The sequence below is a fragment of the Podarcis vaucheri genome (genome assembly GCF_965113315.1).
Source record: "Podarcis vaucheri genome assembly, chromosome: 11".
Classification (NCBI taxonomy): Eukaryota; Metazoa; Chordata; class Lepidosauria; order Squamata; family Lacertidae; genus Podarcis; species Podarcis vaucheri.
This window is the reverse complement of record NC_138749.1, coordinates 38,372,813-38,498,462: the sequence shown is the minus strand read 5'-3', so window position 1 is coordinate 38,498,462 and position 125,650 is coordinate 38,372,813. Positions and strand designations below refer to the sequence as shown.

General features: G+C 42.6%; 2 protein-coding genes and 2 long non-coding RNA genes across 13 annotated transcripts in view; 3 read left to right on the top strand and 1 right to left on the bottom strand.

Annotated features, from left to right (window-relative positions):
• Positions 1 to 1,420, top strand: part of LOC309514405 — an 8,799-nt gene extending 7,379 nt beyond the window's left edge. The window contains exon 2 of the long non-coding RNA XR_014211969.1: positions 1 to 1,420. This exon is cut by the window's left edge and continues 4,456 nt beyond it. This is a non-coding gene — a long non-coding RNA (uncharacterized lncRNA).
• A 6,459-nt stretch (positions 1,421 to 7,879) lies between these two features.
• On the top strand, positions 7,880 to 33,271 carry ERAP1 (endoplasmic reticulum aminopeptidase 1). 4 transcript variants are annotated; one of them, XM_082191425.1, is made up of 20 exons: positions 7,880 to 7,900; positions 9,608 to 10,171; positions 10,578 to 10,716; positions 11,152 to 11,286; positions 12,689 to 12,809; positions 12,970 to 13,124; positions 13,257 to 13,370; positions 18,654 to 18,785; positions 19,186 to 19,317; positions 19,466 to 19,543; positions 20,906 to 21,063; positions 21,699 to 21,778; positions 22,086 to 22,269; positions 24,215 to 24,371; positions 25,072 to 25,256; positions 26,418 to 26,579; positions 27,927 to 28,067; positions 28,160 to 28,241; positions 29,054 to 29,239; positions 33,133 to 33,271. In XM_082191425.1, the coding sequence occupies exons 2-19, from the start codon at positions 9,687 to 9,689 to the stop codon at positions 29,207 to 29,209; spliced, it is 2,796 nt and encodes a 931-aa protein (XP_082047551.1). In that variant the 5' UTR covers positions 7,880 to 7,900; positions 9,608 to 9,686; the 3' UTR covers positions 29,210 to 29,239; positions 33,133 to 33,271. The 4 variants fall into 4 exon arrangements, with proteins under 4 accessions (XP_082047551.1, XP_082047550.1, XP_082047552.1 ...); XM_082191424.1 differs by lacking the exon at positions 7,880 to 7,900 and adding an exon at positions 7,935 to 8,175; XM_082191426.1 differs by lacking the exon at positions 7,880 to 7,900 and adding an exon at positions 7,989 to 8,217.
• Positions 30,368 to 89,794, bottom strand: CAST (calpastatin). Of its 7 annotated transcripts, none has more exons than XM_082191429.1 (33): positions 89,573 to 89,794; positions 77,674 to 77,733; positions 73,098 to 73,169; positions 63,738 to 63,797; positions 59,401 to 59,466; positions 58,253 to 58,303; positions 57,043 to 57,099; positions 56,840 to 56,953; positions 56,193 to 56,294; positions 56,052 to 56,114; positions 55,628 to 55,726; positions 54,212 to 54,292; positions 54,071 to 54,124; positions 52,624 to 52,722; positions 52,427 to 52,522; positions 51,069 to 51,170; positions 49,861 to 49,944; positions 48,348 to 48,395; positions 47,022 to 47,126; positions 46,483 to 46,581; positions 45,136 to 45,237; positions 41,609 to 41,710; positions 41,113 to 41,196; positions 40,384 to 40,431; positions 40,056 to 40,151; positions 39,463 to 39,573; positions 38,580 to 38,681; positions 37,615 to 37,707; positions 36,806 to 36,850; positions 36,123 to 36,212; positions 34,422 to 34,493; positions 33,100 to 33,160; positions 30,368 to 31,668 (listed from the first exon to the last, which is right to left on the bottom strand). In XM_082191429.1, exons 1-32 carry the CDS (start codon positions 89,621 to 89,623, stop codon positions 33,110 to 33,112), a joined length of 2,559 nt encoding a protein of 852 aa, XP_082047555.1. In that variant the 5' UTR covers positions 89,624 to 89,794; the 3' UTR covers positions 30,368 to 31,668; positions 33,100 to 33,109. The 7 variants fall into 7 exon arrangements, with proteins under 7 accessions (XP_082047555.1, XP_082047554.1, XP_082047560.1 ...); XM_082191428.1 differs by having other exon boundaries at positions 46,483 to 46,584; positions 52,427 to 52,519; positions 89,573 to 89,791; XM_082191434.1 differs by having other exon boundaries at positions 46,483 to 46,584; positions 89,573 to 89,779.
• A 16,939-nt stretch (positions 89,795 to 106,733) lies between these two features.
• Positions 106,734 to 109,981, top strand: LOC309514408. The gene is made up of 3 exons (XR_014211972.1): positions 106,734 to 106,801; positions 108,446 to 108,514; positions 109,946 to 109,981. It is a non-coding gene; the product is annotated as an uncharacterized lncRNA (long non-coding RNA).
• The last annotated feature ends 15,669 nt before the right edge of the window (positions 109,982 to 125,650 follow it).

The window sequence follows — 125,650 nt, the reverse complement described above, 5'->3', positions numbered from 1 at the left end:
ATAGGTACTGCTCCGGCAGGAAGGTAAACAACATTTCCGTGCGCTGCTCTGTTTCGCCAGAAGCGGCTTAGTCATGCTGGCCACATGACCCAGAAGCTGTACGCCAGCTCCCTTGGCCAAGAAAGCGAGATGAGCGCCGCAACCCCAGAGTCGGTCACGACTGGACCTAATGGTCATGGGTCCCTTTCCTTTAGCTTTAAGCTTCTTTGATCATCCCATTGATAACAACAGGTCAAAGTGTTCCCTACAGCAGCAGCTGGACTTCTTAGGTATGATGCTTTGGGATAAACTGTAGACTACAGTCACTTCCTTATTATGGACAAAGTGACTATAAGCACAGGAACTTAAATGTTCTTAGAAAATCAGAAACCCACATACCCCACTCCCAAGTATTCACATGATCCTTGATAACTTATTGTGCCTTGCTGGTCTTAACATTTTGCTGTTGTTTGTCTTCATTTACAATGTTTTGAAATTCTGTTTTCTAAAGGTTTTTCTTTTTCAAATTTGGTTTGTACTTTTAAAGTTGCCTTTGCTATGCAAAGCTGACTAATAAATGTTCAATCAATAAAGAAATAGCTGCTGGATAGGGATTGCACTTGCAGTACTTAAAAGGCTGTCAATTCTGTCAGCTTTGACAGCGCCGACCATCTGTTTGGAAGTGCGATGGGGATTAAATGCAGGTCCCAGTACTTTGCTCCACTTTCTGACAAGTAAGTGGCATTGTCAGAGCTGGCCATGCCGGCCATCTGTTGGGCAGCTGCACGTGTCTGCAAAACCCAGCATGCTGCTACACACGTCTTTGGATCAGAACCATACCATTTCCAGATTCAAAGCATCCTTTCGGTGGCTTACACAATTTTATTATTAATTGCTTAAACCAAGCTATTTCCAGGTTCAAAATGTAGTCTTTACATTGCTTAATTATTTCAATTAGATGTTTCCCTTAACCCAACACAACAAGCCATTTCCCCAAAGCCATAGTACGGGGAAATATTTCCCCCAAAATCACCCTAGCAAAGTGTATGGAAGAAGAAAAAAATGCACACCACTCCATTTCCCCCAGTCACACCACACATTTAACTAGTTCAACATTTCTTATCCTTTGACTCCAGATAATACATGGACCCATCCTCAAACTTACTCTCCTGCACTACCAAGTTTAAAATCAGTCTGTTTAACCCATTTTCTGACTGTAAGCCGTTGAACCTACTGCCCCCACCAATTTCTCATTCTCATGGTGAATTCAGTCAACCTTCCTTGGAGGTTTATAAGCAGAGTTTGGATGGCCATCTGCCATGGATGCTTCAGATTCCTGCAGGGGGTTGGAATAGATGACCCTTGGGGTCCCTTCCAACTCTACAATTCTATGATCCTTAATGACTGTTGCCCTATAATATTCTGAAACAGTTCCCACCCACCCCAAAAAAAGCTTCGCATGAATTCACAGTACCTAAGTTCTGAAAAATAAATCACACCCAATCCATTTAGAATGTTTTCTAAAAACCATTTTGACAAACTGTTTTCTGAAGCTACTGTCACCAAACTTAAAAGGGGCATTTCCCCCCCCCCCAAGCAGCACTTCTACCAATATAAGTAGTACAATTTTGTTTTGTCTTCTTTTCCCAAGACAACAGGCCTTCGGGGACATGCTCTGACTTGCTGTATTTTAGTAAAGCATTTGAGTGCTACTGTTCTCGAAGCTACTAACATGAGTTTGACCAAACTGCGGGAGGCAGTGGAAGACAGGAGTGCCTGGCGTGCTCTGGTCCATGGGGTCACAAAGAGTCAGACACGCCTCAATGACAACAACATACAAGTAAGTGGGTATGAAAATGAATAAACTTCACTTCAGCCGTGAAATTTATTGCATCTTTATTGTAAACACCCTGGCACAGGAAAGATGTGCAAGGAAATGGTATATAAAAATTAACCTTGCACGGAAATATTATGATGTATCTGCTTATTTTACACTTGCTTCAAATTTTATTAAGAATGCAAATTGAGGATTTAAACACATGATATGTTTCAGATATGTCGCAGAGCAGTTCCTATTTGAGGTGTCCAAAGTATACATTTTATACTAACCAAAGTTTCCAGATTGTCTGCAGAGCTGCCCTTGAAGACAATTCAGTTGGACATATTTCAGAATATAAATAAGCTGTGGCTAGGACAAAACTGTCCACAACTACCACTAACACAATGATCTTAACAGGTGAGAAGTACTTCAACAATGCAAGATCTAATTTCAAGATGGTTAAGATTTTGTTACTTTAGTTTATTGTGCTTCAGAAGAATACAGAATGACTTTCTGTGAATAAGCCGGCAGTTATCTCAATTACACTGATAGGGAATGAAGGATGAGAGACAACAAGTCATTCAAGGTTATCAGGCAAGCTTGTGGATGAGGAGGCATTTATAGCATTCTCTCCTAGAACTTGTCTGAGCTGCCACCATTGGCCATTCAGTTAGAAAGGGTTTATTTATTAAATTTATATCCTGCACTTCCTCCCAAAGGGTGGCAAACAACAAGAGTTAAAGCAACAGAAACATCTTAAAAACAATTCCAATACAGATGCAGACTGTATTGGGGAAGATCTCAACTTAAACTGTTTGTTGAAAGATGGAGGTATTCAGCAGGAACTGAAAAGAAAAGCAAGATAATGTCTATCTCTCATATTCAAATGAAGGGAATTCCTCAGGGCAGATTCCATAATATTAAAGCCCCCACCTCCAAAAGAGGTCCAGAGGGTGCTAACACAAGAACGGGCCTTTTCTGTGGTCGTTCCCCATTTGTGGAATGTTCTCCTCAGGGAGGTTTGCCTGGCGCCTTCGTTATATCTTTAGGTGCCATGTTAAAATATCCCTCTTTCAACCAGGCCTTCAGCTATTAATCTATTGGGGGGGTTATTGTAGTCCCCCTCCCTTTTACTATTATGCATTTTGTGTTTTATGTTGCCACCTGCCTTGTGGTCTCTTGAGGAAGGGAGGTATATAAATTTAATAAATAATAAAGGCCCAAATCATAGAATCAGAGTTGGAAGGGACCTCAAGTACAGTGGTGCCCCGCAAGACGAAATTAATTCGTTCCGCAATTTTTGTCGTCTAGCGAATTTTTCGTCTTGCGAAGCACGAAATCCCATAGGAATGCATTGAAAATCAATTAATGCGTTCCTATGGTCAAAAAAAGTCCAAACAAAGCCAAATTTGGTACAACAACAGTTTATTAACTGCTCTTTAAAGTCACACATACTGTAAAGAGCAGTTCAAAAATTTAAGGGAAAATAAATTAACTTTATAAACAAAACATGTCTTTGTTTTTAGTCAAAGAAAAAAAGTCGCGAGACGTTTTCGTCTTGCGAAGCAAGCCCATAGGGGAAATTCGTCTTGCGAGGCAAATCGCGAACGGAAAAAACTTTCGTCTAGCGAGTTTTTTGTATTGCGAGGCATTTGTCTTGCGGGGCACCTTGATCATCTTGGGTGCCGTAAGTTACAAAAGTTCCAGCTTATCAATACAGTGGTACCTCGGGTTAAGAACTTAATTTGTTCTGGAGATCTGCTCTTAACCGGAAACTGTTCTTAACCTGAGGTACCACTTTAGCTAATGGGGCCTCCTGCTACCACCGTGTCGCCGCCACGCAATTTCTGTTCTCATCCTGAAGCAAAGTTCTTAACCTGAGGTACTATTTCTGGGTTAGTGGAGTCTGTCAGTTGAAGCATCTGTAACCTGAAGCATCTGCAACCCGAGGTACCACTGTATCCTTAAACTGTGGCACCCAGAACTGGATACAGCCTTACATTTGTTCCCATTGAAATTTGTTTCTACACTGTGCAGAAAGGATATCCTGACCATGCAGAGCACAGTGATCGAGTGAATCTCAAGGTGAATCTCAAGATGTGAGATTATCTTTCAGGTACGACCACTTATTTAGGTTCCGAGATAGCATCTGACTTAAAAGCAATTGCAGCAATTCTTCTAGAGTATTTTTTTTAAGTGCTTCCATATAAAGGTTTTATCTGAAGATCCCAGAAACGACAACAGGACCATGGGCACGGGGCAGTATGCAGTATGCTTACTATCACACTGATGCTATAAAGTTAAAACATTTTAACTAGATTTACAATTTAATAATGCCTTACTGCCACAGAAGCCTTTTTTGATCCTTCCAAATAACCTGTAAGCAGACAGCCAGAGGTGAAAGTATTTAAATCAGTAATCAAGTCCAAATGGCTGCAAGGTTTAACCAAAGGGTACTCTGATTCTACTCATTCCTTTGGAACAATCATAATTGCTTTCAAGTGGTGACAGACAGACAGACAGCTCCCAGATGGAAGGCTCTTGAGAGCTCTGAACATATTTTGCCTTCTTCCCTGGAAAAGATTAATGCCAGGTAATTGACAGGCCCACACTATAAAGCTATTTCAGAATAATAATGTTTAATGAAGCCTTGGTGCATGAGTGATCCCCTTTGAAATTCATGAACGTTCTGACCTTCTCACTTCAGGAAATAGTTCCCTGGAAAAGGTACTTTAATCTCTGTACTTCATTGCACACATTTTAAATGAAAAACACCCGTACAGAAGACAATATTCCTTGACTTTATAAGAATCTCTGATCTTGGCCTCCCAGAGATGCATACACATTGTACAAATGGATGGAGAATGACGTCTCTTGAAAACAACGAAAACACCAAATGACATATCTTGCCTTGATCTAGAGACCCTTGTGGAAACAGCAGGCTGTGTGACTACTGCTACACGCCAATATATCCCCTGCCACTATCAGCAAAAGCACCAATCATTTGCTTGGCAGGGTGTAGTAGCACTAGAACAATAGAATAGTAAAGTTGGAAGGGACTCCAAGGGTCTTCTTGTCCAACACTCTGCAATACAGGAATCTCAACTACACCATCCATTCTATACAGGGTAGCATGCATTTTTGTAGCATAATCTATCCATCCATCCATCCATCTGGTATCAGCCTACTTCAGATGCATCTGCTAGTGTCAGGCATAGGCAAACTTGGCCCTCCAGATGTTTTGAGACTACAATTCCCACCATCCCTGACCACTGGTTCTGTTAGCTAGGGATAGGAGCTGCAGTCCCAAAACAACTGGGCGAGTTTGCCTATGCCTGGTCTAAGTCACAGTCCTGACCACCACCACCCCCGAGCGCATTCATTATAAGACTGGATCTTAAGATTAAAACTGTAAAATTTAAAATATTTGAACTCTTCCATCCCCCTTTTCTGGTTTCTGATTTAGCACTACGCAGATACTGTATTCCAGCTCAGTTAAAACCAGTTTTAAATTATTCATGTACCTACTTCATCACCATCACTGCTATCAAACATTTATTTGGTGCCAATATTATACAGTGGTACCTTGGTTCCAGAAGTGAGCGTTTCGGTTCTCGAATTTTTTTGAAAGTCGAAAAATGAGCTTCCATTTTTAGTGTTGCGCCAGCTGAGCCGCTTTGATGAGAGATCGAGAGAGATTGAAAGATTGCACTGATTGGAGTGGTGGGGGAAGCGCTTTAGGGGTGGTTTTTCAACAGCCTGGAATGGATTAATCCGTTTTGCATTACTTTCTATGGGAAAGCATGCGTTGGTTTTGGAATGTTTTGGTTTTGGAACGGACTTCCGGAACGGATTAAGTTCAAGAACCAAGGTAACACTGTACTGTCCTTGCCTGGAAGCCTTATGATGTGTTAGTATTATAGGATAAGAACAGATACTTGGGACGAGGGAAACAACTGTGAACGTAAGAGCCTGCTGTTTCCATTTAATAATTAACTTACTGATACTGCAGCATCTTTAATTTTTGAAATCATGCATTTATTTCCTTAACTTGTAATATATGACTGCCTATTTCAGTTACAATAGCAGGAAGTGAAATAGCTGGCTGTTTTTTTTCTTTCACGCTACTGTACATTTTCTTCCTAATTCATTAAGTTCATGGCTCCATCGTAGGAATAGGAAAAGAGCTACCTCTGGTGGCAACGAGCTGAAATGTCCTATGTGAATATCCTACAATACAGAAACTAATCTGTATGGCTATTCAAATGTACCCCTCATTACTATCTCAGAAAGGAATTACAGTACATTACAAAAACATTCCTTTTCCTCCTGGCCGTTGTCTAATTAAACAATCTGGGACCTTTTAAACTGTGGAGGCGAGGGCGGGAAAGCTGTATTTGTTTGTTACCATGTTATGTATTTTTGTGTTTTTTATGTTGTAAAGCGCCCTGTGATTCTTGGATGAAGGGTGATATAGAAATTTAATAAATAAATAAATTTCTTGTTTGGGTATCTTGTGGAATCCTGACAGATATTTCAACACACGAGAGGAAGTGGTAGGGCTGTGATTGCTTCCAAATGTCCTATTCATTGAGCATTCATCCCAATTTGTTTGCTCAAAGTTTGCAGGAGTTTTCTATGTTCACTGCTTTTTGAAGAGTCATTCTTACCAAAAATAAAAAATAAAAATCTGCTTTTGGAGAGAGATGGGGAGCAGATTTGTTGTGCAAGAACGTCAAATTCACTTTAAATACTACCCACAAAATAGTAACAGTCTCAAAGCAGCCTTTGCTGACTTCTCAACTGAAAAGAGTTTGCAGTCATGCAAGAAGCTGGAGCATAGGAGTTTATGGCTCTGTACCGCAGATACACCCCATTTCAGTTCCCAGTGCCAGTGAAAAACACTAGGAGGGACGGAGACGGTTCAAATGCTCTTTGTTTCTCTCTCTGCACCCCCTTCAAATGTTGGAATAATAATAATTATTATTATTATTTCATTATTTATACCCCACCAATCCGGCTGGTTTTCCCCAGCCACTCTGGGCGGCATTAACTTGGTTTGAAGAAGGAAAATAGCAGCCTTTTGCCCATTTGCAGACTCCCTAACATTTTAATTGTGCCAGAGCCAATTTAAAAATAATGGGTGCTAGAGAGCCAGTATGATGTATTAGCTTGTGTCAGAGTAGGACAGGAAAGATCCAGGTTCAAATCCTTACTCATGAAGCTCCAAGCGACCTAGTTCTAGTCGCGCTATTTCTCAGCATCGCCTGTCACAGGATTACTGTCAGGATAAAACAGGAAGGGGGAGAGCCACGTACAGTCTTGAGCGGAAGAAAACAGAAATGTGATCAAGAACTATGAAACAGTGTCACCATATATAGCTATCCCATTCACCGCTGGATATTCAGAATAATATCCAGTGCTTTTTCTTATGGGGGTACTCAAGGGTACGAAGTACCGGCACAGTTTTTTTCCAAATGTTAGAAGTATGGCACTTACTTTTAGAAGACATCTGCAGGCAGCCCTGTTTAGGGAAGTTATTAATGTTTGATGTTTTATTGTGTTTTTAATATTCTGTTGGGAGCAGCCCAGGGTGGCTGGGGAAACCAACCCATTTAGGCAGGGCATAAATAATAAGTTGTAGTAGTAGTTGTTGTTGTTATAAGTTGTTGTTGTTATATTATGTAACAACTTCATGGTAAGTACCAAAACCTTTCCCTTTTTTCCCCTAAAAACACTGCTTATAGCTTACTTTTCTCCCAAATGTATCCAGGGCAAACAGCCTGATCATAAAACCGTGCAATACAATTGAACCATTTCAAACTGCTCAAGGAACTGCTTACTGCTTAAGGAACATACTGTACGTCCAACACTGGACCACGACAAAACTAATCATAGGCTCTCTACAAATAAGGGACTATCTTAAGGCTGCAGCTGTGAACGCCAAAAAAAAAAGGGGGAGAGAGAGAAAGAAGCAGCAACAAGCGCTTTGCTTGGGTACATTTCCCCTTTTTCTTTTTGAAACTCAAAACCTGCTCGAGCAGGAAGCTGATCTTCCGCCAGCAAAGGTTGTAACGTTGGGACGATACGCTTCAGAAGCAGGTGCGGATAAAATAGAATTGCTTCCTCGACGTCGTAGTTAGTAATCTATATAAATTAACGGTATTACAGCGGGGCTTGCAAACGCCGCTTGCTCGCCCTGGTGCAAAGGCTCCTGCCGCCGGGCAAAAGGGCGCAAAAGGCGGAGATCCACAAACACCGAGACGCGGAGCGAGGGGAGAAATTCGCTTTCGCTTTCGCTCCCCCGGCTCTGAGGGAGAAGAAGAGGCAGGGGCTGCGGCGGCGGCGGCCTCCTCACGCTCCCTTCCTCCGAATAGGTACGGGGGGCCGTGCCAGCGCTGCGGGAGCCGGCAGAGCAGGTACCGCTCGCGGGATAAGGGAAGGGGGCGCAGGGGAGGCGGAGGCCTCTCCGCCGAAGGGGCCTAGCTTTGGCGCGCACCTCTCTTCGCAGTAGAAGCAAGAACGCTCCACTGCGCATGCTCACCCTCAGCAGGCCGCCGCCTCGCCCCCTTTTTTTGAGGCGCAGCGCAGGAGGCCCAGGCCGGGTTTGGGGGCAAGGTGTCGGATGGGCCTGGCCGCGTGCGTCGCCCCTAACCCCACCCCTGTACCTTTCGCCGTCATAGTCAGTCCAGGGATTCGCCCGCAGCCCGCCACACATGTTTTCTCCCCCACGGAATCATGGGAATTGTAGTTTACCCCTTCACAGGGAGCTATGTTTTCCCAGCACCTTGAAACTACAGTTCCCAGGAATCTTGAGGGGGTGGTCAGGGGGAAGCTCAGGTGCTTGAGCTGTGGAATAAGCAGGCAGCTGCAACGACAAAAATGGCCGAAAATTAAAACTCTACCTGGAGTTGAGGAAAAGTTGCTTCTCCACCCCACCCCCCATCGTGCTAAAAGCTCGCTTTGGTGGAATTAGTTGGCAGTAAAATGAGGACAGACCAAGAACTACTGGCTTCTAGTCTGCCCCAAGGGGTTTCATGTGTATCCCTGGGACTGAGTGCTTGGCATATGGGGCTGCAGAAACAAGCCTTAGACTTGTGCACATACCTGCTGTGCATATTTTATTTATTTTGAAAGTTTTACAGATTATCACAATGCTCTGTGTGGTCTATGTGAAAATCTGTAAAAACTTTTTTTAACGAACATAAGATGACTTAGACTGTGCACACACCAAACTTTGAAAGCAAATTCATAGCCCATGTCTTCCCCCAAAGAATCTTGGGAATTGTTGTTTACCCCTCAAAGCTGCAATTCCCAGCAGCTTAGCAAACTACAGTTCTTAGAATTTGGGGTGCAGTGGTGCTTTCCATTATTGTTTCTTAAATGTACAGTATGGGGTATACACAGTGCTAGTTGCATATCTGGGTAGGCTTGCTAAAATGAAAAGTTTTCCGTAGACATCTGAAATAATGTAGCAAAGGCACCTGCCTCTACTATCAATAGGCAGGGAGTATCAAAGTATAGGTGCCACCACACTAGAAGTTCAGTTCCTTGCAAATGCAGAACAGACATCATCATGGCATTTGTAGAAGGGCAAGTTATTCAGATCAGAGCAGTTGAATAAGACATGTATGATGCAATGGAAGTGCTTCTTCAGTCTCCAATTTATAAATCCAAAGTGCATGGAATTCTGCACTGTTGATGTTGTTTTTCTGACACAAAAGATTGCATTGATAGGGAAAGCCATAGGTGGTAGTCAAAGAGGTTTTAAAAGGTTTTTCTATTAATTTAATAATGTTTCTTTATTAGATTTGTCACTGGATACAATAACGACCTGGCACTGAGATTGCTGCTTCCAGATTATACAGTTGCCTTGAAGAAGCTGAAAATGTTTCTATTGCTAGTCATTTTAAGTCTTGTTCCATTTTTGAGCTGTAATCTCAATAGCCAAACAACAGATTCATGCACTGGAGGTGGAAGTAATCAATTTCCTTGGAATAAAAGTAGGCTTCCCAAGCATGTCGTCCCAGTTCATTATGATCTTCTTATTCATCCAAATCTCACCACTTTAACTTTTACTGGATTGGCCAAAATAGAGATTATGGTAATTGAACAAACTAGCTCAGTCATCCTGCACAGCAAATATCTCCAGATCACCAAAGCTACCATCCAAGGAGCAACAGGATCCCCTGATGCTGATAAAGAAGTGACTGTTTTAGAATACCCACCATGTGAACAGATTGCACTCGTTGCTACTGAACCACTGCAAATTGAGCACAAGTACATTATAAGCATTGAGTATTCTGCTAATCTCTCAGACAGTTTTCATGGATTCTATAAAAGCTCATATAGAACTCCAGAAGGAGAAGTAAGGTAAGTCTATTTTCATTTAGATTTGTATGTATCTTTTTGACCTTCCTGTTTCCTATGATTCATTGCTTCTATGTTTATAAAGTTCGTGTCATATAGAATTGCAAAACACACGCAAAAAACTTGCATATGTGAGGAGCTCCAATCCCACATTAAATACCTGTCTGGAAGCACCTTTAGGTTGCAGTCATATGCATATTTATATCAAAGTAAATTTCATTAGCATAATGGAATCTGCTTCTTAATACACTGTTAAAAGTTTTTTAAATATCTCTTTCTTCAATGAAGAAATGCAAGCTGATTTCTATTCATTAGGTGAAATGTTCATCTTTGAATATTTTTACTGTACTACTATGTACTGTACTACTAACAAAGCATATATGTCATGTATTCTTTTTCTTAATTCCAGGGTGCTTGCAGCAACACAGTTTGAACCAACAGCTGCACGTATGGCTTTCCCTTGCTTTGATGAGCCTGCATTCAAAGCTAAATTTTCTATTAAGATCATAAGAGAACCGAAACATCTTGCACTATCCAATATGCCCATTGTAGGTGTATACTTTGTATTCTTTGATCTGCCTAGTTGAGCAAGATAAAGCAAAGTAACGTAGAAAGCATTACCGTTGTACACTATAAACCACATCTCATAGGAGTTTATGCTCATGTTGTGTTCACTTTTGGTGCTCACATAAGAAAGCAAAGCAGAATTTAAAAATGAATATATTCATGTGCTGGAAAAGTGTAAATCTGTTGAGTAGGGCTAAAAATAGGGGGCAATTCCCTCCTGCTAGGTTGCCCTTCTTAACTGATCTGTTTCTAGCTTCTTCTTAGATGTAGGTTTGCAACTGTGAAATGGAGATCATAGCATTTAAGCCTTAAAAGAGCTATGAGGGAGATAATATATAGTGTATGTGTGTGCGCGCGCAAGTAATGAATGTACTTCAGAGCTAGAGCTGAAATGTAATAGTTTTTACATTTTTTAGGTGGAATCCGTAAACATTGGAGGGCAGCTCATTGAAGACCGTTTTGATGTCAGTGTAAAGATGAGCACTTACCTAGTGGCCTTCATTGTTTCAGATTTCAAATCCGTTTCCAAGATGACTTCCCGTGGAATTAAGGTAAACTTTTCATATCAACTGAAGTGTTGCATATTGATATTTTAAAATTGTATCAGTTTCAGTTTTTAAAGTAATTATAGCCTAGAAAGGTTTTAAAGAAATTATTATGGGTTAGAGCTAGACTTAGTCATACTTAGAGTAGATCCATTGAAATCAATGGTGCTTATATTGGTTGTGACTAACTCTGGATCCAACCCAATAGAATTTGAAATATTTTTTCAGTAGTTCTCAAAACTTCTATTACAATGCTATAAGAAGCAAAAGTTTAGACTTGCAGTGGTCATGCTCCATTTGTTAAGCATCAGTTATATGGATAGCAGCCATTGCACAGCTGTTTACATTTGTTGGTAGAAATGTGTACCAGTAATGCTTAATTCTCTAAACTGCTGGGATAAAAATTAAAAAGCTTGAGTACATGCAGTTGCAAAAAAGACTGAGCATCTGGATAATGAGATAATGTCCCTTTAAATTAAAAAATAATAATAAAGGCAGCCACAGGGCACTTCATCTTTCCTAGTTAGACGTTCAGTTTATCTGCACTAAAACACCATGAGGTAGCTTAGTATGAGATATATACAGCCACTGCCCCAGGGTAATCCTGTGTACTTCATTTCTAAGCAAACATTTGAACTTGGCCCCTGTCCAAATTCAACTCTCTACCCACCACAGTGGCTCTTCCCTATAGAATCATGGAATTGTTGATTTGGAAAGTGCCCTGAGAGCATGAGCATAGACAAGAATTTTGTTAGGGAGTGGCACGACTTTGTTAGGGGGGCAGGATAGAACCAATATGATTGGTCAGTATTTCTATTGTTTTACTTGATCTAGGGGAGCCAACTGCTCCTCTGCCCCCACTTGGCCACGGCCATACCTGAGGGTCATCTAGCTCAACTTTCTGCAGTTGATAGCCACCCAACCTATGCTTAAAAACCTCTAAGGAAGGAGAGAGCATCACCTCCCGAGGGAGACCATTCCACTGTTGAACAGCTCTTACCGTCAGAAAGTTCTGCCTGATCCTTAGTCAGAATCTCCACAAGCAACCTCCACAAAATAAAATTTTCTTGATTCCAGGGTTTGACAAGGTTAAAATTATATAAATATAAGATATAGATACTGTCACTGCCATTGTTAGTGTATTTTTTGCTAAATTAAGATCCACCTTCGGAGTCCTTTAATTTGAATGGATCAGGACTATGTCTTCCTAAGAAACATATCCTCTGCCATTGGTTTTTACAGGAGTTTACCTATGCACAGAAGGTAGGAAAAGCTAAATCAAATGTTGAATACCTTTCAACTTTACTCTCATTTTAAGGTGTTAACAAATTAATTATCTTTTATATTTTCTTACGTTGGAGTTCAGAATTCATCAATGTTTGTGTTTTGTTGTTGGTGATGATTTTAGGTTTCAGTATATGCTGTACCACATGTGATCAACCAACTGGATTATGCCTTGGATGCAGCAGTAAAACTGTTAGACTTCTATGAGGGATATTTTAGCATTCCATATCCTCTGCCTAAGCAAGGTAAACTCGCTACTTTACTTTTGATAGAAATGTTGGTCTAAGTTACACATACATGCAAACGAAACATACCTATGTATAGGTTTACTTTCAAAGTTGACTTGTGAATTTATAAATGGAGTGAGCAAGTATGAGGGACAACTTTTTCAAAATGTATTTGCAGACCTTGCAGCTATTCCCGATTTTCAGTCTGGTGCAATGGAAAATTGGGGATTGATTACATACAGGGAATCTGCTTTGTTATACGATCCTGAAAAATCCTCAGCGTCAAGTAGACTTGGAATTACCTTGGTTATAGCCCATGAACTTGCTCACCAGGTAAGTTATCACTAATTTTATACATGAACTTGATAGCTGCACTAGTCAGTGGATTCTTCAGTGTAATGAAGGCACCAGAGGATTAATTTAAAACAGTTGAAAATCTCTGCTATCAGATGTTTTCTCTTGCAGTGGTTTGGAAACCTAGTCACCATGGAATGGTGGAATGATCTCTGGCTCAATGAAGGATTTGCAAATTTTATGGAATTTGTGTCTGTAAATGTTACCCACCCAGAACTGAAAGTTGTGAGTATTAACATTCCAGTTTTTATAATACTAAAATGTTTCTTAAAATCAATGTTGATTGCTCGCTGAAGATTATAGAATTATTATTATTATTGGAAATAAGTCAAACCAGCAACAATCACCTGAAAAGATTCTTGTCCATAACTCCAGACACCCTGGACCACAAGTCGTATACTGCTATTCATGTACAGTGGTGCCTCGCAAGACGAAAAGAATCCGTTCTGTGATTCTCTTCGTCTAGCGGTTTTTTCGTCTTGCGAAGCAAGCCCATTGAAGGATTAGCGCTATTAGCGGCTTTTAGCGGCTTATCTGCTGATCGGATCAGCTGATAAGCGGCTTAGCGGCTTAGAAAAGGGGGGGGAACCAGCAGGAACTCGCAAGACATTGTCGTCTTGCGAAGCAAGCCCATAGGAAATTCGTTTTGCGAAAACGTAAAACTCTTTCGTCTAGCAAGTTTTCCGTCTTGCGAGGCATTTGTATATGGGGTGGGGCATGGGGGCAGCATGAGTTTCAGGGCTGGGAGACTGATAAAGGACATGTCCCTCTTGGGCAAATAAGCATCCTAGCATTGGCAAGCTAATTTGAGATAAAAGCTGCTACCTTGTGTCAGGTGACAGGTGAAATAACATTCTTAATAGGGTAGCACTTCAGTCACCAGAATTGAGATAACATGTAATTATCCCACTACAAGTGACAATTAGCTTGCTAATGTCAGGATGTGTGTGCTGTCATCAACGCTGATGTGTGAACAGCCTATAATTGTTTAACAAAAATACATCACTGTAATGGTTTTACATCCACTTTAACATAATTGTCACTGTGAATATTTTTCACATTTCATTTTCCCCTGATTTCACTGCTTACATTTTTCCTCTCTCTATATATATATATATATTACATGTGTATCTGTATATTCCTGCCAATTTAGGATAACACTTCATGCACTTATAAAGCAGGGGTCCTCAAACTATCGTTCGCGGGCCAGATCCTGCTGCCAGGGTCCTGAACCCGGCCCAACCCGACAGTTGCAAAATCCACCGCTGTCTTAACGGGTCTATGGCCTCGGAGGGCGACAGCACCACCACCACCCCTAGCACAGAGGAGGCGGGGGGAAAGGTGTGAGGGTCTCCTCGGCCCTCCTCCCTGTTCAGCGCTCCCTTACTCGCTCTAGGCCAGGAGCTGGCAAGGCTTACCTTGCCTGGGCTGGTTCACTGCCTGGCTCGCCAGATGCAGCTTTGTCACGCTGGCCACGTGACCCGGAAGTGTCTCCGGACAGCGCTGGCCCCCGGCCTATAGATGTGAGATGGGCGCACAAACCCCAGAGTCTGTCAAGACTGGCCCGTTCGGGCAGGGGTACCTTTACCTTTACCTTTATTTATCTACTTGCACTTTGACGTGTTTTCGAACTGCTAGGTGGGCAGGAGCTGGGACTAAACGACGGGAGCTCACCCCGCCGCGGGGATTCAAACCGCCAACCATGCGATCGGCAAGCCCTAGGCGCTGAGGTTTTACCCACAGCGCCACCCGCGTCCCTTCTTGCATGCTTAGGTACATGCTATGTTTCAAAATCAAAAAGCAGTCGCCAAATGATGGAGAGGCAGTATATCAATCTGCTAATTAATTAATAAAGAGTACAAATATTTTGTCATAGAAATTAAGTAAAAACACTGATAGCTTTTCAGCTATACATTTAAATGACACACTAAAACAGCTAACACTCAAGTTAAGACTTGCAAGAACAGTAAAACACAAGGACACTTGCCAGAGAGTGGTGGAACTTAATTGCCTTTACAAATTCACCAGAAAACAGAAGACCAGTTCCTAAGCCTTTCATGATACCCATTCTCCCTCTACCCCAAATTTATACAAATGACTACCATTATAATGTGTGAATTGTTATTATTACAAAGGTGATGGTATCTCCTGAGTTGATAGTTGTAGTTCTTTGGTTTTGTTAACTTTATGTTGTTGTTGTTGTTTAGTCGTTTAGTCGTGTCCGACTCTTCGTGACCCCATGGACCAGAGCACGCCAGGCACTTCTGTCCTCCACTGCCTCCCGCAGTTTGATCAAACTCATGCTAGTGGCTTCAAGAACACCATCCAACCATCTCATTCTCTGTCGTCCCCTTCTCCTTGTGCCCTCCATCTTTCCCAACATCAGGGTCTTTTCCAGGGAGTCCTCTCTTCTCATGAGGTGGCCAAAGTATTGGAGCCTCAGCTTCACGATCTGTCCTTCCAGTGAGCACTCAGGGCTGATTTCCTTCAGAATGGAGAGGTTTGATCTTCTTGCAGTCCATGGGACTCTCAAGAGTCTCCTCCAGCACCATAATTCAAAAGCATCAATTCTTCGGCGATCAGCCTTCTTTATGGTCCAGCTCTCACTTCCATACATCACTACTGGGAAAACCATGGCTTTTACTATACGGACCTTTGTTGGCAAGGTGATGTCTCTGCTTTTTAAGATGTTGTCTAGGCTTGCCATCGCCTTTCTCCCAAGGAGCAGGCGTCTTTTAATTTCGTGACTGCTGTCACCATCTGCACTGATCATGGAGCCCAAGAAAGTAAAATCTCTCACTGCCTCCATTTCTTCCCCATCTATTTGCCAGGAGGTGATGGGCCCAGTGGCCATGATCTTCGTTTTTTTGATGTTGAGCTTCAGACCATATTTTGCGCTCTCCTCTTTCACCCTCATTAAAAGGTTCTTTAATTCCTCTTCACTTTCTGCCATCAAGGTTGTGTCATCTGCATATCTGAGGTTGTTGATATTTCTTCCGGCAATCTTAATTCCGGCTTGGGATTCATCCAGCCCAGCCTTTCGCATGATGAATTCTGCATATAAGTTAAATAAGCAGGGAGACAATATACAGCCTTGCCGTACTCCTTTCCCAATTTGGAACCAATCAGTTGTTCCATATCCAGTTCTAACTGTAGCTTCTTGTCCCACATAGAGATTTCGCAGGAGACAGATGAGGTGATCAGGCACTCCCATTTCTTTAAGAACTTGCCATAGTTTGCTGTGGTCAACACAGTCAAAGGCTTTTGCATAGTCAATGAAGCAGAAGTAGATGTCTTTCTGGAACTCTCTAGCTTTCTCCATTATCCAGCGCATGTTTGCAATTTGGTCTCTGGTTCCTCTGCCTCTTCTAAATCCAGCTTGCACTTCTGGGAGTTCTCGGTCCACATACTGCTTGAGCCTTCCTTGTAGAATTTTAAGCATAACCTTGCTAGCATGTGAAATGAGTGAAATTGTGCGGTAGTTGGAGCATTCTTTGGCACTGCCTTTCTTTGGGATTGGAATGTAGACTGATCTTCTCCAATCCTCTGGCCACTGCTGAGTTTTCCAAACTTGCTGGCATATTGAGTGTAGCACCTTAACAGCATCATCTTTTAAAATTTTAAACAGTTCAGCTGGAATACCATCACTTCCACTGGCCTTGTTATTTGCAGTGCTTTCTAAGGCCCCTTTGACTTCACTCTCCAGGATGTCTGGCTCAAGGTCAGCAACCACACTACCTGGGGTGTACGAGACATCCATATCTTTCTGGTATAATTCCTCTGTGTATTCTTGCCACCTCTTCTTGATGTCTTCTGCTTCAGTTAGATCTTTACCACTTTTGTCCTTTATTATGGTAATCTTTGTACGAAATGTTCCTTTCATATTTCCGATTTTCTTGAACAGATCTCTGGTTCTTCCCATTCTGTTGCTTTCCTCTATTTCTTTGCATTGCTCGTTTAAGAAGGCCTTCTTGTCTCTCCTTGCTGTTCTTTGGAAATCTGCATTCAATTTCCTGTATCTTTCACTATCTCCCTCGCATTTTGCTTGCCTTCTCTCCCCCGCTATTTGTAAGGCCTCGTTGGACAGCCACTTTGCTTTCTTGCATTTCTTTTTCATTGGGGTGGTTTTAGTTGCTGCCTCCTGTATAATGTTGCGAGCCTCCATCCATAGTTCTTCAGGCACTCTGTCCAGCAAATCTAAATCCTTAAACCTGTTCCTCACTTCCACTGTGTATTCATAAGGGATTTGGTTTAGATTGTATCTTACCTGTCCAGTGGTTTTTCCTACTTTCTTCAGTTTAAGCTTGAATTTTGCTATAAGGAGCTGATGATCTGAGCCACAGTCAGCTCCAGGTCTTGTTTTTGCTGACTGTATAGAGCTTCTCCATCTTTGGCTGCAGAGAATATAATCAATCTGATTTCGATGTTGCCCATCTGGGGATGTCCATGTGTAGAGTCGTCTCTTGTGTTGTTGGAAAAGCGTGTTTGTGATGACCAGCTTGTTCTCTTGACAGAACTCTATTAGCCTTTGCCCTGCTTCGTTTTGATCTCCAAGGCCAAACTTGCCAGTTGTTCCTTTTATCTCTTGATTCCCTACTTTAGCATTCCAATCCCCTATAATGAGCAGAACATCCTTCTTTGGTGTCACTTTGATAAGGTTTTGTAAGTCTTCATAGAACTGGTCAATTTCAGTTTCTTCAGCACCAGTAGTTGGTGCATAAACTTGGATTACTGTGATGTTAAAAGGTCTGCCTTGGATTCGTATCGAGATCATTCTATCATTTTTGAGACTGCATCCCAGTACAGCTTTCGCCACTCTTTTGTTGACTATGAGGGCCACTCCATTTCTCTTACGGGTTTCTTGCCCACAGTAGTAGATATGGTAGTCATCCGAACTGAATTCGCCCATTCCCGTCCATTTTAGCTCACTGATGCCCAGGATGTCAATATTTATTCTTGCCATCTCATTTTTGACCACATCCAACTTACCCAGGTTCATGGTTCTTACATTCCAGGTTCCTATGCAATATTTTTCTTTACAGCATTGGACTTTCCTTTCGCTTCCATGCATATCCACAACTGAGCGTCCTTTCGGCTTTGGCCCAGCCGCTTCATCAGCTCTGGATCTACTTGTACTTGTCCTCCGCTCTTCCCCAGTAGCATGTTGGACACCTTCCGACCTGAGGGGCTCATCTTCCAGTGTCATAACTTTTATATGCCTGTTGTCTTTGTCCATGGAGTTTTCTTGGCAGGGATACTGGAGTGGCTTGCCGATTCCTACTCCAGGTGGATCACGTTTGGTCAAAACTCTCCACTATGACCTGTTCATCTTGGGTGCCCTGCTCGGCGTAGTTCATAGCTTCTCTGAGTTCTTCAAGCCCCTTCGCCACGGCAAGGCAGTGATCCATGAAGGGGAAGTAAAACCTCTGAAAAATGACGATAAGTAATTTTTAAAAGTGACCTTCAAACCCTATTAAACAAGTACTTTGTTTGTTTTTCTTTTATTAGGAAGATCATTTTTTAAACAATTATTTCTCTGCTATGGAGGTAGACGCCTTAAATTCTTCACATCCTATATCGACCCCTGTTGAAGATCCATCTCAGATTCTAGAAATGTTTGATAGTGTTTCCTATGAGAAGGTAAAATTTTAATTTTTTTCTTATTTATGTATTCTTTCCTTAGTTCTGATGAGATTCTTATAAGCTCTCAGGGGCTCCATGTGTCCTAATATTTTGAGGATATCGACCCACCTTTTTGCCCTTATGCACAGTTCATTACACTATTTATTTAATTCTGTGTAAATGCACTCCTTCCCTCAACCATCAAACACATAATAAATATGTTCTGTAGCATTTGTTTTAATTTATATGGACAAAAATCTAATGTAAAAGCCAGAACCCAAAGATGAGAACTTTATGAAAGATTAGGGCTTAGGAATGTCCTAATCAGAGCACCTGAACATCTTTTTGCTCTAGATGTAAAGAAGCAGACATTGAAAAAGCAAGTGTAGAATTTATTGTTTCACTCCCCTCTTTTCAGGGTGCTTGTCTTCTAAATATGCTACTGCATTATATCAGCCCAGAAGTGTTTAGAGCTGGAATTATAAAATATCTGTCACAATTCAGCTATCAGAACACAGAAAACAAAGATTTGTGGAACAGCTTGTCAGGTGTAAGTATTTCTTGCACATTTTCTACCAGCATACCTAGTGAGCAATGTCATAATTATCAAAGCATTGCTAGCCAGAATTGCTCTTTGAGCGGTATTGTTGCATGTGTTTTGAAGCCTTAGGTACCTAATTTCTGAGTTTTGTTGCTAGGTTTGCCCTGCAAAAGAAGCAGGTCGAGGACAAAATGATGGGGTCTGTAGCAGAAGCCAGGAGACAGTCTCAACTTCCGTGAGTTTGTGTTTTATTGCGTACTGTATTTCTGTTTAGAAATTTATAAATTTCTTACTAAAGAGGGAGTAGCCACCCTTTCCACAAGTGAGGGTGCATAACACTTAGCTGATATTCAGCGACCAAGGAATCTGTTACTTAGGGGAAAGCATCAGCACCTCATGCTCTACATTAATGGTTTCCTTCTACATGAACAAGTTATGATGAGCCTCTGGCTCCCTTTCATGCCTGTGAGGAAGAGATTGGAATCTCTTTCGGATGATTTTAAGCCATCTGCAATTCTCAGTTAAATCCAGAGACAGTGAGCTGTAGTTTATTTACCGTATTTTTTGTCCCATAGGACGCACCTAGGTTTTTTTTTGGGGGGGGGATAAGGGGAAAAAAATATTTTCCCCCCCAGGGGCTGGGGCGGGGGAAGCCCAAGCTTCCCCAGCCGCCAGAAAAGGCAGCTCTCCGCAAGCGGTGGGAGAGCTGCGCGACTTCGCACAGCTCTCCCATGGCTTGCGGATAGCTTCCTGAAGCCTGGAGAGTGAGAGGGGTCGGTGCGCACTGATCCCTCTCGCTCTCCAGGCTTCAGCGAAAGCCTGCATTCGCCCCATAGGACGCACACACATTTCCCCTTCATTTTTGGAGGGGGGAAATTGCGTCCTATAGGGCGAAAAATACAGTAAACTGTGGTTAGGAAGAAGGCATGATTGAACACTGGTTTGAGATAGGTTGTTCTAAAACCATACTTTAAACCAGTGGTGGCCAAGCTTGGCTCTCCAGCTGTTTTGGGACTACAGTTCCCATCATCCCTGACCACTGTTCCTGTTAGCTAGGGATGATGGGAGTTGTAGTCCAGAAACAGCTGGAGAGCCAAGTTTGGCCACTACTGCTTTAAACAAACCACAGTTCATCAGCTTCAGACGTCATGCAGAACTGCTTAGTTTAAAACCGGAAGTGAGAGTTCTCCATGATCCTGCACATGGGAAAGAGGGGAAAGGATCTCTGCAACTCATAGATGTAGCCAGAAACTATGGTTTCTTATCATAGCTGAACCTTGCAATCTTTCTGAATTGTTAAAAACCTGTACTTCAGTGGAAATCAGATCCCACCTCCAACCAGCTTTATTCTTTGTGTGGTTAGCATTGATGCAAAAATGGAACTGGTTTTTGTCACCATTTTAATGTTACAGGAAACCATATACTTTCATTCTTAAATGTTTCTCTGCCATACGTCAAAAATGTCACCCCACACTATTGTTAACTATGGAAAGTCATACAGATAAGACAGATTTGTAATTTTTATCTCTTTGCTGCTACTGCCCAATGAGCAGCATCTCCTAGCATCTCAGTTCATATTTTTGTCCCTGATTTATAGCACTGGACCCAAAATGGGCTTCATGATGTGAAGACCATGATGGACACTTGGACACTGCAGAAAGGATTCCCAGTGGTAACTGTGACATTAGAAGGGAAGAAAGTCCATGTACACCAAGAGCACTATGTGAAGGCTTCTAGTTCTTCTGCACCAACCGGGTAATGGCAAAGGAGCAAGTGAAGCTCCACCACTGGCTAACATTTAATTATAAAAATAAATAAATAATGCAGATTGCACTGTGATTTCTTAACTAGTTAGTATTTAGGGAAGTTTTTAATGTCTGACATTTTAATGTATTTTTAAATCTTTTGTTGGAAACCGCCCTGAGTGGCTGGGGTAACCCAGCCAGATGGGCAGGGTATAAATTATTATTATTATTATTTGAAAAATCATATTGAATATTCTTTTACATCATACAAATAAATCAGCTGAGGGCATGCTAGACTTTCTAAGTGAGAAAAAGTTACAATCTCTAAACTGGAGACTGGTTGAATTCTGTCCTGTAGGGAATTTCACTTGTTACATTTCTTTGAGAGCACATGTGACTGATGGCAAAGCCTTAAGGAAACAAAAGCATTTTCTTAAAGATAGGTACTCATAGTAGAGAGTTAATATGGCAGGAATCATTAACCATCTCTGGAAATGCAGGTTTGCTTTTAAGTGTGTGAAAACAGACCTTGCAGCCATAGAACTCTCAACAAGAACCCCAGTCATACAGCTCAGTGGTCAGCTTAGATATGTGTTCATACAGGCTGTTGAAACAATCAGCTAATCATCATCGATTTTACTGTAGGAATCTGTGGCATGTTCCATTAACGTATATTACCAGTAAATGTGCTGAAGTTCAGAAGTTTTTGCTGACAGCTAAAACAGGTATGTTTGACTGAATTCAAATGGGTAAGAAGCACAATTATGTTTTCAAGCTTAAATAATTTTATTATGGAAGATTATAAGAATTAAGAAGATACAGATGTTCCAAGCTATCCATTTATTTAGTCCCTGTAAGACACACAGAAGTTTTTATCCACAAAGCAGCTGTGTAGTAGACATTAAGGCTAGGCTTTGAAGCAATTTTAACTATTACTAATCAGTTATTTATCTGTGGCTGATAACTGTAAATGAAATGAGTCAAGTACTGCTGGGCAGGAAAATACAAGGTTGTGATGTATTTTGTCTGTAGATGACATCATTCTCCCAGAAGAAGTGGAGTGGATAAAATTTAATGTTGGAATGAATGGTTATTATATTGTGCACTATGGAGATGACGGATGGGATGCCCTAATTCGTCTTTTGAAAGAAAACCATAAAGCAATTAGCAGCAATGACAGAGCAAGTCTCATCAATAGTGTATTCCAGATGGTGAGGTAAAGTATGATAGTACACACTAAATATCTCTTTGGTAAGCAACGTGCCATTTTTGTTCTATACAACAGATAACACTACTTCATCACATAATAAAATGAGAGAGACACTCCTGTATCATTTGCAAAATTAGAAATCCAGAACTTCCCCAGTAACGTTGCTTAGGCCATTCCTGTGTGAATAATGGGAGAGTTGTGGTAGTACTAAGACAGTGAGAGTAAGAAAAGATAAGAGCTTGAGATCTCCCACCAGATGTCAAAGAGAACAACTACCAGACTTTTAGAAGACATCTGAAGGCAGCCCTGTTTAGGGAAGCTTTTAATGTTTGATGTATTACAGTATTTTAATATTTTTTTGGAAGCTGCCCAGAGTGGCTGGGGAAGCCCAGCCAGATGGGCGGGGTATAAATTATTATTATTATTATTATTATTATTATTATTATTATTATTATTATTATTATTATTTCATCATCATCATCTCAGAATTAAATACTGCTTCCTGTTCCAATAAAATATAATAGCTCTCCTAGTTCTTGCCCATTGACACAATGTCGTCTTGAACCAATCTTTTACAGATGTCACTACACTTTTTGCTAGCATAAGGAATGAGCACATACATGTTTATAGCCTTCTTAGACACAGGCCTTTTCCCTAGAAATTGGCCTCATGATATTTGGCACAGCCATTACAAGAGATTTATAGGATGCTCCCATCCTACTTTATAACGAAAATATTTCTTCCGAGTAGAAACAATACCTGCAACAAAGTATCTGTTGATACCTTCCCTTGATCCACATTGGAGAGGGGGAGTATATTGCAGGAATACAGCAAGCTCACAACATTTGTGGTGGTTACATTCCCAAAGCCAAAATTGTGTGTAGTCAAAATGCATTGGGTTCAATGGCAGGTGGCATTTCCAAAGTCATTTTCCCTGGAGCACCACCCCTCTTCTGCCCCCTTTCTATTTTTTTGCCTTGTGCGTAAAGCTTGAATGCACACAAGTTCAATGTGCACAAGTTGTGGGCTTACTGTATACACCTTGTAATGAATATGTTGTGTCAACTAATGTACGTAGCTGATGTACATCTCTGAGACAGCACATGATAATGAATGGCAACAGGGACAGTGCCTATTTAGCAATGTAATTTGGTCCCTATTCTTGCGGCAGCCCTTGGTTGAGGTCCCAGAGCTGAGGATATCTGATACAGCCAACTTGCTTTGCTAAGCAGGGCTGGGTCTAGTCAGTGTCTGGATGGGAGACTGTCTTGAGAGCCCCATGTATACCAACTTCAGTTCCATGTTGGAAGAATAGTGGGGTATAAATGTACTAAAAAAATACATAGCCAGAGACAGGAACTATTGTTGGTTAAGAAGGGGGCTGGCCTTCATGAGAGAGAGAGAGAGCGCGAGAGAGAGAGAGAGAGAGAGCGTGCATGCATGCAGATCAGTACTATTCTGATGACTTGTGGGCAGGATTGCAAAGCTGGATTAATTCAGGAAGACCACAAAACCTGGTAAAAAGCACGAATAAATCTAGGACGTATAGGATAGAGTAGGAAGTATGCAAGACAGAGAAGCCTGGCAAGACAGATAATAAGCAACGTTGCTGCTGAAGTCTCTTCATGATACACTCAACAGTGGATCAGCTGCTGGCAGTTTTAATGTATTATCATATTGCTACACTTTCCTGAACTCAGTGCATATAACACAACATGCGGACAGCTGCAGAAGTTCAACACTCCAAACCATGTTTTGCTTTTGCACAATTTGCCATTGCGGGGTGCAAAAATTCAGGAAGGTTTCATTCATAACATTAGCTGTTAAAAAGGAAAACACTAAGATTAGTGTTGCTAATATGTATTAAAAATGAAAAACTCTATATACTGAATGGTTCAGCCCCTTTAACAAATATTTTAATGTGTTATTACTGACACTTTGTTTCCCACAGTGCCGAAAAGCTGTCGATTACTAAAGCTCTTGATTTAACAATATACCTACAACGTGAAACTGAAATTACTCCTGTGCTTGAAGGATTGGATGAGCTGATACCTTTGTACAAACTTACGGAGAAGAGGGACATGAAAGACATAGATAATCAATTAAAGGTAAGAAGGGGAAGCCTGAAAAATAGCCGTCAATACTTGCAGGCTGTCAGCAAACATACTGAGGTTATTGGCAATAATTTTATGAATGTATATGTGTTGTACTGTAGAATGAAAGGAAGCTGCTTTATTATTTTGATTCTCACAGGATGCGAGAGTCAGTAGGGGCAGCATCCATCACAATATAGAGTGTACGATCAGCATGTCATTAATGGAAAGAAGCCAAACAATAACTGTTAGTATTTAAAGAAACAGCAAACACTACCTGTTTAAAGCAATTGGAAATTAGACAAGGTTAATATGTTATGATTTTATTTTAATATGATGCATGCTTCTTTTTTAAAGAAAAAGTTCATCATGATGCAAGGGAGCAGGGTTCCCATTTATGTAGGTTGTTGTTTTTCTGGAATATAGATATGAAACTGCCTTGAAACCATTAGCTCCTGTGTGCATGTGTTTTATAATCAGAATTTCAGGTGGTTAATTATGATACCTACTTAAATCATTTATTGTTGCATTGTGTTTCAGTTTGGTTATTAAACAACTGCTTCCTTCAGCCATGGAAGTACATTTTGTGTGTGTGTGTGTGTGTGTGTGTGTAATTGCCTTTCCCATTCTGCTTATATATACACTTTTTAACAGATTTGGTTAAAAAAATGATTTCAAGTGTATGTTTTTTTGTATGTTTGTGAAATCACTCTAGGGATACATAATCAATCTAATGAAAAACATGATTGACAAACAGTCTTGGGACGATGCTGGGACAGTGTCTGAGCGACTACTTCGGAGCAGTCTTCTGGGGTTTGCTTGCGTACGAAAGTACCAACCGTGTGTGGACAAAGCAAAAGAGTTCTATACAAAGTGGAAGGACTCCGATGGAAATTTCCAGTACGTGTTTCTCTTTTGTAAGCAGCATAGCATCTTCAGGCTTCACGGGGCAAAAACATGCATCGTGGCAACTTAAATGCTGTAACGCCACCCCAATTTAGCATACAAAACCAGGGAAATAAAAAAAATCCTTCCAGTAATTTTTTAAATTTTATTTTGACTACGGCAGACCAACACAGCTACCTATCTGTAACTAAAACCAGGGAAGAGAAAGTGTTGCATAGTTTTCTTGCATATTCAGTGGGATACTCATATTCAAGGAAGTCGCTGTGTTGTGGCTGCTCAGTCCAGCTGGGTGGGAGAGCATGAAATCACTGGATAGAGGAAATTTGCTATTACCTGTGAATTTGCCTTTTCAATGATTCTTGAGATGAGGCAGTCTGACTTGAGTAGTAATTTGTAATTGAATCCAGACATGGAATAATAGAATCGCAGAGTTGGAAGGGATTGCAAGGGTCTGTGGCAATCACACAGGGTTCCTGGATGTTTCACCATCTATTGATCCCTGTGCCACCACTTTATTTCTTGCTGCCACCACCCAGGCCCTACCTGGTAAAATACTGAGTCCAGTCAGGGTTATATTGGAACATAAACTTCTGTTTATTTATTGCAGTTTAACAAGCATGTGGTTTCATAAACGATCTCAGTCAATTACAATCATGGGGTGCCTAGCCAGACCTATATCTTCCGCTACTTGCTCTCACTCACTAAACCACCTCTCAGATATTTACTTGTCTTCCCAGGTCCTAACTGTTTCTGACTCAGCTTATTTCTCTACACTAACTCAACCTACCCACAGACTCTATCCCAATTCACTCCCACTCCAACCAACCACCCAACTCCCAACGAACTCCCCCTTTGCCCCTCCCACAGCTGGTTTTATAGTCCCTCTGACTCCACCCCCTGGGTTCTGATTGGTTAACCTGTTTAACTATTTCACCTCCAGCACTCTCATATGTTGACGTCACAGGGGCATCTAGTCCAACCCCCTGCAATGCAGGAATCTCAGCTAAAGCATCCAAAAGAGATGGTCCTCCAAGCTCTGCTTATAAGCCTCCATTGAAGGAGAGTCCACAACCTCCTGAGAGAGTCCATTCCACATAAGAAACCAACACCAAGAGATGCATGTCAGAACTAACCTGAAGCCTCCATTTGTTGCAGTTTGCCCAATGACATCAAGTTTGCGGTATATGCTGTTGGAGCACAGACGGACGAAGGCTGGGACTTCCTTTTCAGCAAACACAAGCTGCCCAAATTTAATACTGAGAAAATGATAATTGAATCTGTTCTCAGCCTAAGCCCAAATAAGGAGAAGCTTGAATGGTGAGTACAGTGGAACCTCGAGTTGCGGACATAATCTGTCCCGGAGGCACATCAAAGTGTTCGCATCCAGAAGTGCCGCGTCTGCGCGCAGCACAATTTAGCGCTTCTGTGCCTGTGCGAGAGGCGAAACCCGGAAGTAACCATTCTGGTACTTCCAGGTTGCTGCGGGATGCAACTTGAAAAGACGTAACCTGATGCGGACGCAACATGAGGTATGACTGTATTCTCTGGAAACATGAACGGCTTTAAATTAAAAGAGAGATGTTGTAAATGCAAGGCCACAGCCACCCGTATTTTCATCATCTCTTAACCATTGCAATGCAACAAAAAACAACAACATTGTAACATTGGATTGGAACGAAGTGTCTCACAGTTAAAAGGTCAGTGCACACACCAATTGCACATTTTGTTCATGTGCACTGGCTTGAAGCATATAAATGCTGTTTCACATTGTGGCTGTTCCTATGGAATTAGAGGCTGGAACGGGGTAAGGCAGGGCAGATCAGATTTTTAGGTGAGGTGCAGGAGACAAAGGTGAACAAGTGGTGTCTGATCTTCACCTGCAGGCCAGCTTTTTCATTCTTTTAGGTCTGGGTGCATTCTGAGCGTTCTGTCTCCCACTGCTCGCCTTCGCCAAAGATTTCAAAGAGAAAGAACCCTTCCCCACAGCACAGAAGAGATTAATCTGAATAGTTAATTTTCCCCTTTGATATAGATTTTCCCCATTTCAGCTTTTCAATCAAACTTCTCTATGGCCCATAGGCTCTTCCACATTTTGTAACTAGGGAAGAAACAGCCTCAGCCCAGTATACCCCCATCTTTCAGCCCAAAATCTAGCTTCGAAGGCCTTCTGGTGGTTCCCTCATTGCGAGAAGTGAGGTTACAGGGAACCAGGCAGAGAGCCTTCTCAGTAGTCGTGCCTGCCTTGTCAGATGTCAAGGAAATAAACATCTGAAGGCAGCCCTGTATCTGGAGGTTTTTTATGTTTGATGTTTTATTGTGGTTTTATAATTTGTTGGAAGCCACCCAGAGTGGCCGAGGCAAACCAGTCAGATGAGCGACATATAGAAATTATTATTATTATTATTATTATTATTATTATTATTATTATTCCTGCGTGTGGCACAGTACCCCCTTTCAGCACCTTTTCTTCTTTCCATGCTGACTATATGAGAGGATGCTTGGGGGAAATGAAGAATAATCTCTCTGCAGCGAAAGCTAAGGGTATGAAATCAAATAGCCATTACACTGTGTACCATTTATTCGTACTCGGGTTTTCCTGTTCCTATTAAGGTAATAATATTATTTCCTTGTTTCCTCACACTGAGGTTTCTTTTCTTTGTTTAGGTTAATGGAGCAAGGTTTACAGGATGACTTAATAAAAATGCAGGATCTTCCGTATATTGTTCTCTCCGTTGGAAGGAACCCTGAGGGTTATCAGTTAGCCTGGAAGTTTCTAAAGCAGAATTGGCAGACATTTGTAAAAAAGTAAGTTTTAAATATTATCGCTCCTTGTACTCCTGTTTATTTTCTTTCTAATATAAAAATATTTACTTCATGCACTTCTTCTGTTTGCATAGGTTTGAACTTGGTTCGAATACCGTTGCACACCTGGTTACTGGATTGACAAATAAATATTCCACAAAGGAACAACTTGAAGAAGTAAGCATATCTCGCAACCTGCATTATATGTCCGTGAGACTCCATGATTTCATTTTTTTTTTATTAATTGCTTTTCATACATGCATCTCAAGGCAAAGTGCAGCAGCAGCAGTTGTTGTTTAAAGCAAAATGGACATCCATGGCAAACTGACAAGTTGTATTATTATAGGTTCTTGGAACCCAACATATAAATGCATGAGACATTTATGATACTTAACTGCTCATATGCTGTTCTGCTTCCATTTATATTACAGTGGTGCCTCGCAAGACGAAATTAATCCGTTCCGCGAGTCTCTTTGTCTTGTGGTTTTTTTGTCTTGCGAAGCACGGCTACTAGCGGCTTAGCGGCTATTAGCGGCTTAGCGGCTATTAACGGCTTAGCGGCTTTAAGAAAAAGGAAAGAAACTCGCAAGAACTCGCAAGACGTTTCGTCTTGCGAAGCAAGCCCATAGGGAAATTCGTCTTGCGGAACGACTCAAAAAACGGAAAACTCTTTCGTCTTGCGCATTTTTCGTCTTGCGAGGCATTCGTTTTGCGAGGTACCACTGTATCTCTTTGTAAATCTGAAGCAAAAGGCCTTTGAAAACACTTGTAATTCATGTACAATTTGAACGACAGGCACGTTTCTTTTCTTTATGCCTCCATGACTGAGACTCTCTTATGACTAAATCCAGGCTGTACAGTTAGTGGCATTGGTACAGGAAGATTAGGATGCAGTCTCCTACAACGTTTTTTCTTTTTTCAAATCCCATTGAAGATAATGGGAATAGTACAAAAATTTATTGTGGTATTTATTTATTTTTACTCAACAGGTAAAAAGTTTCTTCAACTCCCAAGGCAAAAAAGTTTCAGAGCTCCGTGCTGTCTCCCAAGCAATAGAAACCATTGAAGAAAATATTCAGTGGATGGATAAGAACCTTGAAAAAATCAAGGAATGGTTACACACCAATAGCAGAAGAAGCATCTAAGCATGAAGCATGATTTCAGAATGAAGAATGGTAAGTTCTTGAAAAGATATGAAAAATGCTACTTTCGTAAACGTAAGTTTTTATAAAATTCTAAAAACTGGAATGCTGATTAGTACATATATTTGAGCTTATTCTAATGACAGAGGTTGGAAAATATGAAATATACTTCTAAAGTGGAGGAAATAGCATTAAGGCCTTGCATGCATGTCAAGTTATGCATTTACAACAGGAGTGGTGAAAATTGGACCTCTCTTAGACCAGGTCTTTATGCCTCTCTAACTAGAGTCTGGGACTCCTCCTAGGCCATTCCCTTCTCAAATGCTTATGTGTGACTGAAACATGTCCTAGAAATGATTATGCCTCTTGCTTGCGTGGATGGAGGAAGGAGAGATATCTGTGTGTTGGGATGTAGAAAATCTGACTTTTCCATAGCTGGAATGTTGCCAACTATACTGTAGCAAGTAACATCCATTACTTCACCTGCAGAGGATCAGGACCTTTTGATTCCATAGGTCCACTTTTGCATTATTTCTGAACTCAGATAAGGTATGGTTAACTCTTAACTGCAGTTTATGCAGCTGTCCGTTTCAGACCGCAGTCTCAGATAACACTGAACAGTATTTAACTGAAACAAGTACTTCTGATCTGATGACTGCCCCCAGAGGAGACAGTGGGTGGGAGTGGGAGCATGCAAGCCTCAGGCTTGCCCCCTTAATGAGAAGCCATTCTTCCAGACGCAGCCGTAAACTACAAGATCCAGTAAAATAAGTTGGACTATGTTTGAGAGCCCATTCCCAGCTCTGCTGAACATACGTGAAATTTTAAAGCACCCAGTAGTTCAGCGATCGAGAAAAGAGCATAAGGCTCTTAATTCCAGCGTCGTGGGTTTGAGCCCCCGGTTGGGTGAAAGATCCCTGCACTGCAGGAGGTTGAACCAGATGCCCCTTGTAGCCCCTTCCAACTCTACAATTCTGTATCAAGGGTCTGATCCAATAACTGAGTGTGCAGCACTGCTGCATTGGGATAGAGGAGGTATTTCGGTTTGGTCGAAACCTGTAAAAGGTACCTTCTTCTAGACACAGCCAGTGTTCTTGTCTAACAATGGCAATAATAACCATGTATTAAGGACACAGTTCACAAACACAATTTACAAGGTAATACATTCTAAAACTTTATTAGTGTGACAGGCAATCTTAATACAGACTTTCAAAAACAGTCCGGTATTAACATTAGATTGTCAAGGACAGTCTAAATTCTGTTGTCCCCAGAGGAACATCTCCTGCGCTTGCTCCTTTTGAAGTAAGTAAGAGCGATGGCAGAAAGTGGCCACGCTCCTGTGTAACTCCCATGCAGTTCAAAAGGGCTTGCACAGCTGATATTCCTCGCAGGCTGCGGCTTATATATTTGACCATGGTAGTCTAGAGATCTAGCTACCTGGAAGCAGACTTGACCAAACCAGGAGTAGCACCTTACTCCAAAAGTCAATAAAAAATTGCTACTCATAATGCAAAGCATATCAGAACCTGCTGTTGGAGCCATAGCTTTTCTCACTGCAAGGAATACCAAAAAGGGGGGTGGGGAATAAAACATGGAAGTTGAGCAAGCATTGCATCCAAATTAGTTCACAAAGCACCTCTGTATTCAGCTGTGATGTGAATTTATACATCAGAAACAAGCTGTGTAATCTGGATTCTGGGGGTGGGGTGGGGGGAGCTATACCAGTGTAACTTATAGGAACATATTGGAGTCCTATGTGCATCCTTTCTGGAGTACCCCTATGCAATAGCAATTCAGATGCAATATTACGCCCTTTCTGCAAGCCACTGACAGGCGGTCACAATCGGAACTCAAGGTTTCAAATGAAAATACTAGCGGCACTGTTCATATTGAATACTATGTTATTAGAAGCCATGGACTGAGAAACAATCGCTTCTACTCTTCTCCCACGTTTAAATCTTAGCAACTGATTACTCACTTCTCACTAACTATTCTTCAAAAGGAATACCCGCAGGCAGATGATAGCCAAAACGCATTATATTCCAGAATATTTAGAGCATTCATTATACTAAAAAACCAAAAACCAAACCACAGCTTTTCTGAACTCTGCTGAGATTTGCAGGCACTATGTGCAGATTATGTGCAAAATTTGCAGACTTTTTTTTCTTTTTGCATTGCTATTAAATCCGTAGAAATACTTTTCTTACAAATATAAAGCATCCGTTCCCTCTCATAACTGAAGAAAATTACAAAATAAGAGACAGTAAAATAAATGGAAAAAGGTCATCCTTGAAAATAGTAAGATTCATGCCTCCCATGCCATTATATCCAAATACCATTATACAAAAACCACCCGGGAGACTATCTTGCTTCTGCAAAATAGCTTCTTCCTCTTCTTTTTTTTTGTTCAAGTGCAGCTATCCACCAGCAAAACGAAGACTTTTGCATTAGCGCTGAAAAGCCTAGACAGAGAGGAAAAGAGAGCACATTATTTAGCCAGTAAGGGGAGGAAACGTTATCTCATAAAACAGAATTCAGCAGGTTACCAACAAAAAATAAACATGCAAGTTGAAACCACCAGCATGGTCTATCTGTGGGCTCATGCAAACTTCCTTGCAATTTGTTCTGATTCAGTGGTAATCGGCAGATTTTCCTGGGAAAGCAGTAGGACAAAAAAACCGACTCGTGCCTGGAAAGCACATTGCAAAAGGAAGTTTGGATGAGCCCTGTGTGTTGGTGTTTGTGAGGCTGTACAAGTATCAGATCCCCTTGCCTGCCCTATTCAATGTAATTTGCTCACTCTGATGGTGGTTGCTTGCCTCAAGCAGAAAACAGGTGCTGCCAAAGCAAGAAACTTCTCTCTCTCAAAAAAAAGGAGAGGCACTAGAGGCTGCAACTGAAGCATACAGCAGCAATTCTGTATACAAGCATGAAATAGGTGAAGGATCTTCCAAGGACCCATAGGATGTTCTCTGAGAGAGGTCTCAAAGCCCCTCAGAGCTGCCATGAAAGCCTCTGCAGCAGTAAGAGGAAAAGAGAGGGATGTGCAGGATCCAAAGCCAACTTTGATCCAGATTCAACTCTCTTGACATGACCGTGAAATGCAAGAAAACTTACATTTTTAGACCCTTGTTTTTTAGAGCAGGTATTTTAATTTTCAGAGCTCTTGGGTAAATTAATACCAATTGATAGAATTCCTGCTACTTAACAGTATGTGAAATCTCATGCATTTATTTTTCAAAAAGTATTTCAATAATAAATGCTGGTGTCCTTTTTCTGGAGCCATTCCAGCATTTTAAAGGTACTTTACAAAGATGCTTTACCCATATATAATGCATATTTCACATTAAAGATGCATGTTTCTCACGTTTATTTGCTAAATGCAAAAGTAATTTTGAATATACTGTTTGAAGGACAATTTAGCATGCCAGGTGCAGTGTGAAACACAAGCATACTCAGAGCTTTTACTAATCTAAAGTGCAACCAACCAATAGTCAGTCGGTTTCTTGGTTGAACATAGAATATTCTATGTAGAAAACAGCTCTGCACATGCAGTATATAAATACTGTGGGTCAGTCCACACATTAGGAGTTTGGTAGATGTGAAGCCTCACAAACAAGCTATCTTGGCCTATACTGACTTCAGGAATAAGGGATAGGGTACCTTAGAGCTAAACAGGCAACTGTAACCTGAAACAGCTTCTAACCCTCTTACAGGGCAGTGTTGCCAGTGGGTCTGGGGGAGAACTCAAAGGTGGAGGAACCAAAATGCACAAATCTCTGCTGGGTGCACAATGGAAGGGAGTGGAAACACGTATTTTCAGAAAAATCAATTCATTCTTCATGCATAAAGGATGCACACAAATTTGCATGATTAAGTCTAACAGTTCTTACCTGGTAACATTTAACTCTTTTTCTGTTTCTCAGATTTTGCGCTGGAAGACTGCTCCTTTGCCTTAACGGGGAAAAGCAACAACCATGTTATTGGCTGGAATGCTGAGGTCACGTAGCAAACACACCGTGAATAAATATTTGAAATAAAACACAGCCATTTAAGTAAAACAAAGCTTGAAATCAATGTGTTTATCATGAATAAGGAAGTGGAGAGACACACATTTGAGAGGGCTAAAAACTACACAGGAGACACATGAATGGCTTTTCTGAAGTTTTGTTTTTATTTTCATGTATCCCTGGAGAGAGCCAGCATTTGATCATAACAGTGGCACAGGGGAACTGAATGCTCCCTTCCTTCAATTGTTTCAGATTAAAGCACTACCTCTCTGTGAAAGATGCTGTCAGTTTGAGAGAGAGGGGGGAATACAGGTATTAGTTTTCTACACACAAATGCACGCTAACCACCACCAGGAGGCCCACAATCCTAGATTGGGGAAAATGCAGGGAGGGAGAAAGAGTTGAGCATCCCAATCTTCCTCTGTGCCACAAATGCTGGACATCCCATGTAACGCATAGTTTGGCACTTAAAATGAATATTCATGATCACTGTGCAGTGATTATAGTCATAAGATGACTTACATGATCTGTGATTGCTATTTGTGGCATACATCATTCAACGTAGCCTCAAGTACAACTGCATGTGTAACTGGCCTTCAAATTAGGTGTTTATTTTCACCAATCACATTTTTTTTACACTTGAACACAGCTCTGATCATTAATCAGTTAGGATTTAACAATTAAAGGTGAAACAGGGTGCATAATCATGTTGTACATCACTGTACATGCGCCTAACACAGGACAGCAGGCAGTTTACATTTACAGTGAAATAACAGTGGATCTAAGGTCCTGCAAAACAGATGTTTTGTGGCTAAAATGCCACAGATTAGGGGGAAGTCATAGAAATCTTGGCACTCGCACAACATACAGTGAGAGGGTTGGAATATACCATGAGGGTATGTGCACTATACCTCTTAAGACAGAACATGCCTACCCAGAATTCTCCTACCAATGTTCCCACCTCTTTTCATTCCCTCCCCTATTCTCAAATCCTTCCAAGAGTGCACAACAGCAGCTTTGTGAAGGTTTCGATTCCAGCGATGGTGGAAAAGGAGGACAAGCCTCCTGGTCTGCAGTAGTTGCGGAAGACAAGTGTTGAGGAATTGTGCAGTGTGTCTCAGAAATGCCTGAAGTTTATAAAATGGGCCGTGGCTGGTCTAACTACACTCTGCAAAATTTCATCTTTCTAATCAACTATTTCTTACCTTTCTGGATTTGGATTTCTTTTCATCTTTTCTAGCTGGTTTTGATGTGGCAGCATCTTTCGTTTTTTCATCCTATACCAGAGAGAAAAACCTCAGTTCGTGAATATTTGGATTAAAACACACCTGAGTCTGAAAGAGTTTGGTAAAAGATTTTTCGAGGAAAGTGTTACTTCTGCGAGAGCCACACAAAGTGGATCAATTGGGATGACATGAATAATCTGGAAAAGCTGCACACCCAGGCAGTAGTAAGCAAGGTGGGGTAACCACCCTAAAACTAGCCACTGTCTAAGGGCAAAACTATGTGTTCCATAGTTTTGCCCTGGTTCTTTTAAGGAGATGCTATCTTTCTTTTATACAGCTACTGAGGCTGTAATCAGAAGGGGAAAACAGTCTGAGGAGAAAGCAACTTCTCTCCCTCCCCTCTTGTACCCTACATACTGTTTTCCAATTAAAATTGCCCATCACACCAAAGCTGGTTTTATTCCTGCCAAAAACGATAACGAGAATTTCTGCCAGTTCAACATATAGAGTAGGTAGATGATACCATTTCATATATACTGTTCATGGGATAAACGCATCTTACACTCTGGAATAAGCTCCAGTCGCTTCAATGGATGGGCACAGAAAAAGACACCTGGAGGAATTATGCATATTCACCATTGTGTTGGAGACAAACAGGCTGCCTTCTACAAAAAAACAAGAACTGGCCCTTTGAGTTGTAAGAGAGGCAGCTCCATAAATATGCCCATGCTTGAGACAGCTTTATTGTGAGAAAAGGTCTTTAAATGTCACAAGAGTTTACAGTTTTAGCAAGCATAAGATATGTGCCAAAAAGGGTAGAGGGAAATGTGAAATGGAGCCAACCATTATTTTTTGGCGTCCAATGGAGAGATGGAAACTTCAACAGGAGGAGTTCTAGGATTCACATTCAAGTGGTTAATGATTGCCAATAAAACTCAATTATCTGCTTGGATGTAATTAAGGGGTATTTAACACTTTCATTATAATGGCCTTTAAGAAACTCCGGCTAATGTTCCAAGGAGGGTAACCTCCATGAAATGAATAAACTGATTATTTCTGAAATCTTTGGATAAAAGCAGCATAAAGTCTCCCTTTTCTAGAGAAACTCTTTACATTACATTCAAAGCCTTATAAACCAAAGTGGAATCAACCTCAGAACAACCTCATTGTGGCAGTCCTGCTAAGGGCAAGGCTGCCAATAGAAGCAGCAATGCTGAATGAGTCAAAAGAGTTTTTGCCTCCAGACCAGTTTTAAAGTGTAATAAAGTCTTCCTCCCTAAAGGAGGCCAAAGCCCAAACTCCTGAAACAACAAGGCAGTGGGAAAGTAAAATTCTGCAAGACAGAAAAGAAAATGCAAGAGCATCTACAGGTAGATGTCACTCTTGAGCAAAGTCATATGCAGAAAGTGGAAACGAGAAGGGGTGACTATATTTTTTAAAACAATGTATTAACCAGGCTAATCAATACTGTGCATCTTCAGAGCGGCACCAGCACTATTTTGCTCAGAGCAATTGAACTGCAAATAAAAAAAGCAGGAATCTCATTTGTCAGTTGCCTATTTACAACCAGTTGCAGTTTTAGTAGCATACATAAAAACCTGTTGGTTGTTGTTGCAATCTTTGCTTTCACTTATGCTTACTTGGTGATTTAAGGAGCATCTTAAAAATGGGCTTCCTCACCTTTGTTGAAGGCTGAGAAACAGGAGGTTTCCCACAATTATCAAAGTCCCCTGAAAGGGCATCAATAGCTGCCGAGTCATCAGCTGGCTTCTGCAATAAAAAAATAATATTTTTAAAATGTGAGTATTAAGTGATATGGAAAATAAACACCTTACTTAAACATAGCCTCCCATTTCCAATGTTTAAATGGTTGGTTCCACGCCCCAAAAAGAATTTTAAGCTGCTACTATAAGTGCCACCAAATCAGCAGGTGCCATTAAAATAAGGAACCTTTTCAGAATTATTGTACAGGTTTCTTTTTTTTGAGGTCTGTGTTAGTCCCTCATTGGCCACAAGTAGAATGAATTGAGTTAGAACAGCAGTGTGGAGCAGAGGGAGGGCTACTTCATCTGCTTTTCTGAAAAAACATTTCATTTGGTTTTCATTCAAGTTGCCATTATAAGAAATTTGTAACTTTAAAAATTAGTGCTCAAGTTTTCTTTCCTCTCCTCTCCCATTCTTCTTTCCTTTTGTGTTGTGCCTTTTAGTTGGTAATCCTGCTCATGGGGATTATCTTGTTTGATACTCGTTTTATGTAAGCCACTCTGGGAGCTTTTATAGCGGAACAGCCCTCTTCCAAATAGCTACGTAAATGCAACCCACAGGCAAGTAATAGCATTTAGTTAAGAGCAGCGCCTTCTTACCTTTTGTTCTTTGGGTTTCTCGGCATCCTTGCCTGTTGGCTTCCCCTTCAACAACAAAAAGCAGCATTTATTTATTTATTTATTTATTTCAGGATTTGCATCCTACAAAATTTAAAATTACCTATAAAATAAGATAAAAATCTTATGTTAAACCAGTTAGCCTAAACGTTTTCAAAATAAAGCCAGTTTTTAAAATGTGCATTATAAAATGTATCATTGTTTATTTTACTGACTTTATTTTATAAGGTGCATTATAAAATATCGTTTTAAAACAACATGGGGACTTGACTACCTAAGATCCACTGGTTCCTCACTTCTGTTATGGTAAAATGTGGCCCTCAATATATATTTTATATTGTAAACCACCCTGGGTTCTTTGGATGAAGAGCAGTATGGAAATATGATAGGACATGATAAGATATGATATATTATAAACATATATGTGCAAAATCTATCAATATAGATTAGGGGTGGCAAACCGTTGTCTCTCCAGATGTTGCTGGACTCCATCTCCCATCACCCCGAACAAGAATGGCCAATGGCCAGGGCTGGTGGGAGTTAAGGCTCAATACTGTCAGGAGGACCACAGGTTCCCCACCCTGGTATAGATGAATTTGGATTCAGAAAGGATCAGCTTACCTTCTCTCTTTTTTATTTTCTTTTTTAAATAACATTTTATTGATTTTCCACAAATGTCAAAAAAACAACATCAACAACGACAATGCAAAAACAAAACAGATTGACTTCCCTCTGATCCCTTCCTTGGTTCTATTATTTGACAAGAAGCTGCATGTTCATTGTCAGTTTACCTTCTCATCCGAGTCAAGAAGATGCCTATAATCAGGAGGGATTGTTTCATCTTTCTCTCCAAGTTTGTCTCTATGCTCAGATTTAGCCTTTTCCTGTAAAAGCAACAACAGGAGGTCATGTTCTTAATTTTTCTGGAACGCTCAACCCAAAGAACACAGTATCTAAACTTGCCCTCAAATTGTAGAAAATACAAAAAAAAGTTGCCATAAATTTTGAAAAAAACCAACTATGAAACAAAACCCCAAATGAACACAATTATCACACCAAATATTGTAAAAAGTAACATAGTCCATTAGAGCTTCCCTATGACAACTAAACACAAAATAGCAATTTGTGTAGTAACAACTTATTTTTAACATTTTATCATTGCAATGTTTGCTGCCCTGGGTTATCTCAGAAGGAAGGGCTGATATAAATTGAATACATAATAAAGATTCCCCTCGCCTCCCTGCTTATTTGTGAACAGGCTGCACTTTATGAAAAACAATCCAAAGACAGAAAGAATGCTGCAAAAATAGAGGTTTATTATATTTACACACGTCCTTTGGCAATTAAAAAAATACTTGTCACACTAACAGAAAGCAAATTCAGTTCAACTGAAACCACGAAACACTTTCCATGAAAGGGGACCTCCTGAAATGCAAAAAATACCCTGCATAGACCCCTGCTTTCGTAGCTAAATATACCTTGTACAATATGCAGAAATCAGAAGAACATCACTCTGCCCTCAAGTGTTGCAAAAGACAAGGGAGGTAGTATGGTGGGCTAGCAATGGTGAGAGGGTGACCTTGAAAGCCATAGACTGAACCCCTAGCCCCCAAAGCAAACAAACCAAAACCACCACCACCAGCAGCAGCCGGCTCAGTTCTTTCAGATTCCTATGCAGATTTGGGAGATGAATATGGTACCCACAACCATGTCAAGGCAGCTGTGCTGAGGGGGGGGGGACAAACACTTTTCTCACCTTTATTTTATCAACAAGTGGCTTGTTTTCATCCGGGTCAGGTTCTCTTTGCCCCAATGAATCTGCAAGAAGATCTGCAGCGTCATCGAGTTCTTTCCTACCCTAACAGATTTGAGAAGAGCAAAAACAAAATATGCCACATGCAATCTCAGAAATAAAAAACGTCAAAGGTATCAGAGTTGCTTTAGTCAGCATGATAGAAAGTTAACTTCAGAGCACTCAAAAAACTTCGGAAAGTTGCAAAATATGCATAGCCAGGCAAAAAACCCAAACCATTCAACTGCAAGCAAGCAACTTTGGCTTCCAGTGTACCTCAACCCATAACTGTTTTATAACTCTCTGTAAAACAAATTTGATTAGCCTCAAACTATGATTCAACATTACTAAAAGCGGTTAAGAGGCTAGCCACTCTACCTTAAAATTGAAAAATAGCATCCCATATAAAAATGACAATTATTGTTCCAAAGATGGTTATATGCACAGACATTTTGAACTCCAAAATACAATTGAGGGATATGGCTGCATCTTTACATGCACAAGGTCTCAGATTCAATCCTTGACATCTCCAGGTAGGGCTAGGAAAGACTGTCTGTCACTGAAGGCTAGTCTCCATCAGCCTGGTGCTTTCCAGCGATTTTGGACCACAACTCCCATGACTGTAGTCCAAAACATCTTAAAGGCACCAAGTTGGTTAAGGCTGCTGTAGACCACACTGAACTTGCTGGACCAATGGTCTGACTTGGAATAAGGCAGTTCCTATGTTCCTATAATCAACAAGCCTTTAAACGATAAGGAGGTCAAGTGTTTTTAAAGGGAAAATAAACTGTAATCAAAGGCTTTGGTCACAGAAACTAATGCAGGGAGGAAATATTATTCTGCTTACTGGGGTAGCTGCTGGTGGCGGAGGAGCCGATGAATGGACTGCAGAAGCAGAAGCAGAAGAGATCACTTCTTCGGTAGGTGCAACAGCAGGTTTGCCAGCACCTGTAGGTTTCTACAATAAAAACAATGGGTTCATAAACACGTGCCAGAAGACAGTGAAGGATAATCAGGTGGCAGGAGCCAGGTATCTGTTTCACACTGTGTCCACATCAGTTTGGGCTACAGTCAGCTCACTGCCATGTGCCCTGCATCCCATAAAGTTTGTTCAGATCGGTATTAAATAACAGCAAATCAAGAATGTGTGTACATTGTTCACAGAATCAGCAAGAACTTTCTGACAGTAAGATCTGTTTGGAAGGGACTCGGAAGATGGTGGACTCTCCTTCCTTGGAGGTTTTTAAACAGAGGGTGGATGGCCATCTGTCATGGATGCTTTACTTTAGATCCCTGCGTTGCAGGGGGTTGGACTAGATGACCCTTGAGATCCCTTACAACTCTACAGTTCTATGATTCTTTGTATGTAACTGTCTCACACTACACCTAAAATTTAAATAAAGTCTTTTTTACACACACACACACACACACACACCTTACCTGAGGTGCAGCTGTTGGGGCAGCCTTTGATGTTGGTGCTGAAGAACTAGAAAACCCTTCTGACAGAGCATCAATAAGTTCACTTTCACTCAAGGGCTAGAAATAAATATATATATATATATATATTAGAACACAACAAATGTTCCGTCTTATTCTTGAAAACTAATTGGAAACCAAACACTTTATTACTTTTTCTCAGTTTTGTGTTGGAAATGTAGAAGGAATATGCCAACCATTTGTCCAGTCCCTGGTTGTAATAAATTTTGTGCTTCGTAAACGTTATTTAAAAAAATGTAAAACAGCCTGCTAGAAGCGTTTTTTCACCAACCTGAGGTTTTTCTTGAGGTTTTGGTAAAAGTGGCTTCCCATCTTTATCCTGCAGAGAAAATATGACACTGGTTAACTGCTAGAAATGAGCTATGACAGGTGACCGAATTTGCCACAGTATCATTTATGTATAAAATGCAATGCTAACCGATCAGAACAGTAGAAAGCCTGAAACTGTTTTTGGACTCTATGTTTTTTGATAAGCACGTTCCTGCACTTTTAACCAACTGCCTGTCCTAGATAGGACCCACTCATCATGAATAGAGGGGTTCTTGCTACACCGCTCCATGCTTTTGTAACCTCCAAGCAGGACTCATATGGTGTGTGATTTACTCAGTGCTGCCTCTGAAGTTGACGGCGGAGCTTCAGTTACAGTAAAATGCAGCTGTCTGCCTACTTATGAGTATTAGAATGGATCAACTGCACTGCCCCCAATCATGGGTGTGCCCTCCATGGCCTAGAGCTGTATATTTAATTCCTGCTTCATCCAAGCAAGACAATCTCTATTGCTAAGAGAATAGACTAGAGTAGGGCTGGGACTTTGCTGATTATTCTATGAAAAATTTCCTGAAAAACTGAACACCACACTCGCCCCCAACCTCTCTCACTCATTGACACAAAATGTTTTCCATCTTGTACCTAAGGTGTACAATTACATACAATTATTAGAGATGCTACTCATCCAATTAATTTGACTTAAAAGATCATGCAACAAGTGAAAATCAATCACCTTTGCTTCAGTTAATCTATAATCAGGAGGAATGGTTTCTTCATCTTCTCCAAGTTTCTCACGTTCCTCTTGTTTTGCTTTTTCCTGGATGAACAGGGGGAAATGAAAGCTCTCAACATGTATAAAGAGAGACTGTCCCCAGTCATTTGGTTTCATAATAGTACATGTAGCATAGAAGCATATGAAAGTGTATACGCCAATTTATTTATTTATGTATAATTAAAGTTTCAATCAACTAAAACACAGCTTATTGGAACTGCCCACTTACTCTACTTACTGGTATTCAAAAAAAATAGTATTAAGTCCAGTTTGCATTCTGTGGACTTCCTGTTTCCTGCCGTGAGAAATGGCTGCCTCCTATGAGCTCGGACCCCCAGGAGTGCCAGAAATCCATGGTTCTTTAACAATTTGGTACCCTCCCCCAAGAGAGAGTAAGAGAGGACCCAATAGTTACACATAGATAGATGTTTGATACGCCCCCTGGACTTTTGCATACCTTCACTTTATCGACAGCAGGCTTCTTTTCTTCTGGGTGAGGCTCCACTTTTCCTAGACTTCCAGATAAGGCTTCCAGGGCTTCATCAGGTACCTGTGAAGTCTAGAAATAATATTATTTTAAATCAGCTTAGTGCTTTGGAAAACAATGTTTGAAGCAATATTCTTAAGAGTGCAAACGATGGAGCGACTACAGTGGTACCCCGCAAGACGAATGCCTCGCAAGACGGAAAACCCGCAAGACGAAAGGGTTTTCTGTTTTGGAGGCGCTTCGCAAGACGAATTTCCCTATGGGCTTGCATCGCAAGACGAAAGCCCATAGGGAAATGCTGGCGGTCAGGAGCAAAGACTTTCGCCCACAGCCGGCCTTCAGAAGAGGACCTCTTCTGAAGGCCGGCGGGGGGCAAAAGTCTTTGCTCCCCCCCGCCTGCCTCCCCCCCGCCTGCCCCGGGCGATCTTAAAATGCTGGCGGGCGGGAGCGAAGCGTTCGCTGCCAACCCCCAGCATTTTAAAATCTCCCCGTGTCCTGGGAAGATTTTAAAATGCTGGGGGTCGGGAGCGAAGCGCTGCCGACCCCCAGCATTTTAAAATCTCCCCGTGTCCTGGGAAGATTTTAAAATGCTGGGGGTCGGGAGCGAAGCGCTGCAGACCCCCAGCATTTTAAAATCTCCCCGTGTCCTGGGAAGATTTTAAAATGCTGGGGGTCGGCAGCGCTTCGCTCCCCACCCCCAGCATTTTAAAACGCTGTTCCGAAGTGGGGCGGCGGGGGGCGGGAACACCTGGCCCCGCCGCCCCACTTCGGAAAGCTCTTCCGAAGTGGGGAGGGGGGGCGGGGACACCTGGCCCCGCCGCCCCACTTCGGAAAGCTCTTCCGAAGTGGGGAGGGGGGTCGGGAACACCTGGCCCCACCGCCTCACTTCGGAAAGCTCTTCCGAAGTGGGGAGGGGGGTCAGGAACACCTGGCCCCGCCGCCCCACTTCGGAAAGCTGTTCCGAAGTGGGGCGGGGGGGCGGGGACACCTGGCCCCGCCGCCCCACTTCGGAAAGCTCTTCCGAAGTGGGGAGGGGGGTCGGGAACACCTGGCCCCGCCGCCCCACGTCATAAAGCTCTTCCGAAGTGGGGAGGGGGGTCGGGAACACCTGGCCCCGCCGCCCCACTTCGGAAAGCTCTTCCGAAGTGGGGAGGGGGGTCGGGAACACCTGGCCCCGCCGCCCCACTTCGGAAAGCTCTTCCGAAGTGGGGAGGGGGGGCGGGGACACCTGGCCCCGCTGCCCCACTTCGGAAAGCTCTTCCGAAGTGGGGAGGGGGGGCGGGGACACCTGGCCCCGCCGCCCCACTTCGGAAAGCTCTTCCGAAGGGGGGAGGGGGGGCGGGGACACCTGGCCCCGCCGCCCCACTTCGGAAAGCTCTTCCGAAGTGGGGAGGGGGGTCGGGAACACCTGGCCCCACTGCCCCACTTCGGAAAGCTCTTCCGAAGTGGGGAGGGGGGTCGGGAACACCTGGCCCCGCCGCCCCACTTCGGAAAGCTGTTCCGAAGTGGGGCGGGGGGGCGGGGACACCTGGCCCCGCCGCCCCACTTCGGAAAGCTCTTCCGAAGTGGGGAGGGGGGTCGGGAACACCTGGCCCCGCCGCCCCACTTCGGAAAGCTCTTCCGAAGTGGGGAGGGGGGTCGGGAACACCTGGCCCCGCCGCCCCACTTCGGAAAGCTGTTCCGAAGTGGGGCGGGGGGCGGGAACACCTTCTGAAGGCGGGCAGGGGGCGAAAGTCTTTGTCCCCCCCGCCTGCCTTCCCAGGGGCTTTTAAATCGCCCCGGACAGCGGAGAAGTCCTCCGCTGTCTGGAGCGATTTTAAAATGCCGCCCGCCAGCATTTTAAGATAGCCCCGCACAGCGGAGAAGTCCTCCGCTGTCCCAGGGTTTTTTAAAATGCTGGGGGTGGGAAGAAAAGCCCTTGTCCCCCCCCAGCCTTCAGAAGAGGTCCGGGAACAGACTGTCCCCGGACCTGGTCTGAAGGTGGTTTCCCTAGGAACGCATTAATTGGTTTTCAATGCATTCCTATGGGAAACCGTGCATCGCAAGACGAAAAAACCGCAAGACGAAGAGAATTGCGGAACGAATTAATTTCGTCTTGCGAGGCACCACTGTAATTTATTAAAACTTAACTACCCAAGTATTGGGACGCGGGTGGCGCTGTGGGCTAAAGCCTCAGCGCCTAGGGCTTGCCGATCGAAAGGTCGGCGGTTCGAATCCCCGCGGCGGGGTGCGCTCCCGTTGCTCGGTCCCAGCGCCTGCCCACCTAGCAGTTCGAAAGCACCCCCGGGGGCAAGTAGATAAATAGGTACCGCTTACCAGCGGGAAGGTAAACGGCGTTCCGTGTGCGGCTCTGGCTCGCCAGAGCAGCGTTGTCACGCTGGCCACGTGACCCGGAAGTGTCTTCGGACAGCGCTGGCCCCCGGCCAATAGATGTGAGATGGGCGCACAAACCCCAGAGTCTGTCAAGACTGGCCCGTTCGGGCAGGGGTACCTTTACCTTTACCTTTACCCAAGTATTAGTTTTATGGGAGGTGATTCACTTATTTATTTATTTATTTATTTGTATACCATCCTATGCCCATAGATCTCAGGGCAGATCACATCATAAAATTACAATATAAAAACCACAAAGTGCACAATACAAACAAGAACAAACCAATAATTTCCCCCCTTCCACAACACATTTTAAAGTGCATTGGATGTCAATCAGCCAAAGGCCTGGTTAAAGAGGAATGTCTTCACCTGGCACCCAAAGGTGTATAGTGAAGGCACCAGCTGAACTTCCTTGGGGACAGCATTCTACAAAGCAGTATTAATATGATTAACTGACTGCAGGAGTGGCCCATGTGGTTGGGTGGAGCCCCAGAACCCCCTTCTTGATACCAGCTTACATGGACAGGACTGGGTTGGGACTGCACAAGCACACCAGTAGAGCCAGACCAGTTTTCCCTCTGCATTGGACTGACAGATCTCTACCCTTGTCATCATATTCCCCCTGTCCCAGCACCATCCAAGGAAGCTGCAGTCACCCTGATGTCAACAGGGTGGCTTTGCCTGACAGCACGGACTGCTATTGAGCAACTGTCTGCTTAGGATAGCCTAAGTACCTTAGTGCAGAACTTTTTCATAATTATAAATTAGTTTTCTGTTATGTGCACTGGCAAAATCCACATGGAATCTTTGCTAGCTTGGCCCACTTAAAATGAAGATCTACTTTCACACAAGGTTCTCTTAAGTTCAATGGGACTTTAAACGTTCCCATTAGCAGGCTGCACTCATAGTTAAACACATCCAACAGTTAATGAGCAAAGGGAGAGAAAATCTACAATCTAAATATCCCAAAGAAAAGTAAGTAATGGCAAACAATTTTGTACCAACAGTTTGAAGCAATGTGCAGTGCATATGTATTAAGAAACCCCTGCAAAATCAGCCATTCTAATTTTTCTATAAGTGGCACTTGAACCTTTACTTGTTGACCTTCACAACTGGTTACTCACTGGAGAAGTTACTGAGGGAGCTGAAGACGCCACAGAAGGAGCAGCAGCAGCAGACACTACTTCTTCTGTAGAAATCTTTTTGGATTCAGCTGCTGAGGGCTTCTGAAATAAGATAGCAGGAACAAGATGAGTCTAAAAAGCCCAGGACACATATTTGCACAGCCCTCTAGCGGCTATGGTAGCTCATTTACCAGAAGTGATGTATTTAGCGTTAACCGAACTAAGCCTCCTAGAGCAAAATATACACCAGAATCAAGTATACAGTGGTACCTCGGGTTAAGAATTTAATTTGTTCTGCAGGTCCGTTCCCAAACCTGAAACTGTTCTTAACCTGAGGTACCACTTTAGCTAATGGGGCCTCCTGCCGCCGCCACACGATTTATGTTCTCATCCTGAAGCCAAGTTCTTAACCCGAGGTACTATTTTTGGGTTAGTGGAGTCTGTAACCTGAAGTGTCTGTAACCTGAGGTACCACTGTATACTGGTCATATTGGTCAGAATCAAGTATATACTGCCAGAGTTAATGCTAAATACATTACTTCTGGTACATGAGCACCATAGCTGCTAGAGGGCTGCGCAAATTTGATAAACATCCCCTCAGTTCCTTCATCTAAGTTGTTTATAAAGATGTTGAACAACAGGCCCAGGACAGAACCCTGTGCCATCCCACTAGTCACGTTTTTCCAGGATGATGAGGAACCCCATTAATGAGTACTCTATGGGTTCAGTCAGTCAATCAGCTACAAATCCACCTAACAGTTACTTCGTTCAACCCACATTTTACCAGCTTCCTCGCTAAGTATCCCTAGATCAGGGTTTTCCAAAATTGGGTCACTAGCTGGTTTTGGACTACAATTCCCATCATCCCTGACTATTGGGTCCTGCTAGCTAGGGATGACCCAAGTTTGGGAAACCCTGCCCTAGACTATGAACTTCCTCCTTCAAAGGGAGTGTGACTTCAGAACAGGCAAGTGGTCAGTTTCCTGGACCTGAAAGCCACCCATCCACAGGGCATCTGTCTTGGTAGGATTCAGTTGCAGTTTAGTGGCCCCCGGCTAGCCCAAAACTGCATCCAGATGATAGCTCAGGACTTGCACATCCATGCCTGTTACATGGAAATCAAGCCAAGAGTCATCAATATACTGTAGATATCATGCTTCAAATATCCCAACAGGTTCGTTTAGCTGTTAAAAAGCATTGGGGACCAAACAGTGCTCTGTAGCACCTCAAAACATAACTTCCACAAGGCAAACACAGAGTCATTCAGTGCTACAGAGTGACATACACAGGTATGGCTGGTGCCCCCAAAATATGGGCTTGGCTTTGGATCCAGAAGAAGCTACTCACTGTAGAAACTCCTGATGGAGCTGAAGGTTGCACTGAAGGAACTGCAGGGGATGTGGCCACATTTTCTTTGGGAGTTTTGGGGGGCTCAGCAGCTTCCGGCTTCTGAAAGAAAACAGCAACTAATGGATTTTGAAAACTGGTATCTATTATTAGCTTGAGAACAGCAGAAATTGTAGCACCTAAACCTCCATTTCCAATGAGTAGGTGGGCTTCACAGGAGACCACAGCATGGATGGCCCACCCACCTGCCATCTCTGTGCACACCTCCCATGGCCTTATATTAAGCAGCCGATATAACTCTCAACCCTTGTGTGGCTTTGCACACCACCAGCCCTGGCCCCTGGTATGTCCCCAACCCACATTTTCACCTTGCCCTCACACTAAGTACACAAGTGACACACGGGGAGGAATATGAGGGAGGAAAGGAGGAACGGAAATGCTATACCTGAATTAAGCTTATTTCACCTTTAATTCTCTGCATCCAATGCAATGAAAGATTCTGAATTTTAAGGCAGGTTTCCTAAGCAAAGTAAACTCACCTTAGGCACATCAGCAGGTGTAGATGGTTTGGGTATTTCTGCGGGAGGAGTGGGACAGGCAAAATCTTTTGAAAATTCATCAGCTAGGTCAGAATCGCTAAGAGGCTGTAAAAACAAAAACAAAAAATGAGAGGAAGACCGGAACTGTGTTGCTGATAAGATAAAGAACAGACATAAGAAGTGGCATTTATCAATTATCAGAGGGCCTTCTCGGTAGTGGCAGCCACTCTGTGGAATGCCCTCCCATCAGATGTCAAGGAAATAAACAACTATCTGACTTTTAGAAGACATCTGGAGACGGCCCTGTTTAGGGAATTTTTTAATGTTTGATGTTTTATTGTGTTTTTACTATTCTATTGGGAGCCACCCAGAGTGGCTTGGGAAACCCAACCAGATGGACGGGATATAAATAATAAATTTGTTGTTGTTGTTAGAATACAATAGAGGAAACTTGAGATGAAGAAAATGGTGGTTGGGCAGCTGGAACTCAGATTACAGGGCCTCCATGGCATGCTTGCACTTCTTTTACAATGGATTTGAATCTGCATACACAGCAGAAATAGCAGGAGGTCAGTGTGATACTGACCACCTGTAATTGTAGGGAGAAAGAGGGAATCTTGGCTCTCCTCTCTCTGGGGATTCAGGTTAGCTAACACTGCACAAGATGGCAGAAAAGATCACCTGATAAAGTTAGGAGCATAAAGGCTGCTGCAGCATGTGTGGATGTATATAATGTTTGCAGAAAAAGCACCCAACCTTTGAATTGACTCAGCTGTATTAGAACTATTTTATATCTATGAAACACAAAACAGAAGTATGCCTGCATAATTATACCGCAAAACAGGAGTCACCAACATGGAACCCTTCAGATGTTGTTGGGACTCAAATTCCGATCAGCTGCAGCCAACATAGCCAATGGCAAAGGATGATGGGAGTTGTAGTCTAACAACATCTTAAGGACACTGCATTGGATACTCCCGCCATAAAGCAAAGTAAGTGTTTAAACACTGAGACAAAGATAAATGGCTGAATTGTCTTCAGTAACTGAGCAATAGGCATTTGTGCCACAATGCTAAAATAGCAAAAGAGGAATCAATTTAAACCAACACAAAATGTGCCTCTGAATTCAAATATTCATTTTGCACTGATCCCAAATATTAAGTAAACCATCTGTGTTAGAAACTGCCTTTTGAAGTTTACTATGCTTCCTTCTAAAACATCTCAGGCATTACGAAATCACAGAAAAATAATATGTAAAAGTTCAGCTTCATCATTTATTTACAATACAGGTGAAGGAAAGTAAAACTAATAGAAACACTTAAGAACCTTTGGTTTTTCTTCAGGCTTTGGCAACAAGGGCTTCCCATCTTTATCCTAAAAATAAACAGGCAGAATTATGGTTAACTTTGCCATTTACACTGCACCAAATTTAAGATACTCTACATCGTTGTTGTTGTTGTTGTTTTATTTAAATTCTCAATATATAGATTTACTCCAGAGGGATCCAAATAGTCCCCACAATGGGGGGGAAATATCCCCAGTGTTTCTCCACTGAACATATTTCATTTTGGAATTCCACTTCTAAGACTAGCTAAGAATGCTGAGCCAAAATAATAATACAGGCTGAAGGAAGAGAAGAAACTACATACACTAGTGATTATTTCTGGTTTCACATTTCCTTGGCTACCTTTTGAAAATAACTGTAAGGAGTAGCTAAGAAATCATCACTCTTCTGATGTGAAAATGATCAGATGCTTGTATCCTCACACACAATTGCAGGGTCCAGGTAGGTTCAAATGGGGGAAAGCACTCTCTAAGGCAGTGGTTTTCAACCAGTGTGCCATGGCATCCTTGGATGATGGTCATGGAGGCCCACTGGCAACCGTGGCCTCTGTCCTTCTTTCCTTCCCTCCCTCCTCTGATGCCCTCTCGCATCTCTGCCTCCCAAAGGCTCGCACAGCTGTTTGTTGCAGCAGCCGTGGCTACAAGCTACCCAGGCAAAATGGCGCCTCTGGGGCTGGTCAGGGGGTGCTGGTTGCCAGGAGCTGAGGCAACCTCGGAGTAAACAACCAAGTGGGTAAGGAGGCCCTGTCCACCTGTCCACCAGCCCTTGCTGTTGGAAATAGACTGATAAGTCCCAGGCCCTTGTGGGGCAGTGTGAGGAGGCACCTCTCTTTGGGGCAGAGGGGCAGCTCAGAGACCAGGGGTAGCAGCAATGGCTGCCCAGAGGGCTCCCAAGGAGAGGGGAGAGGAGGCGGCGGCTGAGGGAACACTCCACAAGGGAGGGTGTTTGAAAAAGGGTGAGAGGCTGCCAGCTCTGCAGGCAAGGGGTGACGTAACTGGGCTCCTGAGCCCCACAAGGGTGCTGCAGAAAGAATGTAGTTTGTCAAGGGAGCCGTGGACTTAAAAAGGTTGAAAACCTCTGCCCTAAGGTATTTGGGTCCTAAGCTGTAGAAGGCTGTAGAAATCAGCACTGTGAATTGATAGCAGAAACTGATAAGCTGAATTAACTGGGATAGAATCAGTTTTATGCATTCAGACTATCTGGTCCCAGTCAACCATCTGCACATGGGATTCTGCATTAGTTGCAGTTTCTAAACTGCCTTCAAAAGCATTCGCTTGCAATACGCTGATCTGCAGGTGGACAACAGAAGATACATTTAAATAATTGGAGGAGGGGGCTTTCTAGCTCTAGCTTGCTGCTGCTGGATCATAGCCAGCAGGGAGTACAGAGTGCTGAAAGAGCTGTTGTTTTTCGATTTTTCTTAACATGAGCTCAGTATGGTAAAATGTAGGATTTTATAGAACATTCAATGAAAAGTAAAGATGAGAACTTTACCAATTCTGGTTTTAATCTGTACTCAGGAGGGATTGTATCGTCGCGTTCACCAGGTTTCTTCTCCTTCCTTTCTTTGGCCTTTGGCTGAATAGAAAGAATCACAACGTGTCAACACTTGAGTTGCATTGCTGGATATTTTGTAAAGCAAGCTGGAAGTCAGGGCGATTGTGCCATAGAAATGTGTTAAATTTTAAACATATTTCTATACATACACACACACCCCTCATATTTGGCATATTTCTGCTTCCTCCAACCCCCATTTCTCCTGCAGGCAACTCATAATCTTTGAATCTATATTTTTCCTTTTTCCTAAACTAAAAAAAATAGCATGCATACATATTACAGATGCAAAAGAACTGTTATAGGTACTGTATCTGTAACATTTATTCGGGGGCAGAGGTGGAGGACCCTGAAAGTACTAATAAAAAACACATTTTATCTGAAGTGGCCCAATACATTTCTAGCCTTGTCAGTTTTATTTCTCAAGATTAACTAAGAAAGAACTCTTATTTCTTTTATAGGAACTATAAAAGCTTGAAGAAATAACTAGGCAAAACTTAAAATGCATTGGGCATTTTCTGTGAATTAAAGTATTCCTTTATAGCACTTTTTGCATATTTCCTGTTGCTTTTGCTACACACCTGAAGAGAGTAATCCAGCCAAAAGTAAGCATTTTTCAGCTGAATTACTATCACAAGCAACATTTTCATCATGCATTTAACACATTGAAGTCAATGGGGCACAGGATCCTAGAATTGTAGCATTGGGAAGGACCCCAAGGGTCATCCACAATTTATGCATGTCTACATAGTTTCAAGACTTTAAGTGGTATCAATCATGTACTAATTATTTATACAGCAATTGATTCACTTGCAATCCAATCCTATTATATTTACTCAGGTGCAAGTCTTGCCTTGCCCAGCTGGGCTCATTCCCAATTAGATGTGCACAAGATTGCAGCCTTGGGAGTGTTTTATTTTTTTTAAAAGGTCATACAGTACTGCAAAACTGCTTGCTAACAGAAGTCTTCCCAGTCATTCTCACACATTCCCACATTGATGAAGCTACATTGTAGTTCAGAAAAGAAGCAGGCCACTAGCTACTACTACCATAGAATTCAAAGTGCTTTCAAAGGTTTCTGCTAGCAGCAGACAAAGCAGTATTTTTTTCCTGGCATGTTTTGCAAGATTTTGCAGTGTAAATAATACCTCTTCCACTTCCACAATGGAGCTAAGGTCTACTTCCGGTTCCGGTTCTGGCATGCCAAGCGTATCCACAAGAGCATCCAAGGCGCTGTCACTAAGGGCTGCCTGCATCGCAAAGTGATAAAAATGACCATGGGCTATAAAAACAGCATATGTCTCACGATAGAGGCAATATATACTGAGATCATTAGGACACCAGTTACGGCAGTACACTGATGAATCTGGCATCCTTAAACAGCAGGATACTGTAATCTAGACACTCTGTCTAAAACATTGCAGTGTAGGAGGGTAAGCTGTGTATTCTTCAGCTATTGGGCAACATGTCAAGCCACTTCAAGCGCCATATCTGTAGGAATCTAGCTTTTCTGTAGCAGAAGCTAAAATGTAAGTGAACCAGAACGGCTGAGGCTTGTGCATTTTGCCACTACTAAATCCATCTCTGGGTCTTGAAACTTGATCCAAGTATTTTATTTGTGTTCAAAGAGTGGTGAACTAAGAAAAAGAAAATGACACTATATGGAGAAAGTCCACTGATATAAATTCCCATTTAACTAAATCACCTATAGGTTGTTGGACTGCTATCTAACTTCAGGTAAGTAAAATGACTGGGTGTTATTTCCAGCTACTTAATGCTTATTATTCTCCAATATCTGGACGCAGCATGTGAATGTGGCTTTTTTTAATGCATATATGAGAAATAAAATGTACCGTATTTTGTTTGTTTGGCTTCCTCAAACCACCTCATTTGTTTAAAAGGCTACTTATGACCACAATGAGGGCTATATTTCATGTTTGCAGTATATTTTAGTTTGGAACCTTTTTACTACAGATTCAGGCTGCGTACCCAAAGGTTCAAAAGCTTCTAATCTGTACTGTTCCAAATAATTTCACAATAGCAGCCAAACTGAAGTTATTTCAGAATGAGTAATTGATTCGTAAAAAGGTGAAACTTTTAAATCAATAACTGTTTCCAATCCACAAGAATGTGCACACCTGGAATCTTATGCGCAAACGCACCATCATCATCCCCCAGATTTTAAAGGCATCTTGGCCATTGGACAAAGGGGGATGCTGAAGTAAAGAAGGGGGATGCAGGCAGGCAGGTGGTTTCTTAATAGAAATGTACCTTCCTCCAATAGGTTGCAGCCCAGTCTTCAAAAGCTTAAATACCTTTTTACTAAACAACAAGATTTAGCACTGACTCTTATATTACAGTTTGAGCATATATAATTTATGTGGAGCCCAGGGAGTCTTTGCATGCTCACCCTTTCTCTCTCTATAACTTTGTAATTCTATTTTAGGATAGCAGGTTCTGTGTGGTTATTTCAGTGGGGTAGGGGATCAGAGTACTTAATTTATACCTCTTCCACTCTGGCTTTCTTTTCTTTTGGAGGAGCTGAACTGCTGATCGAACTTGCAGACTGCGCTTGTAGGAGTTCACCTTCTTCTGCAGGCTTCTTTTAAAACATGAAACAATTTAAATGTGTTGAGTTTTTCACAGGAGTCAGATTGTATGTCTAATAAAGAGGCCCTTTCAAAAAGACAGCAAAATCGGTACCTCTTTTGGCAAGTCTTTCTTCTCTCCAGCAGATGTTACAGCACTGCAAGTAAAATCAGATGACAGAGCATCTGCAAGGTCATCATCTGTCATTGTTGGCTAAATGAAAACACAAACTGGGTTACACTTTTAACCATTTGCCCAACAGCAGCTTACAGTTTGCGGGCATTTGCACATTTATGGATGCAGAGCTGTGCTGTAGTGTTGTCAAATCCTGAGCTAAATACACCACCTCTTACTTTGGCAACTCTGTGGAAGTTACAGTGGCTTATTTTCCCAGTCCTGAAGTAGCGGCAGAAAGGGAAATGGGGCAGAAGAACAGACACTGGAGTGAGAATCACTCTCCTCACATAAATATATTTATGCCCTGGAGTTTTTAGAAAAACAGGTTGCCATCTCCGGTCAAGAGCTGACAATCTACCTCTTGATGGGGAGCCTGCTATTAGAAACAGGAGGATTTTGCAGATGATTTGTGTCTGCAACCCACAATCTGCTAAGGGAACTGCAGAATTACAAACTATTCTGAATGACTATTCTAAACTGACTCTATCAGTTGTTTGCAATTCTGCCCTGTGGCAGTCTGCATCAGCAATGGACAAATAGCAGATTATGATCTGGATCCAGATATTGATCCCTTGATTCAGGGACCGACGGGGTGAGCTCCCATTGCTTAGTCCCTGCTCCTGCCAACCTAGCAGTTCGAAAGCACGTCAAAGTGCAAGTAGATAAATAGGTACCGCTCTGGAAGGAAGGTAAACGGCATTTCCGTGCGCTGCTCTGGTTCACCAGAAGTGGCTTAGTCATGCTGGCCACATGACCCGGAAGCTGTACGCCGGCTCCCTCGGCCAGTAAAGCGAGATGAGCGCCGCAACCCCAGAGTTGGCCACGACTGGACCTGATGGTCAGGGGTCCCTTTACCTTTATATGTTGTGGTGAATCAACTAGCATAAATATCTATTGCATGCAACATCTATCAATTTCTAGAGTCTAGCTACTGACTTCAGCATAAATCAAATGAAGAGATTTTAGCATTGGCCATACATTAACCACAGCTGTATACTAGAAGCCAATTAAGCCTGCACAGTTGTAGTTAAACCATTTAAACCTTTATATATCAACAATACCAAGACTACTCAAGTGCAACAGCACAGCACACAATGTGTTGGAGGTATCCAGTCTCATTGACACATGTAGGCCATTACTAACTGATTTCAATGGGACTAAAGCATAAGTAATTTAGGGTGATATTCAGCTAGGTTTTTCTCAGAATTGACCCAATGAAATTAATTAACATGGCTAAGTTCAGTCTGTGAACAGGTCTACTCTGAGTAAAACCACCATCCATCCATTGATTACAATGCAAAGTTTATAAAGAATTAGGCATATCTTCAAAAACCAGAAATAAACTTGCCATTTTCACACTTTGTGACAAATAAATAAACCATACCTGAGATTCTCCTACTGCCACTGGCGAGGGAACTGCTTTGCCATCTCCTTTACCCTGAAAAACAAAGTTTTGTGAATGAGTACTGCAACTAATGTGCAGTAGAGAAAGCATCCAAGGCACAGTTTTGGTTTTACTCCTTACCTCTAGGAGTTTTCTGTACTCTGGAGGAATTGTGCTCTCCCGTTTACCCAGCTCTTCTATATATAAGGAAGACATTGGGTCCTGCATCATGTAAAAAATATTGTTGACTCTTTAAATCAATGACTAATGTATAAATATATACAATTGATTTATATAAGATTATGATTTACTACAAAAAACAGAGAGCAGTAACATTCAAATATTTAATATTTGTTAACCACCTAAACTTACTAGTTGTTGCAAAAAACAACAAACATGGTTAAAAATATAAACCATGCAGGTTCACAAGCAGTGAACCATAGTTTAAATCAGCTTTCCCCAAGCTGGTGCCCTCAAGAAGTTTTGGATTACAACTCCCAGTCATGCCTGACCATTGGCCATGCTGGTTGAGGATGATGGGAATTATAATCCAGAACATCTGGGAAGCACAAGGATGGGGATGACTGGTTTGCAGGAGTCTCAAGCTCACACATTCCCTCCTCAGTGGGAATAAAGAGTTACACTTCCCCTCTATACCCAATCTGGAAAATTATCAGGTCCCAAGCCAGCTACTGCTAGTGTATTTTAAAAAACAAAAAACAACAACTGCATGTTAAATCCCAATATGTGTTTTCAAGTTTGGCCCTAACTGGGTTCCCTTGATTCAGGTGCTTTTTAAAAAATTGCTGAAATGACTTCTACAAATCTTGCTGTTTTTGCAAACAGATTATGTATTTTTCTAAATTTAGAAGTTGGAAAATGGAGAGATCCAATGACAATCTAGGCTTCAAGCCCAGTTTATGGTGAGGATGAAGATAACATAATTCTCAACAACAGGAAAAGAAAGGGAGAGGTCCAGTCCAGGCAACCATCCATCCATTCTAAACTGTGTTTTAGATGTTTTCGAATAAGACGGCATGAGCCTCAGGCTTGTATGCGTCTCCTTCACCACTTTTCCATGTGTGTGAGAAGGAGAGGAAGAGAGCTTCTGCTTTCACTTTAGAACAAATTGCAGTTCCCTGCTAAGGTAAGGATAAGCTCACTGTTGTTCATTCTTAGGCATCCTCTGCCTCCCAACAGTGGAGGTTGAATGTAAGACATCATGGCTAGCAGCAGGGCTTTGTTTCCAGCCAGAGCTCACCAGAACTCAGTTCCAGCACCTCTCAGGTGGGTGCCATTACCATTCTAAGAGAACAAGGGAGAAGTTTGTGGTGAGCTCCAGCACTTCTTTTTCTACAAAAATAGCAGCGGCTAATAGCCCCTTGTAGCCTTGTCCTCCATGAATCTGTCTAATCCTATAATGTACTATTCAGATCAAGTTCACTAATGATTTGAAGTACAAATTCATATACAAAAAAGGCTACTGCTACCAAAACAAATAAGCTCACAAACACAGGCCTAATAAATAAGGCTCTTTAAATACAGGAGATCTTATACCGAAACTGTTGGTCCAGTATATTCAGGAGTAGGTGGCTCGTTTTCTTCAGGACCTCCAAGGGTATCAATTAAATCATCTAAGGCAGCATCTATGTCAGACTAGAAAAAAAGATTTTTATGAAGTACATGGCACTTCAGATAACTTATAGATTTCCCTCCCAAATTCAGCAAAAAATATTCCTACATTGCAAGAGGTTGGGTTAGATGACACTCGTGGTCCCTCCCAACTCTATGATTCTGTGAAATGATCTAACTCAGTGATGGCCAAACTTGGCCCTCCAGCTGTTTTGGGACTACAACTCCCATCACCCCTAGCTAACAGGACCAGTGGTCAGGGATGATGGGAATTGTAGTCCCAAAACAGCTGGAGGGCCAAGTTTGGCCATCACTGATCTAATTAGACAGCAAATGAACTGTTGCTTACCTTTTCAGCTGGTTTACTTTCTGCAGCAGCTGGCACTGGGGCTGGCAATTTGCCTTCTTTAGTCTGCAAATAAGAATGCATTTCTGAGAACTAAGCATAGGATTACATTTGCATCCGATTAATGCCAAACACTAAACTTACCTCTGCAGCTGCAACAGTCAAGCCTGCAGCTGCTACTGCTCCAGCTGTGCCAGCAGCTGCAACAGCTGCCTTGGTGGGTAATGACTTGTCATCAGGTTTAGCCTTAAGTGGAGAAAAATTAGAGAGGTCCAGATGAAACTTTGCCATTAATATTTTAAGGCAGCCCAACTACAACCTACACAAAACTAGGTTGCAGCATGGACATAATGTTTTCCCTTCCTGGAGTTTCAATTGCATGACAGCTGGGAAGCTGAACATGGGAAAGCACACATATAGCCAGACATTACGAAGTCAGCCTTGCAAAAAAAAAAAAAAAAAGATCTATAAGAAATCACATTTTATTCAACACTTACAGGGAACTATATTAATGTTCTGTGATTGTTTTACTGCAAAGAAAAACAAAAACATCCAAGTGTATTTATGTATTACAGTATATTAATTTATAACTAGAAAAAAGCAGGAAAAATGCAAATCATTTATTCAACTTATTTATGATGATAAAATGGTATTAAGCCATGCATTGGTCCAGTTAAAGTTGGGTTTTATTCAATTTTTGTCCCATCCTTTGGGGCAAACACTTTAGATACCTAACCTTGGGAGTGCCACTCAAAAGCTTTCTGAAGAAGGGTTTTCTGCTTCTATTTTACCTTTGGTTCTTCTTTGGATGTCAGCTGCGTTGTTGTCTTGTCAATCTGACCAGAGGGTACTTTTCCAGTACTTGGTTGCTTAGGTTCCACTACAGGTTTGCTTTGGCTTTTTGCCTACATGTACACACATAAAAAGATGAATGACCTTACATAAATTTGCATTGTAAAGAATTATCTCTCCTAGTAAGTAAAATAAAAATTACCCCTCCAGGCTCTTTTTGCTTCTCTTCTGATGAACGTTTAGACTGAGAATCATCTGGCTGTGTGAAAAGAGATAGCAATATAATTGATCAAATTTAAATGTAAACAAACAGTTACAGATAAAATGTAAACAAACTAGTCTGCACAATGAAGAAAGTAATAGTCAAAAGTATTTTCGCTATGACGGAATAATACAAGCCTGAACGTTGTCCAAATATCCATAAGTTGTATTTGTATCACATGTCTATGAGCACAACTGCATTAAAATTAGGGGTGCTTGGTGAAGTAAACACCCCCTCTGAATGTCAAAATCTGAATGAATCTGTGATGAGCACAGCCCCTGCAAGCAAGCCTTCAACTGAATCTGCACTGACTTGCAGCCCACTTCTCCTTCATCTGACAAGTCTTCCTGAAGGATCGAAATACACTCACGGGAATCATAGGATGGGCTGCCTCTGCCTCATTATTTCTAGGCAGAAGTGATATGTGCAGGTTTCGTCATGGTTTTAAGTGACCCTGTGCAACTCATTTTGTGCCCAGTAACTATGGGACTTGTATTCTAACTCTTCATTCCCCGAGTGTGGGGAGGGTCTTTGCATCATTTGCTCTCCTGGTGCTGCTGTCTTCCCCCCCCTTACTGACATCCTTGTGGACATGCATTTGCACAGGCAATGTTCCTAAAAACTAACAGCCACTGTGCTAATGCAAGCTCATTTTCTGATACATAGTTTACAAACCATTTTTGTTTATACCAGATTAAGTGCATAATGGAAGCTATTTATTCCTCTTGTTTTATATCCTGCTTTTCCCTAAGAGCTCATTTACTCTTATTAAAATGCATCTAGGAACTAAGTGTAATCTCCACTGATTTCAGCGCAACTTAATTCCAGGCTGCTTTCCTTTGACACTGTGCGGAAATGGGAAATGGGCAGGGATAGTCAACTGGGCAAGCTGCTACTGTCAGGAAGCCACTATTTTCTTTTTCAGAGTTATTGTAAGCTGCAGAATAGGCATTACAACACCCCATTGGAAGCAACCTAAAAGACTCATAACACATTCAGAAGGCCCTGAATTATAGATTATGAAACCCAGAACTTTTGTTTAAAACAAATAATGATTAGTCAAACAAGCGAGCTTCATCACATATGTAAATGCTTATGAGATATTAGTTCAGGGCACAGCAATTCAAAACATAAATGTATGTTACCTTACCTTAGCTAACTGTGCAGCTTTTTCAGCTTCTGCTTTGGCCTTTTGGGCTGCCTACAATATGAACAATGTCAAACGAAAAAGCCAATTATTATATTAAAAATAAATTGATATTCCTTAGAATGCAACAATATTTACAAGCAGAAACAGCATGAACAAAGTTGATGAAATGGACTTTCCTCCTCGGGAACATTCATTGGCTACAGCAGAACAAACCCCTGAGAGCTGTTACTGATAGTGATTGCAATATTTTGAACCAATAGCTAAGGAGTAAAAAAAATAAAACTATGACTCCCATGAGGCTTTTTTGAAAGCCGTATTTTAATTGACCAGTGAATTCTTAACTCTTGTGTGGCACAAGATTGCTTATTAACCGTGAAGCTAGCAGAATGAAATGAAGCAGAGCATAAACACAGGCAGACAGTTAAGGAATTATAAAATCCACGTGTTGAGGAATTATGTGGGAAGAACAATTTAAATGGTGGATTAGAATGGAAAGAGAGGGGAGAGAATTCTCAGTCAGGAGAGAGAATTTATAGCAAGTAAGACCTCGGGAGCAGCTTTACTATCATTAAACCAACAAGCGCTTTTTAAAGCTCTCAAAGAACACAAGCAACACAGCTGTAAATTGCTCACTTCAACTCAAGTGTTACATGTTTTACTCTGGATTAGCCAGTATTCTAAAATTTGACCTGAAGCATTCTCTAGTGCCTATATATATATATACACACACAAGCCACACAGGCACACATTTCAAAAGTACGCAAGAACTCCATTATAAACACAAAGGAAGAGCAGGAAATCCTAGGTTTTCTGTTTGTCTTGTAGCCCAAACAAGTCTGCTATAGCTGTATCCATATAGTTCTCCAATAGTGAAGTTCGACCACTACATGGATATTAGCCACCACGCATCTCTAGCTAGTAGTTTGCGTACTGTCACGCCACAAGAACAAGGACACAAATGAAATTACGTTTGGTGGTTTATTCCCATGGCGGACTGTATGCTTTGGAAAAGATTGCAGCGTGACTATATGCAACTAAAGACATACATAAAATGAAGTTTATTAGTTCAAGACTGATGAATGTGCACATGCTGCTGGTGTAGCTGGTGTTATTTTCAAACACACACACAAAAACCAATCTCTTTTCACCTGCTTCTTGTTTCGTTTTCTTTTGTGAGATTCCACTCCACTGGCCTTTTGCTGGCTTGAAGAAGCCTAATATTGAGAGCACAAACTCAGGGTGCTTACAGAAATTGTGTAAGGCATGCCAAGGAAATGTGTTTCAAAAACAGGGGAGGCCATTTTAGAGCATAAAGCACTGAAAAGAAAATTGCCTTTCCCTTTTTAAAGGCTTTGTGAGGAAGCGTTTTATTTTACGAAAGGTTGAATTTTTAAACACGACATTTTCAGTAAAAAGAGCTTCCATGCCAACATGTGATCCACCCTCGTTTCCAGCACAGGTGCACGTTACAGGAATTAGCAGGTGCATGTCTGAACACCATATGTACCCATGTATTCCTTGTAATGGTGAAAACTTTCTCCTTTGGTGAAAGCCTTATTGGTAGGACACAGCCTTGCCATACAAAAATTCCCAGATTCAGTTACTGGCATCTGCAGAGAGGGTTGGAAGAGACTCCTGCCTAAAATCCTGGAAACCTACTGCCGATCTGTGTTGACAATACTGAGCTAGATGGACTAATTGTCTGAGTCAGCTTCCTACGCAGCTTTAGCCATATTCTTTAAAAGTCACACTGACCTAGAGAGACTTGTCTTGGAAAGGTATGGAAACACGTGGCAGGGCTATGCCTCTGTTCACCTCTCCCCAACTCTCTTTCCCCCCAGAATATACAGGTAACCAGCATCCAAAAAATTAACAACTGCCAACAGTTGTGAAGGTCAAGTAAGTGTTGCGCTTGCGTTAAAAGTAACACTGAATTTAGGTACCAATTAGAACAATGTCTTTTCCAGCTTCCTATTCTGCACAGAAGGTTTACAGCCATAAAACACATCAAAGCAAGAGAAGAAAACAATAGAACTGAATTGAGCATAGCCTTTCCTGCAGAATTTATGCTGCATCACTGGCTTGAGTTATTAGGTTGTAATGCTCTGCACACTTACTAGAAAGAGACTATGTTCCAGGAAACTAAACAGGACTTCTGGGTAAACAGGATAATACTGTTAGAGAACAGTGCATATACTGACTGATTGTTTTATGTAATATTATGCATTGCAAGAGCTGAGCTGTGAAAATATATTCAATAGATGATCCTTCAGCTGCATATGCAGCTTCTTCTTGTTGATTCCCATCCTCATTCTCTTTTCTATTAAGCTGCCTCTTTCTGAACTCAGTTGCATTGATGGCCTTCACTTCTTAGCCAACCAGCACAAATCCCACCTTAAAGCTACAGGAGCAGAGGGGGTGGGGTGGAGTTGGGGTACCCTTTTTTCACCGCCGGAGGCCATGTGGGCATTGCTGCAAAGGGTAGCACCCATTTGAAGAGGATGGGAGAGATCCCCTTGCTTTATCCAAAGTAGCTGTCCTGGAAACCGAGTCTATTATTTTTCCAGCCGTTGTTGTGTTGTGTAAGTAATGCTAAGAGATTGTCAATATAATTGTGGATGGAACTCAAGTTTAAAATTCAGAAAGAATCCAGCTCATGGACAAAAGAAATGGGTTGCATGGGAAAGACAGAAGAAGAATAGGACTGGGAATAGGCCAGTGGTACTTGCAGTCTGAGGACAGAAAGGGTCCCATTTTAACACAAAATCTGCTCACAATTTTATGTGCTTCTGTACCTGAACCATGAGGATAAAAATGGAAAATATACCTGAAAATTATATATATATAGTGGCTTAGATTAAGAGATCTCTTTTAAGTACACCTAAGGGACGCGGGTGGCGCTGTGGGCTAAAGCCTCAACGCCTAGGGCTTGCCGATCGAAAGGTCGGCGGTTCGAATCCCCGCGGCGGGGTGCGCTCCCGCTGCTCGGTCCCAGCGCCTGCCAACCTAGCAGTTCGAAAGCACCCCCGGGGGCAAGTAGATAAATAGGTACCGCTTACCAGCGGGAAGGTAAACGGCGTTCCGTGTGCGGCTCTGGCTCGCCAGATGCAGCTTTGTCACACTGGCCACGTGACCCGGAAGTGTCCCCGGACAGCGCTGGCCCCCGGCCAATAGATGTGAGATGGGCGCACAAACCCCACAGTCTGTCAAGACTGGCCCGTTCGGGCAGGGGTACCTTTACCTTTACCTTTAAGGGGCTAGAAGATTTCCAGTGGGATCAATGACTTTTTTTCCTTTTGAAAAGGAGACCACTATTGCCATATCAATAAGTTTCCCTTCAGTTTTCAAAGTAGTTTTATGGCCTGATCTAAATTGTGATTATGGTCTGATCTAAATTGTGTGCAAAAACAGGCTCTGCATTTCTAGAGCTGGGTTTTTGGCGCCCTCTCTGACAAGGTAAGGAACATGCCAAGTGCTTCTAGTAGTCATTTGAATCTATAAATAGGATGCCCACTTTGCCTATTTATATGAGCACTTGAGTGCCAGTCCCATGAAGGTGAACACCAGAGCGCAAGAACAGATCTCTCAGAGTTTGGCTTACACTGACAAGTTGTGACAAACCTGCCTTAACAGAAACGTGATTTATAACTGCCAAGTAAGCAAGTTAATAGAAGCTAAATACTCTAGACCAGGAGTAGGGGATCTTTTTCAGCTGGAGGGCTGCATCCCCTTGTACAGAAGCTTTTAGGAGCTGCATGCTGGTGGAGGATGCAACCAAAGGCAAAACCAGATAGATCAAGTAATGTGATTCTTACCTTGGTGCAGTAAACTACCGTATTTTGCGCTCCATAAGGCACACTTTTTTCCTCCTAAAAAGTAAGGGGAAGTGTGCGTGCGTCTTATGGAGTGAATGCAGGCTGCGCAGCTATCGCTGAAGCCAGCACAGCATGAGGGAGAGCTGCGCAGCACCTCTTGGTCTGCTGGCTTCTCAGTGAAGCAGGATGAGGGATGAAAGGGGCTCCCTATGGCTCCCTTCCATCCCTCATCCTGCTTCACTGGGAAGGCAGCACAACAAGAGGCGTTGCGCAGGTCTCCCTCTTGCTATGCAGGCTTCAGAGATAGCTGCGCAGCTTGGTCTGGCTTTTCAGGGAGGTGGGAGAAGGGATGGAGGACAGCCAGTCAGTCCCTTCTCCTATCTCCCAGAAAAGCCAGCAAGAGCCGCTCTACCTTTAAAGACTCACGCCGAGCGAGCGTGTCTGTGGCTCATGCTGGCTTTTCTTGTTTTCCTCCTCTAAAAACTAGGTGCTTCTTATAGTCGGGTGTGTCTTATAGAGCGAAAAATATACGGTATATTCCTACCACACACAAGTTTTCTACATACATCTCTCCCATCCAGGCAAGCAAAGGGTGCTATCACAGCTCAGGACATATTCCAGTCAGGCAAAAGCTCCCATGGCAGGTGTAGCCTGGAGAAAGTCTTAAGCTCCAGACAGAGAGAGCTGGAGGCCCTGGGTCTCAGGTTCCCAACCCCAGTCCACACTATGTATCAGTTGATGTCTCTCAGTTATGTGGAGTTCATTACTGTTCTTTAAAAATTGATTGAGGCAATTGGATGTTTTAAAAACCTTTATAAGTTTTTATTTTATTGTGAATTGTTCTGTGTGCTAGTAGAGGCAGTATTTGAGCCTGGCTGAATTCTGCAACAATGGGACTGATTACATAACAGGCAGAATGAGATAGACTTGTTTTTATGTGGTTAGCCTACTGAAGGATTTGATGAAGTCAGAAAATGAGAAATTTAGGAATCAAGGTTATGGGGATGAGGAGGTAAAATAGAACATGCAATTTTACATGGTCAATTACTGACCTACCTGGGAAAGCCCCCCCCCCCCTTAAGCAATGACAATTTCAACTCACTACTATCCTCTCTCGAAAGAAGGAATGTTGTCTAGGGAGTTGCATATATGACTAAACACTATTAGTTGCAAAGGAATAAAGATTGCTTATCAGTTATGCACATATGAGCAAATTGAGACATATAATTTCACCTGACACATAAAACAAAGATTAGCATCACCTATATGCTGTTGTTGTTTTAGAGAAACTGGCTGTGGACATTCCATTCAAATCCAAGCACTGAAACCATATCAGTAGGAATTGGTTGAATAAGTGGTGCAATTTCCATACAGCCAATGATATGTGATCACAACAGAATTGCTCTCCACAACAGTTCTTAAGCACTGTTAACATTTATTACTTGCTCATATAAACCATTTTGATAAGGGTTAACACTGATAGTACACCAGTGTTAAACTCTTGTGTTAAACCCTACTTCTTGGGTCAATCAGCAACTTGCACTCACTTGTGTGCTCAGAGATGGAAAAAGATCACATAGCAATTTCTTATAATAACAGCTGCTGTAAAAGCAGCACAGAATCAGACTGGTATAAATGGACACTTGCTTATCCTTTTTCAGAAGACATACCTTTGTTTCAGAAGGCTTCATAGTGGGTGCCTTTGAGGAAACCGTGGAAGAAGACTGAGCCTACAATGTGCAAAAAAAGGATGTGAATTAATTGCCCACCAATAGGAGTTAACTATTTTTATACATTTTAGAATTCCATCCCAATACAGCAAGTTGCAAATCTATATCCCAAAGCTCTCATTGATCTTGGATGTTCATTGATAGATGTGAACACTGATCCTTTTCCCCACAAATTGCACAGAGCATATAATGAATGGGGAGTTGTGTTTAAATACACAAATAACCAAAATTCCATAGACTTATTACAAGATTAAACAAGATGTAACATACTCATTCATTAGTGGTAGGACTGAGCTAAAGTGCAAAGGTGTTTTTTTTTTGGGGGGGGATGTGCTATAAACAAGTAGAAGCTTGAATAGTCAGAATAACCTGGAGTGCTTATATCAGACACAGATGTTTTTTATTAGCCATGTTTGGTTTCCTTCTGGAATGAAAAGTGGGTTACAGATAACCAATAGAATGAAATGAAATTGATAATACTAAGTGAGTTGTTCAAAGGTGGATTACGTTTTGATAATCTCTTAATAGGGGCAAACCAACATTGCTAGAGTTAAGAAAAATGCAAGGACACAGGAGAAATGAAAGGGCACAGAACAGCAATTATTACAGGCTGCTTACAAAACCAATTAATGTTAAGATATTAACCTTTCCTCCCACCTTTCTTCAATATGAAGCTTAATGATGTACTGAAACCAAAGATGTATTTGTGCTTATAATTATCTCTTTAAGAGTCATTATACTGCCAAAATTATTTATTGAAAACAACCAGGCTAACAATCCCATCTTAATCCAAGCTTTCCAGAGCTGGCCTGAAGAAAACATTAAAACTCAGAATTACAGAACTGTAGAGTTGGAAGGAAGCACGAACATCATCTAGTCCAAACCCCGGCAGTGCCAGAATCTTTTACCTAACATGGGGTTCATGCTCTACCAACTGAGCTATCGTTTGAAATAAGTGGTTGTAGGCTCTGGCAAGTCCAAACTAAGAGTTTTACATTTACATAGGAGACACATGGAACAGGTCCCTTATTTAAATTTTCTGTTTTACCAAATTTGAAAAACCATTTTCTTTTGCACCCTCGTTGCATAAAATGCGGCAAGCAGATATTCTATTGTTAAGTACATGTCTTCAGTGACAGACTCAACTTCAATAGCTTCTGAATGGCATGCCAAAAGGCTTTCACTATGTAATTTGACTATATTATCCACCTATATTTTTCCAGCAAGTAAATGCTAGGCAATGAAGTCATACTTTCATTCTACAGTAAGCCACCTTCACATAATCAAGTCTTCCTCCTCCACGATACAGCACAAGTATCTGTTCCAAGCCTCCCTAAAATGAGTCACATTCATTATTGTCATGGAGTAAACATGCATCTGGAAGAGGCTGCCACCACTCTTGCCTTATAAGCAAGTCCCATACCTACCCTACTCAAACTGCCAGATTTGAGGCAATTGGATTCCAGGACTTGGGGAAGGCAAATTGTCAGTCCCCAAGTGGGTGACAAACAGCCCTGTGGTTCCAGAGCAGCAAATAAACATCAGAGGGACCATAGGCAAGTGTGAAGTAAAAATTTAAAAAGAGCCAGTGAGGAGTTGAGATCAAAGCAGTAATCATGGAAAGAGAACAGCAGCTCATGGCAAACTCTTTAGACTGGAGATGAGATACTCAGGGAGAACAATATATTAAGCCAAGGTTTCTTAAGCATGGAGGAGGACAATTTTAATACCAGTCATGACTGGGGGAGAAAGGATAAACCTTCCCCTCTATGTGTGTGGTGGTCTACATAACAATCTCTCTTACGCTTGCACTCACCTGTAAAGACTCACAGGAGGATGGTTAGATGGGATCAGCAGCTATATTGATTATGTATCAGTTCTTCAACTGGACTATAAACAGAGCAGGTTTGAAACTGAACATGAAACTAGAGGGAGCTTTTTATTTAAACTGAGAATGATCACAATTTAGATTTTCAGCACCACGTGTAATAAAACCCTTAGGAAGAAATGGCAAGAGTGTGGGCCAAGGGAAATTTAATCTGTCACAAAGACTGCAAGGAGACAATAATAACATTCACATTGTGCACATCTAATGGGGCAGTGATGTCTTTCTTCATCGCAACTCTACAGAATGTTATTTGTTTCCTCTGCTATTTTCCTTTCAAATATTTATCAAGCAGCCATTAAAAAATAAAAAGCTTTTTACCACTGAGTTCATAAACAAGCAAAGTTTTGCCACTGATGAACCATGTGAATATATATGTTGGGCTTGGAAACAAATATGAAAAGAGTTGCCTGGTAACCGGTAATAACTGTATGATTCATAGCTAAACAGAACTTGGGAGAGATTGTAGCGTGTTTGACCAGAGGCACACCCAGTTTATAATACAAGATTTGTGAACTGCCTGGTGCACTGAATAAATCTGGCTCTACTGAAAAAAGGGAGAGAGAGAAATTTCAGATTTCAAAAACACAGCAGGAACAAAACCACAGTGTGGATATTTTCATGATAAAATCAGAGCACCACTATAGAATATTAAAATAGCTGTAGTAAAGAATAAAAAATGCTTCACAGCGAATCTTCAAAATATAGGTAGGGCAGGCATAAGTCAGACCTGAATCTAGACCTTGGGGGTTTCTCTCTACCTTAGCTTCCTGGAGACAGTATTATATACTTAGATATATAAGCTAGGCGCCAAATGGTTCCTTACACCAAGGTTGAAGGCGCCAAAATGGAATGTCTAGTTGCATTTTTTGGCAAGATGGCTCTAAAGTCTTATTTTTCAAATGGGGGACTGACCGTGATTGATTCTCAGTTAAACATTGGGTGAGTTCAGATGGCAACCTTGAGCTAGCTTAAGAGCTTTGAGAAGTTAAAGAAGAAAAGTCACTTGATCCAGGGACAGTCCACATATATCATGGCCTATTCTGACCTCTTTTTCTTAATGGTGACTGCTCCTGCTCAGGCTGCACAGAAAAACCATTTTGGTTCCAGAAATCCATTCTAATTGTGCAGATAAAATATAGAATTCTACAGGATGGGGTACTGGTGTGTGAAAACAGTCCAGATCCAATGATCACCAGATGGTGAAGATGTTAGGTGCCACCCTGGCACCCAGGCATCTTCACTTGGTTAGAAGCAGTTGAAAAGAAGGTGCAAAATGTGCCTGGCACCTGGCTAATTTTGAACACTGCCTAGAGATCAGAGTCTTGAGCTGGAAGTAGGAGCCTAAAGAGTAGCAAGCAAAAGGTATTACTGTGTTGATCAAGAGGCAGGAGAAGATCAGGCTCCTACTATTTAAACCAAACCTGACCAATTCAGAGGATTACTGCCTGTCAGTCTTTGGGGCAATGCCCCAGATTAAATATGTCTACTATGTCTGAAGAGGGGCCCAAGAGCGTGGTACACAGACCATGGACTATGGCCCAGCATAAAAGTAATGTGGTTCCCAGTTCAGGCCATCAACTCCCTAACAAATCCTATTTGCTAAACACCCAAAGTGCATAATCAACATGCACTCAAAGATTCAGGCAAATGACAGCTACCATGTGGTGTCAAGGTCATCACCACAAAGATAACTGGACGAAATAGCCAAATTGTCACTGAAGAACTTTGGGTTTGCCCTCTACCCATGCTCTGGAGCTAGTTATCCAAAAAGCACATATCCAAAACCTCCAAGTTTCATGAAGCTATTTGGCTCACAGGAAAATGGGCATTTCCCATAACTTGGTGTAGGAAGATGAGGGGGAAACTAAAACAAGTCATTTTTGAAGGAGGGCAGGGGCGTAACATTTATAAGAGAGATATGATAGCCATATTCAAATATCCAAAGGGCTGTCACATGGAAGATGGAGCAAGCTTGTTTTCTCTTACTCCAGAAGGTAAGACCTGAACCGATGGATTCAAGTTACAAGAAGGGAGATTCTGACTAAACATCAGGAAGTACTTTCTGACGGTGGGAGGTGTTCGACAGTAGAACGGACTCCCTCAGGAGGTTGTGGGCTTTCCTTCATGGGAGGTTTTTAAACAGAAGTTGGGTGGTCATCGGTCATGGATTTAGTTCAGACTCCTGCATCATCATCATCATCAACAACAACAAAGTAATAATGATAATTTATTACTTATACCCACCCATCTGGCTGGGCCTTCCCAACCAATCTGGGCGGCTCCCAACAGAACATTAAAAACACGATATAGCATCAAACATTTACAACTTCCCTAAACAGGGCTGCCTTCAGATGTCTTTTAAAAGTCAGATAGTTGTTTATTTCCTTGGTATCTGATGGGAGGCCACTACCGAGAAGGCCCTCTGCCTGGTTCCTTGTAACCTCACTTCTCGCAGTGAGGAAATCCTCAGAAGCTGGACCTCAGCATCTGGGCTGAACATGGGGGGGGGGGGAGATTCCTTCTGGTATACTGCATTACAGAAGGCCGGGCTAGATGACACTTGGGATCCCTTCCATCTCTACAGTTCTATGATTATAAGAGATGGCAGCAGTGTGTTTTCTTCCCTGCTGCCTTTCCTTAAACAAGAGAGCTTTTCCACTGCTAAAGATGGTGGTGAAACTGTGAAGAGACCACAGAAAATGATGCCATTTCAATGGATGCCTTGCCATCCTTGTTGCCACACACATTGCCAGGTGTGATTTGAGTGAAAGAGCAGTGGTAGTAATGATTAGTAGAGTACATGATAAGCTAGATCCCAGCTTGGACGGGGTTGGTTCATAATACATAAATGGGCATACTCAAGCCTGCCATTACAAGCCTCCCAATTTCGACCTTCAACGTCATGGAAGAAATCACTTCCTGGAGCAGACATCATATAGAAAGTTTCAGCTTCAACATTCTACTGAGTTGAGCGGGACCTATTCCCAGGTAAGAATGCTTAGGACTGAAGTTTAACTTAGCCAATTAACTCCAAACCCCATAACTGAAAATAATTGTTTTCTAAAACATTAAAGGGGGAAAATTGTTTATAATTTTGGGGGTCGGGCGGAAACATATTCCTACTATTGTTAGCTTAGCAACAGCTTTAGTCATTCAGCTTCATTGTTATGGAATAATATACATATAATATTAAGTAAACACCACCTTTGGGTTTGGAAGAGACAATAGTTACCTGGACATGCCTGAACAGAGAGAGAGATATCCTGTACAGATCACCACACCCTGAATTACACAGGTTCCAAATATACACTGAATAGACAGTCAGCAATGACACACCAAATTTGTAAGACACCATTGTGAGCTTATGACAGTCAGTTCAGGTTTTTTTTTTAATAAAAAAGATTAGATCTATAGCCATGAAGATCTTACTCTCGAGATTTTGCTAAGATCTTACAAGTCACTTCTTTCACAACAACCTTTCTGATAAAAACACACCAGATAGTCAGCAGCCCCTAGCAGAAAAGCCTATTCTTCTCAGGGCTAGAAAGCAAGAGTAAGAGCTGTAAAACTCTGCAACTCCAGAAATAAAATGCTCCAGCCCACTTACTAAGCACAACACTAACTAATTCAGCAGTTCATGTTCTGCAGTAAAGAGCACTGCAGGGTTGGAGAAGCAAAAGAAAGCAGGAAGTACGTAACACAGTTAGACCGCAGTACTGACAGTAGCAAAAAAACCATCCCGGAAAAACAGTACTCACTCCAGGCAGCTGGTATGTTCCTTCCCAAACTCTAAGTAAACAGAACACACAGGATCCTTATCGCAAGCTTGCTTTCATTTCAGTTTGTATCAGTTCGAGCCATGGTTTCAGTTTTAACGCAGCCCCTGGAATAAACCCATGGCAGTGAAGATGGCACGACCAATCCGAACAGCAAAAGCAGACACACTCAGTCTGCAGGCTCAGTTGCTCCACCTCCTATGAATATTCAAATAAACTTGAGAGATCCTCACAAGGAAGGTGGGGACAGGCAGCAGCTAGCTTTGCCAAAGTGGAATTGCTGCCAAAGTCAAACGCGGGTGTTTTACTTATGTGGCTTGTAGTTAAGAGAAGACAGTAGACAAAACTGAATTGCTGTACCAAGTTTTATTGAGGCTTCTGAATTTTCTGATTTACCAAAGGCACAAGGGAGTACTAATAACCTACTGGCAGGGGATTTTGTTTAACCAAATTTGGAAAGGCATATAGCAGGCACCCCCCCAAACTCAGCCCTCTAGATATCTGGGACTACAACTCCCATTATCCCTGATCACTGGTCCTGTTAGCTAGGGATGATGGGAGTTGTAGTCTCAAAACATCTGGAGGGCTGAGTTTGGGGATATATAGCCTGAAGACCGCTCTATAACGTATAAATGCATTACAAAAACCAGTTAAGGCAGCCCTTTCACTGCTCTTGTTTATTCACCAGGAAGAATATGTGGGCACAAAAATATTTGAAACTCTTTATAATATGACTCTAGCTTGATTTCTAAATAAATATTCAGCATGTTAACACTGTTATATGAAAACATCAGCAACAATGTACCACATATCTTTTGAAACTATTCTGAATATTTTTAAAAAACAAATTATTTGCATATTGAAATTTGTTTGGCAACTTCTCTTAATCCAGAATACAGAGAGGAAGAGAACTATATTTTCAAAATGTTGCTTTTGAATTCTATATAGCAATAAAGCCATTTTAGTGTGCACTGTATAGAACATGTAACATTCTCTTTATCAGACAATATTTTACTGCTGCACATAAAACTGTTGGAGCCAGGGAACAAATTAAAAAGAACATCAGCTTATAGGAGCTATAGTGCTTCAGGTTTTCCTTACTATATGCATAATATATAGATGGGGACAAACCATGGCACACTTGCAGAGTGCATATGTCATGTGCAGAAGCTTCCGTGGTCCACCCCAGACATTCCACTTAAAATAATCCTAGCTAGAAGAGCAGGCAAAAACCGCAATCTGGAGAGCTGCTAGCAGTCAGGGTGGAAAATAACAGAAAAAGTAGATCCAATATGATAGTTTCCTACAGGTATTTCGCCACCACTCTAAAAATAAATATTTCCTCTTATAACACAATATATGTGAAATAGATAAACACTGAACAAACTGCATTAATGGCTCAGCTAAACTTCTGTAAATCTCATCCATTAGGAAAGTGCCAACTGGTGTTGACACCAATTTGTCCACATAACCCCAGACTTGCCACCACCGTGCCCCGACACCATCCAGGTAAATGGCAGTGATGCCATTGTGGCAGCTCTGCATTACCAGTCTGCTTCACCAACCCCTCCCAACCAAGTCAACTCACAATAATTAAAATCAGAGGAGCACAACTCAGAGATAATAAAAACTCAAAACAGAACACAGCCTTCAGTAAAAATCACTTCATTCTGGCAAATTAAAAAAAGTCTTCATGAATTACAAGAAAACACTCAGAAGGAGGTCATTTGAACCTCACTGGGCAAACCATTCTACAATGCTGGTGCAGTCACTGAGAAAGCCACCTTCCTTGGCCCACCCAACAGTGCTTCCACTATGACCTTCCTCCTTGAGTTTAGTGAACAGGTAAGCAGACATGGGAGGAGGCGTACTACCAAGCCTTTGAACTGTGCCTGGAAACCAGTTGGTAAAACATAGCTTCACATGCATGCATGATCTCAATGCAGGACATTTTCAAGGGATTAACATGATGCTAGCTTCCTCACAGTGCTGTGAAATACCCAGAACCCATCATAGCACCTCAAAATTTAACACTACAGTCTGCAGTTTTCATTCAGATATTTTATACATGTACGCAATATTGGTGTATGTCAACCACATGATTTCATTTGGACCCTGATTTGGAGCTTTCGTCAAAGCACTTTCTAGGTGCCCGATTCATCTCAGGGTCTGTCCAAGTCCACGCTGTCTCCCAACCTGCTGGCCACTTTGCTATTGGGAAATTCAGCAATGGTTATAACCATTTTTTTCGTCTGACATGCATGCATTAAATCTGCAGGCACATTTCCCCCTCCAGAGTCAATAAAGCCTACCAAGTTACAGACAGATAGATCAAGGCACTTTTGTGCTAGATAAAGGTAAAGGTAAAGGTACCCCTGCCCGAACGGGCCAGTCTTGACAGACTGTGGGGTTTGTGCGCCCATCTCACATTTATTGGCCGGGGGCCAGCGCTGTCCGGGGACACTTCCGGGTCACGTGGCCAGCGTGACATCGCTGCTCTGGCGAGCCAGAGCCGCACACGGAACGCCGTTTACCTTCCCGCTGGTAAGCGGTACCTATTTATCTACTTGCACCCGGGGGTGCTTTCGAACTGCTAGGTGGGCAGGCGCTGGGACCGAACAGCGGGAGCGCACCCCGCCGCGGGGATTCGAACTGCCGACCTTTCGATCGGCAAGCCCTAGGCGTTGAGGCTTTAGCCCACAGCGCCACCCGCGTGCTAGATACCTTTGATTTATTTTATTTTTTAAGGAAATGTCTAAAACCCTTTTTATTTTGGGGTGAATTTTGATGAAATTTGCAGGTAAGGTCACACCTTCCAGAGGCATAAATCCTCACGGCAGACATCATTCTGTAATTTGTCATTTTCCCACAGGGACAGCCATTACAGTTTTGGAAGGGGTAAAAAAGAAAAAGAAAAAAAGACTTGCTTAATCTTCTCTAGTGTTTCATGGGCAATTTGACAGAAAATCTCCACTCTGGTGTTTGCTCGCCCTTCTCCCATTGCTTCACCATCATTATGGCAAATTTAAGAGACATTACTTTTGGTTTCAGCAGAAGCCTGTCTGCAGCCTTTTGTGGGGAGTGGAGGAGTGGTGACACCTGTATTGTCAAGGCATCACAACTCACTTCAGGGGCCACTGTTTTAGCTTCTGTGCTCCCTTCCAGAGATTCTGCTTTGCCTCTGATATGCCAAATATCCACAAGGCCCTCCTACTTATTCTGTTGAATAGGGCACTTTTTAAATCATTGTTGGATTGACTTGTACAGATCCTGATTCACCTCAGGGAGGCAGAAGATCCATCTGATGCATTACATTACACTTCAGGATTCATATGAATCCAATGCACATAGCCTTAAAACGCACACTTAAAGTGGCTGAATCACTGAGAACATTGAAGTTTCAGTTGACTGATATACCACTCATCTATATTATTAATTTAAAATATGTATGAGCCACATTTTAGGTTCAAACCCTCCAAAGTCAGCTTCCAACAATCTGTCAACACTATAAGAACCCACAGTCAATTTAAAGACAGATGACACCAGCATAAACATTCAAGATTAGATAATTAGTAAAGCATTTGCCGGTCATGCTTCCAGGAATATGACGAACAGTTCTATAACCACTCAAGTTACCTTACTGATGGAAGATGTCCCACTTGTTTGTGTTTTAGGAGATTCAGTAAGGCTAGCACTTTCAGGTTTCTTCTACAAGACAAAAAAATATTGAAAAGTAAAACACTAATGCTGTAGGGAAAATCTTCAATAAAGATAGATGTTGCATCCTATTTTCAGAGCTTTTTTCTTGCCATGTTGATGATATACTGATTTGCAGTCAGCATTTTACTAAAGTGCAATTACTTTAATTCACTCACTAGCAATCTTTGGGTACTATGTGAAAGTATGAATATGAATAGGAACATAGAAAACTGCCTTAAACTGAATCAGACCATTGGTCCTTCTAGTTAAGTATCACTACACCAACTGACAGTGACTCTCCAGGCAGGGAACATTCCCAGTCCTACCAGGAGATACTAGGGATTGAACATGGGACCTTCTATAGGCAAAGCAGATGCTCTACCACTGAGCTATGTCCCTTCCTGAATAACAATTCTGCTGTTATCCTGGATAAATACTTTCCCTGGGAAGGGATGCAAAAATTTGTGCTCTGCTCACCATATAGTCAGCTTAGAGTCTGGTGCACAGACTCAATTCAAGACTGTGAATGAGCTATGTCTTCCCCTTTCAATTTCCTTCTCAGTATTAACCAAGGGTTTGTCATAATTGGAAAAAATCAGCAAACCATGGCAGGGACTTCTGGTGACGGATTGAAAACCATGGTTGGAAGCAGGTTTCCAATTTACAACTAAAGGGGAAATGATTGCATCAGTAAATGATGCCTGCCATCATGGCAAATAATAGTTGATACCAGAGGCAGTTTTAGGGTGGCGTAGAATGGAACACAAGTGGTGCGGGGCACAGAAAACTGAAAGTGCACCACTGTTAATACTACACATGAAATGTTCTCACATGGGCCAGCTCTATAAATAAGTAGGTCTCTATAAACAGGACATTGCCTTGACAATCAAGTACAAAGAGCTTCTCCTGGCTTTTAGCCTTTTATTATAAATACATATTTTCTCCTATATTAATAACACAGGATGGATTGAAAGATGAAAACTAAGAATGGTGCAAAAAGTCAATGCAAACATAATTAATTAATTGCCCTTCTCTGTCAAAGTTCCAGCATCTTAACATGAAAACAGGCAGGCAGATCTGCAGACACACATGTAGACAATTTATCCTCTGGTCACAATATTTTTTAAACCCTTCTCTCCCACTCTCATCCAACCTGCATGAAAACCTTGGAGTCACTTAATTACTATCTCATTCAAGAACTCAAACATGTCAATGAGACCAGGCTGAGCTGGTGGTTTTTCACACTGGGTGTCAAGTTAACACACAGAGCTGCCCTTCTCCAAACATTTCCATGATATTCACACTGGTGCCTAGCTCATGAAGAGTCTCCTTAAGATGCATATTTTTAAGACACACCCTATTTTTGTGGTTGTAAGTTGCTTTAAATTGTTTTTAATGTTCTATTTCAAACTGTTGTGACCCATCCTGGGACCTTAGGGTGAATAAATCAAATTAATAACAAGGCAACCCTGTATCAGGAAGTTTTTAATGCTTGATGTTTTATGTTTTTAGATATGCTGTAAGCCTCCCAGAATGGCTCAGGAAACCCAGCCAGATGGGTGGGGTATTAATAATAATAATACCTGCCAAACAATTTCCATCCAAACCTAGTGTGAAACAGCCTTAAGAAATCTACTTAACCCAGCAATGCTTGGAGCTTTTCCCAAGAATAGTAAATAATATACTAACACTGTAACAACATCAAACATCCCAGATGATGTTTTAGAGTGTAACAAAAAAAGGTGACACATGTCCGTGACTTGTGCTTCCAATCTGAATTGGAGATTTTCCAAGCTGCTCTGGTCAAGTGAGACTGTAGACAGCACATCACCCATGGCCTCCTTCAGTAAAGATAGCACCATTCCCTCAACGAGGCATTAATGATATCTTTAACCAGTGCAGGTAGTCATTCCCAGCTTACAAGTGTTTAGCATTGGCTGGACCATATACTATGTATTACATAAATTATTTAGATATATAAAAATTCATTGCTGCACTGACTTCCCTGTAAGATTGCATATATCAGAAAAAAACATCTAACACTACAAACAGCATCACGGAAATGATTTAGCACCCATTCTCCTAGCATCTTATAGTTAATGATCAATTTAAGGACTGTGTCTATTAATGATGTGATGGATGGTGCCACAACAATATGAAGCTCGCTGGGTAACCTTGGGCCAGTCAAGGTCTCAACCTAACCTACCACACAGGGCGGTTGGAATTAAATGAGGAGATAGATCCATGTAGGCAACCTTGAGTTCCTTGGATGAAAAGGTGGGATATAAACAAAATAAACTAACTGTCTGATAACCAACAGATGCTAACTCCAAAAAGGCATCTCTTATGCAAGCCGCTCTGTGCATTTCTACTGAAAGGTGGTATATTAACTGCTATAATACTGTTATGATTTGGGGGGGGCAGACTCCCCATAATCCTAAATTTAGTAATGGGGTAGAATTTAGCCAATTTTGGGAGTATGGGGGGAAGATGCCAGGCCAGTGAAACATACAGGCTGAACCAGTTGCCCTGTTCAGGAGACTGCTGAGAGTGATGCCATGGATACATAACCCTGCAAACATAGGTGCCAGCTCCCTGGGGACCTGGGTGCCCGAACACCCAAAAAATTCCCCATGAAGAGGCTGGGCACCCAGAAATTTCAGTGCCAGGGCCATGCACACTGCATGGCACCCACGGCCCAGTCTCAGGGCCAACTGGCACTCCTGCCTGTAAATTTTAGCTTGGGATGCTAGTCATTCATTCAAAGTTTGACATTTTAAGAGAATAGCAAATTGCATAGAAATAATATTATGATTGCACACCTTCCTAGAAGAATTGGGCTCAAACTTCTTTTGAAATAGGAGCACTCATGCTGGCCTTTCAGCAAGGGCCCTGGAATAGAAATGTTCCAACCAGAATTGTTTTGCCCTTTTACTCCCACCACCATTACCACAAATTGTGCGGTTTCCAAATCAAGGAGTAAAAATTGGCATGAAGCAGGGGAGATTGGTTCAGGAGGCAAAAACATAGCACTGCCAATGTTATTCAGACAAGTAGATAGTGCCCAACTCCTCCTTGAAAGTAAGCAACGTACAAGGCAAAGCATTCCAAACTTGACACAGAAAAGGAAGTATCTACAGTGCATGTATATTACTGCTACTCTGTGCACATACCACCTACCAGTGGATTATCCACTTTGACAGTGCAGAATGAGGAGATAGAAAAGGTAGACAGAAATGGCTAAGTTAGAAAGATGCTGCATGTGCCCATTCCTTAACCGAGAACACTAATCTCAACTTAGAGCAGGGAGTGGAAGGTCTCCAGTGGCTGTGTAGCCTCCCTGGACTGGGGCCAGTAATGATTCCTAGTAATGTTTGATAACTTTCTTATACTTATGTATGTTCAATACAATGGAAATGCAAGTGTGTCAAGTTGTTTTCATAATTAAGCTCTCAGGATTTTCTTCTTTGAAAGTACAATACAATGGCTGATCCATGATATGCCAACATAATAGTCATATCCACCCAAGTCGTACACTGTGTAGAACCATTGAAATTAGTGGGCTTGCAGGTCTACTGTGAGCATGACTTAGCTGGAAACATAGAACCTATTTACGCCGGACTCAGCTAATGAGTACTGCCAACAAAAGTCCACACAAGGACTTCCAATCGTGCAATGGGATTTCTGCTCGGCAAGCTAAAATGCTTACACTGACGGAAATGTTGGCATAGCCCTACATTCAATTCCACCCACTGTCTATAAACAGTTATTCATGCATTTCCAGTTTCTGTGTCTTCAGGAACTCGGAATTCAACACAGCACAACACCCTGCTTTATGCAGGTAAGCTGAAAAAAAACTTAGATGATGAAAGGATTGAGTTGACAAAGTCAGAGGAGATGCATTACAGCAGCCCTTGTTCTTCAGGCAATACAATATCTACTCATCTGTCTAATGAAAGGCACAAGAGATCACGTTACAAGCAAATTGCCATTTAGTCAGGAAGTCTCAGAGATTTAGGTGACATGATGGCTGGTGTGGCTGAAATGTCAGATTGCTGCTCTTCTGAACTGAGAGAATCCTGTTACAGTGCTCTAGGTAGGAATCATTAAACAAAGCAGTTTGCTCTGTTGTACCTCTCAGCTTCCTCGCTCTCCCCCACACTATGTTTCCTTCCCACACTATTGAAATTACAACTGGGTTCAGTTACAGATATTGAGCTGCAAATATTTATGTAGCGCTTCATCACTCTTTTGATCTTCTAAATTATGGCAAACAAAGCAATATTACTTGTTGCTATTTTCAAATCATGAAATCTAAGCAAACAGTACGTTGTGAGAGCCTTCACCAGTAAACATTTTATAAAATAGCAATTAGAAGTCATTGCACACAGAAAAATAGGAATTATTTATGCATTTTGAGTTTGTTAGCTGCCTTGACTAGCACAATGATTTTGGTCAAAATTCATTACTGTAACATAATCCTAGTAATAAAAACATAATGCTTTATAGTTACCTCCACTGCTTCTGCTCCTTTTTTATCTCCCGATGATCCACTTGCATTTTTAGGCCCACGCTGTAGGAAACATAAAGACAAACTGTAAATTAAAGCAAACAAATGATACAGCCAAGATATTGGCCATGACCCATGAAGTACAAACCTATTTCTCTCCACACCCACTAAAACTTTGGACTTCTATTTCTTGCAGAGAAATATCCCTTTCTATACCATGTGAATCCAAAGCCTATGATCACTATGTTTTGAACAGGTCAGGATCTGAAAATACAGTTTTTAATTTGTTTAAGATCCAAATTCACTAAAAATCCTGGTACTCCTAGTCTCCTAGGTGGGAAATAACAGGAAACTGTAAAGGTAAAGGTAAAGGTACCCCTGCCCGAACGGGCCAGTCTTGACAGACTCTGGGGTTTGTGCGCCCATCTATTGGCCGGGGGCCAGCGCTGTCCGAAGACACTTCCGGGTCACGTGGCCAGCGTGACAACGCTGCTCTGGCGAGCCAGAGCCGCACACGGAACGCCGTTTACCTTCCCGCTGGTAAGCGGTACCTATTTATCTACTTGCCCCCGGGGGTGCTTTCGAACTGCTAGGCAAGCCCTAGGTGTGCCAAAAAGGAAGGAGTGCAGGGATGGTGTGAAGGCACTGCACAAACCACTGGTCATGACCCCTAGAGGCTTACATCAGTGATGATGGGGAATGGCCAGAGGTCAGGAATGATGACAGTTGTATGTCTCCAAAAATTGTTGAGCCACAACTCCCCATCATCCCTGATCACTGTCCATGCAGGTTTAGGCTGATGGAAGTTGAAGGCCCAACAACTTCTGGAGAACCTCAGGCTCCCCATTCATGACTTATATGGCATGGGACCAGGATACTTGAAAGGTCCTCTTAACCTGTATGAGGCAGCTCACACACTAAGATAATCATCAGGCCCATAGCTTGACAAGAAATGTACATCCTAACTAAGCAGGCACATCCACTGTGTGACCCAGAGGTGATGCACAGGGGAGGCACCGTGTGGCACTGCTGCTTGCTCACCTGGAGAGGGATGGGACAGGTGCAGTGGCAGCAAGATTAAAGAAGAGTTAAGTTGGTAGCAGCCCGGTGCTGTGTGCACACCAGCACGGCCTCTGCTGCCAACCTTGGATCTCTCCCCCCCCCCAATTTTACCTCTTCTTCATCTCATCCCTACTGAACGAAAGGTGCTGGTGCTCTACCCCATTGCACATCCTTGGTGATGTAGCTTCATGTGAATAAGGAGGCTACCTGACAGCAAAAACAATCATAATAATCTACCATAATAAATCTACTATATCAGTCCAACAAACTGCAGTTCTACAAAAAATTGTACTGTACACATGTACCATTTGCAATCTTGCAAATAAATTGCACTGTATTTGCCTGTAACTGTTCTGGTGCTGAGAATGATATAGGATACAGTGTATAAGATGCAGCATTTCTATAATACAAAACGTATAACCACAGAGGGCTTTATATTGTGTCACTTCAACAGTCCTGTGCATATAATGGAGACTTCAACCCACAGGAGATAGTATCTCCCCTTGCATGAATGCTTTTCCTGCGAAGCACACATTTCAGGAATTATGTGCTGAACTCTCTAATCAGCTAAACCAGCACCTAATGCTCTAATTAAAAGGAGGAAATAGCTTGCAGCATGTGTACGCCTCTACAACACACACTATTTTAGGTATTAATATTTCACAAGGTGTTTGCATTTGCTTTTGAACTAGCACTTTTAAAACTTTGTGAAATCATGCCATAAACATACTTGATCTTCTGCATGCACACAAACCCATCCAACCAAGAATTCCAGTTGGTATATCCAAGACCTATGCCATCCATTGATGCTGCATCTATATACCCCTACATCTTGTTTTATTGCATATATACCCAACAAGCTCAATACGGTGTGTATGATTCCCTACTGCTTTATCCTCACTACATCAGTGGAATATATTGCCTGACTTTGGGCAAGCTTGTCTAGTAAGCTTCATGGTTGATCCAGAATTTGAACCTTGGTCTTCCTTGTACTAGTCTTACAGTATAATCACAATGCTACATTGGCTCTTACGTGGGAAACATATTCACTTCCTCTTCCAGTGCACCATGCTTCCCTAGAGAGCTTTTCATTTAAGGAACTATTTTGTGAGGCTTGTTCACATATACACCACTTGATATGTTATCATTTGATGCCTCTAAAAAAGACAACTGAACTATCTCCATTGGACAGTAATAAACTTAGAGTGAACCTTAGGTGATGGGTCTATTATTGGTGATGAGTCTGTGGTGGCTCATTCATAAATCCAAGTCATTGCATGATGCTACAGTCAATAAGTGCTGGAGATACATGTGTGAACTAGCCCTAAGTCAGTCATTCTGCATCACTATGATCCAGCTATAAAAATTCTAAAGAGTCATAAATTGTCACAGATGTAACACAGCTTTCCCACCAATGTAAGTAAGATTTCTATCTAAAGAGCAGCATACAGCTATAGGAATGTGCTGCATTCAGTCACAGAATTTTGTAACTTGAACCTGTATTTTCTTTGGGTGGAGAATCAATGCAAAGGCGGCGGCACAAATCCAAAGTCCAACATTTATCTGGCTATTGATGTTATTACTGTACCAAAAGTAGTACCTGATGTTTAACTAGAACCACACTTTCTTAACATACCCAAATAAATGGAGAGCTATTAACAACAGTCTAAGGAGTACAAGTAATTTCTTAGCTTGTAAAACCACAGCAAATCAAAAGAAAAATTCGAGAGGCTAAAGTTGGATAGCTTTTGAACACGACATTCCAGTGAACAGCGTTTTCAATTTTCTTCACAAGCATGAACAATAGCGTTCAATGAAGCAGACTGAAATGCCATAAAAGCATGTTCTTTCATGGCCACACCTGTCAGCTCTGACTCCTTGATCAGTCAAGGTAAGCCTCATAAACTGGGAGGCACAGACCTCCGTAAAGACAGAAGCTAAAATGTATTTGGAACATGTTCAAGACTTCTCTCATTGACTTCTATTATCTTTGGAGCAGACACATGAAGACTTCCCTGGTGATGGGATGTTAACGACAACAACAACAACAGATTTATAAATCACTTCCTATGAGGCATCTGGGGGGGGGATTACACATAAAACTTTGACAGTATAAAGCAACAAAAACTATAACTGCATATATAAAATAACTTTCCAATCCAATACAGATGCCAAATGGGAAAACAAACTCAACTTTGAAGGTGTGTTGAAAGAGAAGTGTCCCACAGCAAGAGATGAAGGAAAGTTCAAATGTCAATTGACACTGTACATAAAGTATTACCTCACCCACAAAGCTGAACATCTTTATCAGAACTCGGGTCCATGGACAACCTTCTCATTCCACAAAATCTGATTTGCTTCTGATGACAGGAGCATCCCAAGTAGAGTTTCCACTTACACGATGCTCCTGCCAGTGGAAGCAGGGGGGCTTCCTTCAGGCACTTGTACCCCCTAAAAATCTGCTCCAAAGAGTTGGGGGACCCTCTGGAGCAGAGCAAGCAGTGCTACTGGAGGGAATCAATGTCTCTCCCATACACTCCTATAGATGGATTTGTTTCCTGTTCATAGAAGCCTAATTACAGAACATTGGCCTGGATCCTAACAAAATATTTTATTCTCTGTATTTCCAGCCCCAGTAAATAAAAATAAAAAAATTATAAAAATTTGGTTAGATTGGAAAATTTGGAGGGAGGGATCAAAAGGGAGCTATTAAATAAATAAATAAAAGCAGTATTGTTAAATGTGCAGCTGTTACAAAGTTGCTTGCAAATTAACAGAAGGCACAAAAATGCAATTTTGTATCATTTCGTGGATTACAAAGAAACATTGCTATTAGTATGGTGCATACCACAACTGTTCATGCCAGTCCTTCACTTTTTTCATGACTGACTTCATCCTTTGTTGACTTGTATGTAGCAATAATTTTCAGATACTGAGACATTTGGTATAGCACACATTTGCCATTATGTAGCCATGCAATGTTTCTATTTGGCCAGGATAAAACACACAGCAATTTATAAATACAAGATACAGTAATATGTTCTTAGCTCACAAGATACAAACATATAATTGTAACTTGCACTTTGCACAAGAGGATGCCGGAAATGTTGCAACCACAAGAGAAAATCCCATCAGGTCACTGAAGGCACCTAGGCAGCCTTCCCTCTTCAAAACATGCAGGAAGACAACACCTGCTATTTCAATGAGATTTGCATCCAGTTTCTGGAAGCAAATAAAAAAATTGTTATGCTTTGCTTCATCCACTGTGAATGAGCACATATGTGCAGTATCACATACTCCAGATTCTGAAAATTATCGCTGTGTATTACTCCACAAATGGTATCAGTTTGAAGCTCTGCTGATAAAAGCACACAACTGGTTGGCTATCTGACTGCCCTGTTTATAAGAGAGATGAAGAATCTGTGGCCTTTCCAATATTGCTGACTTCCAGTTCCCATCATCCCCTAGCACTGGCTGTGCTGGCTGTGACTGATGAGAGCTGAAGCCCAACAACTTCTTATCTTGTTCATTTTATCCCTTTTGCATTTAATAAGTCACTTAAAACCAATCAAAATGGCCCAGGTGTATATCTGTCACAACCCTTTTGGTATGTTTGGTTGTTTAACACACAAACCATATGTGCACCAGGGCCATGCCAAGACTATGATGCTGCCCAATGAAAACAACATTGGTGTGTCTTCATTCAGTATAGAGGTGCCAACTGCACTTGAATGTGATTGGCAATGGGATAGCATACTCCACCATGCTAGAGGGCAACAGGTTGGTTGGGGAAAGGTGCAGGGCAGCCACGTGACACATACAAACACAGCATCAGCCACATGAGAGAGCCACTCTACGCTACCTACCAGCAGGAATGGCCCTGTGTTGGCCTACATTTAGTCCCTGCAATTAACATTATGCTGCTGAAGTAGATTTAGGCACAAGATCTTAATACAATCTTGAGCGCCCATGATTACCTGACTTTGACGGCCTTGCCTGACACTTTAGTGTTGATTTACCTGTGGATTGCTGGCACAATGTTTGGTTTTCAGTGGTATCACTGGTAGCCAGTTAGGACTCAAGAGACCTTTGTTTTACATACCAGGATGCTAAACTTGCAAGTTATGTCATTTCTCATAACTGAGGCAGAAGTGAGATAAAGAGGTTGACTGGAGGTCTATGGCACAGTAGCAGGCCAGCCACATTTTGCCAAGCCTTGGAGATTTGTCTGTACACAAATGCATAATGTGTGATTTTGAAAAGGACTGTGTATTCTTACTGTTTCATTTAAAGACATATTGATTGCAAAACTAGAAGCCCAAAGTTTATACAGTACCGCGTTCCTGGAAAAAATAATACTCCAGAACATGCAAGAAAAATGATTGTTTACTTCAGGTGTCTGCCTGGAGAATTTAGAGCTAACAAGAGGCATTGGGTTCAACTCTTTTTATGCACAAAGACTCCCTGGGTGGTTCTTACCATCAGCATGCCCATAAGCACAATCTGTATATGACAATCCACAGCTGCTTCATTATGCTTCTACTTGAATTCCCAAGTCTAATTAAGAATACCAACTACCTTTCATCTACACCTGCTAATAGCAGCTAATTGATTCAGATGTTAAGATAAAACAGGAACTGAGAAAGAAAATTAATATTAATTGAATTAAAAGTATGCATGTCCTAATCAATTCCCTCTAGCAATGGGGGATCCTTTTTTCCTATCCTCTTAGTACATTCCGAACTGAATGTGTGGGTCAGTCCTGCTATAAGCCATCGGTATAGGCAAGGAGGGGGGCAGGGGCAGCTGCCCCCCACTAAATAAAAATCAATAAAAATACTTAACTGAGGTTTTCCTCCCCCTAACAAAAGCCTGCCCTCCCCAACAAAAATCCTGGCTACGCCCATGCTATAAGCCAGAGATTTCTTTCAAAGCTCGCTTCAGGTGGGAGGCTGTCCAATGCTGAGTTGCTGCCTGGTGTATGTTTCAAAGCATCAACTGGGCCAGATGTTGGCCAATCTGGTCTCTGCTTTCAAATGCATGCTTTCTTAGGAGGGAGGCTGGCCAACCTACCACCTGAGGAGAGATTTGAAAGTACAAACTGGGCTAGCAGATAGCTGGCCAATTCTGCATTTCCAAAGATGGAAACCGAAGTCCAAATAAAATTAATCAATGGGCCAGATATGGCTTGTGGGTCATGGGAACCCTCCCAAAAACACCCTGTGGAAATCAGTATTTGAATATTTTGCACGAATCGGATAAAGTTACTAAATCTGCAGTCCTATCCCAAATTATCTTAATCAGCAGCAGGACTTGCAATCAAAACCTAAACATGTCTACTCACAAGTAAGTCCTACTGAATTCACTGGGGCTTGCTCCCAGGTAAAGGAGGTTAGGGCTGCAGTCTTGATCCAGAAATGGGATTAAGCCCCAACTGAATTGAATAGGTCTTACTTCTGAGGAAGAACTGTGCTACAAATGCATCTGTGTTGAGTAATGCAGTCAGTCGCTTTTATTTCTCAACTATGGCTCCAATGCTGGGCACATATTTTGTTCTCCAACCTAAGCAAACCCCACTGTAGCCTCTTACATGTGGCCGCAATTCACCTGCAGCTGCGCAAAACCAGTTACATGCAATACCTATTTGTTTAGAATATTTATACCACCACATTTCCTTATATTGAGTCTAGTGGCCCTCCTGTGTTTCTATCAAGACACTGACAGACTGTCAGTCAATTGGGATCCAGATAACCATCACTGTATGAATGTAGCTACCTGCTTCTGCCCACAGATCTCCCAGGGTATATTATTCCACCACCACCCCTTTTCTGCAATTTTACAACTATCCACTAGAATTTTCAAGGTCAGCAAATTGAAGGGATGGCTGTTTTGGTTTCTTTCTTTTTTAGTAATTGCAGGTTTACTTGAGATGATCTTGTGTGATGGGAACTGTCAAACTTCAAACAGTTGTGATTTATTTTAGGAGGTGCCCTCAAGCCAGAAATACCATTAAAAAGTAAAGCTCTTAAAGCCAGGAACTTTTTTTTTTTTAAGTGAAATGCTAAACCCTTTTCCAATAATGCAGTAAAGCCTACTACTGTCATTTTAGCATCAGAAAAATGAACCTTTTCCAATTAAATTCCTTTTCCAATTAGAAACATTACTAACTGAGGGTGGGGGAAGAAAACTGATTTTTTTAAAAGATCTATAAAACTTTGCAATAATACAGCCCAAATGTTCCACTACAATCCTAACCATGTCTACTCAGAACATCATCCAACTGAATTCAAGGGCATTTACGCTCAGGTAAGTGGGCTTAGGACAGCATGCTTAGAAGATCTGTCGTTAATTTTAATTAGCTGTGGGTTGTATGTCTAGTCTCCATAATAAGAAGGAATATTAAAGCCTGACTTGTCACAATATTAGCACACATTAAAAACCTGAAACTACCAATAATTTCCTAAAAGATTCATATGTCATTCTCTCAAAGCATCCAATGTCATGAGTGCCAACAGATCATTCTTGACAAGCATGAGGAAGTATTGTACTAAACAAATTGTCCATGGTCTACTTTATTACATTCCAGGCAAAAAAAACCAAAACCAAAAACCATGCACAAAAGATTTATTCCCCAGGTCTTCCGAACCACTTCCACTTTCCCTCTGTTGTGACGCCCCAAAAGCTCCCCACGTTTTAAAGCGAAAAGTGCTGCAATGGAATCCGGCGAGCTACTCTCCTCCGCATACCATAAGTGGGCGAAGTTTCCTGTACTGTGGGAAAACGCATACCTGGCGTAACCTGCGCATAGGTGTGCACTTAAGCTCTCCAGCTGAGCTTTCCCCTCCATTCACCCTTTATCTACACAATTGCCCGTGATGACTGACACTCCCTGACAAGATCTATACACAGGCAGCAGCGTGAAGACCAAAAAGAAAAAGCACAAAACCCACAGCAAACAATGACAGGACATCCCTCTTATTTACCGTCGCATACCACCAGCTTGCAAAAGCCATCCTGGGTTCCTGCTTCCTCCTCTCCGATCGATCCCTCCAAACTTCAGCTTCAGTAGCACCAACTGCGCGCTCACAAACTCAGCTACGAGTGGCTGGATTGCATTGCTTCCTCTACTAGGGCGGGGCAGGTTGGCGGAGGGGGGAAAGGGGCGTGGCCTGGTCCTTGTTGCCATCGGCCCCGCCCCTCCACAGGCGGTGAAGCCAGAAAGGGCGAGGCGGGGGTGCTTGCGCCTGTTGCGGCTGCTCCTTTGGGTTTGGCGGCAGTGGCACAAAGTTAACCCACAGCGGGCTTGGAGCGCATAAATTCCGAGGGGAGAGGGAAGATCTGCGGCTAGTGACGAGTAAGGGCGGGCTCTGTTCGCCTTCAGGGTACAGAACCTGTAGTGGGACCTCCCTGGTGCTGGCTGTGCTGCCTGAGCCCTGGGCTAAGCACAAACCATACATCCCTTCCCCCTCCCCGCAATAATAGATATTTATTCACATTTAAACACGAGAAAATGTAGCAACAGATGCCAAATAAAACGAAGCAGAAGTACTGTACAGGGAGCCAAACAGACCAAATCACACCACACATTTGAAGCACATACCCCCAAATCACAGGAACTGTAGTTCGTTAAACTGTAGTTTGTAGTTGTAAGCTACAGATCCCGAAATTTTGGGTGTGGGCACTTTCAAAGAATGGTGTGAACTGTAAATGTTGAGTGTGGGTGTGGCCTGAGGTAGGATTTCATGCCCCCCCCGCCTAATTCATAGTGGGCAGGTCCCAACGTTTCCTGTTCCTCTCCCCAAACCGATTTATTTCAGGAGGAAGGAAATGGATCTGTCCTTTTCTCCTACGACTACCAGGGAGAGCTTTCTCTATTCTGCTTCCCAGTTGGATGGGATCTTGTTGGCAGCCCACAACTAAGGAAAGGCACTCTGCACATGGCCAGATGCATGAGCGTAGCCAGGGGAGTGGGGGGGGCATCTGCCCTTCCCCAAATCAATAATCAAATAAAAAATCAATAATAAAAATACTTAAAGAAAGATCGGTTCTGTCCACTCTAACATAAATCCTGCCCGCCCCCCAATAAATCCTGGCTAAGTCCATGATCAGAGGTAAATGAAATGCTTTTTGTGTGTGGAGGGAGGGTTTTTATATCATTCAGGTCCTCTTTGAGGGGGAAGGGGCAGGTCACTTACTCTAGAGTAGGTTGGGTTTAACCTCACTGCAACATTGTCCTCAAGTGCTTTATTCCACCCACCAACCCACGGGGTAAGGGAGGAATTGCAACTAATAATATGGACAAAATGAAGGGGGCATTATGAGAAAGAGAAGGGTTGTTCACACCAGCTGGCAACTGCAGAACTCGGTAGCGGACTTGGTCACCGGGGAAAGTTGGCAGAGACAGGGAATGCTGAGAATTGGCTTTATTGCAGACAGGGAAGGGCTGGGACTGAGCTGTGGCTTTAGACACTGGTCTCAAATTAAACACTGAACTGAGCTACCCCAGGCTGCCATCTGCTGTTCTACAGAAACACAAGCAGCTGCCTTGCTTATTTTTCTAAAAAAAAGTTATTTAACAGAATTTATGTACGACTTGATTGCAATAAAGCCACTAGGTGGTTTACAAGAAATAATAAAATTATAAATAAACACAGTTAAAGACCATTAGAACAGTTTTAAAATAATTAAAAATAAGGTTAAAAAAAAATTGAAGAACATCAGCTTGTCTGAATAGGCAATAATGTTCTAAGCAGGCTCTGACTCAGACCATTGGTCCATGCAGCTCAGCACTGTTGGCAGAACCTCTTCAGGGTCTTAACCAATGCTACCTAGGGATTGAACCTGGAACCTTCTACATCAGGCATAGGCCAACTCGGCCCTCCAGATGTTTTGGGACTACAGTTCCCATCATCCCTGACCACTGGTCCTGTTAGCTAGGGATCATGGGAGTTGTAGTCCCAAAACATCTGGAGGGTCGAGTTGGCCTATGCCTGTTCTACATGCAAAGCCAGATGTTCTACCCCTGAGCTACAGCCCTTCTTTGGTTATAGGAGGAGCAGCTCTAAACTTTGTCTCCCTGGTTGTTTTAAAAGTGAAGAGTTATTGCCCAAGACATATCATTTCCCCTTATTTCTTGGAGAAAATGCCCTGGACAATCTCTTGCCCCAACTCCTTAGGTCTCAATTGGATTGCTGTATCTCCCTAGGGACTCTAGGGACTCTAGGGACTCCTCCAGATCACTTATTTATTGAACGATCACCCTGATCTGCTTTCACAAAACTTTTGTGGCACTTGGACTATACCAGCTTTTTTATTGAGCATTCATTCTGATTTGTTTATACAGAGGTTTCATGACAATGAACATCCATCCTGATTTGCTTGTGGAGGATTTCTTCCTGTTAATCATTCCACACATTTCATTTCATTTCATTTCAGTTCAATGTAGTACCTTATCAGTTTCCTATCCTCAGAAACTTCTTTTTTAATAGTACTTTTGTTGCACTAGGACAATGGGGACATTCAATCTACTTTAATTGCCACAACTTAAATTTCACATTATGATGTCTGAATCTCTTGAATGTGCTTGAATACAAAATACATACGGTCTGGAGGGATCCTAGAAAGCTGCTTGCATCACCCATCATAGATTTGTAGAATTGGGACCACAAGGATCATCTAGTCCAACTCCCTGCAATACAGGACTCTTTCACCCAACGTGGGACTCGAACCCACAACCCGGAGGTTAAGAGTCTTACGCTCTACCAACTGAGCTTGCTTACAGCCAGCAACACATTTTCAGGGCCCATGTTTGGTCCTGGAACACATGACGACAAATGCCTCTGAGCACATACAGAGTGCCTCCCAATAGAGCAGCCAGAGGCAACCCGCTTGCTGCTGGGATTAGTAGGCAAGACTTCCAAATCAGAAAGCAGGGCCTGGGGGCAAGTCTGACCCCTTCAGTTTACCAACTGCAGAGAAGAACCAGCACATCTTGTGCCATTTTTAAGACTAACATTTTGGTGTGGCATAAACTTTCAGGGCCTGGAACCGAATTGTTCTTTTTTATTTATTTATTTTAAAAATGGCACAATACAGGCATTGTCACGGCCTCAACAGACGAACAAGGGCTACCCCTTCTGGAATTTGTCCAGAAACGGTTAGTCACCGAGCGAGCCTCACACACCCAGAGCCTAAGGGAGGCGCCCTGAGCTTTAATCTCCACCCGCCATGATACGACGCTCGCTCGCTCCGCCAGTCTCCCTCCCTCCCCACAATCCCTCGCGGGGGACAACTCTGCCGAGCTCTGCCCGGACCTCTAGTCTAGTTCTGAGTGGAGACGTGCAGATAAGACACGCGTTGCGTCTCTTCCCGGGGCCGGAGCGAGAAAGTTAGCCGTCTGTCGGTGGGCGGCCCTCTCCAAAATACGCCCCACTAGGAAGGAGGGGAACTGTCACCTTCTCTCAGGACTGCCATGTTCCCGGGGGCGAGTGTGGGGCAGACTCCCTGGCCTACCCTCTCCCTCAGGGGCTGCGTCTGAAGGGTCAACGGGCCGCTTGCGCCAACCTTGCGCGCGCGTACAGAGCTCCCTCACTTGCGCCGCTGCCGCCGCCTCGCCCCGCCCAGCCCCACCCACTGCTCTCGCTTGTCTCCTCTCCTTCTGCCTCAGCCCCACAGGGCGCCGGGGGGGGGCACATTCCTCAGCCCGCCCCCCAGCCCGCTTCTCTCCCTCAGCCTCTTGCCCCGCGGCAAAAAAAACCCAACACCAATAAAAACAACCACTGGGAACTTCGTCTGACAGACTCGCTCGCTCGCCTTCCTCTCCGCCCGCGCCGCTACTTACGGATCTGCCTTCTTTGGCGGGAGTTTTCTTGCCTTTCTGCGGCTGGGACATGTTGACAGGCGGGCGGGTTTCTTTCCCCCCTCGCGTCCTCTGTGGCGCGAGGACGAGGCAATAACAACTCCCGCCAGAGGGAAGGCGAGCGAAGCGGGCAGGGTCCGGGCAGCTATGAAGCAGCTTTTCCGACGGCCACCCCCCCCCCCGGTGGTGCCAAAAGCCAGGCACCGCTAGGTCCCTCCTCTTCCTGCAGCCGCCGCTTTAGCAACAAGCAACCGAAAAAAAGCTCTCGGCTTCGGTTGTTTGTGGAGAAGGGAGGGGAGCGAGGCTCGACGAAAGAGACTCGGTGGCGAGTTTGTTTTGTTTCGTTCGCTGGCTAAGACGTTCAGCTGAGACTCCTGACCCGGCTGGGCGAGGCTACATTTTTATCTTGTTTGAACTGAGCGCAGTTCTCTCAGGCAGACTGAGCGAGGAAGAAGTCGATCCCACTTTCTTGCTACTTTGGAGAGAGCTTGTTTCTGTCAGGCAAAGACGAAGCCTTAGCCTCAAAACAGGAGAGTTCGAAGACTGTCGAGGGCCGAGTTGCTGCTGATTTTACTACCGGATTGTTTAAGAGGGCATGTAAATGGTGGTGTATTAGCCAGAGCATTTGGGTGCTCCCTAGTTTGTCCATTCTCTCCCCTTTTCTTCCTAACCGAACACTGGATGCAACGCTAATGTCCCGCAACAAACGAAACAGATCTGTAGAAAACGCAACTTGAAAAAAGATACAATGCACTTATTTTAAGAAATCTTTAATAAAAACATTTTTTGGAAAGAAAAAAAAAGAACAGGAAAGTTCCCCGGCCACTTCTTGAAAAGGGCAATGGTAACTGTGAAGCAACTTTCAACGAGCCCAAAAGATGGAAATCATAGGCCAAAACATCTGGGGGTTGAACTTCTAGCCCAGACAGTCCTCCGCCTACATGATAAGACTTGGCTCAGTTTAAACAAGATAAAAATGTGCCTCACCCACCAGAAGCTTAATATTTTTCAGCAGAATAAAACCTACCAGATATGTTTGCACAAATAAAGGAAACCACTGCTTTCTGAAGGCACACAAGTCTGGACCCGATCGGTGACAGGATGGGGGAGTGCATACCCTCCAATATTTCTCTGATAAAAATAGGGATGTCCTATTTCATCATCATAATAATTTTATTATTTATACCCCACCAATCTGACTGGGATAATAACAATAACAACAACAACAACAACAACAATTTATTTATACCCCGCCCATCTGGCTGGGTTTCCCCAGCCACTCTGGGCAGCTTCCAATATTAAAACACAATACAGCATCAAACATTAAAAACTTCCCTAAACAGGGCTGCCTTCAGATGTCTTTTAAAAGTAAGATAGTTGCTTTTTGCCTTCATATCTGCTGGGAGGGCATTCTATAGGGCAGGTGCCACTACCGAGAAGGCCCTCTGCCTGGTTCCCTGCAATCTCACTTCTCGCAGTGAGGGAACCGCCAGAAGGGCCTCAGCGTTAGATCTCAGTGTCCGGGCTGAACGATGGGGGTGGAGATGCTCCTTTATGTATACAGGACCGAGGCCATTTAGAGCTTTAAAGGTCAGCACCAACACTTTGAATTGTGCTCAGAAATGTACTGGGAGGCAATGCAGATCTCTCAGGACCAGTGTGATATGGTCTCGGCAGCCACTCCCAGTCACCAGTCTAGCTGCCGCATTCTGGATTAATTGCAGTTTGCAAGTCACCTCCAAAGGTAGCTCCACGTAGAGGGCATTGCAGTAGTCCAAGTGGGAGATAACTAGAGCATGCACCACTGTGGCAAAACAATTTGCGGGCAGGTAGGGTCTCAGCCTGCGTACCAGATGGAGTGTGCCCTGGGTGGCTTCCAACATATATAACAACATAATTAAACATTTATAAAACTTCCCTATGCAGGGCTGCGCCTTCTGAAGGTTGTATAGTTACTTTTCTCCTTGGCTTGGGGGTTCACATAACTCCATACCCTCCAACATTTTTCTGATGCAAATAGGGACATCCTAAGGAAAAGCGGGACATTCTGGGGTCAAATCAGAAACCAGGATGGCTTCTGTAAATCTGGGGCAATCCCTGGAAAATAGGGACACTTGGAGGGTCTGGGAGTGAAGTCCTGTGTATGCCACCACAGTAAAGGAAGAATATAAGAAGCAAGGGCCACAGTCTTAGTGTACACACCTGGAAATAAGCCCTGTTGAACTCAGGGGGACTTGCTCCTGAGTAGACATGCGTAGGATTGTGCTTTAAGTGCAATTTCAACCCAAATGTATGATGGTTTAGAACATTTCAGTACTGTTGTCAAAATAGGTTGAATTTGGGCATAAATAAATAAGCTAATAAGCTGCTAGTAAAAGAAAGTGAAATGTACAAATCTGTCCAGATATAAAACTAATAAACCATGGAAATGTGAGCCTACAGCATTCAATCATCTGTGAGATTAAAATATCGTACTCGCTAATGGATCCACCTATGGATTCTGGTGGTAGGATTCTGATCTTTTTACTCTCTCACAACATGGTGTGGCATTAAAATGTTAGCTGCCGAGAGCCAGAATTGCTTGATTACACATTTATTTGCTTTTGAGTGTTTAAATTGCCCTAGTGCCTTGATTATGCCATCTGTGCCTTAACTAAGTACTTAGCCCAGAATTTCACCACTAATATGGAAAGTGAGCCCAAGCAATTCCCACTTCAAGCATGGTTAAACACAAGGTCCCTCCAGATACCCTTTTTATTGTGCCATTTTCATTTCTCTTTGCACCTGCAAAAGTTTTGCGGCAGACCTGCAGATTCATTTCTTGTACCTTCTTTTTTTTAAAAAAACCGCAGGTGTTTCGGTTTATTTATTTTATTGCCTTGGTTGTGTTATAGTGCAAGAGTGGCAATCATGCGGTAGCACCAAAGGGGCATTGCAGAACAACTAATAAAGCATAATGATGTATGAATGGTCCCATATAAATCCACACTAATGCACTATTATTGTTCCAATGACATGCTGAAGAATACATTTGGGAAGGGGGGGGTGTTAGTCTGGAGGGGCTCACAATAATGATGATGATTACACCAAATATGACACACACTAATATGGTTCCAGTGCTGACACAAATCCCACTTGGCCACTGCAGAATTCAGAGAGAAGGCGCCTGGAAAAAGGATGAAGAGCACTGAACATAATGCCAGCATAACAACAGTCATGCTATCACAAATCACAAGATAGCTGGTTTAGATGCCAGGGCTGTAGCTGCCCTTTGCACACATTGTTCAATTGCAAGAGCCAGAGAGTTTTGTCTAGCATGAAGCAGGATGGTGACCGGCTTGTGCAGCCCCTGCACTGACGAGAAAGTCCACACATATGAATCCAAAACTGTGAAGTGCAGCAAGCTATCCTTTTCCCACTAACTTCCATAAAGAGGCTCTCTATATTGTACGTTGCCTTTATTTTATTTTTACAAACCCATCTCCACCAAATGTGTCCCAATGTGTCTCTCGAGTGCAGAGGGTGCCTGTACCATTTGTAGCAGCTTCCAATGTGTGTCTAATAATAATAATAATAATAATAATAATAATAATAATAATAATTTATTTATACCCCGCCCATCTGGCTGGGTTCCCCCAGCCACTCTGGGCGGCTTCCAACTGAATATTATTAAAAACTTCCCTAAAGAGGGCTGCCTTCAGTTGTCTTTTAAAAGTAAAATAGTTGTTTATTGCTTTGACATCTGCTGGGAGGGCGTTCCACAGGGCAGGTGCCACTACTGAGAAGGCCCTCTGCCTGGTTCCCTGTAAGCTTACTTCTCACAATGACGGAACCGCCAGAAGGCCCTCGGCGCTGGATCTCAGTGTCCGGGCTGAACGATGGGGGTGGAGATGCTCCTTCAGGTATACAGGACCGAGGCCATTTAGGGCTTTAAAGGTCAGCACCAACACTTTGAATTGTGCTCGGAAACGTACTGGGAGGCAATGCAGATCTCTCAGAATCGGTGTTATGTGGTCCCGGCGGCCACTCCCAGTTACCAGTCTAGCTGCCGCATTCTGGATTAATTACAGTTTCCGGGTCACCTTCAAAGGTAGCCCCACGTAGAGTGCATTGCAGTAGTCCAAGCGGGAGATAACCAGAGCATGCACCACTCTGGCAAGATAGTATCATATCCACCTTGTAAGGTAAACCATTATTATTATTATTATTATTATACCCAGATTACACCCATTATTATACCTAAATTGCAGCCTTTTCAGTGGTGAAGCCCTGATGTTGAAATGCTCTCCCTGGAGAAGTTTGACATATTTTGGTGTCAAGTGATAGCCTTCATATTTCCCCAAGTCTTTTAGATTTGATTTAAAAACAAAAACAAAAACCCTCTGGTTGCTTCTAGATGGATTTGTTTATTGATTATTCAACCTGATTTTTATTTTTATTTTTTTGCTGGACAGTTAGGCAACATTTCTTATTTACTGAGTGGTTTGCAGGAAGGTTACATAGCATTGTATCAAGCATTTGATACAATCAAGCATTGTATCAAAAAGTTCCTGTCTTTTTTCTTATTGCAAAAGATCAGTTTTAGAGGAAAGTGGCTTTGTTGCGAAAGAGCACTAAATCATCTTTAAGTCTGCAATCTGAATTTACCAGTATGTGATTAAAAAGCTGTTTAATTCATGGGTTTTAATTGTTGTAAGCCTCTCTGAAAATCCTCTGGATTGAAAAGCAGAGCAGGAAAGAAAGAAAGAAAGAAAGAAAGAAAGAAAGAAAGAAAGAAAGAAAGAAAGAAAGAAAGAAAGAGAAAAAGGTGGAACCTGCTACTCTGAGTTTGTGGTTCTGATCTGAAGTGGGGACTTTCAGCTCATAGCTCATGCACTTAACATGTGTTCAGAAAGTAAGCAAAGAGAATGCAACAAAAGAAAGGGTGTGTCTTATTTGAAACATAAATGATCTTTATGTAATTCTCCGAATAGGTATGCCTTTTAATTGTAAGCAACAGCTGAGCATCAGCAGCCAACAGGTCTAACAGACTGTGCTGCATTCCTGAGGGTTCAACATGCAGGATCCTACTCCCTGTTGTAAATGATGCAAAAGAATCAAGCATTCTTTTCATTGCACTTTTCTGGAAGAACCAAGGAATTAAACACACACACACAATAACAGATCTCAGACAAAGGATCCCAAATTCTTCATTTTAGGTCATTTTAGTTGAACACTGCATTTTTCTAATCACAGTTCACTGAAACAAATTTAAACATTTTCCAGAATGGTAGACATGCCCTCCAAAACAGGGACGACCCGTTCCCTAATGATAATTTTACTATTTATACTCCATGCATCTTACTAGGTCACCCCAGCCACTCTGGGCAGATTCCAATATATATAAAAACATATATAAAACATTAAACTTTTTTTTAAAAAAACCTTTCCTATACAGGATTGCCTTTAGACGGCTCGAGGGTCAGATAACTCCATACCCTTCAACATTTCTCCAATGAAAATAGGGACATCCTAAGGAAAAGTGGGACATTCTAGGATCAATCCTGCACCCTCTTACCTTCAAATAAACCCCTCTAAAATTAATGGCTTCTGAGTAGATATAGATGGGATTGTACTGTTATAATGGTATAAGGTTTTTGCACCAAATTCCATCCAATCTCACATAGCCAACTAGCAAGGGAAAGCAAAATATATTTAAATTTATAAGTATACGAGCAGGACCAAAACTGGGGTGGGGGAGGGGGGTGCAATGCAGGGAGACTTTGCTCTGGGTGCCAAAATCATGATTAACATTATGCATATTTTTTACCCCCCCAAAAATATTTAATTTTAATCATGTGGATACTGGTTAGAAAGAATTAAGTCTACAGTGTAAAAGGAAGTTAGATATGACAGGCTGGGTGTTGCCTGTTTGAATTCCAGGCATTACAACCTGGAGGGAGTGCCTGACCACTTTGTAAGGGCTCCCCAGCCACTTCCATATCAAGCTAATTGCTTTGAGATAAATTAATGAGCCTGAAGGAAGCAACCTCTGTGATCCACCACCTTAAAATAGACTATGGACTGAAGCAGAATCACTGATAAATACCAGGTGTCCACTGCAAATGTGAAAAATAGAAAGAAGAAACAAATGGAATGTGCAACAAAACCTCTGCCTTTACAGACCCCTATTTTCCAGGGACAGTCCCAGATTTATAGAAACCATCCCGGTGCAATGTCCCACTTTTCTTTAGGTCGTCCCTATTTTCATCGGAGAAATTTTGGAGGGCATGGAGCTATGTGACTCCTGAGCCAAGGAAATAATTAACTATACAATCTTTAGAAGACATCTGAAGGCAGCCCTGTATACGGTCTTTTAAAAAATGTTTAATCTTTTCTAATGTTTTTATCTGGGACGCGGGTGGCGCTGTGGGTAAAACCTCAGCGCCTAGGACTTGCTGATCGCATGGTCGGCGGTTCGAATCCCCGTGACGGGGTGTGCTCCCGTTGCTCGTCCCAGCGCCTGCCAACCTAGCAGTTTGAAAGCACCCCCGGGTGCAAGTAGATAAATAGGGACCGCTTACTAGCGGGAAGGTAAACAGCGTTTCTGTGTAGCTTCGTCACGCTGGCCACGTGACCCGGAAGTGTCTGCGGACAGCGCTGGCTCCCAGCCTATAGAGTGAGATGAGCGCACAACCCTAGAGTCTGGCAAGACTGGCCCGTACGGGCAGGGGTACCTTTACCTTTACCTTTAATGTTTCTATATTTGTTGGAAGCTGCCCAGAGTGGCTGGGGAAACCCAGTCAGATGGGTGGGGGTATAAATATAATAATAATTTTGTTGTTGTTTAGTCGTTTAGTCGTGTCCAACTCTTTGTGACCCCATGGACCAGAACACGCCAGGCACTTCCGTCTTCCACTGCCTCCCACAGTTTAGTCAAACTCATACTGGTAGCTTTGAGAACACTATCCAACCATCTCGTCCTCTGTCGTCCCCTTCTCCTTGTGCCCTCCATCTTTCCCAACATCAGGGTCTTTTCCAGGGAGTCTTCTCTTCTCATGAGGTGGCCAAAGTATTGGAGTCTCAGCTTCACGATCTGTCCTTCCAGTGAGCACTCAGGGCTGATTTCCTTCAGAATGGATAGGTTTGATCTTCTTGCAGTCTGTGGGACTCTCAAGACCAGTTAAATGTTGGAGGGTATACCTTTACATTACAGAACAATTGCCTTTTCATAAACAGCATTCGGTTCCTGCAAAAGATGAATCAGCAAGCATGTGGCAAATTGACAATGTTTGTGACATCCCAGCCCCCTCTGAAGAATTAGCAGAAGAAAGGTTTGCTGGCTCTTCTTCTTTCTTTTAACCTTCAAGTAACTGAGCCTCAAATCTAGCTTCTGTAGTATTCTTCAACAGTATTCTTCTACTCCTCCCTTTTTCCAGGCCTTTAATCTCATAGAGTGAATTGGCTGTTTTGTTTTGTTTTCTAAAATACAGAAAATCATCCGGTGGCAGAGATTCCAGTTGCGAGTATCCTGACCTAGCTCACTTACTTTATTCAATTCAATGCTTGGTTTTCCCGTCAGCAAAAGCAGGAATTGTTGCTTCTCCATGGGGTGATTTTAAAAGCCAGTTGCTCCCCCTCCCTTAGGCTGTGATTTCAGAAGCGATGAGTCATGCCATAGCTCTCCTCTGAATCATCAACAGTCTGGTGAAATATGCTTGGCTTGCCTCTCAAAAAGCCAGAGGCTGATTAAAAAGGGGATTTTTTTTTTAAAAAAAATGAAATATCAGAAAATGATAATGCTTTTATAAGACATCTAGTAGGCTTTAGCACCCCCTTGTGAAAAAAGGTCATAAAAGCAGACTTTAGAAAACATACAGTGGTACCTCGGGTTACATACGCTTCAGGTTACACACCCAGAAATAGTGCTTCAGGTTAAGAACTTTGCTTCAGGATAAGAACAGAAATCGGGCTCCGGCAGCACGGTGGCAGTAGAAGGTCCCATTAGCTAAAGTGGTGCTTCAGGTTAAGAACAGTTTCAGGTTAAGAACGGACCTCCGGAACGAATTAAATACTTAACCTGAGGTACCACTGTGTTGTTGTTGTTGTTTAGTCGTTTAGTCGTGTCCGACTCTTCGTGACCCCATGGACCAGAGCACACCAGGCACCTCTGTCCTCCACTGCCTCCCGCAGTTTGATCAAACTCATGCTGGTAGCTTCAAGAACACCATCCAACCATCTCATTCTCTGTCGTCCCCTTCTCCTTGTGCCCTCCATCTTTCCCAACATCAGGGTCTTTTCCAGGGAGTCTTCTCTTCTCATGAGGTGGCCAAAGTATTGGAGCCTCAGCTTCACGATCTGTCCTTCCAGTGAGCGCTCAGGGCTGATTTCCTTCAGAATGGAGAGGTTTGATCTTCTTGCAGTCCATGGGACTCTCAAGAGTCTCCTCCAGCACCATAATTCAAAAGCATCAATTCTTTGGCGATCAGCCTTCTTGATGGTCCAGCTCTCACTTCCATACATCACTACTGGGAAAACCATGGCTTTTACTATACGGACCTTTGTTGGCAAGGTGATGTCTCTGCTTTTTAAGATGTTGTCTAGGTTTGCCATCGCCTTTCTCCCAAGGAGCAGGCGTCTTTTAATTTCGTGACCAGCTGTCACCATCTGCACTGATCATGGAGCCCAAGAAAGTAAAATCTCTCACTGCCTCCATTTCTTCCCCTTCTATTTGCCAGGAGGTGATGGGCCCAGTGGCCATGATCTTCGTTTTTTTGATGTTGAGCTTCAGACCATATTTTGCGCTCTCCTCTTTCACCCTCATTAAAAGGTTCTTTAATTCCTCTTCACTTTCTGCCATCAAGGTTGTGTCATCTGCATATCTGAGGTTGTTGATATTTCTTCCGGCAATCTTAATTCCGGTTTGGGATTCATCCAGCCCAGCCTTTCGCATGATGAATTCTGCATATAAGTTAAATAAGCAGGGAGACAATATACAGCCTTGCCGTACTCCTTTCCCAATTTGGAACCAATCAGTTGTTCCATATCCAGTTCTAACTGTAGCTTCTTGTCCCACATAGAGATTTCTCAGGAGACAGATGAGGTGATCAGGCACTCCCATTTCTTTAAGAACTTGCCATAGTTTGCTGTGGTCAACACAGTCAAAGGCTTTTGCATAGTCAATGAAGCAGAAGTAGATGTCTTTCTGGAACTCTCTAGCTTTCTCCATAATCCAGCGCATGTTTGCAATTTGGTCTCTGGTTCCTCTGCCCCTTCGAAATCCAGCTTGCACTTCTGGGAGTTCTCGGTCCACATACTGCTTGAGCCTGCCTTGTAGAATTTTAAGCATAACCTTGCTAGCGTGTGAAATGAGTGCAATTGTGCGGTAGTTGGAGCATTCTTTGGCACTGCCTTTTTTTGGGATTGGGATGTAGACTGATCTTCTCCAATCCTCTGGCCACTGCTGAGTTTTCCAAACTTGCTGGCATATTGAGTGTAGCACCTTAACAGCATCATCTTTTAAAATTTTAAACAGTTCAGCTGGAATACCATCACTTCCACTGGCCTTGTTATTTGCAGTGCTTTCTAAGGCCCATTTGACTTCACTCTCCACTGTATTCCCATTTAAAACTGCAATTCAATTTTCACTTTTTGCCTGATTGTGGTTTTCTTTCATGACACTGACTTGCTCTGTCCTCAAGAATCAAAATATGGAAGCTTTTCATCAAACTGACAGTGTTGGGTTATTGTAACCAAATAATTACTTTATTTCTTCCAACTTTCTCTTTGTAAACCTTGCCTTGTTTTCTCTATGCAGTTGCATTTGCCAGGAATTCTTAAAAATAGTTTTAAAAAGTTACAGTACTGTCTATCAAGGAACAGTTGCCAGGAGTGCCTTTTATCAGCTGGTTTGCTTATCAGCATTCATGTCAACAGAAAATAGACCTTGCAACAGTCACTCAAGCCCTGGCTACATCCAGATGAGACTCCTTGTACCACACTCTGTGTGGGACTGCCCTTCAAGACTGCCTGAAAGCTTCAGCTGGTGTAGCAAGCGGCTCCTTGGTTGCTTGTGAACATATAGCACCAATTCTGATCCTGGTGCATTTCAGGCACCAATTTAAAATGCAGCTAATTACATGTAAGGCCCTAAATGGCACCTGTATGAATCTGCCTGGGGCCTATGATGGAGACCAGGGCTTTTTTTTCCAGCTAGAAAAATAGCTCCGATGGAGACAATTTTCAAGGACCTGTAGGTAAGGTTCATCAGACTGGTGGGCACAAGAAACAGGGCTTTTTCAGTGATGCTCATTCTTATGGACTTTTCTTTTAAGGCTTTAAATGCTTGGATGCTTCAGTCCACTCTTAACTGAGTAATGATGTTGATCTATAAGACATAATTTTAACAGGTGTAGATTTTTTTTGGGGGGGTACTTCTGGTCTATGATCGTAATAAACTGATTGGTTGACTGATATTTTTGGTTTATATTTGAAATTGAATGTTGATGCTGCTGCTCCTGTTATTTTATTATTATTTATTTGTACATTGCCTTGAAAGTGTGTGTGTGTGTGTGTGTGTGTGTGTGTTTTATTTTCTCTGGTTTTCTGCTGTTATGTATCTTGTTTCAGTTGCCAAGGCAGGATGAACCAGGAAGGACGGTTTGCTTCCTTCTAGGATTTCAAGCGCGGCTACATTTCATCTACTTGGCACAGGTGGGTGACAGATGGAACACACATAGGAATTCTCTGGCAGTGGGAAGTCCGTCGGTTTGAGAAAGTAGCTGCAACCCTGCAATGTAGCACATTGGTAAATATTGCAAAGGAGAGGTAGGACTCATTAGATGAATGCTTTTTGTTGGAAGCCTTCTCCACATGCTGCACACCCAATTCTGTGGCCCCCTCCCAATCCACAACAAGTATTTAAACGATGGTGATACTGCATGTTAGTTGCTTATGTGCAATTATATATATATATATATATATATATATATATATATATATATATATATAAAATATCTTTTTTATTTGATTTTACAAATATAAATTTAACACCATACCAAATGCGCATCCATATAAAGAGATTACTCTGAATCTTGAGATTTCTCCCCACCCACTCCATGGGTCCTATTGTCAACATTTTCAACTGCATATTATTTCATAATCTATATTTTATATCAATCCATATTGTCCATAGTGTTTGTTACATTACAAGTGAGGTTAAAATCCTGCTAATGTTTTCACCTGCTTACAATCGTCTCCTAGATAAATTATAAACTTTCCCCATTCTTTCTTGAATTTCTTGTCTTCTTGGTCCCTGAGCTTTCCAGTCGGTAGCTGCTTATGTGCAATTAATGCTGTATCTTGGTTTGTTTATTTATTTAGCACATTTATATACCACTTTTCCCTCCAAGGAGCTCTGGGTGCTGTATGTGGCTCTTTCCTCCCCATTTTATCCTCAAAGCAGCCCTGTGAGGTAGCTCAGGCTGAGGGACTATGACTGGTCCAAGGTCACCCAGTGAGATTTGTGGCTGAGTGGGGATTCGAATCCTAGTCTCCCAACTGTTTACACTGTGCCACACTTGCTCTTTTTAGAGGACAAATCAAAGTGCCCCATCTTCATTGGTTCATGAATTGCAGCTGGGGCTTTGACTGCATATCTTCCAGACTCATCCATTCATATCAGATGTATGATTAACAGCACAATCCTACTCGTGTCTAAACAGAAGGAAGTCCTATCCAGTTCATAAGCTTTACTCTCAGTCTCTCTGCATATAAGACAGCAGCCTATGAACCTTACTGAGGGAAGAACCCAAAAGGATTGGATTGGGTTTAAAAAGAAAGATGTCACATGAACTGTATTCCTTTTGGCTTAATCCTGTCAAGTCTCATGTTTCACCAGTTTCCATGGTGCAGAAAGGGAAGGGCAATTATTTGCTATTTTGGGCCTGGCAAACTTCCCAACATGGTATGTGCAAGTTCACTTAACAAGGGCCTGATGGTGATGTCTTTTGGCTGATATATGTTCCTGTTTTATTCACTGCCATTCTCCATATAATTGTTTTCCAAGGCTATGGTTTCTCTTGACAGATGAATTGCTTTCATGCTCATCAGTAAGGCATTTTCCTGCAAACTGAGATGGACAGGTAATATTGCGTCTTATGGATGCTGCCTATAACATGTCAATTGCTTTGTTGGGTATTCTAATTGTCCCTTCTCAGGAACATCCAGTATACAATAATATTAACAAGACCAGACTTATCTGCTGAGAAGGATTTCCCCCACCTTCACACAACCTTTCCGTTTAAATTACACTTTTAAGTAGTTTGATATGGAAGATCCTTTAGAAGAAGAAGAAGAAGAAGAAGAAGAAGAAGAAGAAGAAGAAGAAGAAGAGGAGGAGGAAGAAAAAGCATCCTGTTACACTAGACCAGTACTTTTGAGTTTCTTTGGGCAGAGAAGGCTTTCCAAAATAATGTCTCTACTGAGGAACACCTGAGCTTCTGTAGTGGAACCAAGGGAATCAGCTTTCTGATGCTGGAGTGTTTTGAACTTTAAGGGACTGGGTACTAGTAATCAGCTTCAGTACAGTCTCCAGGGATCCAGTCACTTCTAGGATAAAGAGGCAATCAAACAGTGGCGGATCCTCAACATGTTATACTAGCAAAAAAGGTATTTCAGAATAGTATGTGCTGATCACAATGCAACTGTCCTGGAACCTTATCTGTGCATTACAGGACGGCATTAGAGGCAGCTGTGCTGAAATGTCCCCTTTGTCCCCTGAATCCGTGAGTCATTTATTTACCGTCAGCCCTGCCGCTAGCCATTTCTTTCAGTTTTCTTCTGTGTACTACTAGGAAATATTACCTACCATAAAGGCAGCCTCTTTTTGTTAGTGACCCTGACTATTGGGTTCTCCAGCCAATGCAGAAGCAGGAATATTATTACTAAGGGCTGTGCCGTTAGAAATCAGCCTCCTACTCAACAGTAGTAGGAGGGACATGGATGCATAAATTCACGGGACATTAAAGATTATGCTAATAGTGTGGCACCACTGTTAATCAGAAGCGCCAAAAGGGAAGTGAAATAAAAATAACCTTCAGTAACAGAATGCAAATCTTCCCTGCCAGACAAAACTGGGAAGTTGCTAATTAAAGCGAAATAATGGATTCTGGTGCCATCTGCTGGCTGTTTGCATGCTGCTTAGAGAAGTTCCAAAATAAAATTTCCTTTATTTTGTACACTCTAACGCTATTTGTTAAATATGCTTCCCTGTCAAAAGATACCACAGAACCAACAAAACAGCCTTTAGAATAGCAGCAATATGTAATATGGTTATTATTTTCACTCTACTATTCTTCTGTTTATTGTTATGCTACGCCTTTTTTATTTGCTGTGTGATGAATGTTGTTTTATTATTCTGTAATCCACTTTGCCATTTCTTTGATGTGGAAGGTAGTACAGTGGTACTTTGGGTTACATACGCTTCAGGTTACATACGCTTCAGGTTACAGACTCCGCTAACCTAGAAATAGTACCTCGGGTTAAGAACTTTGTTTCAGGATGAGAACAGAAATCGTGCTCCGGCGGCGCAGCAGCAGCAGCAGCAGCAGCAGCAGGCCCCATTAGCTAAATTGGTGCTTCAGGTTAAGAACAGTTTCAGGTTAAGAACGGACCTCCAGAACGAATTAAGTACGTAACCAGAGGTACCACTGTACACAAATATTTTTAATAAATGAATGAACAAAATCCTCCAGTTCTGGGTAGGAGATTCACCCAGACATTTTAAACCACGGTCTCCAAACTTTAGAATTCAGCTGCAGTCACACAGCACCATTTATCTTGTCACTTAGGATTCAAACTGTTTACTTCCACTTTTTATTTACTTTTTTATTTTAAAAGCCCAATTCATTCATGCAAGATGGTTTCATTCCAGCTTCACCTGATATACTGTTAATCCTTCAGCAAAAAACAAGTGCCTTGCTGCCCCCTGTTGTCACTTAATATATGCTTATGGCCTCTGATCATTTTGGATCAGGGGTCAGCAACCTTTTTTTCAGCCGTGGGCCGGTCCACCATCCCTCAGACCATGTGGTAGACCAAACTATATTTCTTTGGGGGGGGGATGAATGAATTCCTATGCCCCACAAATAACCCAGAGATGCATTTTAAACAAAAGCACACATTCTACTCTTGTAAAAACACGCTGATTCCTGGACCGTCCATGGGCCGCGTTGAGAAGGTGATTGGGCCGCATCCGGCCCCTGGGCCTTAGGTTGCTTACCCCTGTTTTGGATGGACATATTTTAAAAGTCTTTTCTACCTAAATCCAGAGTACAGCCCCAATTTCTCTTGTGAAACAGAGAAACTGTTCAGTCACCAGGGCGAAAGGCAAAGCCAGCAGGTTGCATTAGCTTGATATGTTCTACAGAGAAAGTAGCAATACAGTGGTACCTCGGGTTACATACACTTCAGGTTACAGACTCCGCTAACCTAGAAATAGTAACTCAGGTTAAGAACTTTGCTTCAGGATGAGAACAGAAGTCATGCTCTGGCGGCGCGGCGGCAGCAGCAGGAGGCTCCATTAGCTAATGTGGTACCTCAGGTTAAGAACAGTTTCAGGTTAAGAACGGACCTCCGGAACGAATTAAGTACTTAACCAGAGGTACCACTGTAATTTCCAGGAATCCTATTGTATCAACCAGGGTGGTGTAGTATTCAGCAGAAGATGGTACAATTCACTATAACATTCTTATCCTTCTCCATCTTGAAATATTTTGACCCTAAATGGAAATTGACAAATATGAATATGAAGCCTGTTCACCATTCACTACTTACTGTCAGAAAGTGTTTCCTGATATTTACTTGGAATTCGCCTTTCTTGGCTTCAAGTTACAAGAAAGGAGATTCTGACTAAACATCAGGAAAAACTTTCTGACAGTAAGACTTGTTGAATAGTCGAATGGTCTCCTCTAGGAGGTTGTGGACTCTTCCTCCTTTTAGGGTTTTAAGCAGAGGCTAGATGGCCATCTATCACGGATGCTTTAGCTGAGATTCCTGTACTGCAAGAGGTTGGATTAGATGACCCCTAGTGTCCCTTCCAGCTCCATAATTCTATGATTCTATTATTCTTCTGTCAACAAGCGAAGATGCATCTAGGACACAGGCAGCCGATATTGGTGTTGGACTCCACAACCTTCCATCACAGCCAACATGGCTGAGGTTCCAGGCTAGTAGGATTTGGAGTCCACAATGCAACAATGGCTACCCCTGGTCTAGGGAGTTTCATCTGCGTCCAATGTTGTAGAATAAAACAGGTATTGAAGGAAAAAGTTTCTAGTAAATTGAAGGTTTTTTAGCCAGGAATGAGGCTGACCAACAGCAGAGAATGATTGGATGCTGAACTCAAGCAACCTTGATCCAGAATATCTGCTGGAATTTGCACGCTTCGTGACCCAAGTTTGCTTGTGGTTTCTACACTGAAGTCAGACAAGTTGCACAAATTCAGATCTTTAGCAAGACAGGAAAATGTTATTCCTCCTTTAGGAGGAAGCAGCTATTCTGTCAAAGACACAATGTGGCTTGCAAAACAATAAATCATTCATTCGGAGAGAGGTCACCAAAGCATCTCATGCCTATGCAAACCGTAGTACAGAATGCAACAGTTCCACAAGTTCTCAAACTGTGTCGCGTACAGTTTATTGCAGAAAAGGTTATGACTTGTTAGAGCAGCCATCTTTGACCTTGAGTCCTCAGTTGTTGGACTCATCAACCCCAGCCAACTTAGGCAAGGGGCATGGATTATTAGGAGCTGTAGTTTAACAGTATATGGAGCCCAAAGACTGAAAAAGGCTGAGTTAGGGGAACTTGACTGAATATCACATGCTGGCAATTTTCTGCATCAAGGAATCCTTTTTACGTGAGAATTTTCAGAGGGGCAGCCATGTTAGTCGATTTCACAGAAAACCAACAAAGGCTACATACCGGAGGCGCCACATTCGGAAGAACATTGATGGGGCCCAACACAATGTCCTGATGTTGTACGATGTCCTGAAATCGCTCTACACCCAGCTCTGCGCCCAGCCTGAACAATGGGGGGACGACCCCAACCGCCTCAAAAAAAGGTTGAAGGGCCCCAAAGAGCCTTGGCCCCTTGAAGCCAGTGCCTATCCTACATACGCAACATATATTTAAGGCAAATGGCTCCCCTCCCCAAGAATCCTGAGAACTGTAGTTTATCCCTCAGAGCCACGATTCCCAGAACCATTAACAAACTAAAGTTCCCATGATTCTTTGAGAGTAATGATATGCTTTAAACATATGGTGTGTATGTAGCCACTGAAACTTGTGTCAACTTAAAGCATAACTAATATATTATGGCATAAACTTTCATGGACTGGAGAGTCTACTTCGTCTCAGATGTCAAATGTGGCATCCTGAGTTACAGTAATATATACAGTGGTACCTCGGGTTAAGTACTTAATTCGTTCCGGAGGTCCGTTCTTAACCTGAAACTGTTCTTAACCTGAAGCACCACTTTAGCTAATGGGGCCTCCTGCTGCTACCGCGCCGCCGGAGCCCGATTTCTGTTCTTATCCTGAAGCAAAGTTCTTAACCTGAAGCACTATTTCTGGGTTAGTGGAGTGTGTAACCTGAAGCGTATGTAACCTGAAGCGTATGTAACCCGAGGTACCACTGTATACATGATTTGGCTGGGGGCTGTAAACAGTGACGGGGGGGGGGTCTTCATGTGGGGTAACATGCAGTTGTGTGAGAGCTCACCTGCAGTCTGAAGTGACACTGCCCAGGCAAATATTTCCTGCCTCAGTGAGAACTAGGCCACAGCTAACATGGTGATGATACGAGTGAGAAGTTGCCATAGCTACCAGCTGAGTCATTTATGAAAAATGAAACGCTGATCTATGGCTAGGCTGACATTCTCTGACATTCTCTTATTTTAGTTTAATTCATAACCGTATCTTTTGTGGATCTGATTGAAAAGGAAGCTATGATCCATTTGTTAAAATATGCAGCCTATTTGACAGTTTCCAACTCAACACTTATCAAATTTGAATTATTACATGAAAGTTATTAGGCTTTGGGGGGAATAGCTATCAGTTTTGCAATTTATATTATTTTAAAGTAGACCACTGTTGTCATGTTCTGTAGCTTACATTCTTTGGGATGAACAAGAAAAGTGATCTATTTCACTGCAACCATGTTTTTCAGGTAAGAGTTTGCAAGCTTTCAAGTCTGCAGCCTATGGCAAAATCTACTTTGATTTTTTTCTTCAAGCACATTACTTAGCCTGCTTTATGGCAAATATAGTTTCATCGTACATGGTTACTGCTGAAAACTTCAATGCTGACAGCAGTTTATATGATTATTTACCCTTCCCCCATATACTTAAAAAAAATAATCAGTGGTACCTTGGGTTATATACGCCTCAGGTTACATACACTTCAAGTTACAGACTCCGCTAACCCAGAAATAGTGCTTCAGGTTAAGAACTTTGCTTCAGGATGAGAACAGAAATCATGCTCCGGTGGCACGGCGGCAGCAGGAGGCCCCATTAGCTAAAGTGGTCTTCAGGTTAAGAACAGTTTCAGGTTAAGAACGGATCTCCGGAACGAATTAAGTACTTAACCCGAGGTACCACTGTATTCTGCTTAAGGTGCATCAGAGCACTTGGCGTGTGCAAGTGATGTGAGCACACCACGTGAAATGCTTGCACCACACACAGCTGAATATTGAGGTGGCCTTCATTGAAAAAATTGGGGTACCCTTGACCCCTCAGCCCCACCACCAAGATGGTGCCCCTGACTGAGACTGAATTGAGAAGGGAATTTGCTTGACATGGGAAGAGCTATTAAGCAGCAAATGTCTGATCTGCTATGCCTTCCAGACAAAAGTTAAGCCATTTTGTGTTATCCGACAGTAAGAAAGCCTCAGCTTCTCTAGCAGAAGAATGATATGGTCAGGCACATTGCCCCAAAGACCATTGCATTGATCCAAGTTGCAGCACCAGAATTCCAAAGCATTTTATCACTTACAGCAGTTACAGCTTTCTTTTTGCCAATCACCCATGAACTGATGTTTGCCACAGCAAACATCCCCCAATCTTGTGCCCTCCAGATGTTTTGTATACTGCTTAATTGTAAAGAAAACCGCTAAGCAATTTATAAAGAATATAAAACATACATTGAAAATGTCAACAAAGGTTTTTAAAAAATCAGAATGGAGATAAACTGACCCAATATCCCTGAAGGAGCGTCTCTACCCCCATTGTTCAGCCCGGACACTGAGGTCCAGCTCCAAGGGCCTTCTGGTGGTTCCCTCACTGCGAGAAGCCAAGTTACAGGGAACCAGGCAGAGGGCCTTCTTGGTAGTGGCGCCTACCTTGTGGAACTCCCTCCCATCAGAATTCAAGGAAATTAACAACTATTTGACTTTTAGAAAACATCTGAAAGCAGTCCTTTTTAGGGAAGTTTTTAATGTTTGGTGTTTTTAATATTCTGTTGGGAGCCGGCCAGAGTGTCTGGGGGGGAAACCCAACCAGATGGGCATGATATAAATATTATTATTATTATTATTATTATTATTATTATTATTATTATTATTATTAATCAATTGTTAATAGCAATTAAATCAGTTATAATTGCATATTATAATATATGTCAGCTTTATGGGAGTTCCAAAGTGTGGGAGCTGCTGCAGGAAAAGGTCCATTTCTTACAAATGTGAAATGAACATTATGTTGCACTTGTTAAGATGCCCATTCCATAGATTGAAGAGTGGAGGCCACTAATGATATGGAAAGTAAGCGCATTTACTTAAGCATGATTTATTTTAACAATGTAATTTGTCTAATTGTAGAAGCTGAGAGTCCTATGTATGTGGAACCAGACAGCCCTAACCTCACCATTGCCCCACTCCATCCTCTTTGGGGTAAGCAGCAGAGACACTGGTGTCAGGGGGGAGGGGCAGTTCCATGGCTCTGTCCCACCACACACACACATGACTGGGGAAGAGTTACCTCATGATGCCTTTAACTGAAGTATGGGCACCCAGGGAGCCTGCAGGGTGGAGACTGCAGATGAGATTATTTATACAACGCAAAAAAGGACACTTGCAAACACCCCTCCATCACCTCAAAAGGAAGGTAAATATGACAAAATTCCTGTGGCCCACTTCCATTTAACAGTTTTTGAATGCAAATTCTTTTCTCATCTACAGAGAACGATGGTGGTTGTTTTGTTTTGTTTTTAAATCCCCTCACTTTTACTACATCTGTAAAACAGAGATGTAGCTACCAATATTGTCATCCCTTGGATTTTGAAATGCCCTGTGGTGCTTCTCAATGTTCAAGGCCTTAGACTATTGATCCTATCCGTTTTTGAGGTAGGTCTTCTGAAGAAGCCACGAACTGGGTACCTCACTGTGAAGAATTTGCAGGGATGCTAATTGCGTTACCCAATCTGACCTGAAGGTGATGGGATTAGCTCCAAAAGTGTATGTAAATCACAGAAGCCAATTATTTCAGAATTAATGCACCACCCTTGAATTTGAGTCTGATGATGAGCAAATTGCTTGTTTGTTGGAAAAGAGGCAGCTGTGTTTGTCTCTCTCTCATTATGTGCCTAACCAACTGTCTGTAAATAAATCAGACAGACCCAGAGGACTTTACAGACCAGCAGTTGCAATGAGCAGTATTACTACATCCACAATTTTACAGTGCTCATCAAGGCCAAATGTAAGCAGGCAATACGCCACTCAACCACAGCTTCAGTTTCATAAATACAAATCATGTGAACATGAGTTCACATGGAGTTTTCCCTATATGGGTGCAACACAGATACAGCGCAGAAAAGTGTATTTCACTAGATCCTATGGCCTGCTGTGTTCACAAGCCTGTGCCATTAGCCAACCCACGGTCCAAATGATCACCATTCTTTCCAATGTTTGCTGTTCTTACTCTTATTTCCCCAGGTGCTTGGAGTTTTTGAATCAGGCAGCTTCCCAGAGTCCACGCAGGGGTAGCCAACATGAAGCACCCAGTATGGTACCCACGAGAGTTGTTGACCTCCAACTCGCATCAGCCCCATGGCCAATGGTCAGGGATGACGAGCGCTGTAGTCCAAAATAGCTGTAGTGATGTATAAATATTGCTATACTTGAATTTTAGTTTACTGAGATGACCTTCTGTCCTATGCACTTATGTGTAATTTCTCTGATGACATTTACGGTACTTTCTGCTGATGCCAAATGATTTCCTTCCCTTTCCGAAGCTTTTCAGTTTACATGCACAATGAATCTCCCATTATTCCCCTTATTCCATTTTCCTTAAGCGATGATGTGCTCTTTCTCTCTGAGCTGCAGGGACCTAATGTACTTTCAGATGTCGTTTCCCCCCACTGCCAGAGTGGACTCAACCACCTGCCCACACCTGATTGTGCAGCTGCTTCCTGTTGATGATGGGGCAACTGTTGACACAGACGTCATGCAGTGATTCAGAGCGCCCTTATGCTGGGCTGCAGATGGGTACTATTCCAGTATGCCCATAAGTACTTCTAATAATAAAGAAGGCTTACATAAATCTAGATGGGAAATGGAAAAATATCAGAGCACAAAGGCAGGCAGCTCAGTTCTATGAAGGAATAGTATTTTAGCATTAAAGAAGGAATCAGGACTATCTCAAAAATGTGAACTGGGGAAAAATATGTTCCAGCGAACATTTAATTGAAAAAGGAAACGCAGTTTATTGCATCAGTGATTTCTGTGGAACTTAGGTCCAGGTAACAGCACTTGGATTGTGGTTGTAAGAGGATAAGCTACAAACGACCTGGTCCACACGATCAACTGATGAATGGCATCTCAGTGAATCGCAATGAGTCTATGGCCACAAGCAGAGGTATACCTAGGGTCCTTTGCATCCTTGGCAACGAGCTGTGTGGCAGCACCCCTGAAAAAATCACTTTACCACAAGAGCCGCATTAGAAATTACTACATTCTGCACGACCCAAGTACTCGGAAGTGTCTGGAGTAAGTGCGAGACGAGGAGGAAGGGTGAAAAAATCAGCAAGTCTTTGTGCTGCGGTGTGAGAAGGCCGGAAAGCTTCTCCCACATTTGACCTTGCCACAACAGCGGCTGTGTGTCACCACACACATATTTGCCATAGTCTGATAGGTGATATTTGTGCCTTCCCCCAGGCCTGCACCTCAGATTGGGGTGGTGGTTCCGCCAACCTTTAGGGATCATGTTTTGTAAACTCAGGTTTTTTGAAACCTCAGGTAGAAGCAAGGCGGAGTGATTTCTGATCCCAGCTGAGATTCTGTACCTGAACTCTGAAACTTTTTAAATTGTACTGTTGCACACCACCCCAATCTCCAAGCAGTGCAGGATTCCAGGGGTTCCTGGTGCTTACCCAGGGTTCTGTTTCCTTGGAATGAGGCACAGCAAAGATGGTGGTATCTTTAGGATATGTGGTTTATTGACACACATATGTAATCTGAGTCTACGATGGAGGGGTTCGCAGCATTAACACCCCAGAAGGTCTCGATCAGGCACAGGCAAACTTGGCCCTCCAAATGTTTTGGGACTACAACTCCCATCATCCCTGAACACTGCTTGTTCCTGTTAGCTAGGGATGATGGGAATTGTAGTCCCAAAACAACTGGAGGGCCGAGTTTGCCTATGCCTGATCTTGATGCTCCCATAATCACAGCCTCAGCTTCATGCAGAAATCAAGCATCTCTCTCTCTCTTTCACTTTGCAGCCTGCTTCTAGCCCAGCTCTCTCACACAGGCTCTTGTCCTCACTAGCAGCCAGGTGAGGAAGGGGACCCACCCATTTGGCCTTGGGAACAGAGCAGCTTCCTTTCATATATTAATGACCCATACTTTAGGGCCATTACCAAGAAGCTGACCTAGCTATTTCAACCATAGAATCCCCCAAACTCACAGCAATACATTAACAATAATATTGGAAGGGGGAGGGAGAACGAGAGCGAGAGTGCATTAATTCTAGGATTTTTCATGGCCATCAGGTGGTGCAGTGAGCCACCATAAGACTTGTTAGAAATGCACAGCAATTCTAATCTATGGGTTGAGGTGTATTTGTCTCAATCTGAGTGTACCCATCCCTGGCACATCACTCTGAGCACTGAGAGAGATGAACTGAAGGGGGCTTCCAAGTGTGTCCAGTGTTTCAGTGTCTCCAAACACCTGGGAACTGACAGCACAGGTTCACCTGAATGCAATAGAAGCTGCCTCAGACCTCCATGCTCAGCACGCAAAGGTCTCCTGTCTGGAGAGCCTGTGTGCATTACCCGGCTAAAGCTCTTTATGCATTCAATTTGAACACCTGAGAAGAGCTTTGCTGCAATGCATATATCAAATGCAACAAGTTGCTTCCCTTAAGCATCCAGGAATTCTGCACTGTCAGTTCACGAGACAATAAAAACAACAACAACCATTCTCAAGTCTAAATATCAGTGGTGGCAATGATCATCCCTATCTTACATTATCACATCAAGAGGAAAAATAAACCCGTTACTGAAAAGCATTCAAAACTGTCAAGCCAAAGAGCCTGCAATAGCAAAAAGAGTCCTGATCCTCTCTTCTAAAGCTCTCAGAATAGAAGTTGCCATGATTTCGCATTTGCGATTACTATAAAACTCTTGTGGAAAGGGAGAGATCATCAGTTGCTCTGACTCATTGTTCATTAGCAGCATATTGAGACACAACCTGGGTTTTCCAGAAGGCAAATTTACGTCAGCAAGTGAGAAGATAATCACTTCTGTAAATCTTAGATCACATCCTCGACTGCTGGTTTGTTTTATGAAAAAAGTAAAAAAATCAAATCTGTTAAGGCAATATTTCATAGCTTAACCAAATGCAGAAGCAAGATGTCACAGGGTGCAAGTGATGACTTAGTTCCAGTGTCATAGATCTTTACAGGCAGTCAACCTTGAAGCCAGGTCATCACACTGCTACCACCCCAAGACTTGACCATTATGTTCTGGGAAACTGGAACATACACAATAGTTTACTAGTTTCTTCCAAAACTGCCCCCTTCCTTTCAGAGATCCATTCCATGAACATCAGAAATACTGTGGCAGATCACTTAACAGTTCTATTGAAAAATCACAGATGCTGTAAACCCCACAGAGCTGTGTGCTAAAAAAAGGCTGCATCTTACACAGCAGTCATTTTGCATGTCTCTTCAGAAGCAAGCACCACACAGCTCAGCAAGACTTGGTCCAGTTAAGTGTGTGCAGAATTGCATCCAAAAAAGTAATTTATTTATTTTTTTACACAGAGCAGGTGGCCAGAACCACAGCAGAACAAAGTACTATACAGTTGAACCTAGGATTGTCTAAACCTGGCAAGTCTCTAAATGAACCAAGGAATTCAGGGTACAATGAGATTACATGGATCTTTCATTTCCTGCTTTCAGGCAGGAGGTGAAGATAATTTTACTTAAGTGGGCTTTCTTCAGGATTCTGATCTTCTGTTTGCTGCTATATATACATTCACCCTTTCTTAGAACTGATGATATCTCCTCAAACAGTGACTCAGAATTGAATTGAGGGAATTGTGTCCTTTGAAAAATACTGTTCTTGGCATGACATGAGGTAACTTAAAAACTCCATTTGGTGATATTTGATAAGTGGCAGCTGTTAGACCCATGTAGGTAACATCACAGTCCTATGTATGTGTTTGTGTGAATGTCTGCGGGCTTAAAGTGGGAATCGTGTTGAGAGTGAAGGTATGCAGGGATGATCTAGCTGTGTTCAGAGCTCAATGCTTCCACCAATGGAAACTCTGTGCTTTCAGGATTTTCCGACGCATGCATTCATATTAATGCACTTAGAATCCTTCTTCAGATTTTTGCACCAGAGCTTGACCAGAGCTTGCTGAGATACTGGAGGCAGAGCTTTTGCGTGTACCTCCACCCTCTCCCCACTGTAAGCCCACCTGGGTTCACCCTGAATGAATGAATGAATGAATGAATAGGACTGTTGCAATCTGCAAGTTATAAACATGCACAGGCGAATTCACCCTTAGTTGTCCATCGATGGATTGCAACACACCAGCTCAATGGACTTCCTGAAACCTGTAATACTACATGAGAGCGATAGCACTATTGTAAGCATCTTAACTTTGAAATAAAACCCACAGGGGTCAGTGGTAGTTTCTTCCTTTCTGGTACATGGAATCATAGAATTATGGAGCTGGAAGGGACACTAGGGGGGTCATCTAGTTCAACCTCTTGCAGTGCAGGAATCTCAGCTAAAGCATCCGTGATAGATGGCTGTCAGGGGTTCAGAGACAGAGGCACAGGTGAGGGAGGAGACGGAGAGCGACGAGGAAGAATCCCAGGACAGTGAGGAAGAGGATGACAATGACTTGAGATCTTCCATGAGTCTCTCAAGTGAATCGGAGGATTCTCAGGAGGGGGCGCCCCTAGTCAGGACAAGGGGGGTCACAGGGGGGACCTGCCAGGAGCAGGGAAGCAGCAGGGAAACCCCGAGTGGGAGTGGGAGATCGGGGCCGGCTTCCCAGCAGGAACGAAGGGAAGAGAGGGGGGTTCCCAGTGTGACACACGGAGCGGAGCAGGAAAGAGACAGGGGAAGGAGATCTGGGGAGAACGTCCTGCCGGAAGAGGCGGAGAGTAGTACAGGGAGTAGTGTAAGTGTCAAAAGGAAGGTCAGGGGTAGCGAGCGCGCGCCAAGTTCAAATGTGGAGGCACGCGGAAATGGAGAAAGCCCGGAGGAGGAGCCCAGCCCCAAAGCACGAAGGAGGGGGGAACAGGCATCTCAGGAATCCGCTTCAGGAGAGAGCAGGAGGGAAGGAACCCAGGGGGGCAGAAAGACCCTGCGGAAAAGGAAAGACAGGAAGAGGTGGTCTAGCACAAGCCTCTTAAGTTGGTGCAGGGGCGGGACCGATTCAGAGGGGACTTCAAATGTCTGACGTTAGAGACTCGGGGCTGCGCGCCTCGGTTGTGGAACCAATAATGAACTGCAATAAACATCCTTGTATATAAGAGGAGCTTGGCATTGGTCTTTTGTGAGCTGAGACCTGAGGCAGCCGCTGACAATGGCTATCCAGCCTCTCCTTATAAACCTCAAGGAAGGAGAGTCCACAACCTCCCGAGGGAGACCATTCCCACTGAGAACAGCTCTTATTGTCATAAAGTATTTCCACATGTTTAGTCAGAATCTCCTTTCTTGTAACTTGATTACATTGGTTTGGGTCCTACTCTCTGGAGCAGGAGAAACAAGCTTCCTCCATCTCCCATGTGACAGCTATTTAGATATTTGAGCCCAGGACTTGCCGATCAATCTCTTTTCCATGCCAAACATATACTTAGGACTGCAGCCTTCATAAAAACTGCCATGAGAGGAAAAGTCTGTTTTATGTTTTACGTAAAACTTACGGTATATACAATTAGTGACAGTTATCTGATTGAGTTATCAGCAGCAATAGACAACAATGAAATGAGTGGTGGAGATTTTATCAAGACACCATTAAAACAACTGATTCTCTTAGCAAAATATTTTTTTAAAAAACCATTGCTTTCAAGCCTGTATGAAAGCATAATCACATCCCTGTTAGGACTTCAGTTAAGATAAGCACAGTTCTTAACCTGAGGTACCACTGTATAGCAATCTGCATTAGAAACCAAGCTCCCATTGGTGCCCCTCATATTATAGCAATTTTTCATTGATATTTTTGCCAGGAATTTGTTAAAATTCCCCACATGTGAAGTCCCAAGGAAAATCACTAACCACATCTGATAATACCCAAGACATGGCTGCTATCTAGGCAAGAACATCTAGTTAGATCCCTCATAAAGAATGTAGAGATGGAGATCTTCGGCTCCCTCCCCTTTCTACATGTACTTGCTGCAATCATTGCATGTGACGTGTTAAACTTTTAATAAAATATCTATTTTTGCAATCGTAACCGTTTGCTAACGACTGAGACTTCCCTTAACCAGACCCTATCACTTTCCTTTGAGTCACGTCTTACAACACATCAGTAGAAAAGAAATGATTTCTGTGTCATTTATTGAGTATGATCCATGAAGCAAATTGCCTCATTAAATTTACAGTGGGTGGCTTGCTTATTATTTTATGCCCAACCTCATAAAGGAACAGGTCAGGCAACTTCCATTCACTCATTCGCACCATGGTGCATTCAGATTACATGCTGAAATGGACGGGAAGGGAAAATGGAAGAAGCCCAAGAGATTATGCATGCTGTTCTGTATATTACTTTTAGCATTTCTCTTGATCGAGCTACAACCTTTTGCAAATGTCAGGCCTGGTTGTCCCAAACTTCACACATTCAGCCTGCCCAACCAGACTTTTTGTGAATGCACCTTAAAATGGCTTGCAAAAAAGCTTTAGTAATTACATATTTAAGACGCCCAAAAGGAAAATAGGATACAATTAATAAAACCAGCACTAAAATACATAATTTCAAGCCAATCAATTTGTATTTATTGTCATGGGGTTTGGGGTAAGTCTGAATGATGCCTGTGGATCGCTTCCAGGGCTGTATCCAGTGAGGTTTAGAATCCAGTAGAAAAGGCTACTGAACCAGTCAGACAATTTTCTTTGTTAAGGTAATGGCTTTTGGCCAGTTAAGTGCTCTCATCAGCATCTCAAAAAAGGGAGCTATGTAGCCATAATGTGATGGCTAAGTGATGGCACTTTCCAAGAAGGGAGCCAGCATTTCCCCCAGTCACAACCCCCCACCTGGCTGGATGCCACATCATCCTAAATAGGGAACAATAGGCATAGCTGTCAACTTACAGATTTGAAAAAAAGGAACCAGCAGCCTCAAAATAAGGGATCAGCAGCCGACATAAGGGATTTTCAGGGCACAGGTATGTTCAACTTCTGAGCCCCTCCGAGCCAAAGGCAGAAAGCCCAGCCAGCAGCCAAACGAAGCCTCAAGCGGTGGTTCCCACAGCGCAGCAACCCAGCAAAGAGGATGCAGCAAGGAAAACCACCGCCACCTCTCCGCTGAGAAGCGCTGAGCAAAGGCAAGTCCCCAGGCAACGTGGCCGATTTGATCGGCACAAGGCATGCAAGCTCCACCCCCCAGTGGCGTAGCGTGGGGGGTGCAGGGGGGGCCGGCCGCACCGGGCGCAACATCTGGGGGTTAGGGTTAGGGGGCGCAAATCCACGGGCTAGGGGGCACAAATTACTTGCCTTGCCCCAGGTGCTGACAACCCACGCTACGCCACTGCCACCCCCAATTGTTCTTAGACTCCTTATTGGGTGAGCAACACAGCCAAGCAACACAGTTGGAGCCTCCCTCCTCCCTGGCCGGCAGGGAGGGAGGGAGAGGAGCTGCATCCTTTGAAACCCGGGAAATTTAAGAGACATCATCAATAAGGGACAGCAGCGGGACACGGCACTGGGATAAGGAAGTTTCCCGCCAAATAAGGGACGGTTGACAGCTATGAATAGGTCAAGGAGAGAGAGAGAGAGAGAGAGAGAGAGAGAGAGAGAGAGAGAGAGAGAGAGAGGAAAGCAGAAGCTGGAGAAACAGAGGCATGTCTCCTCTGTGGTGGACCCAAGGGTATGAAGTGGGGCTTCCTTGGAAACACTAATGGATGGGCAAGATCTTTTGTGGTGGTAATGCTATGAGCCCCTCCCACCACCCCTCAAATCCTATGCTCAAGTGGTATATATGTGTAAATAAAACCACATATCCTAAAGACACCAGAGTTTCCATTGACCTTCATTCCAAGGAAACCAAACCCAGGGTAAGCACAGGCTTCTAATTGCTTGGAGACTGGGGGTGTGCAATGCCTTGTCTGCTGTTTGGTAACCCTGTAGCTCAGCAGAAACTTCATAGCTCAGTGATAAGAGCATTTGCACTGCTGAAAGAGACCTCTGCCTGAAACCTTGGAGAGCCGCTGCCAGTTGGCACAAGACAATACTGAGCTAGAGGCAGAAATGGCATGACTGGGTGGAATGGACTTCCTATGTTAGGCAAGAGCTGTAGCTGAGCGGTAGCACGTCTACTTTGCATGCAGGCTCATTATTTTTTTGCTATGTATTAAACCACTTGCTGGCACCTTGTACATCCTCGCATCATGTCTGCGTATTTTATCTTACAAGCTCCTCGGTTCAAGAAGCCAGCTTCACATATTTCATGCCAAATGAATGCACCCGTCACAAAAGACAGGTAACACCCTGACATAACTGGAATAGCTCCATGTGTCAATCTCTGTGCGCAACATAATGAAATCATAGTGTGTTTTGCCACTGCCAAAGCCCTTATCTCGTAATTTGCATCTATGTGTCACTAATAATAACAGTAACGGACTTTAAAAAACCACATCTGGGTCACTCTGTTCCAGCAATATCGGGCCTACAAAGACTCCATGAGTGGAAAATCCACAGAGCTATGATTTGGTTCGTGTCAAACCTAATGGAACAATTTTCCATAATATTCAGTGCCAAATATAGTGCATTCATCGGAAGAGTTCAGAACATATTAGTTACATTAAAAAAGGTAACGGACCCCTGACAGTTAAGTCCAATTGCATTACTGTACATTATTTGTTACACTACAGCAGAATGTTGTGGTGTAGAGTCCTCCTGTTCAGGATTCCTGCTATTCCATCCAATTCTCCCACTCCGGTTTTCTATTCCTACTCCCACAACAGGTCCGTGATCATTCACCTTTAGTTCAACCGGCGATTATAGGAACTACTTTCATGTGTAGTTTGGAGATTTTTTAACTAGTTTGGTCAACTATGTTCAACTGAACTAGTTCGTTCCAAGCACAGGGGAGCAATGCAGGAGGAATCCAAGGCTCACTGCAGCTGACACATGCAACATTGAAACACACTGGCCTTCTTCATAGAATCATCCCTTTTCCTGCACTCTCTCTATATTTTTTTAAAAAACACCATATTTTTATTGGTTTTTAAACAAACAAATACAATAACCAACAACCAATTATCCAGCAGTACATCTAGTGGTGTTTGTTTTATCCATTGTCTCTAGACATATACTTACACATTCAACACTGAAACATATTACTATATATAACCTCTCCACTGAAAATATTGAATGGATGGTATAAGAAGGTCTTGATTTTGGTTATATTGTGGTTAGGTGATGCCCTGCTTGACAACCCCTTCCCTTTCCCCGTCTATTTCTTTCTTAGAAGAGCACGTTAATAAAGATGCTTTAATTGATGTTTTCCCTAGGTGATACCTGTGTGCTTGCAAGACTTAGCAATCTTTTTTTGTACCCTAGTGTACTCACTAGACACAGGAAGGCTAGTGTGAGTTTACTTTCATTCAAATGGTCCAATAACTTGCTATATATGAAATAATAATTAAAAAATGTCCAGTAGCATCTTAGAGACCAATTAAATTTGTTCTGGGTATAAGCTTTTGTGTGCATGCACACTTCTTCTGCATGCACACAAAAGGTTACTGTATACCCAGAACAAACTTAGTTGGTCTCTAAGGTGCTACTGGACTATTTTATTTATTTATTTCGACTGCATCAGACCAACACGGCTACCTACCTGTTGCTATATATTTGAAATCATTCTTACAATTTAACAACAACAACAAACCATAAAATATTAGAACATTTTTTTCAAATTGCAGCATTTATGTTAAAAAAGAAAAGGCAACATTTCCCACTGTTGACATTTACAAACATTACGTTTAAAAAGAGAGGCAAAACTGAGTCCTGGTTGGGTGCATATATTATTTTTTATCACTGGAATGAGGCAATTACTGAAACTGGCATACTTTCTCTCTGTCTGCAGAGCATCAGAGGAGCTGAAATTAAATCAGTATGAAACCCACACACTGGTATCTGATGAAAACAGGAAATACGATCTGAGCAACGGCCAGAATTCCTAGACCTGTCTTTGTTTAGCAACACGAAGCTCATCTCCCAAGGACCGTAGTTAGTTTTTTTTAAAAAAATCTATGTGCTTCCCACAAGCCATTATCAAAGTCTCTAAAAAAGTTGTCATCCATCCATATAGGTGCCAGTACTCACCATGAAGTTGTTATAGTAAGTGCCAGACTTTTAACATTTGGGGGGAATGGTGCCAGTGTGGCGTACACTTGAGTACCCTTGGGGGGGGGGCTGGTCCTATGAGTTAGTAGAGCATAAGACTCTTAAAGCTTAGGGTTGTGGGTTCGAGTCCCACCTTGGACTAAAGATTCCTGCATTGCAGGGCATTGGGCTAGATGACACTTTTGGTCTCTTCCAACTCTACAGTTCTGTGACTCTATGAATCCCAGAGAGCATGTTCACCCTCATGGAGAGCGCATGTTGCAGTGGGGTCCGCCAGGCCACCCCTCTGTTGCCAGGCAGGATTACTAAGGAAGCCAGTGGCAACAATTAGATGGCTGGGTTGCTGGGGTAAATTCTATGTTGCAATTTGGTGGGAGGGATCAGTGGTTTTAAATCCTGTGGACGCTGCTGGTGCTTTCTCTTTCGCTGCGTGCAAGGGATCACCCGACCTAATTTTATGGGTTTTGCTATGCCTGTCACGGGGTCGTCTGCCATTGGGGCAGGGGCCTGGTAGGAATTTTGTCCATCTGGCCTATTGGCCGGGCCATTTGGTTTTTGCCTACTGCGTAGCAAATCGTCACAACTTGTAAGGTTGTGGTTAGGCATTGGTTATCAATTGATTGGAGGAGGGGTTCGGATTGGCTGGGCCTGCCCCTCCAAGGTTGCTGTGGAAAGGTAATTCTGTTAAAGGAATCCAGGGGCTTGCCAATTTTTCATCTGAATCCCTGGAATGGGGCTAGGGCTGGCAAGCCCTGGGGACCATGCGGGGAGAGGTGAGGGCCTGTGGCTCAGCTCCATTTCCCCCCAATATTATTTTCCCTTACTGACTTTCGTTGGTGTCTGGAAGTCAGTTCTGTCCCCATGTGGGGGGCGGGCAGATAGTCTTAACCTAAGCAACCACTCATATTTATGTATTTCAATAAAGTTGTGGCCAAAATTATGCCAAAAACCTTAAAGAAAAATTATGTGTGTGTTGTGAGTTATTTGAGGGGTGGCTTGGGGACCTCGACATGCAACGGCCATTAACAACAATCCTTATGAAAGAATCAGTGACCTTGAATAATGGCGGACATTGAGATTCCACAACATGACCCGTGTGAGAAAGACTCTCAATACAGTACAATACAATCTCATACCATTATCTTAATAGACCGTGCGTGTTTTAACCACAGGCAAGTGAATCAGAAAGCATAACATTACAATAGTGGGCAAAACCTCAATGGCACAGCATACTTGCTGTTAGCAAAATATTGTGGAAAGGCAATGCACGTTTGAGAAGCAGCAGGTTACTTTATGGTACTTGATCTCCAAGGATACAAAGACACAGTTTGGCTAGAGGCTGCAAAGGAGGACCTCAGGGAGTTTAGCTGTGTCCCTTTGTTTTGGACAGATGGGGAAGTTCATAGTTCAGGGGCAGGGCATATTTCCATATTTCCAGGGAGTGAGTTGGAAACATCTGCTCTGCCACTCACTGTGGCCCCAAACCCTGTTCTGCATGTCTGTTTGTTCCCCGAACACCTCTTGCTCCTGAGAAATAGAGAAAGAGAGAGATATTGGCTAAGATGAGATTGCAGCAGAGAGAGTTGCTAGGGGTTCAGTTGAGCACCTCAAATGCAGCCCCTCCAGTGAAACAGGTATGTGTGCTGCCAAATCCTGGCCCTCCCAGCATGCTCCTTTTCTGACTGGAGGAGAATGGGTCACCTAAATTCTTCTCCAGGGTCTGAAGCAGCCAGTTGTTGGCTACTATGGGAAGAATGCTGGACTCAATGTATACCCTCCAACATCTTCTCACCCAAATCCAGGACACACCCACCCTGTGCACCATGCCACCCCCTTCCCCTGCCTGCCACTGCTGCCCCCTGCTGTTGCCACGTTCCCCCCACCTGCCACTGCCTTACCTTTGCCGTCTCTCTCTCCTCCTTCTCCACTGCCACTCCCTAGGCCTCCTTGCGGCCTCCTCCATCTTGCTGTGGCCACCGGAAGTAGTGTGCCCACTTCCGGAAGTGTGCTTCCAGATGTGCTCTGCCCAATGGCAGGGCTGGCAAAGGCCACATAGTGGAGGCCATGGTGGAGGAGGCTGCCAAGGAGGAAGGAGAGGAGGAGGAACTGGGACATCTGGAATTTCAAACAGAAGCCAGGGGGCATCTGTAACTGCAGGATGTCCCACTCAAAGTGGGACTGTTGGGGGGGGTATGTGAGTGGCCTGATCTAGTAGGTCTTTTCTCATGTCCCTTTGGATGATGATGATGATGACTGAAATATACTCGGAGTTGAGAGTGGATTTCATGATCTTTATTCAGCTCATAGTGGTGATGAAGAATAGAAGTTCCCCCAGAATGTCTGCTTAAATACATTATTTACACAATGGGCCCCACGTGATTGGTTAATTCCAGGATTCACCTGTAGGCCAATCAGGTTGCGGATTCACTTCCACCTGGAGCTGGATTGGGTGGCTCCTGTGGACCAATCATACTGCTGCATTCTGAATCCTATTGTTCTAGGACCAATCAGACTGCTGCCTTTTGGATCCTATTCAACTCAGTACATAACAATGATGATGACGATCCCACCTTCCCTCCAAGGAACTCAAGACGCTGTACCTATTTCTCCCTCTCTCTTCCTTTTATCCTCCCAACAACCCTGTGAAGTATGTTAGTCTAGACCAGTGATCGCCAAACTTGGCCCTCCAGCTCTTTTGGGACTACAACTCCCATCATCCCTAGCTAACAGGACCAGTGGTCAGGGATGATTGGAACTGTAGTCCCAAAACAGCTGGAGGGCCAAGACTGGTCTAGACAGTGACTGGTGCCAAGTCTTCCAGTGAGATTTGTGGCTGAGTAGGGATTTGAACTCTGGTCTCCCAGTTCTGAGTTCCAACACTCTAACCACTACACCATCCTGGTGATATTCCCCCTACTCCATAATGCACTGGTGCGTTGAGCATCTCTTTCCTCTTGTAACTGAGTGCCTGAAGATAGGCTGACAATACAGAGCAGCGTGTTTTGCCATGTGTTTACAGTTCCTTGGCAAGTTGGAGGCAAGTCTCCTTTTTTCATCCTGGATCTGTTTCATCAGCTGATATAAAAATATTATACAGAGGGTAAGTACAGAGGATGGTGCCTCTCAGTACAAAGGCAACAAAAGTAAACACACAAACGGATATACTACATTAACTTAATTGAGTCTAAAGGAGCAACAGCTATTATTTGTCACCACTGGCCTAGCTCTAGCTGTTGGCGCAGCTCCAGAGAGCAACTATTATGCAAGTATATATTGTTTGTGATATAAGCTGCCATGTGCAGGGAATTTAATATATATTAAAAATCCACTTACCCTTGCAATGATTACAAACTGAGCAAGTTGAGATGAAAATATCAAAAAATATTGCAGCCATTAAACAACCATGCATCACACAGCTGTGAGCATAGACCACCTCTGTAAAAGCACTTTGCCTTTTAGCTAGTGCTGTCAAACTTATTTGAGACAGGGCAGACGGCATTTCACCTGAGACCCCCATATCATCTGCCTCTTTCAGAGACATGTAATTTCCTTTTATTTACAAATACTGCTTTGAGCAGTTGTTCTTTCTAACTGAAAAGATGAAGGCAAATTTTCATAATCCCATTTGGCCAGGATGATCAATGTCGGTTACACTTTGAGCCACAGTGACATTTCACAATGCCAACCTTTTAAAGAACTCTGTATGTACCATTTCCCTTTGCATACAAGGGATGAGATTTCAAACTGAAGTGCCAGACTGTCACTGAAAGAAGATTGCAGAGGCTGCTTTTGCTTAGTGTGGGAGACTGGGGGTGAAGCAGGGCTGTGGTTGTTGTTTTTAACAAACCTCCTAACTTTGGGCCTCCACATATTTTGCCAAAGAAAGGTTATCTGTGCCAAAAAACCCAAATGCACTAATAACCATTAATGCTCAATAATTAATATGTTCAGAGTTAGTAAAGGTAAAGGTACCCCTGCCCGTACGGGCCAGTCATGTCCGACTCTAGGGTTGTGCGCCCATCTCACTTAAGAGGCTGGGGGCCAGCGCTGTCCGGAGACACTTCCGGGTCACGTGGCCAGCGTGACGAAGCTGCTCTGGCGAGCCAGCACCAGCGCAGCACACGGAAACGCAGTTTACCTTCCCGCTAGAAAGCGGTACCTATTTATCTACTTGCACTCGGGGGTGCTTTCGAACTGCTAGGTGGGCAGGAGCTGGGACCGCAGACGGGAGCTCACCCCGCCGCGGGGATTCGAACCACCGACCATGCGATCGGCAAGCCCTAGGCGCTGAGGATTTACCCACAGCGCCACTCGCGCTGTTCAGAGTTAGGCCCCACCTAAATTTAAAGCAGAATCATGCCACTCTGAATAGTCTTGGCTTCTCCAGCAAAATTCTAGGAACTATAGTTTGTTAAGGGTGCTGAGAGTCATTAGGAGACCCCTATTTCTCCATGAGAACTACATTTCCCAGAAATCATTGGGAAGATGGATGGATTGTTAAACCACTGTAGCGCTCTGTGTAGAATAGGGGTTGTCTAACAACTCTCAGCACCGTTAACAGATGTCAGATTGTGACCTAGTACTGGGTTCCAATGCATGTGCTGAAGACCAATGGTTTAACACTCTGCCCCCTCTGCAAAACAGTAGAGAGCAGTGTCCCCCCCAAAAGAATATCACCTACTTCCTGCACATATTTGGCTGGTGCCACTATTCTTAGATAGTTGTTGGCAAAGCACATCATGCACTCTTGCCATCTCATCCGCTTCAATTTAACCTTCCCAGTTCCAGGTAATTTATGTTTTCAACAATGCCTCAGAAGTTGGGCTGACGTCTGGAATACTATGTAAGAGCAGGAATCTAACATGCTTCAAAGGCATAGTGTGTTTGGGGAAATGACCACTACTACAAAAAACAAAAAAACAAAAAAACCCCAGCAACCATGGTTCATTGCCCCACTAACCTCATCCTACCCTCAGCCAGTCCCCACCTGTCTGCCTTCTTCATTACAACCAGCCCATGGTCGTCAACTTCCTTCTCCTTAGTCAGAATTCAGCAGAGGAGAGATTGGAGACAAAATAAGGAGGAGCTGGCTTGGCCTGCCATTAATTTTGCCTCCGTCAATTGTTTGGGTCCCTTTCCTTCCACCCTACCAGCCTCAATGGGTACTAAACACCACTAGGTGGCTGCCATGTTTTTCCTTTTCCCATACAATGCTCCAGAGGTTGACTCAAAATCTTGGGCAGAGTGGAGGGAAAACATGGTCTCTTGGGGTTCTGCCATCTGAGGTGACTGCTCACCTCATGGATAGGCCAGCCCTGCTTCAATGTAAGATGTGAAGCTTGCCAAATGCTGGTTGAACCCTGGTTGGCTGTCACATAAAGCTGATGAACTGCATTTTGATGCAAACCATCTGGAGATAAAATAGATAAAAGTCCTTAAAGGCCAAGGATATGAGACAGAAATGATGTGAGTAACAGATAAATAAATACTTGGCTCTCACACCTCACCCCGATGATTATATGAAGGCTGGCTCTCTTCTCCCTCCTCCAATTGGGCTGCAGCAATAACTATTTGCCCATCGATCTTCCCTTTCCTCCTGCGCATCAGTTTGCTGTTTTCTGTCATGCTTGAAAGTGCTGTAGGCACCCAAGATCACACTGATATTTTTAGCAAAATGGAAAATAAGATCTCGAGAAAGGTCACTCCTTTCGCAGTGCTAATTATATTGCTCTAGAAGGAGATTACAGCACATTGGTGACCAGGAATAATAGCTGGAATAGCTTATAAATCTTCAGCAGGTAGTTCTCATTAAAGCAGACCTTTTTTCTGCCACTGAGTCACTCAACAGCCAAGGTTTATTTTCTTTTATCTTCATGCCTCAGTGGAGCACCAAAACTCTTTTGAAAATAACTAATTTCTATGCATTTCTGTTTTCCTAAGAAATAAACTCGACGTTGAATATTGAATTCTTTAGAAATAAAATTCAGACTCGAAAGAGGATTGT

Coding starts and splice junctions, on each gene's coding strand:
- ERAP1 (XM_082191423.1), top strand. Junction 10,172..10,577: donor ACTCCAGAAGGAGAAGTAAG/GTAAGTCTATTT, acceptor TCTTAATTCCAG/GGTGCTTGCAGCAACACAGT. Junction 12,810..12,969: donor ATATCCTCTGCCTAAGCAAG/GTAAACTCGCTA, acceptor ATGTATTTGCAG/ACCTTGCAGCTATTCCCGAT.
- CAST (XM_082191434.1), bottom strand. CDS start 89,623: ATGTCCCAGCCGCAGAAAGGCAAGAAAACTCCCGCCAAAGAAGGCAGA. Junction 41,711..45,135: donor CTCCCTCAGTAACTTCTCCA/GTGAGTAACCAG, acceptor TATTATTTCTAG/ACTTCACAGGTACCTGATGA. Junction 40,432..41,112: donor ATAGATTAACTGAAGCAAAG/GTGATTGATTTT, acceptor TTTTCTCTGCAG/GATAAAGATGGGAAGCCACT.